The 144,179-nt window shown below is 32.8% G+C and overlaps 15 protein-coding genes, 1 long non-coding RNA gene and 1 other non-coding gene across 35 annotated transcripts; 11 read left to right on the plus strand and 6 right to left on the minus strand.

Annotated features, from left to right (window-relative positions):
- Nucleotides 1-840: 840 nt before the first annotated feature.
- Nucleotides 841-2,454, plus strand: LOC125423730 (F-box protein At2g26160-like). Its single transcript, XM_048478857.2, has one exon. The coding sequence runs from the start codon at nucleotides 1,116-1,118 to the stop codon at nucleotides 2,244-2,246; it is 1,131 nt and encodes a 376-aa protein (XP_048334814.2). The 5' UTR covers nucleotides 841-1,115; the 3' UTR covers nucleotides 2,247-2,454.
- Nucleotides 2,455-10,996: 8,542 nt separating this feature from the next.
- LOC107424485 (putative F-box protein At1g65770) lies at nucleotides 10,997-12,193 on the plus strand. Its single transcript, XM_016034303.4, has one exon. It carries the CDS (start codon nucleotides 10,997-10,999, stop codon nucleotides 12,191-12,193), a length of 1,197 nt encoding a protein of 398 aa, XP_015889789.4.
- A 1,773-nt stretch (nucleotides 12,194-13,966) lies between these two features.
- Nucleotides 13,967-16,638, plus strand: LOC107424525 (putative F-box protein At1g65770). 2 transcript variants are annotated; one of them, XM_060818824.1, is made up of 2 exons: nucleotides 13,967-15,535; nucleotides 16,212-16,638. In XM_060818824.1, the coding sequence occupies exon 1, from the start codon at nucleotides 14,190-14,192 to the stop codon at nucleotides 15,495-15,497; it is 1,308 nt and encodes a 435-aa protein (XP_060674807.1). In that variant the 5' UTR covers nucleotides 13,967-14,189; the 3' UTR covers nucleotides 15,498-15,535; nucleotides 16,212-16,638. The 2 variants fall into 2 exon arrangements, with proteins under 2 accessions (XP_060674807.1, XP_015889836.4); XM_016034350.4 differs by having other exon boundaries at nucleotides 13,981-15,477.
- A 426-nt stretch (nucleotides 16,639-17,064) lies between these two features.
- On the plus strand, nucleotides 17,065-19,599 carry LOC132804453 (F-box protein SKIP23-like). The gene is made up of 3 exons (XM_060818859.1): nucleotides 17,065-17,378; nucleotides 17,535-17,875; nucleotides 19,262-19,599. The coding sequence occupies exons 1-3, from the start codon at nucleotides 17,065-17,067 to the stop codon at nucleotides 19,597-19,599; spliced, it is 993 nt and encodes a 330-aa protein (XP_060674842.1).
- A 636-nt stretch (nucleotides 19,600-20,235) lies between these two features.
- Nucleotides 20,236-21,583, plus strand: LOC125423821 (F-box protein SKIP23-like). Its single transcript, XM_048479284.2, has one exon. The coding sequence runs from the start codon at nucleotides 20,410-20,412 to the stop codon at nucleotides 21,577-21,579; it is 1,170 nt and encodes a 389-aa protein (XP_048335241.2). The 5' UTR covers nucleotides 20,236-20,409; the 3' UTR covers nucleotides 21,580-21,583.
- Nucleotides 21,584-23,139: 1,556 nt separating this feature from the next.
- LOC107424481 (F-box protein SKIP23) lies at nucleotides 23,140-26,664 on the plus strand. Its single transcript, XM_060818828.1, is given in 2 exon segments — nucleotides 23,140-24,128; nucleotides 24,130-26,664. Coding segments are annotated over 2 exon segments (1,059 nt in total). The 5' UTR covers nucleotides 23,140-23,249; the 3' UTR covers nucleotides 24,310-26,664.
- Nucleotides 25,411-26,520, plus strand: LOC107431470 (F-box protein SKIP23). The gene has a single exon (XM_016042382.4). The coding sequence runs from the start codon at nucleotides 25,411-25,413 to the stop codon at nucleotides 26,518-26,520; it is 1,110 nt and encodes a 369-aa protein (XP_015897868.3).
- Nucleotides 26,665-26,790: 126 nt separating the features above from the next.
- LOC107431471 (UPF0548 protein At2g17695) lies at nucleotides 26,791-29,304 on the minus strand. 8 transcript variants are annotated; one of them, XM_016042384.4, is made up of 6 exons: nucleotides 29,068-29,304; nucleotides 28,655-28,718; nucleotides 28,227-28,287; nucleotides 27,925-28,101; nucleotides 27,647-27,842; nucleotides 26,791-27,189 (listed from the first exon to the last, which is right to left on the minus strand). In XM_016042384.4, exons 1-6 carry the CDS (start codon nucleotides 29,074-29,076, stop codon nucleotides 27,001-27,003), a joined length of 696 nt encoding a protein of 231 aa, XP_015897870.1. In that variant the 5' UTR covers nucleotides 29,077-29,304; the 3' UTR covers nucleotides 26,791-27,000. The 8 variants fall into 8 exon arrangements, with proteins under 8 accessions (XP_015897870.1, XP_048335245.1, XP_060674809.1 ...); XM_048479288.2 differs by having other exon boundaries at nucleotides 27,925-28,105; nucleotides 28,227-28,295; XM_060818826.1 differs by having other exon boundaries at nucleotides 27,925-28,105; nucleotides 28,655-28,825.
- Nucleotides 29,305-29,455: 151 nt separating this feature from the next.
- Nucleotides 29,456-30,659, minus strand: LOC107431472 (uncharacterized). Its single transcript, XM_016042386.4, has 3 exons — nucleotides 30,364-30,659; nucleotides 29,978-30,242; nucleotides 29,456-29,826 (listed from the first exon to the last, which is right to left on the minus strand). Exons 1-3 carry the CDS (start codon nucleotides 30,485-30,487, stop codon nucleotides 29,607-29,609), a joined length of 609 nt encoding a protein of 202 aa, XP_015897872.2. The 5' UTR covers nucleotides 30,488-30,659; the 3' UTR covers nucleotides 29,456-29,606.
- Nucleotides 30,660-31,507: 848 nt separating this feature from the next.
- Nucleotides 31,508-32,820, minus strand: LOC112493338 (uncharacterized). The gene is given in 2 exon segments (XM_060818860.1): nucleotides 31,508-32,110; nucleotides 32,763-32,820. Coding segments are annotated over 2 exon segments (156 nt in total). The 3' UTR covers nucleotides 31,508-32,012.
- Nucleotides 31,960-32,110, plus strand: LOC112492653 (U4 spliceosomal RNA). The gene has a single exon (XR_003057101.3). It is a non-coding gene; the product is annotated as a U4 spliceosomal RNA (small nuclear RNA).
- On the minus strand, nucleotides 32,644-35,347 carry LOC107431466 (thiol-disulfide oxidoreductase LTO1). Its single transcript, XM_016042379.4, has 6 exons — nucleotides 34,751-35,347; nucleotides 34,167-34,423; nucleotides 33,933-34,045; nucleotides 33,395-33,542; nucleotides 33,088-33,225; nucleotides 32,644-32,934 (listed from the first exon to the last, which is right to left on the minus strand). The coding sequence occupies exons 1-6, from the start codon at nucleotides 35,145-35,147 to the stop codon at nucleotides 32,872-32,874; spliced, it is 1,116 nt and encodes a 371-aa protein (XP_015897865.3). The 5' UTR covers nucleotides 35,148-35,347; the 3' UTR covers nucleotides 32,644-32,871.
- A 1,823-nt stretch (nucleotides 35,348-37,170) lies between these two features.
- On the plus strand, nucleotides 37,171-39,217 carry LOC107424510 (rhodanese-like domain-containing protein 15, chloroplastic). Its single transcript, XM_016034328.4, has 7 exons — nucleotides 37,171-37,462; nucleotides 37,545-37,616; nucleotides 37,753-37,863; nucleotides 37,980-38,053; nucleotides 38,285-38,355; nucleotides 38,523-38,576; nucleotides 38,810-39,217. The coding sequence occupies exons 1-7, from the start codon at nucleotides 37,377-37,379 to the stop codon at nucleotides 38,882-38,884; spliced, it is 543 nt and encodes a 180-aa protein (XP_015889814.2). The 5' UTR covers nucleotides 37,171-37,376; the 3' UTR covers nucleotides 38,885-39,217.
- Nucleotides 39,218-39,361: 144 nt separating this feature from the next.
- LOC107431476 (protein IQ-DOMAIN 20) lies at nucleotides 39,362-40,639 on the plus strand. Its single transcript, XM_016042394.4, has 2 exons — nucleotides 39,362-40,315; nucleotides 40,424-40,639. The coding sequence occupies exons 1-2, from the start codon at nucleotides 40,076-40,078 to the stop codon at nucleotides 40,637-40,639; spliced, it is 456 nt and encodes a 151-aa protein (XP_015897880.3). The 5' UTR covers nucleotides 39,362-40,075.
- On the minus strand, nucleotides 40,528-47,873 carry LOC107431473 (serine/threonine-protein kinase STY8). 10 transcript variants are annotated; one of them, XR_003057837.3, is made up of 18 exons: nucleotides 47,319-47,873; nucleotides 46,845-46,959; nucleotides 46,557-46,630; nucleotides 46,312-46,431; nucleotides 46,014-46,068; nucleotides 44,992-45,102; nucleotides 44,579-44,629; nucleotides 43,960-44,141; nucleotides 43,774-43,881; nucleotides 43,269-43,342; nucleotides 42,799-42,974; nucleotides 42,233-42,328; nucleotides 41,950-42,030; nucleotides 41,751-41,804; nucleotides 41,527-41,661; nucleotides 41,309-41,408; nucleotides 40,989-41,047; nucleotides 40,528-40,648 (listed from the first exon to the last, which is right to left on the minus strand). XR_003057837.3 is itself a non-coding variant. In XM_016042388.4 (17 exons), the coding sequence occupies exons 1-16, from the start codon at nucleotides 47,513-47,515 to the stop codon at nucleotides 41,331-41,333; spliced, it is 1,707 nt and encodes a 568-aa protein (XP_015897874.3). In that variant the 5' UTR covers nucleotides 47,516-47,873; the 3' UTR covers nucleotides 40,528-40,648; nucleotides 41,309-41,330. The 10 variants fall into 10 exon arrangements, 6 of the variants coding, with proteins under 6 accessions (XP_015897874.3, XP_024934865.3, XP_024934867.3 ...); XR_003057838.3 differs by having other exon boundaries at nucleotides 40,528-40,663; XR_009639565.1 differs by having other exon boundaries at nucleotides 40,989-41,063.
- A 3,637-nt stretch (nucleotides 47,874-51,510) lies between these two features.
- LOC107431469 (uncharacterized) lies at nucleotides 51,511-54,441 on the minus strand. The gene is made up of 2 exons (XR_001582631.4): nucleotides 52,871-54,441; nucleotides 51,511-52,708 (listed from the first exon to the last, which is right to left on the minus strand). It is a non-coding gene; the product is annotated as an uncharacterized LOC107431469 (long non-coding RNA).
- Nucleotides 54,442-56,050: 1,609 nt separating this feature from the next.
- Nucleotides 56,051-59,242, plus strand: LOC125423709 (uncharacterized). Of its 2 annotated transcripts, XM_060818781.1 has the most exons (3): nucleotides 56,051-56,335; nucleotides 56,601-58,838; nucleotides 58,954-59,242. In XM_060818781.1, exons 2-3 carry the CDS (start codon nucleotides 57,960-57,962, stop codon nucleotides 58,987-58,989), a joined length of 915 nt encoding a protein of 304 aa, XP_060674764.1. In that variant the 5' UTR covers nucleotides 56,051-56,335; nucleotides 56,601-57,959; the 3' UTR covers nucleotides 58,990-59,242. The 2 variants fall into 2 exon arrangements, with proteins under 2 accessions (XP_060674764.1, XP_060674763.1); XM_060818780.1 differs by having other exon boundaries at nucleotides 56,051-58,838.
- Nucleotides 59,243-144,179: the final 84,937 nt, after the last annotated feature.

The raw sequence follows: 144,179 nt of genomic DNA on the forward strand, positions 1-144,179 counted from the left end.
AATTAAAAAATATATTTGAATTTAAATTTATTAAATTATATAAATGTATTTGAATTTGAATTTAAATTCTATAGATGGAAAAAAAATTATTTTTAAATTTGAGTTCCATAATTAAATAATATTATATATAGATGTCAAACTGTTATAATATAGATTGAAAAAAATATATTCAAATATACTTATTAATAATAAAAATTTTAAATAAGTTTTTAAATATGAACGGATAGGTCTTTTTTATCAAGCAGATCAATACTAACAATACGTAATAAACGTTCAAAATTTGAGTGGTCTAGCTTTGATGATAAATAAAAAATTAATAGTATTGAAATAGTTTTAATGAAAGAACATGGATTATTTTATTTTTTAAAATTTTATTATATATTATTATTATTATTTATTTATTTAGGATTTAGGAATGCATAGCATGTGTGTATATATAATGTACATTAAATGATATATATTTGTTTAGCGTTTAAAAATGTCCAGCATGTGTATATAATATGCTATATATAATATATATATTTAAATTATCTATTACAGTTAGTATACCGGTTTAATACTAATATATATGACGAAATCTTTTTTTCAAGGTTAGATTATATTAATAAAAAAAATCACCAACATTTTTTTAATAATGTTATTATCTTTGAATTTATCGAAAAAAATGTTATTATCCTTCATTGGAGGTCTACATATAATTCATTTCAATTTAAAATACCATGATATCTTCAAGAAAAGTTAAAAATAATAAATTTTAAAGTAATAATAAAAAAACAAAATCCCAAATTATGGAAACATGTCCTTAATTTTTTTTATTCTAAAAAACAATTCTTTCTCCGTCCAAAAGAATAAAAATATGTAACAGCTCTTTATTCTATTCCTAAAATATTATTATTGTAAATTTTGAACCTCTCAATATTCCATAAAAGACATATACATATACAGTTACAAGTTTGGCTTCTTCGTACTCTGCAGGTCAAGCCGAACACGGCGTGCAAAACTATGGAGCGAAGGAGAGTGAACTGGTGCGAGCTTCCGCCGGAGCTATTCTCAATGATCAGCCACCGCCTGGACTCACCGGTTGACATTCTCCGATTCCGCAGTGTATGTAATACATGGCGTGCCTCATTCCCTCCATTTCAATATGGGACTCTTCCTCCTTTACCCCTCAAATTCCCCTGCCCATTTGCCACCGGAAAAGACGCTTTTCTCTCGGAAACCACCATCTATCGTCTGGAGCCTTCAATTCAAAGTCCTGTTTGGTCAAAATTGAAGACACCCTTTCTGGAAAATTTTTCTCCATTCGCCGTGTCCACGAACCCAGGTGTCCTTTTCCAAAGGATTTGAGTTTTTTGGACTTTCGGATGGTAAAATTAGGCAAATCTTATGGAATCGACTACCTGAGTTACATTTACCCCGTAAGTGGTGTTACTAAAGTAATTCGGTACCCTGATACATCGTCAGCATCGTCAGCATCAGCTAATTACGCTGAAGAAAATACTTCAATTTTCGTAATTTACGACGGAGGGAAACTGGGTTACGCTAAATCTGGGGATCGAGCACTGACCCGAGTCGATGTTCATGATCAGGTTACTGATTACCACGATATAATTGTTCATAAAAGAAAACCATATGTCGTAGACAAGTGGGGAACAATTTCACGCATTAACGACTCGTCGTTGGAGTTGACCCAAGTTTCACCGCCGCCATCCTCTTCGATTGGTTTGCAATTGGGTGGTCGAAAACATTTGGTAGAGTCTTGTGGAGAGCTTTACTTAGTTGATAGATACTTCGATCCTCATGACGAGACGAGGGCAAACCACCAAGGTCCTAATGTTCCTTATCGTGGTCGTATTATTCGTTATGGAATAGTTAATTCGGTAGTGGTCCGCAGAAATATAATTCGTGGGAAAACCATTGGTTTCAAAGTTTATAAGGTGGAAAATGATTGGGGCAATTGGGTGGAGGTGACAAACTTGGGTGATCGGGCATTTTTCTTGAATGATGATATTGCTTTCTCTGTTTCAGCTTCTGAATTTGATGGATGCAGAGGTAATTGCATCTATTTTAAGGATCGGAATGACAGTAAATTATTCTCACTTGGTCGGAAATTTTCTGTCTTTAATTTTGAGGATCGTAGCATTAGTGCAAATCGGTGGTCCAAACGTGTTCGATACTCTAATCTGCATCTCAATCGAAAGCTATGGGTATTGGACTGTTCAAATTCCTCTCAAGGTACTGCCTGAGTAAGTATGATGTTTTTCTAATCTTTTTAATTAGTTCCCTTATGACTAAATGTCATAAGTGTGATGAATATGTGAGTTGTATTAACTAATGGGTTTGTAAAACAATGTATTTTGGTGCAGTAGAATACCATATTGCAGATAAATATTTTCAGTTGAGTATGAAATTCTGTACCCTATATAAATGGTTAGAAGTGATATGGTAAGATTATGGAAGTGAGTTGAAAGATTAGAACTTTTTTTTCTTTTTTTTTTTTTTTTTTTGGAAATCTTCCAATAGCAGATTTAATAGTATTTTTTATTTTTTTTTCTCTTGATATTGAAATTGGGACTAAAATATTGAATTTATGGTTTATAGGTTGCCTTGTAAAAGATAAACACAAGTTTGAATTTGTGGCGATATACTATGAAAATAAAAGTAATGGCTCCGTTAATAGATATATTTGAAAGTTTCGGTTAATATTTTTCGATTCTGATATTTAATAAAAATATCTTTTTTAGGTAACGAATATATTTTATTTTTAAGCAACTTTGGTAAAGAATATTTGAAATATTTTTTTAAATAATACATATTCTGAGTTTATAAAATTTGTGTAATTGGCGGCATTAAGTCATTTGTGACGTGAAGAACTTCGGTCAATGTGAACTTACTATTATATAATATTCTATTCTCATACTTTTGGTCCACGGAACTCTATAGTTTGTGGGAAAACCATCCGCTTCAAAGTTTATGAATTGGAGGAAAAAATGGAACAATTTTATGGAGAGAACAAACTTGGGTGACCAGGCTTTTTTCTTAAGCGATAAATTTTCTTCTTTTTCAGTTTCTGTATTGACCATTGAGTTTGATGAATGCAAAAGGAATTGTATCTATTTCAACGATGCACTTGATAGTAGTCTATTCACATTTGGTCGGCATGGTTGTCAAATTTTTGACTTTAAGGGTTCCAGATCCTTGTCGTTTTTCTATTCGCATATGCTGTAGAGGTTGAATATTTAAACAAAATTTATTTTAAGATAAAATTTATTCAGCCTTCTAGCCGTTACTCGTGATCCATATGGTGCTCGTGAATCTCTTTCTTTCCAAGGAGATTCTTTCAAACTTCCAAGAAAAGCCATCTCTATATTAGACTTGCAAATCAATACTATACCATCCCTTTATATTTCCTCTATAGAACAGCTCAACGAGTATGCTCGCATTTAGCTTTTCCCCATTATACATAAGAATTGTAAGTACAGTATTTTTTTTTTTAAGTACAGTATTATTTATTTATTTATCTATTTATTTTCCAGTTGATCAGTTTGAAATTTTAGGATGCTGCAAGATTAAGGATCTGTCGTCAGTGAAGATGAGTCAGTTTTTTTTTTTTTTTTTTCTTTGGGGTCTTTTTTTCAATTGTATTTTTAAAATTTGTTTCTAATGGCTTTTATGTTGTTTTAACATAATGTATCAGACTTGTAACCAACTCCGCCGGGTTGATCATGCACAATAAAAAGCTAACATGAAAAAAATAATAATAAATAAATTCTATATCTAGTAATTACTCTAGCATGATGCTGTGTTTTGTGAATTGAAAAAAACAAAAAAAAAAAATGATTGAACAATTTGCTATATATGTCAATGAAAATTTGTGAGATATATAGTTAATAGGTCCGATCTCCATTATTAGCATTTCTTAATAATTTAAAATTCCAATATCAGTAAATTGCATATTTAAATTTAATTTTTTTAAAAAAATAACATATTAGGAGATTGAATAAAAAATAACACTTAGTCATTTTAAACTTACTGTTAAGTCTCCTTGTAGCAAATTATAAACAAATTTTAAACTAGGTTTTAAAAAGTTTAATGAGAAATGATATTATAATATAAAATGAATATTTTAAAAACTAGTAAATATTCAGAGATGTTTAAAAGTTTATAAACCTTTTTTTTTAAAATTTAAAAAAAAAATAAAAGAGAATAAGTTTAATTGTAAATTCATGTAAACATCATCTTTCGATAAAGCTCTAGCGCTGCCACCCGCTGTGTGGCGGTCCAACCCGCCACGGAGTATCCAACGTGGCCCAATTATAAGTGATTTTAAAACAGCCCATGTTGACCAGCCATAGGAGCTGTGCTTCGTGTGCCGTGTAGGTGTTGATAGTTCTATTAACAAAGTGAGCTGAAGGGAATATCAAAATGGAACACAATCATGGAATCGTTAAACATCTCGATAATGGCATCGATGTCGTTCGGTTTCGAAGTATCTATCAACCAAGTGTTCCTCTACTCCTCCAGTCCAGTCCAAAACACTGTTCCTCTTCCTCCGCCTCTCGAATTTCCTGGTCGCTCGCTTAAATTATATTGGAGGTCCATATATTGATTTCCATTTAAACTTACGATTTGTTCAAAAAATTAAAAGTAATAATAAAAACTCATATTCTAATTAAATAGAACATGAATCAAAGATTTTAAATTCATTTACTTACCGGTAAAAATATTTATTTATTTTTTCTCAGTAAAATATTGTTTTAAATTTTGGTAAAAATATAATATAACACGTATGCCGCCTCTACGGTGAAAATTAACGTAAATAACTTAGGACTATTTTATATTGCAGTGATTAATTTGACAATAAAAATACTTGCTTCGTTAATGTTTTTAACTACTGATCATTTTTAATATATTCGTTAATGTTTTTAACTACTGATCATTTTTAATATATCCTTTTTTACATAATTCTGATTTTATAAAATTTGATAAATTTTTATTATTCAAATAATTAATTATGTTGTCGGGCCTTGAAAAGTGTTTTTTTTTTCTTATTTATTGTTATTTTATTAATTAGACTTAGTGGTCGGTGCTTTTGAAGAAATTTGGTCAAAGTGGACTTATTATTATATAGTATAGTTTCCATACTTTATTTTTAGTCAAATATAGTTTGCATTTTTTGTATATATAGTTTTGATTTTGAGTTTTATGTGCTATTGAAGTAATTATTCGCAAAAAAACAAAATGAAAATAATCATTTATATTTTTTCTAAACTAAAATTATGAATTTAATTTCATATATATGTATATATATTTTTTCACATTTTTGCTATAATACACGGATATGTCCAAATTACGATTGATATGCTGGTCAATTATATTTATATATTTAATTGGGTATGTCCACATTAGGATACACATGAGAAGAACTATGAGCTCATTTATTGAATTAGACTAAATTGATTAGATTAAATTATTTCAAATATTATCTAATCAAATTAAATTGTACATAAAATATCTATTTAGATTGTCGTAGTGGATTGAACTGTGAATATTAAGAATATTGAATTGAATTATATTGGATAGGATAGTTTAGTATTATCACTTGTTTGGAACACTTAAAAAAATTGAACTGAATTATAAAATATAACTTTTTTTTTTAAATTTTGAATAATTTGTACTGTAAATTTTAAATAAAGGTAATTAAAAATTATTTTTGGACTTTGCCAAACTCCAATGCAATTTCCATGAATTTTTCAACCAGTAAACATTGGTCAATGCCAGTAAAGACTGGTTAATGTCAAACAATGATTTCTAATGGAATAGACCAATCCAAACCCATGATTTTTAACGGGATTAATTAATCCAATTGATTAAAAAGAACAGGACAAGGGATATTTATTGTCCAGTCCAAGGACAAAAAAGGTTCTCAAATTTGCAACAAGCGTTGGATTGAACTAAACTTGTAGTAGAATCCATGGCAACGAATCCAAAATAATCCTATTTAATTTCGCCTAGGCCGCGTTTATATAAATATATTTATGAGGATATGTTACTAGGTTTTGCGTACTCTGCAAGTCAACAGAAGATAGTTTGCAAAACAATGGAGAGCGGAACAAGGAATTGGAGTGAGATTCCGACGGAGCTGTTGAAAGAAAATTTTGGAGTTTGGAGGTAAAACTTAAAGATAGAGGATTTAGAGAAAGAGGCTATTTGTTTTACTTCTCACTTCTTGTTTTTTGGCACCATCCAAACTCAAAAACATTACTCCTATTTATACTAGTGGCACCTTCCAAACCATTAGCTAGGATTTTGTCAATTCTAATCTAATAGTTATAGATGACTCTCTAAAATTTTCTTCATAATTACAATTTTTTTTACACATTCTAAACAACTTTATGGATTACTTTATGTTGTGGAAATCAGAAAGAACAAGGAATATAAAAACAATAAAATGCAAACACGATTTAATGAGGTTCGGCCAAAGAATTGCCTACGTCCTCGTGCTCAGGTTCTGAGCTTCTGCTATTATTGATAAATGAGGAAAAACAAGAGCTTAACAGATTCTATAATGGAGAATCACTCAGAAAACACCCAACCCAATCCGTAAGCCCATATACACCCTCACTCAACTCAACTCTAAACAATTTCACAAAGAAATTGTTCCTACACCTATAGAACACTTTGACGAATTTGTACAAACAAGAAAGCCTTAACTTTCTCTCTCAATCCCTGAAAACCAACTCAACTTTTGCTCTGCAACTCTGCAAATTCAAGAAGTGAATGAGGAAGAAGACGATGACCGTTATATATATATACATCGTTGCTGTTGCTGGTGTGGCATTTTAAATGACGTGGACCAATGGCAATTAATCCTTCACATAACCACCCTAACCAACTCACATGGCTTGTACGTGATTCAGTTAAACCTGATAAACCCACCGTCATGCCAATACGACACCGTCCCACTCACTGAAGCAAATGTCGACGATACCGGCGAAAAATCGCCGATTCTGTCGGTTGTCGACCACCTCCGACACCGAAAGGGGGGGGGGGAAGTTTCTGTCATGGGTGTCGCCGGAATATCGCCGGATTCGATGGATTTCGCCTGGAAACGCAGGAGTCGGTTGGGATTTCGTTTTTTGGATGGATATGGTGGAAATTCCGGTGGAGAAGTCAGCAAAAAGTCGCCGGATTTCGGTGGATTTTTTGGGGAAATATCGGTGGCTGGCTGTGAACTGGCAGAGAAGAGAGGGAGGAAGAAGACGAAGGGAAGAGAGGAAGAAGAAGAAAGGATTTCTTTTCCACGTGGGGGGGGGAGGAAAGAGAGAAAAAAATAAATAAATAAAAAAATATGATAATATTTTATAATAAAATAATATAAAATAATAATATGATAATAGAAGAAGAAGAAAGGATTTCTTTTCCACGGGGGGAGGAAAGAGAAAGAAAAAAATAAATAAATAAATAAAATATGATAATATTTTATAATAAAATAATATAAAATAATAAAATAATAATATTATATTATATAAAGGATAATACATGATTTTTTTTATATGTAGTATTTTAATACGCATCTCTTTATTTTTATTTTTTTTTATCTTAGTGTTTAATTTAATTTAATTTATTTTTTTAATAAATTTGATTTTATCTATTTAAAAATAAATAAATAACATTGTTAGTTTTTTTGTTATATATTATATAAAATTTTAATATATATGCTTAATTGGATGAGTATTTTATTATTATTGTATTCTAATTATTGAATTTTTATATTATTTTATTATATTAATTATTTTATATTTCAAAATTTGTATTCTAAATTAAAAATTTATAGTTTCCGTAAATTTATCGATATTTCCATCGATATCGACATTTCCATCGATATTTCTGTAAATTTATACCTTCGATATTTTCATCGACATCGATATTTTTTTCACTGGTCCCACTTAAACCATTAAAACCAAGATAAAACGCTGTCGTTCTTCTCAGTGCTGTGTAAACATATTACATCAAAACGATGTCGTTTCTTACTTCCTTTATTCACAAGCCTGAGTATTCAATGCACATTAGGTTTTAACTCCTCAGCTCTTGAGGATTACTTCTTTATACTTTAGAATAAACTTTTAGATGAGACTTTTCACCGTCCCACTTAAACCATTAAAACCAAGTTAAAACGCTGTCGTTCTTCTCAATGCTGTGTAAACATATTACATCAAAACGGTGCCGTTTCTTACTTTCTTTATTCACAACCCTGAGTATTCGATGCACATTAGTTTTTAACTCCTCAGCTCTTGAGGATTACTTCTTTACACTTTAGAATAAACTTTTAGATGAGACTTTTCTATAACATACTTTTAAAAATTAGACTTTTATTTAGACAACATATTTCTAAAAGTCGGGTTTACTTAAACAATCAAAGCCCAAATTCTAATAACCCAAAAATCAAGTTTATATTTCAACAGGAGCTACTAGCAATGATCAGCAACAGCGTCGATTCTCCATTCGACATCCTACGATTACATAGCGTCTGTAAGTCATGGCATGCCGCTCTGCCTCCGCTTCTCAAATTTCCATGTCCGTTTGTCACCGGAAAAGACGTCTTTCTCTCAGAAACTACCATCTATCGTCTCAAGACTCTCCATGGGACTTATCCTCCAATTTCATATTTGGTCAGAGTCGATGAAACTTATTCCAGCAATTCCTCCCAAATCGCAAATACAACAAGTACCTCACAAAGTACAATAATTCCCCTTTTCCTTTTCGAATTGATCTGAGTTTGTTGGACATCGGGATGGTGAAGTTAGGCAAATCCTATGCGGACGACAGTTTCAGTGTCTCCTTGAGTGGGGTCAATAAAGTAATTCGATACCCTGGCAATGATTATTCAATTTTGGTAATTTTCGACGGAGGAAAACTGGGTTTCGCCAAGTATGGGGATCAACAACTAACCCTTATGGATGATCGAATTACAAATTACCAAGTTATAACACTTTATAAGGGGGAACCATATGTTGTGGACCAATGGGGTATAGTTTCAATGATAGAGTTAGACGACGACGACTAGTCGTTGAAGTTGACCAACCTAATTTCTTCTCCTCCATGTGGCGATATTCAATTGAATAAACTTCGGCAGAAACATTTTGTGGTGTCTTGCGGGAAGCTATACGTCGTTTGATAGATACTATTCTTGTCGTTTTTTAACTGATTTTGGTCCACGAAACTATATGATTTGTGGGAATACCATGGCTTTCAAAGTTTATAAATTGGAGGAAGAGCTTGAAAATTGGGTGGAGGTGACAAGCTTGGGTGATTAGGTTTGTTATATTAAGCGAAGATTTTTCTTTCCCAGCTTCATCTTTTGAGCTTAATGGATGCAAAGGGAATTGCATCTATTTCAACGATGCAATTGACAGTAGTCTGAGCCTATTCTTAAAAAAAAAACCAATAGCCCTATAATGGATTGAGTTAGATAGTGCCACCCAGGTTTTTTCCCACTTTTTAGAAGTTCATGTGCACGCATGCATGTGTTATCACCTCATTGGTCGGAGGTCCCTAGAATAAAAAAAAATGGGATTCTTTTTCTTTTTATATTTAGATTTAGAGTTTTTATCTTTGGATAGAAGGAATCAATCTTGGCTAAGCCTTAGGCTAGTGAGTCAAAAGAGGCAAAGTCAGAGCAAGGAAATGTTAATTGGCATACTTCAACCTTCAATCGGAATACGGATGAGATCAGAAAGGCCATCATTGGGGCAAACGATGCAATAGCTTCGGTTAGGGCAAAGCCCAAAATGGCATAACCAAATGATTGTTTAGTTGGGTGAATTGTGACCTCGTACGATCGTGTCGGGTGAGCAACAGCCGCTTCGTCACAATACTTACTTATGGGCTAACGGGTAACACTTTGGCCAAGTATCCTAATTTAATCGGGATAATTGTAAGATTTTCAACTTAAAGGATTCCACCTTTTCTAAATATTTCTGGTCCTTACCTCCTTGCTATTTTAATTCCCATCTTTACACCACGCTGTGGATATTGAATATTTAGACCCAAGTTAGCTTAAGATAATTTAATTTATTCAGACAAGTCCAGTAACAGTAATACTGTATTGTATTATTAATTGTTAGTAATTTTCTAATTTTCAGTTCATGAGTTTGAAATTTTTGCTATTAATTTGTGGTTTGGATTATGATGTTGCAAAATTTTGGATCTGTCATGTGGGAAGATGAAGATTTTTTTTTTTAATTAAATTTTTAGATTTTGTTTGTTGATGTCGTATTAAGATAATGTATTAGACTTGTTTATAAGTGCGCCCGGATTGATCATTTACATAAAAAAGATTCAAACAATAAATAAATAAATAAAAATCTATATCTTATAAATATTCCATCGTAATGCTTTGTTTTGTGATATATATATATATATATATATATATACAAAAACACAAACGTAAGTCTCAGGATTAATGGGAAAAGAGGATTGAACAATTTGCAATGCCAATCAGAATTTGTGAGATAGATCATGGGTCCATTCTAGCATTTGCTTAAAATTAAAAATTACAGTACCAGCAAAATTTAATATTAAATTTTAAAATATAGAAATTGAATGAAAAATACTATTTACTAATTTTAAAGATACTGTAAAATTTCCTTGTGGCAAATTATGAAACAGAATTTGAAACCTGGACTTAAAAATTGAATGATATTACAATATAAAATGAATATTTAAAAAAACTAGTAAATATATTGAGATATTTGGAAAAAAAAAAAAAAAGGTTTAAATGTTAATAATTTCTCAAAACAGCTCCAGCGCTGCCAGTGCCATTGCCACCTGGAGCGTGGCGGGCCAAGGACTGTTCTCCAACGTGGCCCAATTGCAGATGATTTTTAAACTGCCAACCACGACCAGCCACACAAGCCGTGCTGTGCAGGTGCAGTACGGTCCGTATATTTATCTACAACTCCGTTGACAGTGTGAGCTGAAGGAAAAAATGAAAATGAAACACGACCGAGGAATTGTAAACTGGGCTGAGCTTCCGAAGGAAATGTGCGCGTCGATCGGAAAACATCTCGATAATGGCATTGATGTCCTTCGGTTTCGCAGTGTGTGCAAGTCATGGCGTTCTTCTATTCCCCCGGTCCAAAACACTGTTCCGCTTCCTCTGCCTCTCGAATTTCCTGGTCCCAGAGCATTCACCACCGTGCGCCTCTCACAACCGAAGATCTATCATCTCCAACCTCCGCTTCAGGACTACCAAACCCCTACATCAAATCCTTCTCCTTCTCAGGGTTGGTTGGTGAAGCTTGAAGAATCCCTCTTTTCTGGCAAAATGCGTTCCTTAGATCCCATCTCCAACTGCCAAATCCACGATTTCCCACCAGCTTCTGCAAAAGCATTGAATTTATTGGATTTTCGGGTCGCTGAACTAATCAGATCTTACGCCCTTGAATTCTTCTTCCACGTGGGTTTCGATTTCGTTTTCGCAGTCAAAGTGGCAGTTCTATCCCACAACTCTTGGTCGACGAACAATTTTGCCCAGTGTGCAATTATGTACGTTGGTCTACTGGGTTTCTGGAAACTGGGAGAAACGAAATGGAGCTTCATTGATGGTGAAAAGTTTTTTTACCACGACGTTGTTTCTTATAATGGAAAATTCTACGCAATTGATAAATTGGGTTCAGCGTATTGGATAGATCCATCATTGAATGCTATTCAATTTTCACCTCCTTTACCTGATCTTGATGGGCTGAACAGAAAACAGAAGCATTTGATCGAGTCATGTGGTGATCTTTACTTAGTTGATCGGTTCCTTGATAAAGAGCGCCTTGCAAAAGATAGCGACCCTGACTTAGATGGTTATGTTGATGATGATCATTTTCTTGGTTACTTTGTCAATTATAATCTTGATGCAAGGGCTTTCAGTTTTAAAGTATATAAGCTGGAGATGGAACAAGATTGCCGCAGATGGGTCGAGGTGAAAAAGTTGGGTGATCGAGCATTTTTTCTGTGCAGTGATTGCTCTTTCTCCATTTCAGCGAAAGAATTTGGTGGTTTCAAAAGGAATTGTATTTATTTCTCAAACGCTTCAGTAATGAGGTCGGCTTCTTATAAATGTCAAGTGTTTGATTTAGATGATGGAACCATTAGCAGCCTCGACTATTCTGAGTTCTTCTGTCCACCCTCTTGCCTCTAAGCACTTCAGCATTCAGCTAGATGCTGAAAGCATGTAATGTTTCTACTCTTTATTATTATTATTATTATGTTGGAGAATAAAGTTCATGCTTTTGAAGGAAGTTACCAGTTGAAAATTGTAAGAACCAATTGCTAGGATGCTATGGACGTTGAATGTTCACAGATGACAATGTTTAGATACTTGTCACATCAGATATCTAAGTATTATATAAATGGTGGTGATGTTATTGATCTGCCAAAGGAACAAAATTATGGCATGGGCATTTGGCATCGGTCTTTTTCCAACTTTGCTCTCTGAAGTGTGACTTATTCGTAACCTCTAATCCCTTTTGCTAAATGAATTTATCAGTGTTGTTAGAGTTTTGGAATCTGTAAAATGTAGTTCTTGCACATAACTGCATAGAGAGCACTACTAAATCGTCCAATCTGCGTCGAGAGTGCAAATTATTTTGGGCATGTATATCTTTTTGTTCGATGTTATTATCTAGGTGTTTCTTGGAAGCAAGTGCTGCAAAGACCAATTTTCAAGCTTTTGCTACCTCCTGGCCAGTCGGCCCGGTCCTTTTACGGGTTGGAGTTTGATCACTGCCCAACCGGAAAACCCTTATCATGACAACCTTTGAAAAGCATCTTAGAATTATTCTTCTGCTGCCGCATCAAGTGTGAGAGGTCACGAGTTGTTGTGCTGAGCAGCACAACTCTGCCCCACCTGTTGTTGTATTAGTAAACAAATATAAATATATATAAAAGCAGGTGCAGTAGTATCTTAATACAATCGGGTCCGATGGTTAGTTTCGTCCATCGTATTGCTCAAATGTATCTAGCCAGATCGCCATCTACATTCACTACCCACAAGTCACAATCATTGTTTTTCTCAGTTTAATATCATTTTTTGTTCTATGAAAAAAAAAAAAAAAAAGAAAAGGGAACTTTTTTGTCGTTTTTCTGGTAGAGACAATCTCAGTGTCGGTAGTATAGCATTGCCACTTTGTATGGTTCGTTTTATCTAGTTTCAATACAGAGTTAAAATATTCAATATTCATATTCAGCCTTTTTTATTTTTTTTATAACAATGAATTTAATTAAAGTTGTCTTCTTGTTGTTTTTCATATTTTTCTAATTTTCTGGCCCCAGGAAAACCAATATACGTCATAGTTTTTTTTTTTTTTTTTTGACACTAAATTTGTTAAATTTATCTAACATACCGTGGAGGCAACAACTTATTTTACACTAAATTTGTTAAATTTATCTAACATACCGTGGAGGCAACAACTTAATAACAAAGGCAACGAGGTGTTGGTACTTCAATAGCATCATGAGTGTATGAAAAATACTCGAACCATCAAAAAAAAAAAAAAAAAAAAAAAAACAAGAAGTTCAAAAAAGAGAACCATCAAATACTAGAAGTTTACCAAAAAAAACCATCAAATTAAAGATGCAAAACAAGATGTTTCTTAATTTTGAACTTTTATATAATTTTGATAAAGAAAAATAACTTTTAATTACTGCGAAGTTTTTTCAAAAAACCGTATCAATTCCTTGGTCCGCATAGCATACTTTATATATATATATATATATATAAATTTTATAGTTTAAGGCTGCTTCTCAAATCCAGTTCAAAAACCGTGCAGTCCAAGCCCATGTATAATCAGAATCCAGCTCAAATCCAAGCACCACATTCTCTTCTGAGTTTAGCCCATAATTTATTTATTTATTATTTTTCTTATCTTAGGGTAAGAGAAGAATGTGTAGGATCCGACGGGACTGCAAAAAACGACAGCGTACTTGGGAAATAATATCTTCTTCTCCTCCTTCTTCTTCTTCTTCTTTGGTTTTTTTTTTTTTGAAAGAACGTGGCAAATAACAATATTATATATATATATATATATTTTTTTTTTTTAAATAGTGGTTGATGATCGCCACTTGCGATTGGTCGTTAACTTTCTTTTCTCTGCAAGTCAACCAGGAAGGAAAAAAAAAAAAAAAAAAAAGAAGCCATGGTTGGCAAAGTTGACTGGTCCGAAATCCCCGACGAAATCTGGACAGCCATCGGAAAACGCCTCGACAATCGTCTTGACGTTCTGAGATTTCGCAGCGTTTGTAAATCCTGGCGTTCTTTTATCCCTCCCTTCCACGATTCTTCTCCTCCTCTGCGTCTCAGATTCCCTCTGCCATTCTCATCCAAAGCCGACGCCTTTGTCTCCCAGAGTACCGTATATCGTATAGACCCACCTAACCATGATGGTCAAGGCTCATCATCCTCTTCGTTTCTCAAAGGCTGGTTAGTCAAAGTCGAAGAGTTCGAGCCCGGAAAAATGCTTCTTTTGGATCTGCTTTCCGGCCGCCGAATCAGGGACTCACCGAGTACGTTTCCAAAGGTGTTTAGCTTGTTGGAGTTTCGTATGGTTGAGTTAAGTAAAGCTTATGCTCTTAAATATATATGTGGGTTTTCCTCTATTGCTGGTATTAACAAAATTATTATATCCCCTGATTCTGGGTCTGGGTCTGGGTCTGGCTATGCTAGAAGCGCAGACGAATCTGCTATTTTTGTTATATATGATCAAGGGAAATTGGGTTTTGCTAAGAATGGAGCAGAGGGTTTTACCCTTATTGATAATCGAATTCTTGATTACAATGATATAATTGTGTATAAAGGACAACCTTATGTTGTCGATAGGTGGGGGACTGTTTCTTGGATTGATTCGTCTTTGAGGGTGATTCAATTCTCACCTCCATTGTTCGGTTTTGGAAGCCGGAAGCATTTGGTGGTTGCAAATAGCGAACTCTATGTGATTGATAGGTATTTGGATAGAGATGTGAATATGCAAGACTACGATGACAATAATAATAATAACAATAATGATGTTGTTAATTTCAATGCTTTTCTTCATCATCCTCTTCGACGTCGAAGATTCGATTATTGTCAGGCAAAGACGGTTGATTTCAAAGTTCATAAGCTGGATGAAGAGTGGGGGAGATGGGTTGAGGTGAAAAACTTGGATGATCAGGCATTTATTTTGGGTGCTGACTGCTCTTTCTCTATTTCAGCTAGAGAGTTTGCTGGATTCCAAAAGAACTGTATTTACTTCACAGAGCAATTAGACTTAGATTTTGCGCTTAGAGGATTAGGTAATCCTGATGGTGGTGTTTTTAACTTAGAGGACCGTACCATCGACAAGTTAGCATTTTGCCCAGGCTCTTTCCCCATGTTTTGTCCACTACAAGCAACCAACCCCTGCACTTTTAGCTCCAATCTTGGGCGGCATCCTGTACGTGTGGATCCATGTAAGTATGATATCATGTAGTTTTCAAACCAGTCCATTTTATGATGTGGCTCTGATGGGTATAGTCACTTTTATATGCTCTTCTTATGATCCTTTTTTTTTTTTTTTAATGGATTGGAATTAAAATTACATTGGTTGTGTGCATAATACCCCCTGATTATCATTAAATTGTCCATTTTTATTGGAACAGATTTATCTGCTTTATTGAGTGGAATTTGTCCTGTATCTACTTTTAGGTTTCAAACACACCCTTTTTAGTGTAAATCATATTACTTATTTTAAGATCCACCAAAACATTGAGAATCTATTGCCCTGTGGAAGAAAATTTAGGATGACACACTCACACTCAAGCCTCCACCATTTTATATGGCCAACGGTGAAAACTATCACCTTCTTCCTTATTTCTCGATTAAGACTCTGACTCGTTGTTTTTATGGTTGTATCTCGGATGAAACACATTCAGTGATGTTAATGGTTCTCAGGTTTTTGTACAAGCATTTAGCCCCTTGGTTGAGGCTTGAAGGAACAAGAATGCTTTATCATCTTTGAGAAGATAAAATATATGCATATGTTGGACTGAGTAACTAAATAAATAAGCTTTTTTGCTCTCTGCAATCTTTTAAAGACTTTTTAAGATTATTGTTTGCATCAGCCAGTTTGTAGTCTATGAATTTAGGATTTCACATTTCCTTGTGCTTTCTATTTACCATAACAATAAAAATTCTTTAAATGCAGGTCAACTGTAAAAAGAACTCCTTATTTTAGAGAATAAGGAGGTTCCCAGTTTATCACAATGGACTTTTCAAACATGCAGCTAATTGCAGGTTGTCTATATAGCATGTAGCTTTAGTTCATAAGAGTGCGTATCCAATAATGCAATATATATATATATATATACATATATACATATGCTTTTCTAGAAACCGATGTACTTTATTTTCAAGCACATAATTAATGCCAGTGTGGTTGATGTGTATATAGGCCTATGGGGCGGTGTTTTGCCCTTAATTTGAAAGTTGTTGTGGGTCTCCATCGTTGATTATGATTTTGTATGTTATGATCTGATGTTTGCTTGCTTGACTGTTAAAAGTGGAACTTGGAATACAAATTTTCAGTTGAGTGTAAGAGTTCGCTACCCTTTTCTGGTTGGAATAGGAGCATCTTTCTTGTTATTTAGCTTTTACGCATTTATATCTTTGGAGTTTGACTAGTCAGCTGGTAGATTTTAACACTTTGCCAAATACAAAAGGATGTTCATGCACAATCAGAAATTGTTAGTACTAATAGTACTCTTTTGCTAATATATCAGAAATCATTAATTAAAAACAATGTCCAACTTTCCAAGAGAGCAAGGCCTAGATGAGTCAAAAGTCTAGAAGATAGAAAAAGAGAAGATGAAAAATCACTCATATTATTGTAGGAAGCAAACATACGAAAATATGGACAACGAGTTCAAATTCTTTATTTGTTTGAAGTTCCCGTCATAGATGACATTGTTAGAATCTACAATCTTGTATGCAAATTCTAAATAAGACGAATATAGATATTCTCTAGAGTTGGTATAAATCAAACAGGAACATCAAAAACAATGAGGGAGGGTAAGGAGATGGGTGGTAGGATCACTAGGAGGCCATGGTCCGATCTTCCAAAGGAACTGTTGGAAATCATAGCAGACTTTCTCCTTAGCAAAGTCGGTGTTTCCCAATTCCGTGCAGTCAGCAAATCATGGCTATCCTCCATTCCTCTCTTACAAAATCTCTTCTCTTTCCGTATCTATATTCCCTACTTAATCCGTTACCATCATCACGCCATACTCACTGAAAGCAGCATCTACCTTATTGCACCTCCTTCGTCATCCAATTCACAAGTTTCCACTTCCATTCCGCTTCATGGGGCTGGCTAGTAAAGGTCAAAGAAGGAGAGACTGGCCAATTTCATGTCTCGAAGTCACTTTCCTGCCAACCAACTCACCTTTTTCCTACTTTACCAAAAGCAGTAAACCTATTAGATTTTTGAGTAGATGACAACTGGATCACAATAGACGACATGGTCTCTCAGTTGGATTATGAAGACGTCATTCTGTATGAGAAAAGAATTCTGTGCTGTGGACAAGGATGGAAGAGCAGTAATAGTGATTAATAATTCCTCTTTAGAGGTAATAGAGATTGCATCTCCATTGAAGGGTGAAAGAAACTGTCACAAAAAAATCTTAGTGGAATCAGCTGGGGATCTACTTCTGGTTGAAAGATTACGAATACAGCCATATTTTAAGGGTTTCAAGCTGAAAGTAAAAGACAAAGAATGGGTGGAGACAAAGAGCTTGGATGACAGGGTCATGTTTTTAGGTGGTGATTGTTGCTTCTGCGTTGCTGCTAAAGATTTCGGGAATGGATGCAATGGTAACTGTATTATTTTCACAGATCCATATGTTTCTATACTCAACTTGGGGGATGGTTATTTTTTGCCTTTACAAATACATTTGGCCTATAAAAACATCTTTTATCCACCATCACCGTGGTCTAATCAGGTCTCTCAACCTTTTGCTGAGCTACCAAGTCCTAAATTGGATTGTGATTTTGTTTTCAAGTGTCTATCCAAAAATACTAAACTAAAACTCTGATCATATATATATCTGGAGCTTCAACAATCCAATTTCAGGATGTTATTTGGGCATATATATAGTCTCTGAAAGCAAAGTGTAATGCCGATCGAAGTGATTGGATATGTTATGAAAGAAATGTTCATAATTTGAAACAATTCTAATATATGATGATATACAGTTATTTTGTAGGAAATGACCAAAGGAAGTAAACTAAATCAAAAAAAGAAAGGTTTCATTTTTTTATTTATTTACTTTTTTTTTCGTTTATCTTGTTCATCTAAAAAAAATATGTATCATAATATTTCATTTTTTTCTAAGATTTAAACGATCTTTGGGATTTTAATTAAGTACTCTTTTTATTTTCATTTATTTTCTTTTTTGGGTAAAGGTACGTTATACTACTTTTAAAAAGAAATTCAATTTAAACCATTATTTTATATTTGACCAAAATTTGGCAGTAAAAAACTCTCATGTTCACTTGGTGGGGAAAAGAAAAAAAGAAAAATTGCAGAGATCAAACATAAAGAAAAACAAGAAGGGAGAGAGAAAGAGGAGATGAATCATGGATGGTACGGTGGTTCCGTGGTTCGTTCTTCAAAGGAAATGTTGGAAATCACAGTAAACTTTCTCCTTACCAGAGTAGATGTTTGTGATTCCGTGCGGTATGCATGTCATGGTGATCCTCGATCCCTCCCTTCCTAAAGCCCGTATCTATACCTCCCAAAGTTCCTTGCTTATTCCCTTTAACTTCCCCGGAATACCAACCAACATACTTACGGAAACCACAGTTTACCATGTTAACTGCACCACTCACCACCTGACACTGGATATTCGCAACCTTCCTCTTTGACTTCGAATTCCAATTCATGGGGTTGGTTGGTAAAGGTTATAGAAAGAAAAGCAGGCCATTTCCATGTCTTAAACTCACTTTCTTGCTAACCAAGTAACCGTTTTCCTACATTCCCAAAAGTAATAAACTTACTAGATTTTCAAGTGTCAGAAATAGCCAAAGCTTATATCCTTCACTACGCCAACCAGGCCTACCCTAATTGGAAACCGGTTTTCTCTTCCACTCCGAATTATAGAACACCCTCATTCATGGGGCTTGTTGGTGGGGGTTTTATTTTACCTCAAAAAGGAGATGAAAAATGAACCAAAGTAATAGACAAATATGAAATGGTAGGTCGGTTTGATTATGAAGATGGTATCGTGTGTAAAAACAAATTTTCTGCTGTGGATAAAGATGGAAGAGCTGTAGTGATTGATTCTTCTTTGAATGTAACAGAGATTTCATCTCCATTGAAGTGTAGGGGGATCAATCACACAAAGATTTTAGTACAATCGCTTACGGACCTTATTTTTTTGATTGAAAGGTTACAGAAGAGGACCAATTTCAAGGTTTTTAAGCTCAAAGTGGAAGACAAAGAATGGATGGAGGTGAAAAGCTTGGATAACAGGATTATTTTTTTAGGTGATGACTGTAACTTCTGTGTTGCTGCCGAAGATTTTGGCGATGGATGAAAAGGTGACTGTATATTTTTCACCCGCAATTCTGAATTTACACATTCCTCCTCTTATACTGTATATAATTTGGAAGATAGCAGTATGTTACCACTAAAATTTCATCCATGCTATAACAATACTTTTTGTTTACCATTCAATTAATTAAAGGATCAAATCTTACCTTTACAATTTTTCTTTTCTTTTTTTCTATTCCGTTTTGATCACTTGAAATTCTATATGGTTGTTTTGGGTGGAGAAATTCAGAACAAAGTGATTCAATTGATATAATTAGATAGAAAGACTTAATGAGTTTCAAAAATTTGTTAATTTTCCAACTAAATACGCTATCATGGCATCGTTCTATAATATATATGACATCTAATTACATTATTATAATACAAAGAAGGACCATGAATCTCTAGTATAAGTATACTATCGTCTAATTTAAGGCATATAAACTAGGATTGCGAGGAACATCGATCACATGTGGGTTAGCCAATATTCAAGAACCGACATAATATTTGTTAGAAACCAAGCCCATGTAAACAGGATTAAGAGTTGAAAATTCTTTAAAAAATAACGTCCAATGCAATTCCGGCATGCTCTGTTTGAATTGTTGTAATTACAACTTTAAAAGAAGTCAACGTAATTAATAAAAAATTCCGTATTCTTTTCAGATTGAAATGCACTTTCAATTTATTTTCTTAGAAAATCAGAGTGTATTATACAAGTTTACTTAATGATGAAGTTATGTCATAAAACTGCACACGCGCTTCAATAAGAATCTAAATCCAAATTGGCTAAAACTTCCACCAAAAAAAAAAAAAAATGTTTTCATTTCCGGTGACTGAAAGTTGCAGAAATATTCAAGCTATGAGAAGTAGATTCGCATGGTCCGATCTTCCAAAGGAACTGTTGGAAATCATAGCAAACTCTCTCCTCACCAGAGAAGATGTTTGCCGATTCCGTGCAGTGTGCAAGTCATGGCGGTCCTCCATCCCTCCCTTCCAAAAACCCATCTCTTTGCCTCTGGAAGTTCCCTACCCAACCCCTTCTTATCACCGTCATCCCAACATAGCCATACTCACTGAAAGCACAATCTACCATGTTCAACCATTTCCCTCTCCCAATTCACAAGCTTCCACTTCAACTTCCACTTGGGCGAATTGGGCTTCGTGGGGCTGGTTGGTTAAGGTTGAAGAAATGGAAGCTCGTCTTTTCCGTGTCTTAGGCTCAATCTCCTGCCAACCGAGCTACCGTTTTCCCACTTTTCCAAAATCAATAAACTTGTTAGATTTTCAAGTGTCTGAATTGGCCAAAGCTTACAGCCTTCACTTCCCTAAAAATGGTGGAACTTGTAAGGTGGTTTTCTCCTCCAGGCCCGATGATTGTCCCTCACTGATGACGATCTGTGCAGGGCTTTTATTTCACCAGAAAATAGGAGATGACAAGTGGACCCTAATAGATGACATAGTCTCTCAGTTGTGTTATGAAGATGTTATTCTGTACAACAATAGATTTTGTGCTGTCGATGAGGATGGAAGAACTCTGGTGATTGATTCTACTTTGAAGGTAATAGAGATTGCATCTCCATTGAAGAATGAAAAGAATGGCCACGATAAGATTTTAGTAGAGTCAGTTGGGGAGCTGCTTTTGGTTGAAAGATTATGTAAAAAGCCCTATATCAAGGTATTTAAGCTGAAAGTGAAAGAGAAAGAATGGGTGGAGGTGAAAAGTTTGGATGACAGAATCATGTTTTTAGGCGGTGACTGCTCTTTCTGTGTTGCTGCTAAAGATTTTGGCAATGAATGTAAAGGTAACTGCATTTTTTTTACATATCCCCGTTTTACAGTATTCAACTTGGAAGACAGCAGTCTATTAAGCCTGCACAAGCATCCAGGGTACAACAACTTTTTTTACCCACCACCATCTGATCATAGGAAGAAATCTGTTGAGAAATCTAGTAAGAAACCTGGACCATGTGTATATTGTCCCTGAAATCTTTATGTAATGGAAATTCAGTTGTTGACTAGCAAACAATTTTATCAAATTTTCACTCTCTTAAATTAATCAAATCCAACAATTCAAGCAATAAAGAAAATGCATAGAATCTTCTCTGAAGACTTCTATTAAAAGTTCTCCAAAATTTGTTATTCAATAAAAAGGCCATCATTGCACCACTGCACTATAATATATGACATTTAATTGAGAGAATTATATTATAAGAAGATAAACACGGATCCTGTGAAAGTATAATATCACCAAACATATAAACTAGGAATAGGATTGCTAAGAAAGAATTCAGATGCTTTAGAAGTGCATTAGTAGATTGATGAGAAAAATACTTTTGCCTGAGAATTACATATGGGTACCCAATAAATGATAAAATTAACATGGGCAAATTTTGAGAAGGAAAGAATCCCATACCACAAAATCGTCAAGACTTCTATTTAGAGTTCCAAGACTTGACCGTCGACTAAATACACTATCATGGCATCCTTTGAGATAATTTTATATTGCTAGAAGATAAAGGAGGATCATGAAACTCTAGTAAAAAAAGGAATGTTATCATAACCATAGAAACTAGAATTGCAAAGAACTCAGATGCTTTAGAACTGTACTGGTAGATTGATGAGCAAAATAGTTTTGGCTGAGCATCAGTAACCAATAAATAACAAAACATGGGCAGGTATAGAGAAAGGAAAAGAATCTCATACCACACTTGATTGTTCTTGACAAGTTCTATGGGATTTTCATTCTATCTAAAAGGGAAATAATTTGACAAATCATCTTTGACAATCAATAAAACAATGTGAATTATAACATAATTTATATACCCTTGGATGATCCTATTAAATAACCAAGATGAACCCGCCGGCGGCAGATCTATTAGCTCACTGTATAGGCAACGACGAATCCACCCGTAAAACTTAAAAAAAAAAAAAAAAAAAAGGAAGATAAATTAATATATATTTATATATATAATTACGAATTCAAATCTCAATCAAAGCCAAAATTACCTTCGGGGATCAGGGTAGGAGCTAAGATCGGCAAGTCTATGGTCGTAGTGGTTCATTATGAGGGTTTGGTGGGGATCGATTAGGGTTTTGCAAATCAATAACGGTTGCAGAAGCTTAAAGAACGAAGACAATTTCTAAAAATTTTTCTGTTCTCATAGTAAACGAGATCCCTATAATTGTTGTAATAAATTGGTTTTCCATAAAGTCGTGTTTGGCCGGAGAACAACGAATCCGATTGGGGAGAGAGAGAGAAGGAATCCTCCTGCAGTTGCTCTGGCTTGTTCAACCCGAGCAAGAGAGAAAAATGGTTTTTTCGTAATTTTAAATGAAAAGGCAGTATAAATAGAGAGTAGAAGGTTACCCTCTTAATGAAAAATCCATTGCTCTTTTATTTTATTTTATTTCCCTCGAGAAAATACGGAGTAATTTAAGTCGTTTACATTTGTTTTTTTGGCTAAATTACACGTTTTGTTTTTGTTTTTGTTTTTGTGTGTTTCTATATTTTGCTAAAAGTACTCGGTTTTTTCTTACTTGTTGACGAAGTTTATAAATAGTCGGGTTGCCAACGCTAAACGCTCATCAAATAATCCCTCATACAGACTTTCCTAATTGTGCTTTTTGTGCTTTAAACCTGTTGTTCATTAAGCTATGAGAAATGCAGAGGAATTGAGTGGTAGGGAGAGTAGAGCCCCATGGTTGGATCTTCCAAAGGAGCTGTCAGAAATCATAGGAAAATGTCTCCTCACCAGAGCACAAGTTTGCCAATTCCGTTCAGTTTGCAATCCATGGAGATCCTCCATCCCTCCTTTCCAAAAACCCTTCTCTTTGCCCACTTCTGGTCATCCCAAATCACCCAAACTCACTGAATACACAATCTACCATATTCAGCCATCTTCCTCCAGCAATTCACAACAAGCCTCCACTCCCCCTTTGTGGGGTTGGCTGGTAAAGGTCAGAGAATGGAAAGCTGGCCATTTCCGTGTCTCCAACTCACTCTCATCCCAACCAAGCCACCCTTTAGCCAAAGCAATTAATTTGTTAGATTTTCGGGTATCTGAATTGGCCAAAGCTTATAGCCTTCACTTCCCCACTAATGGTAAGACTCACAAAGTGGTTTTCTCATCCAGTCCTAATTATTGCCCCTCATTCATGGGGATAGCTGCAGGGGTTCTATTTTACATGAAAATAGAAGATGCCAAGTGGACCATAATAGATGACATTGTCTCTCAGATGGATTATGAAGATGTTATTGTGTATAAGAATAGATTTCTTGCTGTGGACAACAACGGAAGAGCTGTGTTGATCGATTCTTCTTTGAAGGTAACAGAGATTGCATCTCCCTTGAGATTGGAGGGTGGAGATTATAAGGACAGTAAGATTTTAGTAGAGTCGGTTGGAGAGCTGCTTTTGGTTCATATTGTACAAATTGGTAAAAAGCCCCACCACTTCAAGGTTTTTAAGCTGAAAGTGAGAGAGAAACAATGGGTGGAGGTGAAAAGTTTGGATGACAGGATCATGTTTTTAGGCCGTGACTGCTCCTTCTGTGTTTCTGCTAAAGATTTTTGGCAATGGGTGTAAAGGTAACTGTATTTTTTTCACAGATACCTGTTTTACTGTGTTCAACTTGGAAGACAGCAGTCTGCTACCAGTACAACAACATCCAGTCTATAGCAGAATCTTTTACCCAAACACCGCCATCAAATTGTAGGATGAAATCTTAGAGCTCCACCACTCCAAATACTGGATCTAATTCGGCCGTGTGTATATATTATATCTAGCATCTTAATGCAATGGAAATTTATGCATTATTTTTCTCATGACTTGTCTATTCATGTTGTTTTGATTATTGTGTTTATCGATCACATATCCTATTCAGTCGTTTGGCTGGAAATAATGTGATTCACCCTCTAAAATTTATCAAATGCAACTATTGAAGCAATAAAGAAAACTGGCAGAATCTTCTTTGACATATGTTAAAATTAGATACAAGACTAATACAATAGTTCTCAAAATTTTGTTATTCAACAAAAACCACCATCATGGCATCATTTTACTATAATATATGAAATCTAATTGAGATAATTATATTAGAAGAAGATATCATAAACAAGCATTATGAATCCCTTTTGAAATTATAATACTATTATTGCCATATAAAGTAGGATTGCAAAGGAGTCAAATGCTTTAGAACAACATTGGTAGATTGTTGAGAAAGCATTGCACATGGGCAGCCAACAAATGACAAAACATGGACAGTTATGGAGAAGAAAGAATCCCATACCACAGTTGTTGTTCAAGTTCTATGGGATTCTTCTCACTCTTTGTAAAATGGGAAATATATGACAAATCATCCTTGTATAAATTTAAAAAAAAAAAATTTGTGAATTGTTATACCATATTTGTACGTTGGAGGTATCTGTTCAATAATCAGATAATAAGTTGTTACAAATAAAAAAATGATATTTAAAAAATAAAAAAATTTAAAAAAAAAAAAAAAAAAAAAAAAAAAAAACACCCAAATGCAATGCTACGCAGTTTGTGCAAATTTAAAACGATATGCACAATCTTCAGGAAGGGTCCAAACAGTCGATGCAATTAATAAAAATCCCAGATTTTTTAATTATTATTATTATTTTTTTTAAGGTTGAAATACACGTCTACTTGGTAATGAAGTTATCTAAGTTGAACACGCACTCGCCGACACCCAAGGTCAACTAAAGGACATATAACGGGTTTCCAGAAAAATAAAAAATAAAAACACTGCTGGAAATCATTTCCCACGGCTAAAAAGTTGCAGAAATATTAAGCTATGAAAAATCGAAAGGAGTTGGGTAGTGGAGAGAGTAGAGCAAGGGTTCCATGGTGCGATCTTCCAAAGGAACTGTTGGAAACCATAGCATACTCTCTCCTTACCAGAGTAGATGTTTGCCGAGTCCGTGCAGTGTGCAAGTCATGGCGATCCTCCATCCCTCCCTTCAGAAAACCCATCTCTCTGCCTCTCGAATTCGCAGTTCCTTACCCAAACCCTTCGCATCGCAGTCATCCCAACATGCTCTTACTCACTGAAAGCACGATCTATCTTCTCTCTCCCAATTCACAAGCTTCCACTTCCATTTCCACAAGGTCCAAGACTGCTTCGTGGGGCTGGTTAGTAAAGGTCCAAGAACAGGAAGCTTGCCGTTTCCGCGTCATAAACTCAATCTCCTGCCAACCCAGCCACCGTTTTCCCACTTTTCCCAAATCAATAAACTTGTTGGATTTGCGGGTGTCTGAATTGGCCAAAGCTTATAGCGTTCGCTTCCCCAATAATGGTTTTACTCAAAAAGTGGTTTTCTCCTCCTCCAGTCCTGATGATTGCCCTTGCCCCTCACTCATGAGGATCAACGCAGGGTTTTTATTTTACCTGAAAATAGTAGATGGCAGCGACTGGACCCTAATAGATGACACAGTCTCTCAGTTGGATTATGAAGATGTTACTCTGTATAAGAACAGATTTTGTGCTGTGGACAAGTACGGAAGAGTTGTGGTGATTGATTCTTCTTCTTTGAAGGTTACAGAGATTGCATCTCCTTTCAAGGGTGAAAATGATGGTAACTCTAAGATTTTATTAGTAGAGTCGTCTGGGGAGCTGCTTTTGGTTGAAAGATTACGTGAAAAGCCTCATTTCAAGGTTTTTAAGCTGAGTGCGAAAGAGAGAGAATGGGTGGAGGTGAAAAGTTTGGATGACAAGGTCATGTTTTTAGGTGGTGACTGCTCCTTCTGTGTCGCTGCTAAAGATTTTGGCAATGGATGTAAAGGAGACTGCATTCTTTTCACAGATTATTGTTCTACTTTTAGTGTATTCAACTTGGAAGATAGTAGTCTGAAACCAGTACAAAAACATCCAGGCTATAACAAAATCTTTTACCTACCACCATGAAAGTTGTAGGACAAAATCTAGTCTTTACAGGAAGGAATTCTAGGAGCTCCACCACACCAATTTTATGATCTTATTTGGCTATATGTAAATATTGTCTCTGAAATCTTTAATGTAACGGAAATCTATGCAGTATGTTTCCCATGACTTCTCTGTTTCACATTGTTTTGATCATTGTGTTTATCGATCTCATGAGTCCTATCCTATGCAATTTTCTGGCTAGAGAATACAAAACATGGTAATTCACTCTTTCAAATTTATCAAATGCAACTATTGACGCAATAAAGGAAATTGCCAGAATCTTCTTTTAACTATGTTAAAAATCAAATACAGAACTTCTATTATAGCTCTCCATGCTTTGTTACTCAACGAAAACCACCATCCTGGCATCATTTCACTATAGTATATGAAATGTAATCGAGATAATTATATTACAAGAAGGACTATGAAGCTTGCGAAATTATAATACAATTGGCGTATGAACTATGATTGCAAAGGATTCAGATGCTTTAGAACTGCATTGGTAGATTGATGAGAAAAATACTTTTGCCTGAGCATTACATATGGGTACCCAATAAATGACAGAACATGTGCAGGTTTTGAGAAGGAAAGAATCTCATACCACACTTGGTCGTTCTCATCAAGTTCAATTGAGAAACGTTCTTCCCCAGCCTGCTTCCCAAAAAAATTCCATGGCATTTTAGTATGAGTCAAAGGTTGTCAGTTTTAAGGTAGCTTTTGCATGCTAGAATATAATGGAAGTGATTAAAAAGATGAACAACGAAATGCACATATTGTCCAAACTTCAGAAAAGTATTATGTAAAGTTTAAAGAAACTTCCTTTCTATGTAATTATTTGACAAATCCGCAACCATCATGAAAATATTGAAGGGACAAAGGCTGAGATGGTACAGGCAAATGTTAAACATAAACCACTCAGCTAAGTTCTCCATCATATGTTTTTCAAGGAAACCAAATACATTATGGTTGAATTAAGTACCTACAAATAATACATGACTTCTTTGATTTTAGTAAGAATTGCAATAAATCTCTAGATTAAGAATAATGAAAATAGAAACATACAGGAAAGCCAGACAAATTGTGATTCAACAAGGGGAAAAGCACTAACCAGCAAGTGTCCTTGTAGGGTACCGCTTCCAAAGCAAAAAGAGGCCTTAGACTGTTTAGTGCTTTTTTCATCTACATACACAACCTTAAGTGGCATCATAACCCATGGCAAGAACTCCTTGACACAAACACAAAACTTCGCCCCATTTTGAACTGGAGTTTTGGGATCGACAAATGCCCAATTCAATCCAAAATGCCTGCAAATTCAGATTCAGTCATGGGATTAGGATGTTCTACAATGAATACTAATTTGCATTTAGAGAATCACAAAAAGGAAACCTCCAGGCTTGAAGAGCGTTCTTTCCCTTTTCATAAGCCTCAATACCAGAACCAACCAAAACTCGAGCATGGTTGAGTGCAAATCCTTCATGTGAGAGCTCCTTATCTTCTTTGAGGCAAGACAAGGGTTTAGCAGTAGCTCCTCTGTATTTAGCATCATAATTAAAGGCACCTGACCTGGTTATAAACGTTAAGCAAAAGCGAGCTCAGATAATATATTTCACCATTAAGACCAATTTTCCTACATAAAACAAATCTAGTTACAATTATACATAGAGTAATTCCTCAAGTCTCTGAAGTACCTGTCAATGCAAGACTTCTGTTCCTGAGGAGATGGCCGAGCCCAGCACAAGAAAACCATCTCTGTAACTCTTGCAACCACAGAAATAGCTCAAAAATGTAATATCAAGAGGAAAAAATTATATAAAAACTTGCAAATGAAGATTCAGCAAATTACCCAAAAAATGTAAACGATAGCTTAAAGTAGCAAAAGAAAGAGGATTTGAGCAAAACTTGATGATTAAAATGGCTGCATATTTAGCTAATAAATAGAGCCAGTGACTCTGATAGAAAAAACTTCAAGCAAAAACAGTAAAACACAGTCAAATTGCTCTGACTGACTTTTCGGCAGTGAAGGGAAAATTCAACTGTGAATAGATTGCTGTCTTCCGATAGCTATAAATAAATAGACAAATGTAAGCAACAAACGAATTTGAGAAATTTCGTTCACCTTTATTATGTTGCACGAAGAAGATGAAGTTGAGCTTTTTGGATTCGTAGCGATGAAGCTCAAGCTGTGTTTTGGGTTCGAAAGAGAAGAAGAAAACATGGAGATAGACGAATGTTACTTCTTTCATCCTTGAATCAGAAGGGCAAACCAAATTGAAGAATTTTGGGCCTACTGTAAAGCAGATTGTGATGGATGGATATTGAGTCATATTTTGAGCCCAGGCCTACTCAAATAGAAGAATTTGATGGCCCAAATTTTGAGAAATTCTTTTCGAAAAAATGAAAAAAAAGAAAACAGTGATACAATTATTGTTCACTATTAATTACTGTGAAAAATACCAACCCACAACATCAAGTCCCCAAGAAGCTAATTATCAAAAAAAAAAAAAAAAGAAAAGTCCTCAAGGGGCTCACCAGTTCCATTTGTCGTCTATAGAGTTATCCAATGCGATGGGACCCACTTATAATTGAGTGTTTTTTAATAAACTGACCTACACAGTACCCATTTTATTTTGCCTTTTACCACCTTTTCAGCCCATTGATTTTAGGTCATTTTCCGGGTGCGTCTCAGAGCCACCCTTCCTTCATCCAAGATTCTTCCACTCCATCCGATTCGGTTTCATCAAAAACTATTATTTTATTTTTGTTTTTTCTTTCCCTTTTTTATTTTTGGCTAGTACTCCAATTCCAAAAGGTTATCGTATGTGCTCAATTGACCAATTAGTCTCTATCAAGTGTATTTTCACCCTCTTTCTTATATGTGCTTTATTTGTTGGCAATTATATATGACTTGGACAGCAAGGGATTCAACTGATTTCATATGCACGCTTTGAAATTTCAATTTCAAGCTAATCCAATTGAAAATTCCACATTCACTCTTCTTTTTTTTTTCTTTTTTTCTTTTTTTTTTCTTTTTTTCTGTATACAATTTTTTTTTTTTTTTTTTAAGTTTCCTATGAGATACATCTCATGGAGTACATAGAAACAGGGGAATCTAGTGTAGGTGCATCATACACCCTAGGATGATCGCTCTCCAATCCATAATCCATCATCGGACGGTGCTCCAAATCCTCATCATGATCAAAAACGAACTCAGGTATCACAACCTCGTTCCTTCTCACGTGTTCCCACAGATAATCAACCCTGCTCACGTACCTTAGCTTACCATACAACCTGCCACACGCAACCAAATAAGTTCAGTTATTAATAAGTTACGCTATCATGTACCGGAAAACACCGTGCGGCTCACGTTAGTTTCATCAAAGTAAAAAGTACTAAAATGCACATAATATTTTATTTTATCTTTTATTGAATGATCATTTACCCTCCGCTGAAAAGTAGGCGGCCGAAGGTGGCAAGAAAGAGCCTGGCCTGCAGTCCCGGGTGAACAAAATAGACGGCCTCGAGATTCTCCTTAACGTTGATCGGAATAGTATCATAGATCGATCCGAGGGCTGAGATTCCCGGAAAATTCTCGCTCCGTTGAACTCCGGTATGAACGTATAACACCGAGAATGGCTTCTTTCCTAATTTTGGATATATTTTCTGCTCCAGATACTTCTTCAGAACGTCAACACTCACTATCCGAGCTGCGATTAACAATCACGATTCAAAAACACCAAATCCAAAAAGAAGGCAAAAAAATTACGGAAATAAAAAAAAATAGAAAAATAGAAAAATAAACACCATGTGAAATTTACGGGAAATTACCAGGTAAGAATTTTCCGATTATACGGAGGATCTTGCGGCCTTGTTTGTCTTTGCCTTTGATCTTGAAGACTTCGAGTTTCTCGAGGAGTTGCTGTTGCTCGGATTCGGATATTTGGGCATGCATCTTTTTTTTCGGTTTCGAAAATTTTCTTGGAAAAAAGCGAGGGAGAAAGCGGGTTTGGTTTGCGAATGTTAGAGAATGAGAAAAAGCACGGCCTAAAAACGAGATGAGAAAGGGAGGGAATTTATAAAGGGAAGACGAACTAATTTATTTGGTAATGGACAAAAGAAAAAGGGGAGGAAATTGGGGGGGAAGAGAATTATTACTGGTCAGTGTGAAAAAAGTATATTCGGAGCATCTTCCTTTATCTGGACTGGTGTGTGTGTCTGAGACGGATTACGTGACATACTGACGCGTGTGGGGACACCTTTGAAGTTACTTGAGAGTTTCGATCTTGTCCGTTGCTTTTTAGATATTGCCAAATAGGATTATCTTTTGATGATTTTGATGAGAGCTTGATTGTCGGTGATAATTACGGGAATTGCCACAGTCATAATCCTCTGCATTGTGTCAAATGTGGCGGAGCGTGGGAGAGGATTGGATTTTTGTGTGAGCCGAGGATAAGACCCCCCCCCCCCCCCCTGTTTTTTTTTTTTTTTTTTTTTCCAAAATAATAATAATAATAAAGATGTTTTAAATTGAGAAGTAATCTATTTGGATAGAATTTGTAATAATTTCTTCTCACACGTATTTAATTACTATTGAATAATACAGGCTGATCTTTTTAGCCAAAAAAAAAAAAAAATACAGGCTGATCTTCGCCTGGTATTGCATTAAAAAAAACCCATTAAAATATTATTTATCATTAATGTTATTTTGAGGTTTAGGTTCTTAATTGATTTTATTTTATTTTTTGGTATTAAATGTTGTTGAAAACTATAGCACTAATGAATATAAATTTTGAAAAAACAACTTATTTTAGATGAATTTTTGCGGGGTTTTACTTTTAAAGAGAAAAAGAATTGTTCTATATCACATATTTTTATGATCAATGAATTATGTGAAAGTAATATGCAATATAGAAACATGCCAAATTAAAAAGAAATATATTTATTTTTTTAAAAAGAAAGGATATGATAGCTCATTTCAAATTGCATTTCATTTGAACAATTATTTCCAAAACAGGGCCTCAATGAATAATGCATAAGTTGTCTACCTAAAAAAATTAATTTGATTTTTTTTTTTATTTTGGAAATTTGGAATCGTGAAGAAGTAAGTAAAAAAAATGCATTTAATTAAAAATCAAATTCAATTCGAAAAAGAAAATACTATTATTTATTTTGTAAGATAAATACTAGAGACAATTCAAATAATATGATGATGTAGTGAAGGAAGATAAGACGGGTGGATAATAGAACGTAATTATAATATAAAAGATAAAAATAGAACGCAATTATGTTTGATGGCGGATGCCCATGCCCATGAAAGAATAACGGTTCGGATAAGAGAAATATACAGAGTCCCACATCGAGAAAATAAGAGAAGCAGATGTAGATGAGACGTATTAAAAGCCGGCCGTGTAAACCGTATGAGGTATCTTTGCGCTTGGGGCAATGACGCAGCTAATGAGGTTCTAACCGAGGCGCGTCTATTGCTGGTTGAAAACTATTTCCAAACCCCCTCATAGGCCTGGGTTTGGCCCAGGCCTTTGAGAATTTCTGGAAGGGCTTCCTTCGGGGTAAAGCCCTACAAATTTAGTTCTTAAAATTCGGCTATTCTAACCATCTTCTGTAGGATTGAGGTATATATACGTGTATACATATATATTCTATTCCTTCCAATGAAAGAAAGCCCTTCCCTTCAATTCCAGTTTCTAAAATTTATTATTATTATTATGATTGTTAATTTTTTATATTTATCTAATAAGAAATTTTTTGTGTTTTTTATTCCTTTCAAAGAGTAAAGAAGATATAATTGGTTAAAGCCCTTCAATTTAGTTTTTAAAATTTATTATTATTATTATTATTGTTGTTAATTTTTTATATTTATCTAATATGTAAATTTTGTTAGTTTTATTTTTTATATTTATTTATGATTAAATTTTGTCAGTTTTAATTAAGGCTCCTTGTGATGCTGCTTCTCGGTAATACAGGGGTTTTTATAAATTTCTGAGGATCAACTAGACCACAAAAATAAAGCCCTAAGATTCTAGGAAAACTAGGAAAAATTTCTGAGGATAAACTACGTGCTGTGTCTGCCTCATCTTTTTACAGGTAAGAAACAAAAATAAAGATTGCATAAAAAACTCAGAAGATTAAAAGTATTGCAGTTCGAATCTGATTATTGTAAAGCTGCCTCATCTTTTTAGAGAGCAAAAAAACTCAGAAGATGTACAAACATTGCAGTTCGAATCTGATTACTATGTAAATCACAAGGACACTATTCAATCTATACATATGTGAAACAACACAATTTGAACAGAATCATCCTATATGGGCAGACTAGATTCATTTAACATCAAAACCGGATGCCTGTGCAAGCTCTGACAACTGTTGTTCACCACTCAAAACCTGCAAGAAACACCCATCTTTGATGAGAAGTGGATAAATTTCAAAGGGCGAGAAAATAAAATGATGGGAGGGGAGAAACTCCAATGGCAATTTCATCTTCTCCAAATTGATTAATAAGTAAAATCCAATGAATGAATTTTAACACTTTCTCACCTGCCCGTTTATCACCCATGTTGGGAAACCTTCAATTCCAGCATCTGCGCATGCCTTTAAAATTTTGTTTCCTTTCTTATATCCATCAGGGAAGCATTCAACATAATTCAACAGTTTTGCCGCCTCACTTCCAAACATCTGCATTCAGTGTTACCACGCAAATACCATAATGTAGCAAGTAATTCATTTTTTGAAAACAAAACGCACAAGAGATGATCAATGTGACTACAATTACGAACATTTCAATTGTATTAACCTCATGGTTCAAATCAGCTTCTAAAACAAAAGTTACAGAGTGCAGAGTTACCTGTTTTTGTTCTAGGCAGTGTGAACACCAGAAAGCCCCATACATTTTAGCACCAATTGACTGCAGATGCTTTGCAAGAGAAAGAGCAAAAGGACTTGATGGTGATGTTATCTCAGTTGTAAAATATGGCAGTTCAATTTCAGCCAGGCTGACCAAGAAATGAAACAAGGGAAATAAGTCACTGAAAATGTCTTATACATTATAACCATATTTAAAATTATAATTCTAAATATTAATGACAGCATAACAATCACCAATTTTCTCTAATCTGTCAGCATTCTTGTACAGTTTACATTTCTATTATCTATGCTGTTTTATTTCAGTTGAAATTTATAAAATTCTTTAAAATAAAAAATTGGATTTTTGACATCTTAGAATTAGGGAAAACAGGAAAAGCAATGTTATGAGCGGACAGAGTTGAATAGCATGCCATCATGCTAACTTCAAGTCACACCCTGATGAATAAAGTAACTAAACCCCTATATTGCAGATTCAAATAGAAAAAAAATCACTGAGTAGAGAGAGAGAGAGTAATCACCTTGAGGGCACAGGTTGTGAAGAGCTATATGATGAATTGAGGGCAAGAACCACCAAACCAGCTATAAACAGCTGTAAACCGACCACTTTCTGTATCTGTTGCAACCCAAAATCCTATAATACAAACATCAAAGGAGTACATAGTTATTTTTACTACGATATAAACGCTTTGTTCTGTAAGTTTTTGGTAAATACAAAGATAAGAAAACATGAATACACTGAACAAATAATTTACCTTTTGAGTGATGAAAAATAAGCTGAATGACAGCAGAGCAGATAATAGACAGTAAGAGCATGACGCTCCCGTAAATTTAGTGCTTAAAATGTATAGGAAATACGCACTTGAAGCAGCCATGGAGGTCGTAGTCCCAAGTAAGACTAAACGACCATTAGCTTCATCAATTCCAAAGGGCAAGTTCTTTCCAGTCAATTGTACACCAAGTGAAGCAACTAACCCATATGCAAACATTCCGATCAATGGAAGAGGAACACCTGGCAAAGGCAAAAGGACTATCATAGAAACCCTCTTTCAAACACATTACCTGCAAAGTGATTCATTTGCAATTTTCCAGTCAAACAGGCATTTCCTTGATGTTCGAAACTTCAAATAAATTTTCAGAAATTTTGGCTGCTAAGATAATTAGATTAACTCGCTGGTGGATTCGTATGTCATACCATATGTGAAAACAAACAAGAAACACTTACGCCACAACCCTTTTTTTTTTGCCTTACATAATTTTCACACCCACTGTTCTTCTCGGAAACCAAGCAATCAGTTTAACAGAAAAAAGAACAACAGGATGAAGACGAAGGGAATACCAAAGATGACGGCATAGTCACTGTTAAGTATGTCACCACAACTGCCACCTCCGATTGGGCAAAAGGCATCAGAATTCGTGAGCTTGAGGTACGTCAAGTATGCGGTTTCGACCAACCCAATTCCACCAAGCCCTGCGCACAACTTGTACGTGAAGTCACTCGAAGAGGAAGAAGATGATTCCGACAAGGAGGAGTTATGGCCTTCCGGTTCGGCGTCTTGACTCGGCCCCGAAGGTAAGCATTTGACCGGAAGCACCAGCCCTCTCCGATCCCAACCCAAACCCAAACTCTTCTTGAAGAAAGCTAATCTTCCTTGGCTTGCGCATGGAATAGAGTGAGTAAGAGACCTTCGACACGAAAATGGCGGAGGAGCTGATATGCTGGCGAAGGTGGCCATTTTCTCCGATTCGACCTCAAATCTAGCGAGCTTGTCTCTCGGAGTCTTCAACCCACGGCAAGCCGAACGTCCTGTTTGACATTTGGGCTCTGGGCTCCCGTTGACTAGTAACCTAAGCTTAGGCCCTTTAATGTGCCGGCCCAGATAAACAACTTGGCTAGACCTTAATCCAACTTTTTAGTTGGCTTTGTTTGTCTGACTATTGTTTATAATTATAGCCCAACCATTTTTCAATTTTCTTTTTCTTATTATTATTATTATTATTATTTTTTTCTGGAATTGTAATGTGAATGACCACCTTTTTTCATTATATATTAAATTTTTTTTTGGCTGAAAAAACTATATATTAAATAACCACCTTAAGATAATTGCTAATAAAATATGTACGAGTGATGCAAGTGAAACAGAATTTTCTCTTGAAAGTACAAGTGTCAGCTAGTCTTATGACCCCAAAAAAAAAAAGTGTCAGTTAGTCTAACTACCAAAAAGAGCCTCTGGACTGGATGTTAAAAAGGCCCCCAAAAAAAAAAAAAAGGGGCCTCTGGACTGGATGTATAATAAGTAATAAAAACAGTATTTTTATTTTCCTAATGATAAGAATATACAATGTTATTTAGATATTCTTAGAACCACAAACTTTTGTTTGGCTGATAAGTATTTAAACGTTGGAGGGGCCCTTAAAATATCCTTATAATTGGAGAATCAATTTTGGACACACTTCACCTTCGTTTAAATCCCCACAAACAAACTCGATAAGACCCATTGTTCAATGCCCATAAAAAAATACAGATTGGCCATCTCTCCCTCCTTCAGGAGTCAGGACCTAAACCAACCATGTGGGACTGTAAGTGGGGTCAATTGCCACGTGTACATACAGGCTGCCAGGTATCCAGAAGTGTATAATAGATCCATTGGCAGTTTGTTTTAAAACCAAAGGTTGAAACTTATCCATGCAGGGCCGGCCGAAGATTACATGGGGCCTGAAAGGAAGACAGGGCCTCATCCGAATTTACACAGACACAGACACACACACATACACATAGGAAGACAGGGCCTCATCGGAATTTACACACACACACACACACACACACACACACGAAATTTTGTTTTTATTATAATTGGATATTTTCATATATTTTTATACTCAATGTTGTTTTAGTGTTTAACACAAAAATACTTATAATAAAATTAATTATACACCAAATATATTATAAAAATATATCAAAATAAAATTATAATTTCATTTTGAAAGTTGAGAGAAGAAATAAAAAACACTATGGTACAATACATTAAAATTTTAATTTATTTTGAATATAATTTTAAAAAAAAATCTTTGAATATAATGAAAGTTTTTTTTTTTTAATTTGTAGAAGTATTTTTCATGTTACATCAAAAGAGAAAGAGATTCCAATTTGTTTTATTTTTTTTAATGAAAATATATATTCTTAATTATTAAAGAAAAAACTGAAAAATACATTAAAGTAATTAATAATTATTTGCCAACAAATTAGGTTGGTCAAACCATTAATACATTATTTGCCATTTTATTTTTTCAAAACTTGTTGAAATTAATCCATCAATTTATCATCTATAAAACTATTTCATCAACTCATATAAATATTAATCTTATTAAAAAATAATAAAAAATAAATTAATATTTAAAAACTTACATAAATATTATTACTTTCATTTTTTATTTTAAAATATTTTTAATAATAATTTGTAAACCTTTTAACACATGTATGTATTTATGTGTATATATATATATATATATATATTAAAAAATTAGGTGTATATAAATATTTATATATATTATAGAATTAGGCGACCAAGGCATCGCCTTACCCTTACCCGAAAGACGGGCCTGGATTGTAAGCCCGGCCAATTGCCACGTGTACAAAGAGACTGCCAGGCATCGAGAAGTGTGTAATAGATCCAATATTGGCAGTTTGTTTTGGTTTCAAAGGTTGGAACTTATCCATCAATCCATGCAATTGTGTGTCTAACTCAAATAACTTTTGGGTTTATCTTAAAACGTACTCCAGCCAAGCCAGCATGAGGTGGCATGGCGACCATGCCCTTTCTCTCTGTTGAGTCGCCCAATAAATAAATCCCACTCCTACAACCACAATCACCATTACAATCCCAACAAAGATTTTTACTTGCAAAATACAAAAACAGAGCTTTTCTTCAATCCAGAAGCAGAATACACCATTTTCTTATACAAAAATGGAAGCGACGTTGTTTTCGTCCTCCGCTTGCTTTGCTGGGTCTCTTCCACTCCCTCCACTCGGCCATCAAAATCTCAATCAGAGGTTACTTTATTTTCTTATTCCTTTTTTTCTTGCTCTGTTTTTATCTTCGTGTTTTTTGAGTAATTGAAATTCTTGTTTGCAGGTTTTTGTTTTCTACAACGCCCAATCAGCAGGTCTGTAGCACTGCAATCAAACATAAGGTTTCCAGCTTTTGGTAATGAATTATAAATGTTTTGTTTTTTTTCCCTATATAGATATATATATATATATATATATATAGATATGCATATATTTGCAAAGTTGAAGTTCTATTTCATTTACTTGGGGTGTTATTTGGGTACTTGGAAAAGTCCAAAGGCTGCTCTAAGAGGGAATTTAGAAGCGGTTGGAGTTCCGACTTCGGTGCCAGTTCGAGTTGCTATCGAGCTTTTACAAGCAGGGCACCGCTACTTAGACGTCAGGTGTGGTGTTTTTCTTAATTTTCTGGAAATGCTTTTATTTTGTCGAGAAGCAGAAGTCATTATATTTTCATCTCTATGAGGAAATCAAAGGGTGGTCTGGTCTTTTTTGGGTGTAGGACTCCTGAAGAATTCAGTGCAGGACATGCCCCTAGAGCTATTAACATCCCTTACATGTACAAAGTTGGATCAGGTATACATATTATTTACAGTATGTTTGATTGTATAAAATTCAATCCTCCACTCCGAAAAAAGTGTCTCAATAGTCATACTTTGACCCATTTCCAATAACTATGAGAAAATTCTTAATTAGCGTCCCTCATGATTTCTAGTCTTTTACAAGCTGGAAGTCTTGAATTTTAACTGTGGCAAAGCTATCTTTCTGAGTTTAATGGCTTCTTTTTTTGTGAATTATTACATCCAGGGATGACAAAGAACCCTCACTTTCTGGCTGAAGTATTATCGCATTTCAGAAAGGACGATGAAATTATTGTTGTAAGTAATGAGTTCCTGTAACTAATGTTTTTGATTAACTATTTTCTTCTAGTATTGGGTTATCTGAAATATCTCTCTGTTTATTACATTTATAACAATATACGCCTACATTTGTATGTATAACATATGGTAGCCCATCTTAATTGTTTGAATTCTTGTTTTTGTAGGGGTGTCTAAGTGGGAAAAGGTCCATGATGGCTGCAGCTGATCTATTAGCTGCTGTAAGTCCCTTAACCTTTAAACCTTTTTACTTTGTTGTGAAGCAATTACGTAAATGTGGTTGCTGGTGTTGAAAATTGATATTCATGGTCTGGTTGAATATCAACCTCGAATGGGTACTGTACCGAAATATTTTGTAAAAGCTTTCTGCAAAAGTTGTGTTTTGGTTAATTTAGTAGCTTTGGAGAAATGGCAAAACTGATCATAATAATTGCCTCATGTTTCATTGCTGCAGGGTTTCTCTGGTATTACTGACATAGCTGGTGGATATGCTGCTTGGACAGAGAGTGAACTCCCAATAGAGATGTGAATCTGCTTCTTTTCTATTCAGCCACAGCCTGAGAAATAGAGGCTGTGTAAACCCTGAAATCTCATTTGCAGATGCAATAAGATTAAAGAGGTAAGGTAACAGTATAATCCTGCTAGAAATTGTACTGAAGACAATACATGGGTAAACTTAAATAAAAAGCTCATGTATAATCTGTATTTAAAGGGGAAAAAAAAAAAAAAACAAAGAAAAAGAAAAAGAAAAAGAAAAGAACATTTCAAAATTGTATATTTTATGTACATATCTCAAATCGCAATCGCTGGCTTGTTTGACTTAATGGGAATTATAATGTCTACTTTATGCTTGAGATCCCAATTTGATACTCCATGACTTGTGGAATCAATTCAGAAGGCATGTCGTTGCATATTCCCTATTTTTATCCCTCGTAATTTAAGACTACTTGAAGATAAGTTTATATTTTAAAACTACTGATTCTACCATGAACATCTAAGGCGAAGCTTGATTAAAACTGAAAAAATAAATAAATAAATAATATGTTATTAAGCTATCATTTATCTAATGAACCATACATTTTCATGCGATCCTTTTTAATATTTTTGGCTTTCAATGGAAAACAAGAGGGAAAAAATATTTGTACTTTATAGTGTTTACGTTATGTAGAAGTAAAATTTATAGTTTATAGTGTTTACTACGCTATGTAATAGTGAAAAGCTAAAAGCGACTCGCCTGTCTTCGTCCCTTCAAGAAAAGGCTTTTACTAATAATAATAATAATAATGTTTTTTTTTTTTAATACTAAAAACTTTTAGTTAAAATCGTTTTTAGACCAATAAATAAAAAAATAAATAAGGTGACAGCAGAAGTTAAACTCATTTTAGATTCAAATATTACAACGACTAAAATTCACCTCTTGTACTGAGAGAGAAAAATAAAAAATGATTTTGCGAATGCTTCAAAGTTCAAACTCACATAGAGGCGGTGGTAGAGATATTCATCCCGCCACGTTCTCTCAGCTTCTGAGAAAAGTATTTAGACACTGAGTAAACCAAACATGTACATGGTGTCCACATCTCTTCCTCTGCCTTTACGCTACATATATCCTACTATGATCCGACCGTGTGGAAAAGGCATTAAAAATCTGAAACCATGCTCAAGTCCACAAACTACTACGAAAAACTTTCCAAGTATTCAAGATAGATTGTAGATTACAAGAATGGCAACTTCACGAAACTGGTTCAAGCTAATCCGAAGGAAGTTTGTCCGATCATCTGCCAGAGATATCATTGTTGTTCATACCGAAGACAGCAGTTCAAATCTCCATGAAGAAACAATCATTCTTGAACACCCCAATTCCCCACCTGCATCAACAGATTCAACAACACCCCAAAAGCAGGTTCTAACCAAACAAGACATTGCTGCTATCAAAATCCAAGCATTTTTCAGGGGACATCTTGTACTGAGTCCAACTCTTTACTTTATTATAGCTTAACAGGTTTCTTCAAATTGAAAACCTCTTATCTCATTCTACCTTGAGCTTATTAGAGTTTCTAAATTTAAACAGGCACGACGGGCATTTCGAGCGCTGAAGAGCCTGGTGAAGCTGCAAGCATTGGTTCGTGGGGCGTACGTTAGGAGACAGTCGCGCATCGCTCTGCATTGCATGCATTCACTCGTTCGACTGCAAGTCAATGTTCGTGCTCGGCAGCTGCTCAGCACATCCAGTAATGGCCGATCTACCAAGTCTTCAGATATATTTACCAGACGTCCACGCAAATAGCACTGCCATCTGGAGCAATGTTTTCTATTAAAAAAGATCGTACGCTACGTTATTACCATTAATCTAACAAATTCCCAACTATTTTATCAATGTTGCTACACTTCTATACAAATATTTCAGTGGCGTGTAGAGATCATACATTCACATATCTGTTCTTAGCCATCATATACATAGAAACTCTTAGGTCTTTGGTAACGCATCCATTTTTGTTTATAGTTTCTCAATATAATTTTTTTTTCTTTTTCTCTTTTTTTTTTTTAAATTTTATTCTATTTTATTTTATTTTATATTTTAATAAAAAAAACACACAGCTTATCGCAAGCAATCCCACCTAGTATATTAATTATACCTCCTCTTGGCTCGTGGTTGGTAAGATAGAGACCACTGGTCTGGTGCGTTGAGTTCAACCTAACCCATTACATATCTTGCAAATATTTCAAGGCAAATATAGCAAAAATGTTAAAGGTAATATAAAAGGGGAAGAAACCGTGGAACAATGACGCTGCCAAAAAGCACGCACAAAAGAAGGAAACAAAACTTATAGATTGGTTGATCATAAGTGAAAAATGCTGTATTGCCACTAGATTGGTTGATCATAAGTGAAAAATGCCGTACAATACAAAGGGTATGTACAACTAGAAAATAGACTAAGCAATTCAATTTCTCAACCTTCAAAAGAAATTTCACATCTTCAGTGATTGACCCATTTCAGTGCAGAAAAAATCCTGCCTGCAGATCTGTCCTTGTTCCGGTCTTGTTTATCATTCCCCTGTTTCAAAATCAAAATTATTCAGAATTGACAAATTGATCACATTCTTTCTCGTAGCTCTGTTTTGCAGAAACTTTAGAATGTAAAAGGGAGATCTTAGTCTTGGGCCATACAGTACCTCCTTCGCTATATGCTTTAGGATCTCTATAATTTCAGAGAAGTTAGGTCTCCGAGTTGGGTCTTGCTGCCAACATCTGTCAAGTAGTTCTGCAACCCTTGGATGAGTGTTCTTAGGTATTGTAGGTCGTAGACCCTGGCACCCATACAAATTTCAATGATCAATACTTATTAATAAGAATAGTACAGGAAGGCAATTAAGGTAAATTTGAAAGAAAAATATACCTTTTGTACCACACCAACTGCTGCTTGTACTGGAGTCAACAATGAATATGGAAGCTGGTCATAAAACGTAAGGTTTATCACTAGTGTTGTAATTTGTGCATCATCTACACAAATGCAATGGGTAAAGTAACAAAGTAATATACACATGTGCAGGCTTGCACAAGTGCATTTTTCTTTTGCAGAAAATGACAGCACTTACTTCTCCAGTTAGAAGCTCCCAAAGAACTATCCCGAAACTGAAAACATCTGCCTTGTGATCATATGGTTTATGTTCAATTACCTTCGTACAAAAAAACTCTCATAAAAAATGGTAGGAAATAGATAGTATTTGCTCAACCAAACCACTCAGTCCACTCTAAAAAACAGTCTTCTCATAATAACGTCCAAAATTATGGTAGTTATTGGTGAGACACTAAATTTGACAGTAACTTAATGAAGTTCTTTTGCCACCTACGCAAGTCATGGTCATGTAAAAGTCTTACCTCAGGTGCCATCCAGCGGTATGTTCCAGTTTCAGCTGTCATAACTCCGGACTGAGCTTGGACTCTGGCAACCCCAAAATCAGCAACCTTAACAACCTGATTAAGGAATATTGGATTTATGAGAAACAAAGCAACCTTTCTGATTCATCATTTAGTGAGGATTTTCAACAAGATGCATAAGTTTAACTGGTAACTCAGTTCAAAACATGGAGGAAAACACAACATAATTAAAAATAATAAAAGGAAGCTATAAATATCAAGACAAATATAAAGCTAGTAAATTTTTTTATATAAGATATTCATAAAAAGAAATTGACGCTATTGAATACGATAAGATGCATGCAAAATGTGCTAATGATTAAGATACATCCTGCACAAGTTCAGAAACAAAAACTATGAAAATTGGGGTAAACCAAATCTTGATATCTAGATAATTAAATGGGAGATAAGAAAGTATTATCCTCAGCAGTCTCACATTCATTATTCTTATTATTCCCCAAAGGAAACAATGCTATTTGACAGGAAGTGAACTGTTACTGATGATAAAAGTCATGTAACAGACTTACCTCATTTTCATCCATCAGAAGATTGGCAGTCTTGAGGTCCCTGTGGATTATGTTATTCTGATGCAAATAGTTCATCCCCTTAGAAATATCAATTGCTACTTTAAGTAGAGAAGCAAGATTAAATACGCCCTTTTGCTTATGCAAAAAGTCATATAGGCTTCCTCTGGACATAAACTCTGAGAAATCAAACAAAATCGAAACATCCATTTATTAATCAGATAAGACTTCCAAATCACCATACAAAATATAAATTTTATTAGAATAGATAATTATTTATAATATGAGCATTTTAGGTATTGCCAATCTCATTATAGTTATTCCAGAAGCGGTAGTATTTTCTTCTTTAACATAGCAAAAAATAAATAAATGACAAAATGCCTCCATTAATAGCAGAAATCCAAATTTCTCAAGATTATAAATAGGACCCTGAGAATATGGAGCACTAACATATAAGGTTCTCTAAGATTTACCAGTCACAATGCACAGATTTGGATGTTGAGTGCATGCACCAAGAAATTGCACAACATTCTTATGCCGAATTTTCCTGCCAAAATTTGTTAAAATCAATAAGGAAAGAGAAAGACATGAAACTTTCTGACAGGTATCAGACAAGCTCCATAGCAACAGTTAAATGCAGAATCAAGAGATATAATGGACTGTAACAGTTATAGATTTCCAAAATAGACTAAAAACATCTTAAAAGTTTTTTAAGGTCGACAGGGACAAATTAAATGGGACAGGGCCACAAATAAATTATAAATTAATGGGAGAACTTAATAATAGAGACTCAGGACCTCATAGTGTCATATGATCAAATGTTGTAAAGTTAAGAACCCGACTGCTTAACTGATTTTGCTGAAATAGAGCACCTGTGCTTTTTCATCACAAAACTTTTTGGGTGGTGAATGTCTATTCATAATTCTCATCAAAGAACAATTTGGAACAAAAGAAGCTAGAAGTAGACATGAAGACAACCTCATTATGTAAACTTCCTGTGAAAACTCTCCCAGCATCTCTGCAGTGACACGCTCAGGTTTGAGGACTTTGACAGCAACTTCCTGACTACAATATGATCCTTTATACCTGAAGCAGTTGAACATTAAATGACCAGCCCAAAAATTATACACAATGAGACAAATGACCTAGAGTAGTAGAACTTACAGATCACCATATGACCCAGATCCAAGTTTATTCTCAAATTTCAGCAGACTGGAATCTATTTCCCATACATCGATTCCATCAGTCGGTATTTCTAAAACATTACATAAGGGCTCCAATTTTGCTTGTTCATTTCCAATATCAATATCAACAGCACCTGGATTCTGTTTTGAAGAAGATTGCTCCTATTGAACATTAAAGTAATATGTTTAATGAACATAATATAGTTCATGACGATAAAAGAAAAATGCATAAAGTATTGTTGAAATTTTTTTCCCCTTCATTTTCTTTTTTCATTGGGGTTTTTAATAGGCAGAGTGAGAAGGGCCCCAAACTGGGCACGTATAGCACTTCCACTATTCAATGGGTTTTTATGAAAGCATCATGAATCAATCCAAAGGAATGGAGTAAAAAATAGATTTTCACAAAATGGTCTTTTCTAATGGATAATAAATTCTATTGAACAGGTGGAGAAAACCCCAACAAGGCCACCATATGAGAAGAGCCGTAAAAGGTGTGAGTTATAGGGCCAACAATTTTACAAATGTGCTGACAACACCATAACTAAAGTCATATGAATCCATGAGAGTAAGTAAGAGTAAGTAAGATGAAGTAAAATTACCTTATATTTTGATATTTCCCTTTCCAAAGCACCTCTAAGCTCCTCAGTTTCCTAAATTTCGACCATGCGCATATACAAAGCAATATTCGCCTTTTAAAGTTAAAAATGTTAAAAATAAATCTCATAACCAAGGCATTATTACTAGGGAAGCAAAGAAGAAAATAAGCATAATACACAGAGATAGAACAGGACATATAAATCACGAGTAAAGATATCTGACCAAACAACTAGAAAACATAATGCAGCCAGATTAAGTTCCATAAGTTATTAATTAAGATACTTGATTAACGGAAGTAATGCAACACAAAAAAAAATATATATATATATATATATATATATGAAAATTCAAAGTCAAAGTTCTGTAAGTTGTAAAGAACAAACAATCAAACAATTCATGCAGGACTAATTCATACCTCACAACGCCAACCATCAACAACGAAAACATCCAGAGAGAATCCATCGACAGTTGAAAAAGCATGAGCTTCTTGAATGTTTAATCCAATCTCAGAAAGTAATGAAGTTAACTGGCAAACCAATCACTTATACCTATTATTTACTGGATAGAATGAGATCGGAAAAAAAGCAAGAGTGACAGCAAGCATGAATGTGCCATACAACTGAATCTTAGACGGTGTAAGGAGTTCAAAACTTCCAGGGATGTGTAATTTATAGTCTAAACATTGCTTAACAATTATTTACAAGAAGGTGAAAATCACCATCACACCCATCATTTCTCACAATAAAAATATTAAACTAATAACAATAAAAGAAGAAAAGAGGAAGAAAAAGGAGGAGAGACGAGCAAGAAAAAGTTTGAACTACTAACTTAAGTTGTTGATAGGATTGGTACATCATTGACCATCCATTTAGAAAATATCATGATCTCAAACAGGATCAATTTTAACCTTTTAATCCCTGTTTTAAACAGACTTACTAGATTAAAATATTTCAAATATTGGACTACCTAAAAGAAATCTAGCAATTTTTTGATGAGTAATTAACCCTGTCAATTCAAAGCGTATTCATTGAAGAATAAAAAACCAGATAGAAATAAATTAGCATGTCTTGATATATGCCATTACTTAAATGGACAAAGGTTGGCAACTAGAAAAAATATACCCAAGATTCAACTTTGATAATAATAAAGTTCAAAAGATCATAAATTTAAAACAGCCACCTTACACGATAATGGTTTTTCGCATCTCAAACTCCCCCTAAACACATTTCTCAATGCATATCTGGTCCATCCAAAAGAAACCCAAATGTAATGCTTCCATTTGAAACAGTTAGGATTAAGAACAGGCATAAGAACAAACAATCTAGAACAAAATTTCATATAATTTCTTTATGAATTACAGGATGGAGTATGTTAGTAATAATCTCTAAAGACATAATGGCACAATCCATGCATGCAGTTTATGGGTAAGTGAGCTACCTGACTAAGGAGTTTAGGCTTGTCAGCTGTTGAAAAGGTAATCTCATGCATAGGCCTACACCGATGTCAATGATAGAATTAGCATCTTCTAAACATTGAGAGAAACTAACATCAAACTTTTACTGGCTAGTATTAAACCCTTATGAACCTACCTTCATAATATGATAATAATACATCATAGAGCCACAAATATATGTAGATTTTAGCGTTCCAAGTGCATGTTAGAAGTAAAAAAGATAAGTTGGAAAGGCAATACAAAACCTTTCTATAATACTTTGTCTTTACAGATTTTTATTACCTAGGAAAGTAAGGTGTCTCGCTCATAGCACTATCCCCATCTTCAACAAGATATCTGTTTGATTGAAGTGCAAGTGCTTCAAGATTAGGCGATGAACCAAAGGTAGGTGGTGGATGTATCCTGGAGACAGCATAGTTCATTCAGTAACACATACGAGATAGACTTAGAAAGAACAGAAAGTAGTTGATCTAATCAAATATAGAACATGAATGGATAACCCAATGGACAAATGCAATTAGCCATACCCCTGTCCGCCTGAATTATTAAAAGAACTCTGTGCATCTTCTTTCATTGAAGAATCAGAATCAACAGGATATACCTGCATCCAATAAAAAAATTTCAAACAGTATATATCATTATGAATCATATGTTCAGATTCTATCTGATTACATGCAAAACTCGCTGCTCAAAATGATGCATGCAAGATTATTGAAGTCAACCAACTGCTTTTCCCACTTTCATTCATCTAAATATGGTCGACAACTATGGCAAGCAAATAAATGAAGGAGGCTAATAAATGCAGGAGTATTTACCTGCACGATTCGAACTTCAATAGCAGGTCGATCGGCATGGTCTTTAGCTAATTGCAGCAATCTCTTATGTGTAAGCACATCTTCTGCCCTCTCCACGTTTACATCCAATGCGTATCTACATAGCAAGATTCACACACTATAATCTTCACTGTAAATGTATGCTTAACACAATAATAATTAAAAATATATGATTTTGGCTGGCACAAGTTTTCTTTCTCTTTCGCCGCTTGTTTACAGTGCTGAAAAAAGAAATTTCAAAAAAAAAAAATCAGAAGGCACAAAGAAACTGATACTAAGATTCTTTTAAAAAAAAAAAAAAGAGGCAGCGTTTGGCACCTGTTAAGAAATTTGGTCCACTTTTACAGAATGTTTCTCATAAAGAAAACAGGCAATGCCCGAGAAAAAAACGAGCGAAAAAGAAATAAGCAGAGATGCAAATTCAAGTATAGACAAGGGGTTAGGAAATATTGGTACCTGGCAGGAAGGCGATTGAAATGGAGCCAAAGCTGATCATCAAAACCAGGAAGACTAGCCTCTTCAAAATTCGATTCTTGGATTCGATGAAGAACCTCGTTATACACATCAAGTTTCTGTCTGTGATGCCGAGTCTGCCCCTGCGATGAACTCACGGCTCTGCTGCCACAGCTCTCCACTTCTTCTTCGATTGCCATCCAAAGGAATCGTAAAATTTTGAGAATGAATTCTAAGAAGGCTGAGCGATGATGCGGTGGATCTCACAACGGATTTTGGGTATAAACTGAAGGACCAAAAAAAAAAAAAAAAAGGCAGAGCAGAGAAGGAGGAAGAGAGATTCTCTTTCGGGCTGTGTTGTGTGGGCTGTGTTGTGTGTATTTGTATAAGGACTTAGAGAAGTAGCAGGCCATAAGTCGACGTTTAGTTCCTAAAACTTCTGTGCTGTGCTTAGCCCTGGAGCTTTCCACGCCAGCGATTTGGCTCCACTACTTGCAACTCATCAACCGCCACCCGAATCCAAACTCGGTAAGCGGTTTTTTCTTTTCTTTTCCATTTTTTTTTTTAAGAAAAAATTATTAAATACATAAATTTTAATCATTCGTCCAATAACTTGACAATAACGGAAAATTTTCATTCATTTCCCATTTCCCATATACGATCCAAGAATTTTGTCATTTTCTATCAAAATATCAAACATATATCAAACGTTCTGTTAGTATAAATCTCTGGAGTGTTACCTAACAATAAATTCAATGAAAAAAATCCAATATATATATATATATATATATGTCAAATTGAATTACATGTCTATTCATATTCATATTTAAACTTCTATGAAATATTTGTTGTATTTTGGACATAGTTTGAATGATTTGTAAATGAACTTTGGATCTTTATTTTTGTGTTTTTGTACGTTTGATGGAGCAAATATTATTTATTTTTAATAAATAAATTAAGTGTTTGTTTGACAGAATTTTTTTCACACTAAAAGCTATACTTGGAGGTTAAAATTTTTTTTGTTAAAAAAAAAAGTGTTTGGTAAAAATCAACAAGCACTTGATGATAAAAAAATAGTTTTTTTAAACTATTTTAGACTCTGTTTGACAAAATTTTTTTTGGGCTTAAAAGCTCTACTTAAATGTTAAAAGCTATTTTATAAAAAAATAAAGATATTTGGCAACAGTCAATAAGTATTTATTGACCAAACAATGAGCTTTTTTAAACTATTTTAGAGAAGCTCAGAGCTTCTCTAAATAAGCTCTTTTGTTTTACCTTATATGGAAGTTTAATAAGCATTTAACACATTTTTTTTATTTACAATTAAATACTTATTAATTTTTTAATAATGTTTTTTTCAAAATGATCTATTATATAAAGCTCTACAGACTAAAGTTCTAAAAAAATTATTTTCTTTTACCTTATATGGAAATTTAATTAGAATAGCTCAAATTTTGTATTTCTCTAAAAAAAACTTTTCTTTTTAATTTATATGAAAACAAAATAAACATTTAATGTAGTATTTTTAGTTTATATAGAAATTCATTGAGCATTTAATGCAGCTTTATTATTTACAATCAAACACTTATTAAATTTTTAATAAAATTTTTTTTTTTCAAAAAAATCTATTATACAAAGCTCTACATACTAACGATTTACTTTTATCAGTTATACCAAACGGACCCTAAATATATTTTGAAAGTGATGTGTTGAGAGTTTTAAGGAAATAAAACTTTGGGATGAGTGTTTGAAGAAGACATGATCTTTTCAAAAGTTCTTTTCAATTTTTGAGGTTTTACAGAGAAAAATAATTTTTGAAAAATATGTAAAAATTAAAGAGAAAAACAATGACTGTAGTAAAATAAAGGTACGCTGATAGTTCAAAGAGAAAAGTTTTTACAGTCGTTGTATCCTTGGAGAAGCTTACAAAACTCGTACAGCGGGTGACGAAAACATCTTAAAAATACTGTAGTATCATACAGACCTTAGTCAAACCTCTATAAAACAAATCAATACAAGAAAATACTGATTTTTAATTTATTTGATTATTTCATATAATTTAATTTTACTTTATTTTATTTTTCTACATGTATTTACATATATATATATATATATATATTCATATTCATATTTCCCAACAATATTCATATTTAAATCTCTATGAAATAAAAGTTTTTTTCAAAATATATTTATATATAATAATTATTTAATTAGAGTGTTTTAATTTTAAAAAATTAAGGTAAAAAAATCAGAATAAAGTAAAAATATACATAAAGATAATGAAATGATCTTATCGAGAGGCATTTTTATAGATAAGTTATTCAATCAATAAACATAGCCTAATTTTGGTTATATATGTCAACTAACTGTAATAAATAAAAGCATTTTTGATACTTACAATGAAGTGCCACCCTTTTTTTTTTTTTGGTTGGTCTGTTCTTTTAGAGCCCTTGCTATTGTGGAAAACCAAATTAATGAGAAGTTTGTTTACAATTAAAAAAAAAAAAAAAAAACCTTTTAGATACAAATTATTAAATGTTCATATATACAATGTTCTATTGGGTTTTAATCGCTGAGTCAATCTCAAAATATCATTTTGACTTTAGATGTTATCTAATAAATTTTATGATTTAAAAGTGTCAAAAAATGCAAGTTACAGAATTAATTATAGTTTATGAGATTTTTGTTTATGAACTTTTGACATACATGGAAAAGTTCAAATAGTTAAACAGGATCAAACGATTTTGCAGTGAATGGATTTTATATTATATTTACCCTTTTGGCCTAATCCGAAATGCTGAGGTGGAATCCACGTGGAGATAATGCATAACAGTTTGACGCGGTAAAACTAAAATTGATTTCGTTGGAATTAGATATTAATTAAAAAAAAAATTCAGTTCAGAAATCACATCGGAAACCGGGTACTGTAACCGCTAATGCCAATGCAGTAACAGTACAATGAAACCATCTAAGACAGTACGACAAGTCTAGTAGGATCCACGACTATATCCACAACAATATTATTGTGCTTCTATTTTCTCTCTTTTTTTCCTTTTTTCTTTTTGGCTGAATAGTATTGTTCTTATATTTCTTAGAAAAAATTAAAAAAAAAAAGAAAAAGAAAAATATTAACAATTTGGTACTAAAAGAAAAAGTCAAAACTCAGACGGGTCAGAAATTTTTTTTTTATCCAAAAAAAAGAAAAAAAAGAAAAAAGAAGAAAAAAGGTCATATTTCTCACGAAGTGACTACAGCTCATTCGAAGTGACTACACGAACGTCCTGGTCTAGTAACCATAAGAAGGGCCTAGCCCACTGGACACCAGGAATGTAATGCAATGAGGCCCGAGAGAATTACAAAATTAAATTTTAAATTGAGTGTTTCTTATTGTAAACAACTATTATTTTAATTTCCTAAATTACCCTATTGATATCTTTTATTATTATTATTATTATTATTATATTTTGAAAGTGGTTTTTGGCTTCTGGGTGTTTTCTGTCGGTGATGTGCACTGAGCTCCTCATCATGAAGCTAACATTCCAGAGGTTGGTTCGTGAAATTGCGCAGGACTTCAAGACTGATCTTCGATTCCAGAGCCACGCGGTGTTGGCTTTGAAGGAGGCAGCGGAGGCTTACCTTATGGGGTTGTTTGAAGATTCCAATCTCTGTGCTATCCATGCCAAGCTCGTTACCATCATGCCTAAGTATATCCAGCTTGCCAGGAGAATCCGAGGTGAGAGGGCTTAAAGGAAATATAGAAAAACGAGACGGCGGAGTTTGATTTTGTGGAAATGGGTCCTCTTATTTAAGTTGAAGAGAGGGCATTGTTGGCGAACGCACATGTGGAACGTCACTCAAACCTGATGGTTCAACGTTGCTTGCATTTCCGGCAGACTCACTCTAGAAAATAGAAAATTCTAATCTTATTTGAAAATAAAAAGGAAAAAGATAATGATAGTTTAATAAAATTAATTTCTATGAGACTTAATAAAGTTAATTTTGAATTGTATCTCCTTTAAATTTTTATTTCCTTTTGGACATAAAATGAATGTTTCCGTTTGTTTAACTGAAGTTGTAAAATTATATCCCAAAAAAAAAAAAAAAAAAAAAAAAAAAAACAACTGATGTTGTAAAAGAAAGGACGTTGTGAAGTCCAATAAAGACATATTAATTTATTGTTTATGGCAGACGAAGCTAAATGTTAATTTTTCGCATCTTTTATTTATTTTTGGGCCCCAAAAAACAGAAAAGACAAGAAACAAAGAGAAATTCCCATAGAGATGTGAAATATATATATATATATATATTCACGAATGATGGTCCAGGCTTCCGGCGAAAAAAGAATAATGGTCCAGGCTTTCTAGTTGGTTCAAAGTTTCAAACCTATCTAGCTACAAACTAACATAACGCATAACAATTTGATAGCTACATCCTATCATATATAGAAATAATTTTGCTGAAGTTGATGGAAGATTTGAACTCCCAAAATATCTGAAAATTTGCTTAGTTTAGAGAATAATGGCAGCAAGAGCAATATCTGCCACCAGCACTTTATATGGTGGACTGTTTAAACTTGGGGTCGATAGTCTCTTGATCTGATAAATCCATTACATTCCAGGAAAACCTAATTAGTTGACCATACTCTCACACCCTTTTCGAATTATTATACCCAAAAATTTCTTCCCATAAGCAGCATTCAATTACAATTTATATATATATTTAACATAGATTAACATAGGAAATTAAATGTAATACAATATAAAAATAATAATAATAGGAACTTATAATGGTCTGAGATATCGCAATCATAAAAAAAAAAAAAAAAAGAAGACAAATTTTCAAAAAATCAATCACTACAGCAAGGAAGGAATACATAAGAGTTGTTTCATTATAAAAGGAAAATTGGTTATGATTTAGCTTTAATTGGTGAAACCATTTATTAACAAAGAGTTAATATTCCAACAAAGTACATACAGAATTAGTAATGCTAATAATAATTTCTTGCTTTAGAGACCACCCCAAGATTTACAGTTTTTGTTGGAGAACAAATAAAAGTATATATATGCTTAAACTTATAATTTTTTTTTCTCTAATCAAGATAATCAATCGGCAGGCAATCATGCATGGGGCCTGAGAACGTGGCTTGCGTTTACTTTGGATATATTGCTGCCGGGAGGCAACTTTTACGTGTAAGGTACTTTTAACTTTGTTTTCAGTAGTCCTCATCTTTTGCCAACCCATTCGAAAAATTTCTAACTCAAACGCAAAAAATTAATTAATTAATAAATATAGTTCAGAAATAAACAAACAAACAAAAGATAATAATAAATGCTTCACGAACCCAACTTATAAGGATATATGTATATGGTTACTGTTTCATGTCCATAACCGCACTGTAAAATACAACAGCAAAAAGAAAAAAACGATTAAGCTTCACACAGGGGACAGAAATAAGATCTACTTAGAAATACTTAAAAAAAATAATAATAATGAAGAACAGGCAAAGGAAAATGACTGTTGAAAACTATTCATGCATGTTTGAAGATAAAACAAACCTTTGCAACACACCAATTCTCTTGCACAGACGGGGGTATATGAGAGTTTAGAGAGAAATGAAAGAGCACTGAGATATTGGCACGGCTCAATCAAATCAGAACCACATTCAAAATTTTGTCCCAAAAAAAAAAAAAAAAAAAAAACACATATATGTGTGTTCTGTCTGAGTGAACCAGGCCAATATCACAGTGACTATTTCATATATAAATACATGTGTATATTGAAATCAGGATGTGGAATAAACAAAGTGATACTTCGAACTCCTTAGCAGTCAGGTTGAACAGGGCCCCATAAAGATTTATGAAACACTATGATCATTTTCCAAATGAAAGGGAAGAAAAAGAAGAAATTGAATAAACATAAAAGAAAGACAGAGAAAAAGATTGAAGAACAAGACCAAAGAAAGAAAACTAGAGAGATAGGGAAAGAGAAATGAGTAAGTTAATAAAAAAGAAAACTTTGAAGAAAGTGTGAGAGAGGTGAGAATGTCTGGATCGGATTTAAGAGGGGAAAGAGGGTCTGCATGAGCATTTAAAACCGCGACTACCAAAGCAGAAAGATGGGCCAGAGCATTTAATCCCATTATTCTCCCTCCAATCTTTTTATTTTTTATTTTTTTTTATTTTAAATTTCCTTTTCTTTGATCTCTTCTCAACCATAATGACCTAATAAAAACCACCTACCCAGAAGTGCCCAAACCAAAAATACATCTAAAAAACCCAAAATAACCTTGCTTTATATATAGAAAAGATAAAGCTGAATCTGCACCATGATGATTGATATTTGGCAAGGACAAGTTAGTGATTTTAAGAGGTATAGGAAATGGTCTTTATGGTTGAAAATAATTAAGGGAAAGCCAAAAATTCAAAATCTGAGACCCAGCAAAGGGATCGTTCATGATCGTGATACTCACTGTCCTACCGAACCAGGAAGACCACCACATTAAATGAGGGAATCTCTCTCTGGGGATTGACAGGCGGCAACATTAATAAGGCAAGCTTCCCGTGAGAGACTAATTTAGAACTACTTTATCAAAATCTGTTTTGGTTTGTTGCCCAAAAAACGTTTTATGTTTTAGTTTTGACTCTCTATCTCTCACAAAAAGGTTATACATTTTACACTTCTTTTTCTTTTTTTTTTTTTTTTTTTTTTTTTTTTTTTTGTGGGGGGTGGGGTTGAGTTTCTCCACGAGACAAAATCAGTCTTTTTTCTTTTTTCTTTTCTTTCTTTCTTTTTTCTTTTTTTTTCCGACTCTGCAGTTTATCTAGCTGCAACGTTAAACAATTAATGTATTTAAGATGGGTTGAAAAAAGTTTTGTTTGTTATAAGACTAATCGATAAACCGAGTAATATCAAATGTAGTTGAAACTAAGCAACTTCCTTAGCATGTTTTGGATTTGAAAATCAGTTTTTTTTTTTCTTTTTTTTTTTGGGTAATAGGATTTGAAGATCATTGATAAGAAGGACTTTCTGATATTTTTCGACTCATAAAACGACAAAAAAATTAGAGGGATAAAAAAGAAGCAATTAATTCTAACCAAAAACAGGTATGGAGTACGTTACTGTAAAATTTTTCACCGCGCAAGGGAATAGGGGAATAAGTTGTTAGAAAATGCAAGTGATAAATACTTTTGTGAATATTCAGAGACCTAAAACATTTTTATAATACGGTCTTTTGGTCAGTTTCTTAACAGCAGTGCCTACATAGTAATGTTAAAGGTCAAAGTCACCGGTAGTACACACAGATCGTCTTAAATCAAGGACCCAAAAAAATGACCAAAAGTAAAAAAGTGGGATTTTTTTTAATTAAATTACTTGCATAAAATTTACTTTGCAACAACTAAACTCACAATCTAAAAATTGAAAACAAATTTTCAGGCTGTATGAGAAGTTGGGAATACTCTACTTTGAGTGATGCAGAAAATTGATTTTTTTTTTTTTTTAGTACGAAAAGAATACTGCCTATATATATATTCTCCATCTAGTAAGAAGTTTTGAATCTTGCTTAGAAGGCAACATAAAGCTTGTAATTTTTTTCGAAAGATAATATTTATACTTTAAAATCTTTAATTTGCTTCCAGAATTTCTCAGTTTTTCCATTTAATATAATATTATATACAGAATGAAGGAGTTTTTTTTTTTTTTTTTTGGGTTAAAATACAGAATGAAGGAGTTACGCGGCCAGTTTGGAGTAGATGACATGGTCAATATGTTTCTTTTTAGTTGTGGGATGAACATGGTCAATATGTTTGCATACACACGTAGAAACGTGTACACTGAAAAAATAGCTAGCATGCTTTTGGAGAACCTATATGGTGCAGGTAAGAGTAGATGGGTGGTAATTGCAATGAAAGTTTATAACCTAAAATAAAAAAAAAAAAAAAAACCAACTTACAAAAACCCTCAATGATGGATATTCTAAATATCAATATACTCCACTGATTATTGAACCACCAAATATGAACGGATACAACCTGTGATGCCCCATCATCAATGGTAGGACGACCCCACCATTGTCGTTCAATTTGATTCCCTTTTAAATTCCTCCACCATTTGTACTCTACCATTAACAAAGTTAATTAAACTTAAATATTGAGTTCCGGAATAATAAGCACCAAAAACCATCATATATTTGTGAGATATATATATATATATCATTAATTAACTCTTTTTCCGTATTGTATTAGTAATAATCTTATATATATCCAATATTAATTAAGGGTTGATTTTCTTAATGATTTGACTCATGAATCTATGAAAAATAAAACTTTGTTAAGGGGGAAGAAAGGAAATAAAGCATCACATAAAAAATTGTTACGGTTAAATTTACAACATTTTGTTGCACTAATAAGTTGTTGCGCCTACGTGATATACATGTAGTCACTTTCTATCTGGGATAAATTTGTTCAGATATTGTTCGATCCATTTCACACGCCATAATGAAAGTTTTAATGCCTTCCAACTAATTATAATCCAAATATTATATGTAAATATTCTCCTAAACCAATTATATTCGTCCAACACATAATATTATCTAATAGTTACGTATATTAATTCCAGCTATATCTCAGAATCCGTTTACAATTTATAAATTATAGGAGTATATTATACGATATATATATATATATATATATAAGGCTTTACCAACTCAAATTAAACAACATTTCCTTAATAAATTGGTTGAGTACGTATGAACAAATGGGAACCGAATGCGTGGACCAAAAAAATGCTTGAACGGTCACGATCTAATCATCAGAACGTGTAATGATGGACCAACCCTTTTCGTGAAGACGAAACTCGTTTTGCTTATAAGAAAAGGCCTAGCAAGACAAAACGAGAAGGAATCGTTTGAATAAAGCTCTGCTTTGTCAGCTATGGAAACCAGAAACCGAAGAGAGAACTAGTTGACATGAAGATCGGCAGGGAATATTTGGATGGTTGGGGTTTATTAGGTAGCTTTCAAGGTATAGATTAGAGGAGAGGAATAGGGTTTTGCTTTGGAACTGAAAGTGATAATGGAAACCATTTGATATATATAAGAATATATTCTGGGTTTGATGTAGTGTTTAATATTTCTATCGGGTTTTAACTTTTACTATAAGTTCTTTGCTATTACTAAATTGTAAATTTTATAGGGGTGTTTAGTTATTTTTAGGTACTCTTGGATCATATAACCCATTTGATTATAAATAGGGATATATGTAAATGGGTCAATGCTTTTCTCGGCAGGAAAAGCGCCGAGATGGTTGCAGAGGAGAAGAGAGGCATTATGGGTGTTTGGCAATGGTGAAAGAGCAAAGATGCAGGTTCTATATTGCTCGGAGATGTGTTGCAATGCTACTTTGTTGGCACAAATACGGCAAGTATAATTAATTTGTTGGTTCTTTTTTTTTTTCCCTCTTGTCTTTTCAGTTTTCACCGTCTATTGAATATTTCAATTACCATATGCCGTACCTCACTGGCTAGATGGTTGATTTAAATCGGCTACTGTATATGCTCTGCAGAGCTGTCAGCAAGGATATCAAATTTATTGCAAATGTTTCTTTGTCCCTTTTAATTCTTAAATATTTTCTGGTTCGAAAAAAAAATTTCTTAAATATTTTCCTTTCTTGTTTTTATTTATCGTAATATAAATTTAATTTCTCTTTCCTTTTTTCCTTTTTTTTTTTTTTTTTTTTTTTTTTTTTTTTTTTGGTTTTTTTCACCTTCTTTCTTAAATCTTTGGGGTTTTTAGAGTAGCTATATAGGAAGAATGGTACGTTTGAGAGCCTCAGAGAGACAAGCATGAGCCAAAAGATATAATTAATACAAATTGGTTATTGGTCCTTGGATGCTGTAATTAATTCTTCCCCAAAAAAAAAAAAAAAGAATGGTGTAATTAATTAATATTTTCACAAATATATAAAAGTTGTCGGGTAGTGTTTTGTCGAAGTTTTGATGCATGTTGCTTAAACATAAACAAAAAACTATGTATGCAATCAATTTATTTCAACTCGATATAAAATTTTTTTAGTGTGTACATGTGTGTAAGATATTTAAATATAATAACTTTTCAATTTACGAAATGTTACATCATAGGATTATATCTCGTTAAAATTAGATTTATATTTTATAGAATAACCATCCATGCGTACTCAAAATTTGGTGTTAAAAAATTTCTCATATATAATTTTATTTTAATTTTTTTAATATAATCTTTAAAATTAGATAAAAAGTAAAGGTTGTGCAACTTTATATATATATATATATATATATATATATGGTAGCTAGCTAGTGTATATATATTGGACTTTATGTGTACGCTCATTGGGAAATAAATACTGCTTATAACTCTTTTTTTTTTTTTTTTTTAAGAGAAAATAATACTGCTTATAAATAAACTACAATGGAAGTACGGCATATACATAAAAAAAACTAGATTAAAGCATAATTTGCATAGCAATGAAGGGATCATTTTATTTTTCTTTACAATAAAAGGAAGCAAATGTACATATGTAATCATCAGAATAACAACATTTGGTACTCTTAAAGACTTCATCTTGAATTGATCAACTCAAGATTTTTATTATTCTTTTCCCTCAAAAATAAATGATTGGCAATAAGAATAACAAGCTAGGGTGTGCCAAACCAATGAACCTTAATTACCAGGCCATGATAGCCATGCTAGATTTCAATTTGAAAAGGAAAAAAATAAAAATAAAAACTATAAAATTCGTGAAGTTCGTAAGCAGAGCATATGAAATCTATTTTGTAAGCATGTGCCTTCAAAAGGGCGGTCCACGATTGGCCATACATATACATATACATATATATATAGAGAGATTCTATGGTCAGGAGCGACCGGATGGAGTTTCATGCGGACCAGAAGCAAAGCCGATGCAAAATCAGCTGTTTTTAGAAGAACCGATTTTTTTTTTTTTTTTTGTGTGTAACGTCTGCTTTTCTCCTGAGAGAAAAATTAACGTTTTTTTCTTGTGTAGCGTCTGCTTTTTGCGGATCCGCATGCAACTCTATTCGGACGGTCTTGACTGTAGAAGAACTCTACATGTATATATATATATATATATATATATATATATAGAGTCCTTCTATGGTCAGGACCGATCGGACGAAAAAGGTGCGGTCCAAAAACGTGGGAAATTGCTCAGCCATTGGATTACAATGAGTCTCATGAATGGCTCAGATTACTTTTTGTCATACGTGAGAAATAATTGCTGGAAATTTTGCATTCATTTAACATTCCCGCTATTCATTTCTTGCCTCGCATGCACCACATTTTCACACATATCTGGCTGTTTAAAATTTCCCACTCATCATCATGAATTGTTCACCAAATGGTGTAGCCAGAAGGCCCGACTTGACCATTTCAAAAATCCATTGACCATTTCAAAAATCCCAAATCCTTCTGAATCGACCATCGTTTTGAACGCCGCACGGCCGCCGGCAGTACCATACTCGGGGTTAAAGGTTAGTATTTCGTTTCCTGTATCGTAATCATTAAGTATAATCTGTTAGATTTAAAGATAAAATTTTTAAATTCTGACAATGTGTACTAATGAATTTCTTTTTGTTTCTGATTTAGGGAAAAAAAAAAAAAAGGAGAAAGAAACATGGATAGAGGAGAAGAGGAAGCTCCAATTGTGGGAAGCCAAGGTTTCACCCGTTTTATACATGTTCATCTATTAATTTTGATTGCTTCCATCCTTTCCCTGTGAGCTTCATTTTTGTAAAATCTATGCTTCCATCCCTTCCCTGTGGCATTAATGATTAATAGCATGTTATATAAATTATAGTAGTCAATAAGTGTGATTTGGAAGTGGATTGAAATGTATTATATGGAAATTAATAATGATCATATGTTGATTTTATTATCTCAGATGCCAACATGAATGATTTACAGTATGAAGCAAATAATCATCATGCTGGAGATGTAGAAATATCCCTGCTGTCATACTCTAATGACGTTGATGATGTTTACTTTCCCTAAGTGTTGGAAAACTTAAAACCAATGGTTGGACAAGAGTTTATATCGATAGATGAGGCACTTGAGTTTCACATTAAGTATTCAAAAGAGGCGGGATTTAGTGTTCATAGAAATTCCAGTAAGAGACGTAAAGGTACCAATGAAGTTATAAGGAAATAATTCATTTGTTATAAAGAAGGAGAATCTTCTAAAAAGGGTGGTAAGAAAAAAAGGTGTCGAGGGATAACAAGAGATAATTGTAAGGCAAAATTAGCCATGGTTATGTCCAAAATGGGGAAGTATGTCATTAGTGTATTTGTTGAAGAGCACAGTCATCCATTATCAAGCCCTACAAAAGTACATCTATTGAGGTTACATCGTAATGTGTTTGAAGCCAAAAAATCACTAACACAGCAGTTTTCAATAGCAAACGTGCCAACTCACCAACAAATAAGTGTTTTTGAATTTGAAACTGAGGGTATAGAGAATATTAGGTGTACGAAGGAGGATATTTATAACTACGAAGCTAAGTTGCGTAATGAAATGCAGGGACAAGATGCAGAACTATTGAAGGAATATTTCCTAACAGAGCAAGAAAGGGATCCATCATTTATGTTTGAAATAGATGCAAATGATGAATGTAAATTGAAGCGTTGTTTTTGGTCTGATTTGGTTTGTAGAAGAGCTTATGGATGTTTTGGTGATGTAGTAGTATTTGATACAACTTACAACACTAATCAGTATGATAATGCAAATAGTGATATTTGCATGTGCATTCTTAAGCAATGAAAGAACTGAATCTTTTGTTTGGTTATTTGAGCTATTAAAGAAGAGCATGCCTACAAACACCCCAAAGATGATTATCACTGATCAAGATCCTGCAATGACAAAGGCTGTAGCTCAGAGCTTACCGAATACATTCCATAGGTATTGTAGTTGGCACATACTTGAGAAGTTTTCTATATTTTAAATGTAATAACTTACAGGGATTTTTACAAGGATTTTAAACACTGTATTTGGGAATCAGAACGTCCAGAAGAGTTTGAAAAAAAAGGGGCTTCTATCATCGAAAAAGCGAACCTACATGACAATGAATGGTTAAAGTCAATATTTGAACTACATTCAAGATGAGTGCCGGCATATGTTAATCATGTATTTTCAGCTGGAATGTCAAGTAGCCAACGTGCAGAAAGCTCTCTTGCATTTTTCAAGAGGTACTTTTCGAAGAAAAATTTATTGATGGATTTTATACTTGGATTTAATAGGGCACTTGCACATCAATGTCACAAAGACTTAAGTGCTGATCATGTTGATATTAATGAGAAGCCTGTTTTGAAACTACCATTAGAAATGGAGAAGCAAATGACTGAGATATACACACGCAATATTTTTTATAAGTTTTAAGATGAGTTGTGGCATAGCTTAGTAACAATGCCACAAATTGTTAGTGAAAATGATACACATAAAATCTATACGGTCCAGAGTTGTCCAAATGGAGGTGTTCCAAGGTTTCGGGAAATTGCTTATGATACAGTTTTGGACTATGCATCATGTAGCTATAAAAAGTTTGAGAGTGAAGGGATTCCATGTAGACAAATTTTGGCATTTTTGCGACTCTTTGGTGATATTCCTCTGCCGAATCAATATATAATGAAAAGGTGCACTAGAGCTGGAAAATCTCAAATAATATACGACAAGGAAGGTTTAGAGATAACTAAAAAAGGTGGTTCAATGTTAACGTGGTGAAGTAAATTGTTCAAACTTTTCTCAGAACTCGTTGATAACATCATGTCAAATAAAGAGGCAGCTGTAATTGTGAATGATGCTCTGTAAAGTTTGGTTGATCAGTTTAAATCCATAGGTGGTAGCACAAAGAGTGGAGGCATTTCTGAAAAAGGTAGTAATGTTAATGACACAACTCTGAAAGATCCATCTCAGATGAGGGCAAAGGGATGTGGAAGAAGATTAAAAAGGAGGAAAGAGAAGGCAACAAATGCTACTAAGTATAGAGGTCGACGTTGCAATGGATGTGGAAAAATTGACCAAAAACTGACCAGTTTTAATTCTACAGGTATAAAAATAGGTTATAACTGTTGTATGCCTGATAAATATCTTGTCCTTGATGCCTATTTGAAAGTAGTCCTTATAGTCTTCAACGTTTTGTTATGCAGGGCCACATTAGCAGCTTAAGGGATGACCCTTGCATGTGGACTACCTGGCCTGCAAATCTGATGCGGAAATAATTGTTTCCTTAGTTTGGTGCCGTTGTCTTAGCCTTCAAATACCAAATATTATAACAATTTTTTTGATATTTAAGAAGACTACGCCGACGCTATTGACTTGTAAACGCATCGGCTTTGTACCCCAAATATATTTTAGACAATATAATTACGTGCAAATATTTTTTATGTCTTCTTTCCACTCAACATTGTAATTTCGTTTGATGCTTGCAAGTTTTTGAGCTGATTTTGGACAAAATATTTATTAAGGAATTTAAACAAACTTTACAAAATCCTGTAAAAAATAAAGCAAGAACAAAAAGAAATATTATTTTTGTTAAGGGACCAACACCGACGATATGTTGATTATTCATCGTCGTCTTATCCATCAACACCAACGCTACTTTAAATACCACTCGCCGGCTTAGGGACACAAACTTAGTATAATTTTTTTACTGTCTTGCCTTTGTAATTTCATTTGATGCATTTAAATTTCACGATTGATTTTGGTCAAAATAAGTACACATAAATTTCATCAAACCTTTCAATCTCATTAGAAAAATGGGAAAATTATAAAATAATGTGGAACAACGCCGACGTGAACATAACAATATAACGTCGGTTTATACCCACGCCGATGCTACGTTGATGCTTCATCGTCGTCGTAGGTATAAACGCCAACACTATGTCAACGACCACTCATCGGCTTATGTCTAGAAACTTAGGATAATTTATTGAGTATATTGCCTTTGTAATTTCGTTTGATTCTTGCAAGTTTTTGCACCGATTTTGGTCAAAATAATTACTGAGGAATTCAAACAAACTTTGCAAAATCTGTAAAGAATCAAGCTAGAGTAGAAAGATATGTTATGTTTATTAGGGAACAAACGCCGACGCTACGTTGACACTTCATCATCGTCGTAGGTATAAACGCCGACACTATATCAATGATCACTCGTCGGCGTACGTCCATAAAATTAAGATAATTTATTGAGTGTATTGCCTTTGTAATTTCGTTTGATTCTTGCAAGTTTTTGCACCGATTTTGGTCAAAATAATTACTGAGGAATTCAAACAAACTTTGCAATATCATGTAAAGAATTAACTAGAACACAAAGATGATGTGTTACATTTACTAGGGGACCAACGCTGATGTTACGTTTTCGCTTCAGCGTCATCTTGCTCATAAACGCCGATGCTAGGTAAATGACCAAGCGTCGGCTTAATATAATATATTGACTTTATTGCCTTCGTAATTTCGTTTGATTCTTGTACATTTCGCATCGATTTTGATCAAAATAATTATTGAGGAATTCAAACAAACTTTGCAAAATTATGTAAAGAATCAAGCTAGAACAGAAAGATATGCTATGTTTATTAGGGAACAAACGTCGACGCTACGTTGACGCTTCATCGTCGTCGTAGGTAGAAACGCCGACGCTATATCAACGACCACTTGTCGGCTTACGTCCATAAAATTAGGATAATTTATTGACTCTATTTCCTTTGTAATTTCGTTTGATGGTCGTAAGGTTTTGCACAGATTATCAGTCAAAATAGTTACTGTATTGCATTTGTCAGTTCCAATGATCGTGTAAAATTTTTAAAATAGTTTAGAAAGCTTAATTACAAAGGATTTGACACCACATATCCACAATTTGTAACAAATTTAAAACCATATTTATTTATTTATTCAATGGTAATTAGAACATGCGCCAAAGGCGACGCGGTGGACATTTAATTGTGTTGAATTTGGTTATTTTTTCATTTTGGAAATGACACCGATTAGGTTATTAAGAAAGTTAAGAATCCTCCTCTCGAGGCATCGATTCTGAGAAGGACAAGCTTATCATGATTCTCGGAACAGCTTTAACCGAGGATTTCGAAAGGGTCGAAGTGATTCAGGTGGGTAGAGGCGAGGAGATGAAGCCAGAAATAGAAACAATGAAGGAATATTTGTCTGTTATAGAAAGAAAGGGATTTTTAGATTAATTTTAAAAAAAATAAAATAAAATACAATAAAGAAAGATTTGTAAGCTTAAACAAAAAATAAACTGTAATTGGAAAAAAATTATTTAAAGAAAAAAGAAAAAAAAAAGGTGACGGTAAAAAAAGTTATTGCAACGCCTGTTCCCTTAAAAACAAAAAACAGATGACAAAAAAATCAAAAATACAATTTATGATATTAGCAAGTTTAAAAAGAAAATAAGCTGTACTTGGATAAAAAATTATTTAAAGAAAAAATAAAATGGAACAAGTGACGCTAAAAAAAATTATTGCCTCGCCTATTCCCATAAAAAACAAAGAACAGGCGATGCTAAACGAAGTAATTGCGTCGCCAGTTCCTTTTGAACAAAAAAAAATGAAAATTCAATTTAAGAGGTTTGCAATTTTAAATAGAAAATAAATTGTACTTGGAAAAAACTTATTTAAAGAAAAAAGAAAAAAACAGGCGAGACTAAAAGAAGTTATTGTGTCGCCTATTCTATTGAAAACAAAGAACAGGTGACGCTAAACGAAGTACTTGCGTTGTCTGTTTCCTTTTTTTAAATACAAAAATACAATTTAATAGAGTTGCAAGTTTTAGAGGACGCTTAATATAAAATAGACGACCCTTTTTAAATAAAGAAATATGCAACTCATTTTCCAACGGCGTCGCATTTTTTTCTTTTTTTTTTTTTCCAATTTTTTTATTTACACGTGTGCAAACCCATTAAAAAAAAATAAAATCAGATAAGGCTATGCGAAGAATTGAACTTAGAACCTCTTACACTCTAAAGGAATCACCATACCACCAGACCAAATCAAATAAAGTTAGAGAGGGCCATGCTAAGAATTGAACCCAGAACCTCTTACACTCTCAAGGAATCACCACACCACTAGACCAAATGACTTGGATGTAGTAATACAATAAGAAATAGCTAATATAGTTCTAGGCGATGCATTTTTTTAAAAAAGAGTCACCAAATAGAGGAAAAGGTGATGCATTTTTCAACAAAAGTGTCGCCTTTTCTTTTTTTTTTTTTTAATTTTTTTATTAACACGTGTACAAACCCATAAAAAAATAAAATTAGATAGGGTCATGCCAAGAATTGAACCCAGAACCTCTTACACTCTCAAGGAATCACGACACCACTAGACCAAATGACTTGGGTGTAACAATACAACAAGAAATAGCTAATATAGTTTTAGAGATGCATTTTTTAAAAAAAGAGTCACCAAATAGAGGAAAAGGGGACGCATTTTTCAACAAATGCATCACTTTTTCTTTTTTCTTTTTCAATTTTTTTATTTACACATGTACAAATCCATTAAAAAATAAAAATCAGATAGGGCCATGCCAATAATTGAACCCAAAACCTCTTACGCTCTCAAGGAATCACCACACCACCAGACCAAATAACTTAGATGTAATAATATAACAAGAAATAGCTAATATAGTTTTAGGCGATGCATTGTTTTAAAAAGAGTCGCCAAGTAGAGGAAAAGGTGACGCATACCAAATGACTTAGATGTAGTAATACAACAAAAAATAGCTAATATAGTTTTAGGTGATGTATTGTTTTAAAAAAGAGTCACCAAATAGAGGAAAAGGGGACACATTTGTATCTTTTTTTTTTTTAATTTTTTTTATTGACACGTGTACAAACCCATTAAAAAAAAAAATCAAATATGGCCATGCTAAGAATTGAACCCAGAACCTCTTACATTCTCAAAAAAATACCACACCACGAGACCAAATGACTTAGATGTAATAATGCAACAAGAAATAGCTAATGTAGTTTTAGGCGACTTATTTTTTTAAAAAAGAGTTGCCAAATAGAGAAAAGGGCGATGCATTTTTCAACAAATGCATTGCCTTTTCTTTTTTCATTTTTTTTTCAATTTTTTTATTTACGCATGTACAAATCTATTAAAAAAATAAATTAGATAGGGTCATGCCAAGAATTGAACCCAAAACCTCTTACATTCTTAAGGAATCACCACACCACCAGACCAAATGACTTGGATGTAATAATGCAATAAGAAATAGCTAATATAGTTTTAGGTGATGCATTGTTTTAACAAAAAGTTGCCAAATAGAAGAAAAGGCGATGCATCATCCCCTTTTCTTTTTTTTTTTTAATTTTTTTATTTACTCGTCTACAAACCCATAAAACAAATAAAATCAGATAGGGCCATGCCAAGTATTGAACCCAGAACCTCTTACACTTTTAAGGAATTACCACACCACCAGACCAATGACTTAGATGTAATAATGCGACAAGAAATAACTAATATAGTTTTAGGCGATGCGTTTTTTTAAAATACAAAAATACAATTAACTTTAAAAGACTTGCAAATTTTGGTGGATGTTTAATATAAAATAGGTGACGCTTTTTTAGAAAATGGTTACCAAATATAGGAATAGGCGACCCCTTTTTTAACAAATACATCGCCTTTTCACTGAACCAATTTTTACCTTTTTTTTTAATTTGAAAGTTGTTTTTAGTAATATTTTTTTAATTTTGCAAATATGCTTTTTTTTTTAATTTGTAGATGAGTAATCAAAAAAACTAATTAAAGATAAAAAAAAATAAAACATGGAATAGGCGACGCTTTTGGATGGGATTGCATCGCTTGTTCCTTCAATTTTTTTATTTTTTAACTTTAAAAAAAAACAATTTAATAGACTTTCAATTTTTAAAAACAAGTAAGCTATCATTGAACACAAATACATGAAAGTAAAGCTCATTTAACATACTTATGTACATAAATTGGTCAATAAATGCTTGTTGAATTAGAATTCTATATTTGATACCTTATCGCAAATTAGGTCTTGAGATATTTTGTGTCTCGTCTATACACATATATGTGAATAATTGAGAAGAGCATTGACAAAACTGTTTTCTATTTTTAGATTAATGGAATTTCTGTTCATTGGATTGCTACATGAATATATTTGTAGATGAACAATTAAAAAACTTTTTAAAGATTATAAAGAAAGTAAAAAAAATGGAACAGGCAACGCTTTTCGACCATAATGCGTTGCTTGATCCCACAATTCAAGAATGGGTGACCCTTCTTAAAGAAAATGCATCGCTTGTTCTCTCAATTAAAAAAAACAAAAATTTTAGAAGACATGCAAATTTTTTAAAGAATAAAGGTGTACTTGAAAAACAGAAAAATAAATAGCAATCTTCGAAATTTTGCTTCACATTTTTAAGAAATATTTTCAGTGTTTATTTATAGATGAAAAATAAAAAAATTAATCAAAGAAAAAGAATGAAATTGAGAGAAAAAAAGATGCTTTTAATTGTAAATGTGTCACCTGTTCTCTTAATTTAAAAAAAAAAATATTTTAATACTTGCAACTTTTGAAAGTAAATAAATTATACTTCAAAAGCAAATTAATAACTATTAAAAAAGGAAAAATAAAAAGTATATGGTGACGCTTTTTGCTTTTTATGCGTCCCCTGTTCAATCAAATTAAGGAACTAAAAAAAAAAATTTAAAACAGGCGATGCTGTTTGTTCTGTTGGGGTGAGAAGGTTATGACCAAGAGCAAGCTAGCTTGAAGTGTTAGCAACAAGCAAGCTTTTGGTGATGCTCTTGGGAATGGTTGTGTGTGAGTTGTGTTTTTAGGTTTTGGTTATGGTGTTTTCTGGTTTTTAGGGTTCCTAAAGTGTTCTAAGGTGTTGAAGAAGAGATGAGAAGAAGGGGACCACGTTGGTTTTGAAAATGAGGCTTGGATGTATAGCCATTTCATTCATTTTACTATATAAGCTTGAAATTACAACTAGTTCACACATGCCAAGCATGTGAGCTTACAAAATGAGTAAAATATTTGAAATTTAAAAAGTAAAATGGTCAACACCTAACTTTTCATACACAAAAGAGTCAAAAACCAGCTGCAACATGTCTATTCCAAATATAGTAAAAAGTGGCACATGGTTTTGAACTAAGTTCCTATTGTTTAACTAGTTTGGGTAAACAACCAAACTAGCTTCACCTACTTAGTTCCCCTTTGTATCTGCTTATGAAACTTGGTTTGAAGCATCCTTGGTCATCAATAAATATTGTTCCAAGAGCTAGGAAAGTTCTGGAACCGGATCATGGGCCAAACAGCTCCAAAGCTGACCCATACTCTGCATACTGGGCCCATCAGATACAGCAATCTGTTTGGAATAGAAAATGGACTTTCCCATGTAATTTGGACCTGAAATTTGAACCATAGTCTTCTATATATGTCTGTAGACATCCCTCAAAATTTCATCCCAAAACTCCATTTTCAACCTGAGATATAAGATAAATAGTAGAACTATGTTGCTGGAAATTATGAATCCAGCACCATAGGCATTTCAAGCATAACATTCCTACTCTTTTGTGCATAATTTTGCCTATACTTTTGCATACATAACTTAGGCACAAAACATTATCAAAATATACCTTGCATAAATTAAAAACATACAAAAAATATAAACTCATAAAAGGAAAGGATTTGATACCAAGGTGTGCATGCTAGCCGGTGACATGCACTATCAAGTGGCAAAATTGCCACACTTCAACACTCCTCCTTGGCAATTTTGTATGAGACATTGAGAAGTCCTCTCAATATCTCAAATCTCTTCTTTCCCAATGGCTTGGTGAAGATATCCGCCAAGTTCTCCTCGGAAGTCACATACTCCAACTTCACTTCACCACTTACTTCAAATTCCCTTAAGGAATGATACTTGACCGGTATGTGCTTGGTCCTCCCATGTTGGACTGGATTTTGAGCAATTGCTATTGCTGAAGTATTGTCACACAATATTACCGTGGCTTCCTCTTGCTTTAAGCTCAAGTCCTCCAATAATTTCCTAAGCCAAACACCTTGATTAGCACAACTTGAGCAAGCAATATACTCGGCTTCCGCGGTGCTTTGTGCAACGGTTTGTTGCTTCTTGGAATTCCATGAGAAAGGACCATTTCCAAGAGTGTAAATGTAGCCCGATGTGCTCTTGCTATCATCCAAAGAACCAGCCCAATCACTATCACTATAACCAAGCAAAGCTTCATTCATGCCATCCTTGTACCATATACCAAAATCACTAGTACCTTTTAAATACCTTAGGATTCTTTTTGCACAACTAAGATGATTTTGTGATGGACTATGCATAAATCTTGACAAAACAGCCACACTAAACATGATATCTGGTCTAGTAGAGCATACATATAAAAGGCTACCAATTAAACTTCTATAGATGGAAGGATTTACCTTTGGAGAATCATCATCCTTCACCAACTTGGTGCCTTCATTCATAGGTGTGGCAACGCTATTACAATCCTCCATGTCAAACTTCTTGAGCAACTCCTTCACATAGCTTTCTTGAGATATGAAGATGCCCTTGGATGATTGGACAACTTCAATTCCAAGAAAGTATTTCATCTCTCCAAGGCTACACATCTCAAAGTTCAATTCTAGCTCACTTTGAAATTGCTCACTTCTTTCTCATTACCACCGGTCACTAGAAGGTCATCAACATAAAGAGACACCAACACCATGCAACCATGAGTCCTAATATACAATGTAGGCCCATTAGGACTCCTCCTAAATCCATGCTTTGTCAAAAAACCATCTATCTTGGCATACCATGCCCTAGGAGCTTGTTTAAGGCCATACAAGGCCTTGTGTAGCTTGTATACCTTCTCTTCACTTCCTTTCTTCACAAAACCTTCGGGTTGCATAACATAGACCTCTTCCTTCAATATTCCATTCAAGAAGGCTGACTTCACATCAAGGTGATATACTTTCCAAGACTTTTGTGCCGAAATTGCAAGGAGAAGTCTTATGGTTTCCATCCTTGCAACCGGTGCAAAAGTCTCTCCATAATCCACACCGACTTGTTGTGCATATCCTTTGACAACAAGCCTTGCCTTGTGCTTATTTATGGACCCATCCGGATTGTACTTGGTCCTAAAGATCCACTTCACCCCAATAGCATTCTTTCCCTTCGGTTTTGTTACCAAGCTCCAAGTGTCATTCTTGTTTATCACATCGATTTCATCTTGCATGGCTTGTCTCCACTCTTTTCTTGCCATAGCCTCATGGACATTGATTGGATCACTCAATGCCACATTACACCTTTCATAAATCTCATTAAGAGGTCTTGTGCCTCTCACACCATCACCAATCTCCAAATCAGCCCCTATGGAGATTTCTAGCTCATTCTCATTATATTCATCATCATGGGCAGCACCTTCATCATTTCCTTGTTCCTCAACGTTATCATGGGCTTCAAGGCGATTGTCTTCATCCATACTAGCCAACTCCTCCTTACTACAAACCCATTTAGCTTCCTCATCAACTTTCACATCTCTACTTATCACAAGTTTCTTGGTTTCCAAGTTATACACTCTATATCCCTTGGTCACATCACTATAGCCAACCAAGACACCAACTTGTGACCTTTCATCAAGCTTTCCTCTCTTCTCTTGTGGTACTAGGATGTAACAAATGCTTCCAAATACCCTTAGATGATCAAGAGAAGGCTTATATCCAAACCAAAGCTCAAATGGGGTTTTACTCCTCAAGGACTTGGAGTAAAGCCTATTTTGGATGTAGATGGATGTATTAACTCCTTCGGCCCAAAACTTCTTTGGCAAGCCACTTTCAAACAACAAACATCTAGCCATCTCCATGATGGTACGGTTCTTCCTTTCACATACACCATTTTGTTGTGGTGTGTATGGTGTAGTGAATTGATGAACTATACCATGATCCTTACAAAGTTGTTTGAAAGCCTCACTTGTGTATTCCCCACCATTGTCCGTCCTTGACACCTTTATAGTGCAACCAGATTGATTTTGCACTAACTTCATAAATTCTACAAACTTCTCCAAAGCTTGTGATTTTCTTTCAAGGAAATACACCCAACACATTCTTGAGTAATCATCAATGAAAGTTATGAAATAATTGCTGCCATTTAAGGATGGAACACTCATAGGACCACAAATATCCGAATGTATAAGTCCTAACTTCTCCTTTGATCTCCAAGAACAAGATTGAAATGCTAGCCTAGTATGCTTTCCTTTTTGACACACTTCACACACATGTTCTTGCTTCTCCACCAATGGCATGTCTCTAACAAGTTCATGTGTGCCTACCAATGACTTAAAGCTAGCATGGCCTAATCTTTTATGCCAAAGTTGAGAGATGTTCTCAACTTTGGTGTTTAATGCAACCGATGCACCATTTTCATCCATATTCAACCTAAAATTCTTGTTCTTCATTCCAACACACATTAATTCATTTCCATGTGGATCAACTATAGTGCATGTCATGTTTGAGAAGTGTAATGCATATTTGTTCTCAAGCATTTGACCTACACTAAGTAAGTTCTCACATAAAGAAGGTACATAGAGAACATCATGGATAGTTTTGATACCTTTGGTGGTGTGTATCACCACATCTCCTTTGCCTTTCACTTCCATCAAGGCTCCATTTCCAATTTTGACTTTGTTGTGGCTGCTCCTATCCAAGTTTGTGAACCACTCATGCTTGTGAGACATATGGTGTGTTGCTCCACTATCAATGATCCATCCTTCATCATTCTTGATGCTACTAAAACAAGTAGCAACAAACAACTCTTCGGATTCACTATCACTTGCATTATCTTTAGCAACATTTGCTTGTTGCTTATCTTTCTTGGTTGTCTTGCATACTCTCTCCACATGACCCTTTTGTTGGCATTTATGGCAAAATGCATCCGGACTCCACCAACACCTTCTTGGATGATGACCTTTCTTCTTGCAATGGTGACAAGGTTCATAAGACTTCCTCTCGGGTTTGCTAGTTTCACCTTTCTCCTTTATGACCTTAAGCTTGTTCTTCTTTTGATTTTGTGTCTTTTGATGTTGTTTAGACAAAAATGCAGCCTCCATTGATTCTTCATGTCTAATCCTCCTCCTTTGCTCTGTAGCTTGCAAGGCATTCACCAACTCGGTCAAGGAAATTTCATTTAGGTTCCTTGACTCCTCCAATGAAGATATCTTAGCTTCAAACCTCTCGGGCAAGGAGACCAACACCTTCTCCACAATCCTTTGGTCACTTAATCTTTCACCTAGCACCCTAATTTGATTCACCACATTAAGAAGCCTTGTGGTGAACTCCTTAACCGTTTCTTTGTCTTTCATCTTGATGGTCTCAAACTCCCTCCTTAGGTTAAGGATTTGCATTTGCCTTGTCCTTGCACTTCCTTGGAACTCATCTTGAAGTTTGTCCCAAGCTTCTTTGGCACTCTCACATGCCATTATCCTTGAGAAAATGGTATCACTAATACAAGAATGAATGGCGGTGAGAGCCTTGAAACCTTTAGCCAATTCCTCCTCATGGTGCTTGATTTGGTTGACCGTTGCCCCTTGTCTCAAAGGCTCAGGTTCTTGGGGATTTATGGTGACCTCCCAAAGACCATAAGCCTTCAAGTAGGCTTGCATCTTGATACTCCAAATGTTGTAGTTCTCCCCATTGAAGATAGGAGGAGAAGGAGTTGAAAAACTTGAGGAAGCCATGTGAATGTTGCTTTCTGGTATGAAGGAATATGAAAATATATTTGTGCTTTCAAGTATCTCTTCACTCTCAAGGAACGAACCAGCCTAAAAACCTCACAAATCTCATAAAAATGTGCCAATCTCTGATACCACTTTGTTGGGGTGAGAAGGTTATGACCAAGAGCAAGCTAGCTTGAAGTGTTAGCAACAAGCAAGCTTTTGGTGATGCTTTTGGGAATGGTTGTGTGTGAGTTGTGTTTTTAGGTTTTGGTTATGGTGTTTTCTGGTTTTTAGGGTTCCTAAAGTGTTCTAAGGTGTTGAAGAAGAGATGAGAAGAAGGGGACCACGTTGGTTTTGAAAATGAGGCTTGGATGTATAGCCATTTCATTCATTTTACTATATAAGCTTGAAATTACAACTAGTTCACACATGCCAAGCATGTGAGCTTACAAAATGAGTAAAATATTTGAAATTTAAAAAGTAAAATGGTCAACACCTAACTTTTCATACACAAAAGAGTCAAAAACCAGCTGCAACATGTCTATTCCAAATATAGTAAAAAGTGGCACATGGTTTTGAACTAAGTTCCTATTGTTTAACTAGTTTGGGTAAACAACCAAACTAGCTTCACCTACTTAGTTCCCCTTTGTATCTGCTTATGAAACTTGGTTTGAAGCATCCTTGGTCATCAATAAATATTGTTCCAAGAGCTAGGAAAGTTCTGGAACCGGATCATGGGCCAAACAGCTCCAAAGCTGACCCATACTCTGCATACTGGGCCCATCAGATACAGCAATCTGTTTGGAATAGAAAATGGACTTTCCCATGTCATTTGGACCTAAAATTTGAACCATAGTCTTCTATATATGTCTGTAGACATCCCTCAAAATTTCAGCCCAAAACTCCATTTGCAACCTGAGATATAAGATAAATAGTAGAACTATGTTGCTGGAAATTATGAATCCAGCACCATAGGCATTTCAAGCATAACATTCCTACTCTTTTGTGCATAATTTTGCCTATACTTTTGCATACATAACTTAGGCACAAAACATTATCAAAATATACCTTGCATAAATTAAAAACATACAAAAAATATAAACTCATAAAAGGAAAGGATTTGATACCAAGGTGTGCATGCTAGCCGGTGACATGCACTATCAAGTGGCAAAATTGCCACACTTCAATATGTTCTAAATGCATCGCTTATTCCCTTTTTTTTTAAAAAAAAAAAATGAAACTTACAAGATTTTATAGTAAACTGTATTTGGAAAACAAAATAACTAAACTCCCACTTTTGTAATTTTGTTTCACATATATAAGAAATATTTTCAGTATTTATTTTTAAATGCAAAGTAAAAAACTAATTAAAATGTGACAAAGCTGGGTTTCTCTGTGTTGCCTTCGTGGTTAGCTGGGTTTCTACTTTCTTCGTCTCCATCGTTTAGGTGAGTTTCTTTTTTCTTTATGGTTGGCGAAGAAACGTAGTGGGTTGGTTTTTTTTTTTTTTTTCATTTTAATCGCAGGTTAGGTTCGTTAGATTTTCTTAATCTTGCTTTTGTAGATATTTTGTTGGTGATATTGCTTGACATTGTTTTGCTAAGTTCAATAAGCATTTTATGTTGAAGATCAACTTGATTCGAGATGGTCTATTGTTTTAACTTCACCACAACATCGTACTTTTGTTGAAGAAGATGTTCTTGGAGATACTACGATGGCTCACAATCTATTTGTCATACAGTTGTCAAGTGTCGATGAATTTGATAATGAGGATGAATGTGAGAGCGGCTATGTTCGTAATAACTGTGAGGGGATATGGATAAAAAATATCTTCTAAATAAATTGGTACGTAGATTTATTACTTATGTTTTAAGTAATATTTATGACATATATTATTATTCGTTTAATTAATTTTCTAATCCGCTTCATTATGAGTTTTCGACTTTTAATTAGGAGAAATGTGTCTTGCCAAATCTTAAGAACAATGGTAATATTTTTTAAATTTTCATTTACTAAATTACATAATTTAATAATAATTAATATTTATTTACTTCCCATAAGTGTTAATCACTTTTTTAATTTTTCATATGCAGTATGAGGGTGTAATATCGTCAACAAGAGGATGTCAACTTCCATCTGAATGAGTATACATTCATTGAAGTTTAATTAATATTGAACTTGCTTTTGCACATACAATAGTTTACCAAATTATGTAAAAATATGTCAATGAGATAATATTTAACTTATTTGATAATTATTTTGTTATGGAAATATTTATTTTAAATTTTTTTATTCTAATTATTTTGGATGAAGCTAGTTTGAGTTTTTTTGTATTTTAATTATTTTAATATTTTTACTATTTTAATCAATTTTCAAAAAATTAAAAATAAGCAAATTAAAAAAATTAAAGGGGGAGGCATTAAAACAAACAATATTGCCTAACATATTGGGTGACATTGTTTTTCCACCTTTAGTGACGTTTTCCGAAGAGTCTCCTTTCATTGGCTTTTTTAGCGACACCTTAACCAAATATATTTAGTGACGCTTTAAAAAAGAGTCGCTAAAAGATTCTTTAGCGACTGTTTCGTACAACGTCGCTACATGTTCAAGATAAAGGGTGAGACTTTATAGAAATGCATCGCTAAAAGTGGACCATCAAATCTGATGCATTTTTTAAAATGCATCACTAAAAGGTGAATATAAAATCTAATGCATTTGTTACCTGTATCGTTAAAAGTCATCTACTAAATCTGACATTGTTTTAAATGCATCGCTAAAAACGCAAAAAATAGGCAACTCATTTCGGTAGCGTCGCATTTTCTTTGAACGTTTAGCAATGCATTGTTTTACATCGTCGGCATTTTTTTAAGCTAAGGCGATACTATTAATGCGTCGTGTGTTGTCTTATGGATTTAGCGACAGGACATTAGGCGACGCCATGTAATACGTCGGTCTTGATTTTGTGCAATGCATTAATTGTGTCATTTATCAATTCATTTCTAATAGTGTCAAGATGTTTTTGTGAGTTAATATTGGTAGATAAGTACGAAAAACATTGTTCATCAAAAACAACATGCCTGTTGATGTAGACCCGATCGGTTGTTGGAAGAAAACAGCAGAATCCTTTATGTTAGGAGTTGTATCCAATGAAGATGCAAGGAATAGTTTTCTTTGAAAATTTATTTACTGCATAATTCTAAAGATAAGGGTAGCACCTACAACCAAAGACTCTCAAACTTTGATAATCTTGATGCCTTTTAAGTAGAAGAAAATATAGGGTTTTAGTTTTTAAAACATATGAATGTAATCTGTTAATGAGAAAAGTTGTAGTTAAGAAAGCTTCCACCCATAATTTCATGGGTACATTGGCACGGAATATCATAGTTAAACCCATTTCCACCACATGCCTATGTTTCCTTTCAGTAACTCCATTTTGTTCTAAGGTTCCTGGACATGACATTTGATGAACAATTCCATGCTTATCTAAGTGTTCCTTGAAAGATGAAGATATGAACTTATCTCCTCTATCACTCTGAAGAATTTTAATTCATTTATCGAATTGGTGCTATTCTATTCTTTGAAATTTAAGGAAACATTCAAAACATTATAATTCTTTACGCAAAGGAAATAGCCAAGTGTACTTAGAATAATCATCAATGAAAGCAACATAGAAATGGTATTTTTATGTGGAAAATGTTGGGGCTCCCAAATATCACAATGGATCTTTTCTACAAGAAACAATGAAATTTTATTAGACAAATAAAAAGAAAGTTTGTAGCTCTTCCCTAATTAACAACTAGCACAAACACTAAACTTATTTATCCAGCTGAAAACAATAATAACGTTATTGCCAAAGATCTGTCCTAAGCGTTGGTGCCAAAGATCTCTCGAGGACTTTGTTGCACTTAAAGCATGATGCTTTCCTTCATTCAGAACGTACAGCTTTCCCTTCTTATACCCTATTACTATGATTATTTGATTGCAGTCCTTTATCATAAAACCATTGGATGAGAATTTAAAAATACAATCATTATCTGTTATTAGTTGACTAATTGATAAGAAGTTCTTTTTCAATTCTGGAACTACAAGAACGTTTTGAAGATCTAAACATCCATTTTCAGTTTTTAGTTTAGCATTACCAATGTGAGATATTGCAAGGCTATTCCCTTTGCCGAAATATATACTATCACTACCTTTATAAGGATAAGAATTACTTATTTTACCATTGTCATTTGTCATGTGTGCAGTGGCACCCAAATCTACATAGAAGTGGATTGGAGTTGCTACTGCTTTTGGGATGTTATCCTTGATATATGAATGATCAAACCTATACTAGCAATCTATGGTACTATGATTAAGTTTATCACATGCACTACAAAAAATTTGGGCAACAACTACACAACTAATTTGTCACGTAAGGGCCATTTTTGTCACCTTATCACATTTAGGTGGCAAAATTAGATCGTCTTGTGTTTGCTGTGATAGACCAGTCACAAAGCAGTTTAATGGTAAACTATGTAATTTGTCATCAAAAGAGCATGTAATTATGACAAAAAATATCTTTGTCATAGATTGGAGCTTTACCGTCGCATCGGTTTTTGTCATTTAACCCTCCTCTTTTTGTCATTGTATGTACACATTTTATTACCAATACAGTTGTAAGAATTGGTGAAACTTATCCATCAATAACAATATATATATAGTTAGATGACAAAATATTATTTATCACGTAAACCATTAGTGGCACATCTGATTTGTAACTTAAAACGTCAGTGACACATTTGATTTGTCATTGAGCCTTTCCAATGATAAGTAAACAACTTTTTGTTATCGACTTGTTATGATATGACATAAACCATGGTTAAGTTATTCAATTTGTCACCGAAACTACCTTTTTTATTTGGTGACAACAGTTTTGTAACTAAAAATAATATATCAATTACCAATTTTATTTTAAAAAACTGTTTTTTATTAGATCTTGCTAATTAATTATAATATCATTAATTATCATTTACATATATAAAATAACACTTCTAAAATGCAGTTAACATAAAAGAATAATACTTTATTAAATGTTTATCTTGTACTACAAAATTCATTAAACACCAATTAATACTAATATAATGTGTACCAAATACAATAAGATTACATTAAAAGGAAAATATGAACAAAAACAGTTCGTAATTCTAGGCAAAAAGAATACATATATATATACAAGATGGTTGCCTATACCCACTAAATCTTTGCAATCTCCATCTTCCAATGCAGTTCATCAATATATTCTCCAAGGATCCTATATTATTAAAAAAAAAAAAAGGATCATTTAATAGAAATCTAATTTAATTAGCAAGGAGAAAAGAACAAGCTTAAGACTTCTTAAGTTTATATATAAGTTGGCAATCCTTTACCTGCCAAGCATTCCCACCTCTTCTTCGATGTGGGTCAATCTGACCCTATTCCATTGGGTCCTTTACCTTTACCAAAGGAATAATCATATTTAGCTATGACAGACACAGTGTGAAAGTTACATCTCATATTACTATAGACGCGCTTGTATATATATATATATAAATATACTATGTAAGGTGTATCAAATACAATAAGCTTACACTAAAAGGGAAAAAATAACGAAAAACATTCTCTATTTCTAGGGGGGAAAAAAAACATGATTGTTGCCTATACCGCCTAACTAATGTCCATCTCCATCTTTCGAAGTAGCAATCATCTCCGAAGATCCTAAACGTGATGGCTACCGGTGACCGTAGACTTTGCTTTAAATTTGTTGTCAAAGTGGATTCCTTCATACTTTGCAAATAAGCTAATTTTGAGCCACTCGAAGCTTTGATTTGAGCTCAATAGTCCAATAATGGTGGAAAATGTAGGCCCTAAGATCTTAGAACCACTGATTTCTAGCGATCAAACTGAAATAGTGATTGCTTGTGTTTAGCTCTTCCCCAATGCATCGGGTAGTCATTTAGAGTATTCTCACTGTGGTTCGGTCACTGGTAGACTGGGCTTGGTGGCTGAGGTGGTGGTGTGGTGGATCGGCATCAAGATTGGAGCGATTTTCCAATGGAAGTCCGGCCTGCATGGCTTTTGTAAAGCATTGAGGCTGCTAGTTGGAGAAGAAGAAAGCTTCATCAAGGGAGGTATCCTTTATTTTATATTTATATTAAAATTAGTTACAAAAAATATTTGTCACCATTGTCATCAAATAAATTAAAAATTTTTTCCCACCAAAGAGCAAATAGTTACAAATATAGGTGACAAAGTAAGAATTTATTACTAATTAAATGACCCAATCATTAAATGTAATAACGAAAATTTTTCCCACTAATCACCTATATAAACTGACAAGTTTTCATTTGTCATAGTAGTATCTAAAGTTATTTGTGATATCCAATATCTTTGTCAGCGTTATCTATTTAGTAAAATTAGTTACAAATGTAAAATATTTGTCACCATTGACATCAAATAAATTCAAAAAAAATATTGCCTTCAAAGGGCAATTAGTTACAAATGTAGATGATAAAGCAAGAATTTATCACTAATTAAATGATCCAATCATTAAATGTGACAAAGAAAATTTTTGTCACTAATCGCCTATATAAACTGACTGGTTTTTATTTGTCACAGTAGTATCTAAAGTTATCTGTGACATCTAATATTTTAAATTAGTTACAAATATAAGTAGGTGATTATCACTAATTAAATGACCCAATCACTAAACATGACAGAGAAAATTTTTGTCACTAATTGCCTATATAAAGTGATAAATTTTCTTTTGTCAGTAGGATTTTTGTAGTCATTGCCTATATTTTTTGTAGTGATATTTGACAAATAATTTTACCTTCACTATTTTGTCCAGAATTGCCTTCAGCATTGGTTTTTATTTCTGGTTTCTTGGTTCCAGTGAAATTCCCTACTAGTGTAAAGCCTTTTCCTTTTGAATTGAAATAGCCACCACCACGAGCTCTATGACTTCTTCCATGGCCACGTAGTACAAAATAAGCTTGATTATTATCATGTTTTTCATCTTCAATTTCTAACATGTGGCTATGACTTTGTAATGCAAAAATGAACTAATTGAACAACATGCAAGGTGGTTATGCTAGCATGGCAACTCTAAAATCCTTATAATTATGACAAGCCCTCGAGCGAATGAAAACACCTTATCTACGTTTGAAACTGGAGCATTATCGGTAGCAAGGTTGTCATACACTTGTTTGAATTTTCTCAAGTATTCATCCATTGAGCGACCTCCTTTATTAAGTGAAGCAATTCTGTCCTTAAGAACATGTTCTTGTTCTTTTGTTGATGGCAACAACAATGCACTATCAATACCTACATTCAAACTTGGAATTTCATTGGACATAATACAAAGCAGCCAGGTTGTCAACAACCCATCATTATTAATCAATGCATTGTGGTTTGGATTTATAGTAAGGACTTCCTTTTCATCATGTAAAAATTCATATGGTGGTTCACCGTTACTGACATGATGATATATTCCAAGACTTCTCACTAATGGAATGATTTGTGAATGCCAAAAGAGAAAGTTTGAGGCATTCAATTTGACTAAAATCAAATTGGTACACTGGTGAAAGATTGAGCGGTTATGATGGGTTCTTGTGGAATGAAAGCTCTGGTGCCAGTATTTGGTTGTGAAGAAAATTCATTTTGAGATTTCATAATAGTGATATGTGCGGAATAATGCTCTAATACCATGAAGAAGGTTACCAACCGTGTGTATTATTTCTTGTATGTTAGCTTTATAGAATGAAGAGAATTTATAGAGGTGTGATTTTGAGCAAAGAAGGAAGCTATGATCAAGAAGGAAGCTAATTAACATCTTCCTATATTAAACGAAATTCAAAAACAATAAAAGAGGTCAACTTATGTCTTAAAGGCATTTTCTGTCAATGGAAATCTTGCAAGTCTTGCCATATGAGAAATCTCTTGACTTAGAAAGTTAAAGTTACTTCTTTGATGATTGAGCAATCGTAGCAGTGAATGATGTTGATGCAATGGATGTAGTGGATATGTACTTCTCTTCTTTTTTATTACAAATTTCAAGGAAATTGCCATAAGTAATAAATACATGGGCCAAGTATCTATCCTAGCTGTTAGAGTTTCAATTGAGAGGTAGATTTTGTTTTATCACATTCCATTCAACGCTAGCTGGTGCACGAACTTCAGTGTATACCTACATTTCAATATCATAAGTACGTATAAATACAATTATATATGCCTCACAATTATTTTTTTTTGGGTTAAAATGACTAATAAAGAATTTGATAAAACTAGTAGCATATATTCATATGATCATGTGTTAAAATCTAAATGCTAAATGTATGCACATATGATTATATATATAGAGACAGACAGAGAAGTAAACCAGTACAATATTAACTTGAATATAAAATATACTTGCTAACTAGCTCAATTGTATAGTTACTTGATTTTTTTGGACATCGGTTGTATTGTCCCATGCCAAAATCCATTAAATCGATCTTCCATTATCATTCACGCCATCATAGACAAAGCTCCTGATGAATGTGCAAGTGATTCATCAATGCTGAGATGAAGAAATGAATACTGCTCTCCAATGCTAACATTTGGTGGGTATGGATCATATCCAATGCCACCAAACCAATCATGGTGTTGGCCAGACATGAACAGATTGCGAGTGGCCATGCCTTGGATCTGCTAATTTAGTTCCTATATTTTTTAGTATGTACCAAAGAAAAAAAAAATTTTCAATTGTTCGTTGTTTGTCAAAACTACATATCTACATATATATAGATATATATAGAAAATTTGTGCTAGTGGTGCGTATTGAGCATGAGTTAGGCACGTCACATATAGCTATAAATAAGTGGAAGCACAAGTAATTGAGCATTATCTTATATATATATATATATATATATATATATATATACACTAATGTATATGCTTACAAATAGAAAACTCTGGATCCAGCCCAGTAGCCAGGTGGGGTAATTATTTCATTGCAGCAAAATTTCCACACCTACCATACATCATAGTTTAAATTTACAATAAAATTTTTTTCCATTATTTTAAATAGGTTATTATATTTATTACATGTATTTTTTAGATAGTTTTGTTAAATTTAAAATATATGGTTTTTATTTTTATTTTTCCTTACGATCAAATGTTGTATTCTACAATTTTTTGTTGTAAATTAAAAAAAAAAAAAATCTTGGCCTATAAGGCTTTGCACCTGGCTACATACATAGGAAGAATTGGTTCTATAAATATTTGCAGACCAAATGATAATACAATTTACTAATATTTCATTTGAAAGACTATAGCATATAATAAAAGTGTTGACATATCATAAACTGTAATAGTAACATACATACATATATATTAATTATTACTGCATTAGCTAGGCAGCCTCAGTATAAGATAAAGTTGACATAAAAGGCCATGATAATATGCATATCATACCATTTTATATTCTTTCTAAACAAAGATTACACATTCTATAAATAAATATATACCAAAATAATATTTTTTTTACTAAAATATCAATTATATACATACATACGTTGTTTCGGCAACTATAAATTATACATCTTTATTATTAAAAAAAATGATCTATACATCTTTCTTAATAAAGAACCAACTATAAAAAATGCACAGAAGATATATTTCATTTTCGATAGTTTTTTTTTTGTTTTTTTTTTTTTTTGTTTTCATATCTAAAATTAGATGCAATACTTTTTGAGATGACGGTTGCATGGTAAAACAATTTAATTACTTTGTATAAGTTTTTGAGATGGTTGCATCGACAAACTAGCTAATAAAATATGATACTAAAATTAATCAAATTGAAAAATTAATTTAAAATTATGTTAAAATTAGTGTCAGAGGAGCTGTGGCATGCATGCATGTAAGGTGTCGTGAGTAGCATCCAAGAAAATATGTTAAAATTATGGAGTGCCAGAGGAGCAGTGGAGTGCATACATATGAGGTGTGGTGAGTAGTGTCCAAGAAAATATGTTATAATTTTCTCCTATCTCACACTATGTTCCTTTTAACTATTTATAATATTTTCTCCTTCATTCTCATATTTCAAATTTATAATTTTTAAATTATAAATATAAATAATTTATCAAATCAATTTTGTTTAACATTTTATACTATTTTAAATATATATATATATAAATATTATGAATATAAATATATTAAAATAATATATATATATATATATATATATATTTTATTTAATGAAATATCAATTACATACATACATACATACTGCGGTTCAAGAACTAAAAATTATGCATCTCTATTATTCAACAAAAAGATAATAATAATGATCTATACATCTTTGTTAACAAAGAAAAAATGTACAAAAGATATATTTTATATTTTTAATTCTTTTTTTGTTTTCATATCTAAAATTAGATACATTACTTTTTCAATTGACGATTGCATGATTAAATAATTTAATTACTCTATATAAGTTTTTGAGATAGTTGCATCGACAAATTAGCTAATAAAATATTATACTAAGATTAATTAAATCGAAAAAATTTTGTTTGCTATAGAGGACTGCAAACTCTTTAGTACTTCTTTTATGTTTACCATGAACAACTTAGTTTCCAATTGGTATATGATGTCACGGTGCATGACATCAACAACATGGACAAAAAAATTAATACACATAGCATTAACTTATGGAGTGCCAGAGGAGCAGTGGAGTGCATGCATGTGAGGTGTCCAAGAAATTATGTTGAAATTTTCTTTGGTCTTACACTGGGTTTCTTTCAACTATTTAAAATAATATTTCTTCTTAGTTCACTATTTTAAATTTAGAACTTCTAAATTATAGATGTAAGTACTTTATTAATTGATTCAATCTCATATAATATTTTATATTATTTTGAAACAAAAAAATACATATTGTGAATAAAAATATACTAAAATAATATATCTCTTACTAAAATATCAATTATGTACATACGTACAGTGGTTCAGCAACTATGAATTATGCATCTTTGGTATTCAACAAAAAAAAAAAATAAAAATAATCTATAAAACCAATCACTTAGGTAAGCTTTCTAAACCCGAGAGTGAGAAGCAAAAGGAAGAGAAGAAAAAGATAAACTTTTATCTTAGTCAAGGTGAGGTTAAAAAGGAATTTTTAAATAAGAAACCTATGCTGGTCATGATATATAAAGATGCATTTGTAAATCATCTAGCTAACCCTAAAGAGCCTGCATTGCCGAGCTCTATTTCTTCTCTTTTACAGAAGTTTGATGACATTTTTCTGGAGGAGATTCCTAGTGGTTTACTACCTATTCAAGGAATTGAACACCAAATAGATTTCATCCCCGAAGCCACAATTCCTAATAGGCCTGCATTGACGATATGCTTGATGAATTATATGGTGCATGCATGTTTTCAAAGATTGACCTTAGGAATGGGTATCATCAAATAAGTATGAACGAGGGAGATGAATGGAAGGTTGCATTTAAGATAAAACATGGTTTGTATGAGTGGTTAGTTATGCCTTTTGGATTAACTAATGTATATAGTACTTTCATGAGATTAATGAACCATGTTATGCGCCAATTCATTGGAAAATTTATGGTTGTTTATTTTTGATGATATTCTTGTATATAGTAGGAATTTAGATAACATGTAAAATCCCTTAGATTAGTTTTAGAAGTACTTAGGAAAGAAGGATTGTTTGCTAATCTCAAAAAATGTGATTTTTGTCAAGATGAGCTTGTGTTTCTAAGATTTGTTGTGAGTGCTGCAGGAATCAAGGTTGACCAATCCAAGATTGGCCGAAACCTGTTACTATTACCCAGTAAGAAGTTTTCATGGTTTGGCTAGTTTTTACAAGAGATTTTTCAAGGACTTTAGTACTATTACAGCACCATTGACTGAAATAATCAAGAAGAGTGTGGGATTCCAATGGGGAGAGGCACAAGAAAAGTCTTTTAACTTGTTGAAAGAAAAATTAACTAATGCTCCTCTATTGGTTTTACCTAATTTTTCTAAGACTTTTGAGATTGAATGTATGCTTCAGGTGTAGGTATTGGAGTGGTGTTGATGTGGGAAGGAAGACCTATAACATACTTTAGTGAGAAGATGAATGGGGCAACATTGAATTATCCAACCTAGGACAAAGAGATGTATGCTTTAGTTTGAGGTTTGGAGACATGGCAACATTACTTGATGGGAAAGAAATTTGGGATTAACACAGATCATGAAACTTTGAAGCATATTAAAGGCCAAAAGAAGCTTAACCAATGGCATGGAAGGTGGATTAAATTCATTGAGACTTTTCCTTATATCATACGCTACAAGAAAGTTAAAGAAATTGTGGTAGTCGATGCTTTATCCTGAAGGTATGTTTTATTTTCAACCTTAGATGCTAAATTATTTGGTTTTGAACAAGTAAGGAAATTTATGAGCATGATATTGACTGTGGTTAAATATATAGTGATACGAACCTAGGACGACCTGCTCCTAAACCCGTATTATATTAGCCCGGATCTTAATTAAGTTCAATTTCTAATGGAATTGACCTCAACCCCTAACCAACATGTGGTTAGAAACCTTGGTATAATGTAGACGCCACAATAGGGGATGGAAAACCTATTGATAAGTCAAGCTAAAACAACCAATTCTCTAATGGTGTTTTAGGTGTTCTCAAAGAACAAAGAGATAATTAATCTCACAAGTATTTTCTCAATCAAATCAAAGTTGTATTCTTATTGAAAAATAAGCCGTTAAATAGGCTTTGAAAGAAACAAAATAAACCCTAAAAACCCTAGATAAAACCGGTCACACACATAAAGTAACCTAGTTGGCCGCAACTATACTTCCTTTCCTAATCTAAGTTTGATTAATTAATTCCTTTATATTAAATTAGGAATTAATTAATTTACAATAAAATAAAAACCTTCCTAAAGTTATTTGTCCATAAAATAAATAAATAAAAACCCAAAAAGAAAGAAAGTCAATCGCAAATTAGGTAACGAGTTGACTTTGACATTTAGGCAGAATTATGTCTTCAACCGAGCTAACTTATGTCTGCCTGATGTCCGAGCTAACTTATGGCCTATCCGAGCTAACTGATGTCTGTCCGAGCTAACTTTGTATATTGCTCGGTCCTCCTCTCAATATTTGCTCGTGTCTTCTCATGAATCTGCTTTACAAATTCAGCTTTTTGTTTTCCATCTAGATTAGCACGCTCACTTAAAGGTAAAAGTGTTAAATCTAATGGAGTCAAAGGATTAAAACCATAAACAATTTCAAATGGAGTAAATTTAGTTGTTGAATGGAAAGACCTATTATATGCAAATTCAACATGTGGCAAACATTCTTCCCAAGTTCTTAAATTTCTACTAATTAATGCTCTCAATAATGCAGACAAGGTTCTATTTACTACTTCAGTTTGTCCATCAGTTTGTGGATGACAAGTAGTTGAAAATAATAACTTAGTACCTAATTTAGCCCACAAAGTTTTTCAAAAATAGCTTAAGAACTTAGCATCCCTATCCAAAACAATAGTTCTTGGCATTCCATACAATCTCACAATTTCCTTGAAAAACAAATTAGCAATATTGGATGCATCATCAGTTTTGTTGCATGCAATAAAATGTGCCATCTTAGAAAACCTATCTACTACAACAAAAATTGAATCCTTACCTGTCCTTGACCTAGGCAACCCAAGAATAAAATCCATAGACAAATCTACCCAAGGATAGGTAGGAATCGGCAAAGGCTTATACAATCCATGCGGCTTCAATTTTGATTTTGTTTTTTGGCACTTTAAACATCTTTCACAAATTCTCTCAACATCTCTCCTCATGTTAGGCCAATAAAAATGTTCTTGCAGCAAGAATAAAGTTTTCAAAATACCAAAATGACCCATCAAACCACCCCCATGTCCTTCCCGAACCAATAAGTCCCTAATAGTACAATTAGGCACACAAAGTTTGTTCTCCTTAAACAAATACCCCTCAAATATGTAAAATTTATTAAATCCATGTTTCAAACAGGTTCTAAAAATTTCTCCAAAGTCATTATCATGCTCATAAAGTTCTTTCAATTGTTCAAATCCAAGCAATCTAGCATCTAATGTAGAAAAGAGTACATACCTTCGGGATAATGCATTGGCAACCACATTTTCTTTACCTTTTTTGTAGCGGATCACAATGGGAAAGGTTTCAATAAATTCAATCCACTTGGCATGCCTTCGGTTGAGCTTTCCTTGACCCTTGATATGCTTCAAAGACTCATGATCCGTATGAATCACAAATTCCTTTGGCATGAGATAATGTTGCCACGTCTCCAAAGCCTTCACCAAAGCATACATCTCCTTGTCATAAGTCGGGTAGTTTAGGGCAGCTCCATTTAATTTTTCACTAAAGTAGGCTATGGGTCTTCCTTCTTGCATTAAGACAGCTCCAATACCTACACCCGAAGCATCACACTCAATTTCAAAAGTCTTAGAAAAATTTGGTAAAACTAATAAAGGGGCATTACACAATTTTTCTTTCAACAAATTAAAAGATTTTTCTTGTACTTCCCCCCATTTGAAGCCAATATTCTTCTTGACAACTTCAACTTCATTCAATGGTGCTGCTATAGTACTAAAATCCTTGAAAAATCTTCTATAAAAGCTTGCCAAGCCATGAAAGCTCCTCACTTGGGTGATAGAAGTAGGAATCGGCCACTCTTGAATTGCTTTCACCTTAGCTTGGTCAACTTTGATTCCTGCAGCACTTACTACAAACCCTAGAAACACAAGCTCATCTTTGTAAAATTCACATTTTTTAATGTTAGCAAACAATCTTTCTTTTCTAAGAACTTGCAAAACTTGCCTAAGTTGATCCACATGGTCATCCAAATTTCGGCTATATATTAGAATGTCATCAAAATAAACAACCACAAATTTACCAATAAATGGACGCATTACATGATTCATAAGCCTCATGAAAGTACTAGGTGCATTGGATAATCCAAAAGGCATAACTAACCATTCATATAACCCATATTTAGTTTTGAATGCGGTTTTCCATTCATCACCTTCTTTCATCCTAATTTGATGATAACCACTCCTAAGATCAATTTTTGTAAATATGCAAGCACCATGCAACTCATCAAGCATATCATCTAATCTAGGAATGGGATGCCTATATTTGATGGTAATGTTATTTATAGCCCTACAATCAACACACATTCTCCAAGAACCATCCTTTTTAGGTACCAACAAAACAGGAACAGCACATGGACTTAAACTCTCACGAATGTATCCTTTATCAAGCAAATCACTTACCTGTTTTTGCAGCTCCTTTGTTTCCTCGGGATTGCTCCTATAAGCTGGTCTATTTTGTATGGCAGCCCCTGGAACGAAGTCAATTTGATGTTCTATCCCTCGAATAGGTGGTAGTCCACTTGGAATTTAATTTGGGAAGACATCTCCAAATTCCTTCAAAAGAGAAATCATTAAACTTGGCAATTCAAGTTCTTTAAAGTTAGTTTGATCATTAAAATAATTTTCCTTATAAATCATGACCAGCAAAGGTTTCTTACACTCAATAACCTTATTAATATCCCTTAAACGCAAATAAAAGTTACTACTTAACCTTTCTTTTCTTTCTTTTTCTTTTTTTCCCTCGGATTGGCGCACACCTTCGGATTTTTCTTCCTTCTCCATGCTCTCGGGTTTTCCACTTCCTTTTTCCCCTCTTTCGGTTTTCCCTTGATCTTTCCACTCAATATGAACCTTAGAAACCTTACCTTGGTCAGTAACCTCAATCTTACCTTCTTGAAAGGATGGTGAAGCCGTTGGTGCCATACTTGCTTTTTCCTTGAGCTTTTCGGCTTCTCTCCTTTGTTGCATTTGTAATTGGTCATTGTAAACCTCTTTAGGCGATAATGGTTCCAGCTTGACCTTCTTCCCTTTAAACCTGAAAACAATACTATTTTCTCGACCAAAATGAGTAGCATCTTTATCAAATTGCCATGGTCTACCTAATAGTATATGTCCAGCAATCATGGGAACAATATCACACAAGACTACATCCTCATATCTACCTATACTAAATTTTACTTTGGCTTGTTTATTTACCCTCATCTCACCACTATCATTTAACCATTGTAACCTATAGGGCTCTGGATGTTTAATTGTTTTCAAGCCTAATTTATCAACTACAAGGTTACTTATCACATTGGTACAACTCCCACCATCTATAATCAAGCTACAAATTTTACCTTGTATTTCGTAGCGAGTGTGGAAGATGTTTTCTCTTTGTATCTGCTCTTCACCTTTGTAAATAGCAAGTACTCTCCTTGAAACCAAGCTCAACTGGGCATTAGATGTATCTACAGGTTTGGCTTCATCTTCATTGCAATCCTCCTCTTGCTCGGTTTCAGCCCCACTAGCCTCACTTTCGGATTCCACTTCTCCATTACCCTTAATTACCATTGTTCTTCTATTCGGGCATTGGCTGGCTATATGTCGTCTTCCTTGGCACTTGAAACAAATAATTTCTCTTGACTTTTGAGGTTTAAGTTCAGATTTTACCTCACCTTTAATGGCTTGGACAGATTCGACTTTAAGTTCCCTTCTTGGCCGGTTAGTAGTTTCTTCACCAAGCTTCGGCTTCAGCTTGCTTTCATAAGTAGAATTGTATTTCCAGCCACTTGAACTTGTCCTTCCACTGCTAGAAACTCCTCCAAACCGTGTGCTAACACTCCTCCTCTTGAATTGGTTCTCAAGCTTAATTGGTACATGCAACATCTCCTCCAATTCCAAGTATTGTTGTAATTCAAGTTGGTTGGCAATGTCACAGTTCAAACCACCAAGAAATCTCGCCATTGTTGCCTCCCTATCCTCATTCATATTCAGCCTCATCATTAACATCTCCATCTCTTTGTAATAATCCTCCACGGACCTGCTTCCTTGAGACAAAGATTGAAGCCTTTGATGCAGCAATCTATGGTAATGAGATGGCACAAACCGCTTTCTCATGGCTCCTTTCATTTGTCGCCATGTTGTAATCAAGTCATCACCAACTCTCCTTCGGGTGCTTTGCTCATTGGTCCACCATTGGAGTGCATAGTTTCCAAACTCCATTGCTGCCAACTTCACCTTCTTACCTTCCGAATAGTTGTGGCAGTAAAAAATCATCTCCATTTTTTCTTCCCACTCTAAATAAGCTTCGGGATCACTTTTACCCATAAAAGGTGGAATGTTAACCTTGATATTTCCCAAATCATCATCTGTATCTTCCCTCCTATATCTTCCACGGCCAGCTCTATCTTGGACAGCAAAAGTTTCCTCCATACCTTCCTCAAAGTCTCCACCGAATGGCTCCTCATCAAATTCCTCTCTTGGTCTTTCGCGACCTCCTCGTCCTCGGCCTCGCCCTCCATTGAATTCTTGCCTATTTCTTGTATTCGGCATTCCTTATGAGGCTTCTAGCCTTCCCATTCTTTGATTCATATGCTCAACTTGAGCACTAACCCGCTGTATTGACTCCAAAACAGCTCTCATGTCCACTTGATCTCCACTCCTGATAGCTCGGGCATCGCCATGGAATGCTACGGACTCCTCCTCATTGATCCTCAAGGGTGGCTCTCCTCTCCTCAATCTTGATTCTGTCATGTTAGTATAATACTGCAATAGAAATAAAATAGGACCTTACAATTTCACTCCCTTACGTGTTTCACTCAAATGAGGACTCGACACTCGTGTTTACACACTTGTTTCGGCTTTTTTCCCTCTTTTAAGCTTAACACTCTTGCCTTTTTCCACTCAATGAATTATCTCAAAGTTCTAATTAAAACACCCACAAAATAGCAATTAGATCACTAGTATGTTTTAATTAAACTTATCAACAAATAGCAAGCAAAAGGTAGGCAATACCGAAAGAATCCAACAAATCCTAATTTTTCGGCTTTCTAGACAAGAAAACACATAAAATAATGGGAAAACATTGGAATTTTTTAAAAATGCACCAGGTGGTAGTAGATTATGAGTTCAAGAATAAAATTCCAGAAAAAGAAATTCAAATACGAACAAGAATCAAATTGAACAAAAATATAGAATAGTTGTTGGTTGTTGTTCTTTGTAATTCAAGTTTTGTATCAATTCCTTTATCTAATTTTAATCCAAATAATTTAAGCACCCAAAATCCAAATATCCAGCAGCAAAAATAATTCTCCAGCAACTTGAATATTGAATAAATAATCAAAAAAACAGCAGCTCTAACAAATTTCCAGCAAACAAATCAAACTCCAACAAACCGAAATATTTTTTTTTTTTTTTTATATTCAGCTTTACCTCTTCGTTCTTTTTTTTTTTTTCACTCACAGAACATAAACAACTGCAGTAGCAAGAATAATTACCAAAATTGCAAATCCAACTCCAAAACAAACACCAAACCCGTGACCTGCAAATAAACATAAATGTGCAGTTTTTTTTTTTTTTTAAATGTTGCCCAAACTCTTTTTTTTTCTTTTTTTTTTAAATATATGAATGCAAATATTTAAGACCAAAATAGCAAAGAAAAATCAACAAAAACCAAATTAAAAGAACAATGATGAAAGACAACCAACAACCTAAGAAATAAAAAGTACGGTAAAACTAGGAAATTTCAGAATAACATAAAAACAAATAAAGCAAATAAAGATAGATCAAACCTGAACAAAATTTAGCTCTGATACCAAATGATACGAACCTAGGACGACCTGCTCCTAAACCCATATTATATTAGCTCGGATCTCAATTAAGTTCAAGTTCTAATGGAATTGACCTCAACCCTTAACCAACATGTGGTTAGAAACCTTGGTATAATGTAGACGTCACAATAGGGGATGGAAAACCTATTGATAAGTCAAGCTAAAACAACCAATTCTCTAATGGTGTTTTAGGTGTTCTCAAAGAACAAAGAGATAATTAATCTCACAAGTATTTTCTCAATCAAATCAAAGTTGTATTCTTATTGAAAAATAAGCCGTTAAATAGGCTTTGAAAGAAACAAATTAAACCCTAAAAAACCCAAGATAAAACCGGCCACACACATAAAGTAACCTAGTTGGCCGCAACTATACTTCCTTTCCTAATCTAAGTTTGATTAATTAATTCCTTTATATTAAATTAGGAATTAATTAATTTACAATAAAATAAAAACCTTCCTAAAGTTATTTGTCCATAAAATAAATAAATAAAAACCCAAAAAGAAAGAAAGTCAATCGCAAATTAGGTAACGAGTTGACTTTGACATTTAGGCGGAATTATGTCTTTAACCGAGCTAACTTATGTCTGCCTGATGTCCGAGCTAACTTATGGCCTATCCGAGCTAACTGATGTCTGTCCGAGCTAACTTGTGTTTGGCCGAGCTAACTGATGTCTGTCCGAACTAAGTTGTGTCTGGCCGAGCTAACTGATGTCTGTCCGAGCTAAGTTGTGTCTGGCCGAGCTAATTGATGTCTGTCCTAGCTAAGTTGTGTCTGGCCGAGCTATGTTACATCCGATGTCCGAGGCAAGACTCATCCGAGATCAGATGTTCGAGGCAAGGTTCCGATATCTGAAGTCCGAGATTAGATGTCCGAGACATGGGTGTCCGATATAAAATATCCGATTTATGGGTGTTTGATGTATCAGCCTCCACCACTTGAATACTTAAAACAGGTCTTTTATCTTCAGGTATGGACACGCCCTTTTGAGAATGAATTACTTTCTGGATAAAGGCAGCAATGTTGTCCTTAAACCTCTTAGCTTGAGCCCTAGTGATCGGTCCAGTCTTCATCTGTATCGGATCAATACCCTAGCGAGTTGTCGATGGTGCGAGCTCGGGCGGGTTTGCATCATATAGAAATTGTGCTAAACATGGTTATAGTAAATTCTATATATTTGACAAGTACTTGTTTCAGGAAAGTCAACTTTGTGTGTCTTGTTGTAGCATTATGGAATTACTTGTTAAAGAAGGTCATGGTAGGGGTTTAAGAGAATACTTTGGTGTAGTAAAAACTTTGGTCATATTACAATAATATTTTTATTGGCCGAACATGAGGAGAGATGTAAAGAGGATTTGTGAGAGGTATATCACATGTAGAAAGTCAAAATCTAGGCTAAAACCACATGGTTTGTTTATGCTATTACCTATTCCTTCTTATCCTTGGGTAGATTTATCTATGGATTTTGTATTGGGGTTACCTAGGTTAAGGATGGGTAAGGACTCTGTTTTTGTGGTTGTTGATGATTTTCTAAGATGGAACATTTCAAAGCATGTAATAGGATTGATGATGCATCTCACGTAGTTAATTTGCTTTTTAAGGAAGTAGTGAGACCTCATGGCATGCCTAGGATTATTGTTTCAGATAAGGATGCTAAGTTCTTAAGTTATTTTTGGAAAATATTATGGGCTAAGTTAGGTACTAAAATTTTTATTTTTCACTACTTTTCATCCACAGACTGATGGATAAAATGAAGTAGTGAATAGAACTTTGTCTGCATTGTTGAGAGCATTAATTAGTAGAAATTTGAGCACTTGGGAAGAATGTTTGCCGCATGTTGAGTTTGCTTAAAATAGAACCATCCTTTCTACTACTAAATATTCACCATTCAAAATTTTTTATGGCTTTAATCTTTTAATTCCATTAGATTTAACACCTTTGCCTTTACATGAACATGCTAATCTAGATGGTAAATAGAAAATTGAGTTTGTTAAGCAAATTCATGAAAAGACTAGAGTAAACATTGACAGGAGGACTAAACGGTATGCTAAAGCTGCTAATCAAGGTCGGATTAAGGTAGTGTTCAAAGTAGGAGATTGGGTTTGTTTGTAATTGAGAAACAAGAGGTTTCTTGAACAACACAAGTCAAAGCTTATGCCTCAAGGAGATGGACCTTTTCAAGTTTTGGGGAGGGTCAATGAAAACGCCTACAAGCATAATTTGCCAGGTGAGTATAACGTGAGTGCAACTTTTAATGTTTCTAATTTATCTTCTTTTTCTACAGGTGATGATTTTGATTTGAAGGCAAATCATTCTCAAGAAGGGGGGAATGATGAGAATCTGCCCGTACCCTACAATTAACTACTTGCTGGGGTGCTGATCCTGTACAACTGAAGACTAGGCCAATTACTAAGGCTCAAGCTAAGAGGTTTAAGGAAAATCTTGTTAGCTTCATACAAAATGTAATAAAATCACAAGAGGGCATATGAGTATCAGAAGATTCTAAGCTCGTGCTAAGCATCCAACTTGTGAAGGTAGAAATGGACCCGGGAAGCTGTTTTGGTGCATTTGAGGACTCTCAGAAGTAAAAGGCGAGTTTGTTAGCCTATGAATGTGCTTGAATTCACTAAGAGGCCATGAAATCATATCAGGGCAGAGCAAGGGTGCCCAAGTATGTCATTAGCGTCCAAGCTTCCACATTGGCTGGATTTAGCTAGTTTGGGGTTGGGAAGGAGCTCACTTGCATTCCAAGCAAGCTTTAATAATTTCAATCAATGACAACATGTGGGACCAGTTCTAATTGTACTAGGCATCCTACATGGCATGTTGAATTAGATTTGAAGCCTAAATTAGTTGGAGATTTGACAACTACAGCTTATTTGGAAAACTAATCAAATCAGATTTGGAGCCTAAATTAGCAGGAGATTGGACAAGTACAGCTTATTAGGAAAATTAATAAACTATTTTCCAAATATGAAATTTGACTTTTGTTTTAGGAAATAGTCTTTTATTTGCTGGACAAATTAATTTAGGAAGACTGAATTTTAATATTTGTGATTGTAAATTAATTAATTCCTCTTTAAAAGTTAAGAAATTAATTAATACAAATTAGATTAGAAAAGACATGAAAAATTCAACCACACCTTTTGTTAAGTATTATTGGCCGGTTTTTACCTATTGCTTTAGCTTTTTGATTTTGTCACTTTAGCTTTTTGATTTTGTCACTTTAGCTTATGTAATGGCTTATTTCTCAATAAATGATACTACATTATTCATTCATAAAAATTACTGTGAAAAAGATTTCTCTTTGCTCTCTTTAGAACACCTAGAACACGGAATAGAGAGTGAGTGTTTTAGTTTGACTTATCAAGAGGACAATCCAGAACCTATTGTAGCATCTTCGACATATACCAAGATTTTTAATCACAGATTGATTAGGGGTCAAGGTGGCCATTAGAATCTGAACTTAATTTTAATCCGGGCTAATATAATATGGGTTTAAGAGCAAGTCGGCCTAAGTTCATATCAATTGGTGAGTTATATTTTTCAGCCATTTTTTGTCTTTTTGTTTTTGTTTTCTTTTTTTTTGTTTGGTTACTATCACTGCTGGGTTTCTTGGTGTGTTTGTTTGTGGTTTGTGTGGTTGCTGTTTTGCTGGATTGCTAGGTTACTGCTTGCTGTATTGATGTGTTGCACGGGTTGTAGGTGGAAAAAACTTAGGTAGTGGTTTTTTTTTTCAAATTTATCTGGAGGTTTTTCTAAATATTTTTATGGTTGATATTTTGTTTGTGATTTTGCTTGGGATTGGGGCTTTTGTTGCAATTTTGCTTAGAATTAGAGTTTTGTTCTTGATTTTGCATTGGGCTTGGGTTTTCATTTTGATTTTGGTCACCCTTTGTGCATTGGTTTGGGTGGCACAACGACCAAAGTTTGCTCCATTGGGTGATCAAATTGGCCTCAAGTTGTGTTTGGGTTTGGTTATTGGGATTGTGTCGAATTTGGCATCACTAAAAAATGTACCCTTAATTTTATTTTATTGGTTGATAATATGAAATTGAATTATTATATGAGTCTGAATTGGATAAAAATATTCATTTTGTATATTTTTATTATATGTTTATAATTTTAAATTAAAGCTATAGTTGTTATAATATGCACGGGAAATTTGAGTTGTAATGGTTTCCATGGAGGAGTTAAAATTGATAGGATTGAAATCTCATGATTGTCATACATTGATGCAACAACTCTTGCCTCTTGCAATTTGCTCAATCCTTCCTAAAAATGTGAGACATACAATTGCAAGACTTTGTTTTTGCTTTATTGCCATCTGTAAGAAGTCCATCATTCTTGCTGAATTGAACATAATCCAAAATGATATTGGTACAACTTTGTACCAGCTAGAGAAATTCTTCCCACCATCATTTTTCGATGTAATGGTTCATCTAACTTGCATTTAGTACGAGAGATTAGATTGTGTGGACCAATACATTTCAAGCGAATATACACATTTGAGAAGTATCTTGCCCGAGAGATTTGAAGCTAAGATATCTTCATTGGAGGAGTCAAGGAACCTAAATGAAATTTCCTTGACCGAGTTGATGAATGCCTTGCAAGCTACGGAGCAAAGGAGGAGGATTAGACATGAAGAATCAATGGAGGCTGCATTTGTGTCTAAACAACATCAAAAGACACAAAATCAAAAGAAGAACAAGCTTAAGGTCATAAAGGAGAAAGGTGAAACTAGCAAACCTGAGAGGAAGTCCTATGAACCTTGTCACCATTGCAAGAAGAAAGGTCATCATCCAAGAAGGTGTTGGTGGAGGCCGGATGCATTTTGCCATAAATGCCAACAAAAGGGTCATGTGGAGAGAGTATGCAAGGCTAACAAGAAAGATAAACAACAAGCAAATGTTGCTAAAGATAATGCAAGTGATAGTGAATCCGAAGAGTTGTTTGTTGCTACTTGTTTTAGTAGCATCAAGAATGATGAAGGATGGATCATTGATAGTGGAGCAACACACCATATGTCTCACAAGCATGAGTGGTTCACAAACTTGGATAGGAGCAGCCACAACAAAGTTAAAATTGGAAATGGAGCCTTGATGGAAGTGAAAGGCAAAGGAGATGTGGTGATACACACCACCAAAGGTATCAAAACTATCCATGTTGTTCTCTATGTACCTTCTTTATGTGAGAACTTACTTAGTGTAGGTCAAATGCTTGAGAACAAATATGCATTACACTTCTCAAACATGACATGCACTATAGTTGATCCACATGGAAATGAATTAATGTGTGTTGGAATGAAGAACAAGAATTTTAGGTTGAATATGGATGAAAATGGTGCATCGGTTGCATTGAACACCAAAGTTGAGAACACCTCTCAACTTTGGCATAAAAGACTAGGCCATGCTAGTTGTAAGTCATTGGTAGGAACACAGGAACTTGTTAGAGACATGCCATTGGTGGAGAAGCAAGAACATGTGTGTGAAGTGTGTCAAAAAGGAAAGCATACTAGGCTAGCATTTCAATCTTGTTCTTGGAGATCAAAGGAGAAGCTAGGACTTATACATTCGAATATTTGTGGTCCTATGAGTGTTCCATCCTTAAATGGCAGCAAGTATTTCATAACTTTCATTGATGATTACTCAAGAATGTGTTGGGTGTATTTCCTTGAAAGAAAATCACAAGCTTTGGAGAAGTTTGTAGAATTTATGAAGTTAGTGCAAAATCAATCCGGTTGCACTATAAAGGTGTTAATGACGGACAATGGTGGGGAATACACAAGTGAGGCTTTCAAACAACTTTGTAAGGATCATGGTATAGTTCATCAATTCACTACACCATACACACCATAACAAAATGGTGTATGTGAAAGGAAAAATCGTACCATCATGGAGATGGCTAGATGTTTGTTGTTTGAAAGTGGCTTGCCAAAGAAGTTTTGGGCCGAACAAGTTAATACATCCATCTACATCCAAAATAGGCTTTACTCCAAGTCTTTGAGGAGTAAAACCCCATTTGAGCTTTGGTTTGGATATAAGCCTTCTCTTGATCATCTAAGGGTATTTGGAAGCATTTGTTACATCCTAGTACCACAAGAGAAGAGATGGCTAGTATGGATGAAGACAATCGGCTTGAAGCTCATGATAACGATGAAGAACAAGGAAATGATGAAGGTGCTGCCTATGATGATGAATATGATGAGAATGAGCTAGAAATCTCCATAGGGGCTGATTTGGAGATTGGTGATGGTGTGAGAGGCACAAGACCTCTTGATGAGATTCATGAAAGGTGTAATGTGGCATTGAGTGCTCCAATCAATGTCCATGAGGCTATGGCAAGAAAAGAGTGGAGACAAGCCATGCAAGATGAAATCGATGTGATAAACAAGAATGACACTTGGAGCTTGATAGCAAAACCGAAGGGAAATAATGCTATTGGGGTGAAGTGGATCTTTAGGACCAAGTACAATCCGGATGGGTCCATAAATAAGCACAAGCAAGGCTTGTTGTCAAAGGATATGCACAACAAGCCGGTGTGGATTATGGAGAGACTTTTGCACCGGTTGCAAGGATGGAAACCAAAAGACTTCTCCTTGCAATTTCGGCACAAAAGTCTTGGAAAATATATCACCTTGATGTGAAGTCAGCCTTCTTGAATGGAATATTGAAGGAGGAGGTCTATGTTATGCAACCCAAAGGTTTTGTGAAGAAAGGAAGTGAAGAGAAGGTATACAAGCTACACAAGGCCTTGTATGGCCTTAAACAAGCTCCTAGGGCATGGTATGCCAAGATAGATGGTTTTTTGACAAAGCATGGATTTAGGAGGAGTCCTAATGAGCCTACATTGTATATTAGGACTCATGGTTGCATGGTGTTGGTGTCTCTTTATGTTGATGACCTCCTAGTGACCGGTGGTAATGAGAAAGAAGTGAGCAATTTCAAAAGTGAGTTAGAATTGAACTTTGAGATGTCTAGCCTTGGAGAGATGAAATACTTTCTTGGAATTGAAGTTGTTCAATCATCCAAGGGCATCTTCATATCTCAAGAAATTTATGTGAAGGAGTTGCTCAAGAAGTTTGACATGGAGGATTGTAATAGCGTTGCCACACCTATGAATGAAGGCACCAAGTTGGTGAAGGATGATAGTTCTCCAAAGGTAAATCCTTCCATCTATAGAAGTTTAATTGGTAGCCTTTTATATGTATGCTCTACTAGACCGGATATCATGTTTAGTGTGGCTGTTTTGTCAAGATTTATGCATAGTCCACCACAAAATCATCTTAGTTGTGCAAAAAGAATCCTAAGGTATTTGTAAGGTACTAGTGATTTTGGTATATGGTACAAGGATGGCATGAATGAAGCTTTACTTGGTTATAGTGATAGTGATTGGGCTGGTTCTTTGGATGATAGCAAGAGCACATCGGGCTACATTTACACTCTTGGAAATGGTCCTTTCTCATGGAATTCCAAGAAGCAACAAACCGTTGCACAAAGTACCGCGGAAGCCGAGTATATTGCTTGCTCAAGTTGTGCTAATCAAGGTGTTTGGCTTAGGAAATTATTGGAGGACTTGAGCTTGAAGCAAAAGGAAGCCACAATAATATTGTGTGACAATACTTCAGCAATATCAATTGCACAAAATCCAGTCCAACATGGGAGGACCAAGCATATACCGGTCAAATATCATTCCTTAAGGGAATTTGAAGCAAGTGGTGAAGTGAAGTTGGAGTATGTGACTTTCGAGGAGAACTTGGCAGATATCTTCACCAAGCCATTGGGAAAGAAGAGATTTGAGATATTGAGAGGACTTCTCAATGTCTCATACAAAATTGCCAAGGAGGAGTGTTGAAGTGTGGTAATTTTGCCACTTGATGGTGCATGTCATCGGCTAGCATGCACACCTTGGTATCAAATCCTTTCCTTTTATGAGTTTATATTTTTTGTATGTTTTTAATTGAGCAAGGTATATTTTGATAATGTTTTGTGCCTAAGTTATGTATGCAAAATTATAGGCAAAATTATGCACAAAAGAGTAGGAATGTTATGCTTGAAATGCCTATGGTGCTGAATTCATAATTTCTAGCAACATAGTTCCACTATTTATCTTATATCTCAGGTTACAAATGGATTTTTAGGCTGAAATTTTGAGGGATGTCTACAGAAATATATATAAGACTATGGTTCAAATTTCAGATCAAAATGACATGGGAAAGTCCATTTTCTATTCCAAACAGATTGCTGTATCTGATGGGCCCAGTATGCAGAGTATGGGTCAGTTTTGGAGCTGTTTGGCCCATGATCCGGTTCCAGAACTTTCCTAGCTCTTGGAACAATATTTATTGATGACCAAGGATGCTTCAAACCAAGTTTCATAAGCAGATATAAAGGGGAACTAAGTAGGTGAAGCTAGTTTGGTTGTTTACCCAAACTAGTTAAACAATAGGAACTTAGTTCAAACCATGTGCCACTTTTTACTATATTTGGAATAGACATGTTGCAGCTGGTTTTTACCTCTTTTGTGTATGAAAACTTAGGTGTTGACCATTTTACTTTTTAAATTTCAAATACTTTACTCATTTTATAAGCTCACATGCTTGGCATGTGTGAACAAGTTGTAATTTCAAGCTTATATTGTAAAATGAATGAAATGGCTACACATCTAAGCCTTATTTTCAAAAGCCAACGTGTTCCCCTTCTTCTTATCTCTTCTTCAATACCTTAGAACACTTTAGCAACCCTAAAAACCAGAAAACACCATAACCAAAACCTAAAAACACAACTCACACACAACCATTCCCAAGAGCATCACCAAAAGCTTGCTTGTTGCTAACACTTCAAGCTAGCTTGCTCTTGGTCATAACCTTCTCACCCCAACATGAATATCAAAGATGATTAGATGTAATTGGAAACATCATTGGTAGATATCAAAAACTAAATGATGAGTATGATGTCGGTGCCCCTGTTAAGGGTGGAAAGACCCAATCAATTAATCAACAACTTTAGGAGCAAGTCCATATATGTGTACTATCGAATGTTCAGGAGGTGGAACCGTACATGAGATACATATATCCATGTTAAAGTATAAATTAGTAATTATTTTGAATATATTTATTAAATAAGAAAGCTTTTCTTTGTTTTAGAATTCATTTGGAAGCCTTGATGTTAAGAAAAAAAATCAAGGAAAAAAAGCAAAATGGTTTCAAGATGAACACAAACATACATTTATGTATTGGTTACATGATAAGGTAAGTTCAAAATAAACTATTAATACCAAGGTTTTAACTTTAGGTTTAGTGAGTAAATAATGTATAATTGTATTTCCATTTACTAGATTGAACAAATGCAAAGTCAACCAAATCATATAGTTTCCGAAACATTAAGATAGAATGTACATGGTTCGCAATGGTTGGTAACGAAACATGAAGGATATGAGATTAAAAGAGTTCGATTCAACACTTTGGATAGGGATAATAAGCGGGTCACCTAGAATTGTGGGGTAAAGGTAGTTGCTAAAAGTGAGCATTTTGCTAGTGCTAAGAACAATAACCTTATTTTAGCTGAGATGACATACTATGGGGAAATAATAGAATTCTGGGATGTCAATTACATTGTGTTTCGAATTCTTGTATTCGAGTGTGATTTGGTTGAGAGTAGTGGTGTGAAAGTTGATGAGATGAGCTTTTTATGTATTAACTTAAAGAAAATTGGATTTAAATCTGACCTATTCATTATGGCTTCACAAGTTCAACAAGTAGTTTATGTTGAGAGTCAACTTGATTCTAGAATCACTACAACATGGTACTTTTGTTGACGATGAATTGGTTGCAGAAGATGGTCTTAGAGATTCTACGATGGTTGACAACCATTTGTCTTTCAGTTGACAAGTGTGATTGAAAGTGATAATGAGGAAGAATGTGATAATGGTTATGTTCGTAATGATTGCGAGGGGATATGGATAAAAAACATACCATCTACTAAACAAATTCGTAATTAGATTCATTAACTTATGTTTAAATAATTATATTTGTTATTATTTTTTTATTTTATTTTTTGTTCCATTGTCATTATATGTTTTCCATTGTTATTATATTTTTTTTTGTTAATTATGTGTACATTCACAAATGCTTAATTTGCTTAATTAAATTTTTTGTTATTGTTGTCAATTAATTTGTGCAAAATTTAGTTGTGCTTATTTAATTTATGAATTTATTTTTTTAATTTATTTTTTGTTCTTATTCTTTTGATGTAGATTTATGGACCCGTTTGATCAACACGCCCTCCCATATAATGATGATGATAGATCATCATCAAGTAATGAGGTCGACCATATTTTGAGACACCCGAAGTATTTAAGCGTCCATCCGAAATGTAAATTCATAGTCCCAAAAATGTTGAATGAATTTTTAAAATAGAGATTGACAGAAGAGTTAAATATATATTTATAAGTATTTATCAAATGCACAAAAGTTAAGTACTTATATAATTATTTTGTCATTAATTACTCAAAAATATACTTAATTATTTAATTTTCTAATATGTATATGTGTTTATAATTTTGCAGAAACTAAGTGAGCAAAAATCTGAAAGAAGAAAGTCGAATAAGCATGCCCATAGAATGGGTGTGTTGGGATATGCAAGATTGGAAAAAACTATGGTATGTTTTCTATTTTTACTTCCATTTAGCTATATATGAATTTTTTATTTTAATCACATGGTATTATTAATATTTACATGTAACTTTTGCAACAAATTGAAAGAGACACCTAAGAATACATAGAACGTGAGGATCAATGGACATGGACACGAATGGGGAAATATGGAAAATATGAAAATGAAGAAACAGAAATTTTAGTGGGAAAAAAATTGTGAGTATTTTTATTTACATAAAAATGTATAATTGTAATGTTTAACTATTACCTTAAATTAAATATGATTAATTTTATAGTTTATATATTTTTATGATTGAAATATGGATATTTTTGTTTAGTTTTTTAACTTGATATTTTTATTTATTTACATAATTTTGATTAATTTTATTATTATTGTTGCCATGCAAAATGTATTAATTTTTAGTTCAATATTGTAATTAAATATTCATGTAATCATTTAACATATAATGTAAGCATAATTAATTATTTTTTACCATTATATATTGTTATGACTAAAATATAGATATTTTTGTTTAGTTTTCAATTTTATATTTTTATTCGTTCACTTAATTATGCTTAAATTTATTATTATTGTTGTCATGCATAATATATTAATATTTAGTTAAATATTGTAATTTTCTAATTATTTAATCATTTAATATACATTGTAGAATGTCCTAAGGAAGAAAGCAAAGGAAGGAGAAATTGAGTCTTCACCTCACATGATATACTTACACAAGCTTTGGGGACCGATGAGTATGAAGATTAGCTTAGGGGTAGAGGCAAAAGTTATACAATGACTAATTTTTTTCACACACCTAAGTAAAGTTCACAAAAAAAGGATAAGTTCGAGAAGAGTGAGAGAATTACCAAGCTAAAACTCGTTGTTAGTGGTCTTTTGGAGATCATTCAAAAGAAATGCAACATTCAAAAGATTAGTGAGTTAGTATCTGTATGTGGTATTAACCTACAGTCTCAGCCTCATACACCTAGACAACAATGTACGCATGGAAAGGCATTGCACTCTTGTACTCATACTTGGTCACCACATGGAGACTATGCAGTACATGACAACGATGTTGCCGATCTAAGGCCCTCATCTACTGCTAAGCTTGATGCTTCTCCTATTTATCCATCACATTTGACATCTTCAAAGGTATTATAAAAAAAAAAATTGAAATTTATATTTAGCGTTAATATATATGTCTAGATGCTAATATTTTTATTCATTTTTTTTTTTTATGTTTATGTTTGATTTTGTTATCATTATTGCTACCAGAAGTATATAAATATATATATATATTTCTATATTAATTAGTTATTCTAACTTTGTTTCTAATGTAGGATGTTAAATGCAATATTACACAAGGTAGTGTTGAAAATATAGTAGTATGTGGTACTTTGGCTCCTTATATCCCATCGGATATGTGCCATGATGTTATGCTAGGTGATCGAAATTTGAAAGTCACTGTTGATGAGGTGATTGATGAATTTTCCCCTTTACATATATCATCATATGATATTGGATGTGTCAGCGACGTAGAAGAGGCATTTATTGCATGGTCTAGACATCTTGTTGTATCGTTTGATGCAACTATATATGATAATTTATATGCATGTGTGAATAATAATTTTTTTTTCTTGTTATACTAGCATTTTATTGGTTGATATTTGCAGGCAAGTTTGAAGAAAAAAACATGTTGAGGATGATCAGTGTGGTGATGGCGATGCCTTATCAATAGTTACCCCACCAATCTGCGAGTTGTTACATCAAATCGAGGATGTCGAGAACGATCATTTATGGACATTTCATATGATTGAAGGAACCGTGGGATATAAACAAGATTTATGCATATCAAAGAATGATATAACTGAGTTTTATTACATGCATGAATTATTTTTTGAGTGCATATGATATAACTGAGTTTTATTACATGCATGAATTATTTTTTGAGTGCATTTTGTTTTTCAAAAGGTAACTTAAATTTAAATGTGTTTATTTCTAATTATTCAATTTAATTAATTATAATTATCATTATAAAAAAAAATTACTTCTAATTTGATTATGCAGGTACTTATATAATGGACTGATGGATACACAAGCTGAAGAGAATTATTATTTTATTTATCCCGCTATCATTGCAACAATTGGTCATGCAAATCCTTATAAAAGAATGATTAATATATTTAGTTGATGACAACATGAAAGACAATGTCATCTATGGTTCTTATCATACTATGCAAGGTATGTTGTGTTAAGTTATAATATATTATGTTACATAATTAATTTAATCAAATGACATATTAACTAATAATTTATGGGTATTTTTAGTGATCATTAGATGTTAGGTGTTGTTGATCTTTACTGAGCAGTAGTATGGTTTTATGCTTCATTAAAAAATCGTATTAATAAAGATTTTAGATCTTGCTCGATGAGTAAGTTAATTACCAAATGTGGTTATTATATCATGATGATAATTATTTACTTTGTATATATTTTAATAAGTTTTAGACATAATTTTTTCATATGCAGTATGAGGGTATAACTTGGTCACAAGATGACGTCCACCAATTTCGAGCTGAATGGGCATCGATTATGATTCAAACCTTTCATCTCAATGAGTATAATAATTTAATTGCTTTTATTTGAACATAACTATGTAAAATAGTTGATCAAATAACAAAATTATTTTATGAATTAATATTTAATTTATTTAAAATAAGTGTTTATTATGGAAATATTTATTTGAATTTTGTTGTCTATTAATTATTTAATATAAAGCTAGCTATTAAACAATTCTAATTGGGCAAAATTAAAAACAAAATTCAAATTAAAAAAAAAAGATGATACTTTTAAAAAAAAGTCACTCTATAATAGAAGGAAAAGCGTCGCTAAATACACGCCAAAAGCTTTGCTAGATATGAGAACATGCGACACTCTAGATAAGGAAATACACGACACTTTTTTTGGCAAATGTGTTGGCTAGATGTTGAAATAGGAGACGTTTTTTCAAAAGTGTTGCTAGATGTGGGAACAGATGACACTTTTTTCAAAGAAGTGTCACTAGATGTGGGAGAATAGGCTACACTTTTTTAAAAAAGCATCGCCATTTATAACAACAGACGATGCTTTTTTAAAAAGCAGCGTTATATATAATATTAGGCGATGCTTTTTTAAAAAAGCATTGCTAGATATTAAATAAGGCAATGCTTTTCTTAAGAAAAAGAGTCATTAAATACCAAAATATGGCGATGCTTTTCTAAAGAAAAAGCATTGTTAGATACTAAATTAGACGAAGCTTTTTTAAGAAAAACCATTGCTAGATACCAAACCAAGCGAAAGCATCGCTAGATACATAATCAGGCAATGCTTTTCTTAAAAAAGGCATCGCTAGATAAATAATCAAATGACGCTTTTTTAATTAAAAAGAGTCATTAGATTCATAATCAGGAGATTCTTTGTAAAGTGTCAGCTTTGTTTTAATAATTTTAACGACACCATATTAGGCGACGCTTTGTTAAGCATCGGCTTTTATTTTACATGATGAATTAATTGCTTCACCTGTTATTGTTTTTTTTTATAGCGATATCAATTATATACATACGTATCTCAGTTTAGCAACTATAAATTATACATCTTTATTATTCAATAAAAAAAATGATCAATACCTCTTTGATAATAAAGAACCAATTATAAGAAATTGTACAGAAGATATATTTCATCTTTTGATATATTTTTTTTGTTTTCATCTTTAAAATTAGATACAGTATTTTTCGAAGTGATTGTTGCATGGTTAAATAATTTAATTACTTTGCATAGGTTATCGAGATAGTTGCATCGACAAATTAGCTAATAAAATATTATACTAAGATTAATTAAAATGAAACAAAAAAAATTTACTCTAGAGCACTGCGTACTCTTTGGTACTTCTCTTATGTTTATTATGAGCAACTTAATTTCCAATTTGTATTTGACGTCATGGTGCATGACATCAGCAACATGGAAAAAAAATTAATACACATGCCATTAAATTATTGAGTGTTAGAGGAGCAATGGAGTGCATTCATGTGAGGTGCCGTGAGGTGCCATGATTGGTATCCAAGAAAGTATGTTAGAATTTTCTTCCGTCTCTTACTGTGTTTCTTTTAATTGTTTAGAGTAATTTCTCTCTTTGTTTTAGTGTTTCAATATATAAGTTTTGAGTATAATTATAAATGGTTAATTGAATCAATCTAATTTGATATTTCACATTGTTTTAAAACAAAAAAAATATATGTACTATGAATAAGAATGTACAACATCTTTCTTATTAAAATATCAATTCTCATCTAAATAGAAAAAACTGACTAGGAAATAAATAAAGTTTACATGAAGGTCTTGAACAATTAAACCAATTTATTAAAAATATGGTCTATTAAAAAGTGTGAATGGGCAAACAAAATATTATAATTCTTGGGATTCTTCACTAGAAGCATCTACTTATTAGACCATTACATGGTCATCGTGGTACGATATGGTTAATAAGTTAACGTCATATTGATTTGCATCATTCTATGTGAATTTTGAATATATGCATAATGTATGCATTCCCATTATGATTATGATCGTGTTGATTCTAGCAGTTTGTATCGTGATTTATCCAATTTTTTTAATTTTGACCAAGTTTAATACGGGTTGACCGCGTGAGGGGTTTGGATTGACTTTTTATTTAATATGAGTTTGGGCTTTGACTTTTATACTACTGCGAAAAGCTCTTCAATACAAGTACATTGTAACAGCCCATACCAAATTTATGTAGAAAGTTTTGATTTTTGATTAAATTTGACCATCTGATCGATATAGATACCAGAGTTGACTTTTTATTCTTAGAAGTTATAGCTTTAACTTGTGTACCAATATAGAACGCTAGCTGGTGCACGAACTTCAGTTTATACCTACATTTCAATATCATAAGTACGTATAAATACAATTATATATGTCTCACAAATTTTTTTTTTTTTTGGGTTAAAATGACTAATAATGAATTTGATAAAACTAGTAGCATATATTCATACAATCATGTGTTAAAATCTAAATGCTAAATGCATGCACATATGATTATATATATATAGAGACAGATAGAGAAGTAAACTAGTACAATATTAACTTCAATATAAAATATACTCACTAGCTAGCTCAATTATATAGTTGCTTGATTTTTTGGGACATTGGTTGTATTGTCCTATGCCACAATCCATTGAATTGGTCTTCCATTATCATTCATGCCATCATAGACAAAACTCCTGATGAATGTGCAAGTGATTCATCAATGCTGAGATGAAGAAACGAATGCCGCTCTCCAATGCTAACATTTGGTGGGCATGGAACATTTCCAATGCCACTAAACCAATCATGGTGCTGCCTATTATACTTTATAAGCTGTTTAATGTCATTGAAAATTTGGCCAGACATGAACAGACTGCGAGTGGCCATGCCATGGATTTGCTAACTTAGTTACTATATTTTTTAGTATGTACCAAAAAAAAAAAAAAATCTCAATTGTTCGTTGTTTGTCAAAATTACATATCTACATATATATAGAAAATTTGTGCTAGCATCGCGTATTGACCATGAGTTAGGCATGTGACTTATAGCTATAAATAAGTGGAAGCACGAGCATTAATTACCATATCAATATCTTATATATATATATATATATATACTAATGTATATGCTTACAAATAGAAAACTCTGGATCCAGCCTAGTAGCCAGGTGAGGTAATTATTTCATTGCAGCAAAATTTCCACACCTACCATACATCATACATCATAGTTTAAATTTACAATAAAAATTTTTCCTTTATTTTAAATAGGTTATTATATTTATTTCATGTATTTTTTATATAGTTTTGTTAAAATTAAAATATATGGTTTTTATTTTTATTTTTCCTTACGATCAAATGTTTTATTCTATAATTTTTTGTTGTAAATTAAAAAAAAAAATAAATCTTAGCCTATAAGGCTCTGCACCTGGCAACATACATAGGAAGAATTGGTTCTCTAAATATTTGCAGACCAAATGATAATACAATTTACTAATATTTCATTTGAAAGACTATAACATATAATAAAAGAGTTGACATATCATAAACTATAATAGTAACATACATACATATATATTAATTATTACTGCATTAGCTAGGCAGCCTCAGTATAAGATAAAGTTTACATAAAGGGCTATGATAATATGCATATCATGGCATTTTATATTCTTTCTAAACAAAGATTACACATTCTATAAATAAAGATATACTAAAATAATATTTTTCTTACTAAAATATCAATTATATACATACATACGTTGTTTCGGAAACTATAAATTATACATCTATATTATTAAAAAAAAATAATCTATATATCTTTTTTAATAAAGAACCAACTATAAAAAATGCACAGAAGATATATTTCATTTTCGATAGTTTTTTTTTTTTGTTTTCATATCTAAAATTAGATGCAATACTTTTTAAGGTGACGGTTGCATGGTAAAACAATTTAATTACTTTGTATAAGTTTTCGAGATGGTTGCATCGACAAACTAGCTAATAAAATATGATACTAAAATTAATTAAATTGAAAAATTAATTTAAAATTATGTTAAAATATGTCGTGAGTAGCATCGAAGAAAATATGTTAAAATTATGGAGTCCCAGAGGAGCAGTGGAGTGCATACATATGAGGTGTGGTGAGTAGTGTCCAAGAAAATATGTTATAATTTTCTCCTATCTCACACTGTGTTCCTTTTAACTATTTATAATATTTTCTCCTTCATTCTCATATTTTAAATTTATAATTTTTAAGTTATAAATATAAATGATTTATCGAATCAGTTTTGTTTAACTTTTTATACCATTTTAAAAATATATATATATATATATATATTATGAATAAAAATATATTAAAATAATATATATATTTTTTATTTAATGAAATATCAATTACAAACATACATACCGTGGTTGAAGAACTAAAAATTATGCATCTCTATTATTCAACAAAAAAATAATAATAATGATCTATACACCTTTGTTAACAAAGAAAAAAATGTACAAAAGATATATATATATATATATATATATATATATTATTTATTTATTTATTTATTTTCATATCTAAAATTAGATACATTACTTTTTCAATTGACGATTGCATGATTAAATAATTTAATTACTCTATATAAGTTTTTGAGATAGTTGCATCAAAAAATTAGCTAATAAAATATTATACTAAGATTAATTAAATCGAAAATTTTTTGTTTGCTATAGAGAATTGCAAACTCTTTAGTACTTCTTTTATGTTTACCATGAGCAACTTAGTTTCCAATTGGTATATGACGTCACAGTGCATGACATCAACAACATGGACAAAAAAATTAATACACATAGCATTAAATTATGGAGTGCCAGAGGAGCAGTGGAGTGCATGCGTGTGAGGTGTCCAAGAAATTATGTTGAAATTTTCTTCGGTCTTACACTCTGTTTCTTTTAACTATTTAAAATAATATTTCTTCTTAGTTCACTATTTTAAATTTAGAACTTCTATGTTATAGATGTAAGTACTTTATTAACTGATTCAATCTCATATAATATTTTATATTATTTTGAAACAAAAAAATACATATTGTGAATAAAAATATACTAAAATAATATATTTCTTACTAAAATATCAATTATGTACATACGGTTCAGTAACTATGAATTATGCATCTTTGTTATTCAACAAAAAAATAAAATAAAAATAATCTATAAAAAAATAAAATGATAAGTTATTTATAAAATTGAAAAGAAAAATTGGAAAATTATTTTAAATAATTTGTTATATTTATTACATATATTTTTTATATGGTTTTGTTAAATTTAAAATATATGGTTTTTATTTTTATTTTTCATTATGATCAAATGTTGTATATGACAATTTTTTATTGTAAATTTTTTTTTTCAAAAAAAACTCTTTGCCCGCAAGGTTTTGCCCCTGGTAACATACGTAAGAAAAATTGGTTCTCTAAATATTCGCAAACCAAAGGATAGCATGATTTAATAATATTTCATTTGAAAGACCATAAAACTAATAGCATATATTCATATCATCATGTGACCATAAATCTAAATGCTAATTGCATGCATGCATGATTATATATATATATATATATATAGACAAACAGAGTAGTAAACCAATACAATATTAACTTAAATATAATATATACTAGCTAGCTAGCTTAATTATATTGTTATTTGATTTTTTGGGACATTGACTGTATTGTCGCATGCCACAATCCATTGAATCGGTCTTCTATTATCATTCACGCCATCATGGACGAAGCTTCCTGATGAATGAGCAAATGATTAATCAACACTGAGAACGCCGCTTTCCAATGCTAACATCTGGTGGGTATGGAACATCTTCAGTGCCATCGGAGCAATCATGGTGCTGCCCATTATACATTATAGGTTGTCTAGTGCCATTGAAAATTTGGCCAGATGTGAATAGACCGCAAGTGGCCATGCCTTGGATGTGCTAACTTAGTTACTATATTTTTAAGCACATATCAAGAAAATAGCTTAATGTATATGCTCACAAATAAAAAACTTTGGATTCGGCCTCAATAGCTAGGTTGGGTAATTAATTCATTTCAGCAAAATTTCCACACCTACCATACATCATAGTTTAAAATATTGAAAATTTTCTTAAAATTTCTGCGAAATTTCTATTTTTTAAGAACATTGAAAGAAAATTTAGCTTCCAAGTAGAAACAGATATAATTTCCATAGAAATTTTGAAAATATCTATGATTTTTCATTAATTTGTTTTTTCAAAATTTTTTATAAATATTATTGATAGTTAGTAAAACTTTTTTCAACATTAATATTATTGATAGTTCTTTTTTAGCTTTTAATTGTCTTCTAATAATCAGGCAAATAAAAATAAAAAAGTTCACATTTAACAAACGATATTTAAAAATTACATTAAACAATTCTACCTATCATATTCTTAATGAAAATTTGTATTACAAGTTACAAATTTTCCTATTTATTATTATTATTTTTTTACACTAATAAATTTAATATTTGTATAAATATTACATAGTAGATAAATATTACAAAGTAGATAAAAATTATAACATAGACATAAATTGAAAGATATACAAGAAATATGTTTTTTGTTAATCAAGGTTCAAAATTTTGGTATTGATGGTATTTGATACATGCAAACTTAACTCTCAAATATTCATACTGATGGTGTATTAGTAACTACATGCAAAATTATCAAGAAACTACATCTTTTAATTATTACTTCATACATTTTACATTTTAAAATGAGAATAAAGAAGATAGAAACAATTCTCAACCACTCAGGAGTTATTTATAGTATCGAAATGACATTTATAAAATATAATATAATTTTAATAATTGTTTTTTATATCTGAATTAATAAATAATTTTATTAAATATGCACTTTTGCAATTTTTTTTATTAATGATAGTATATTTTTAACTATTAACGCTTATTATTAATTAATTGATTAAAAGTAATATAATATCCATCAATATTCTTACAATTTTAATAGTCAATTTGATAATTAATTAATTAATTAAATAAGCAATTACAATTTAATAGTCAATTTTACTGGGAAGACCGTGGCAATTTGACAAGAATACCATACACTATAATCGGGAAAATTCCATTGTGTTCCTATTTAAAAGTAAGAAATTCAAGTTTAAGCCATTGACACCAAGCGAGGTGTCTAGAAATCAAGTGCAAATGCAAAAAAGAAAGGAGGCCGAATAGCAAAGGGAGAAGACCATCATGCCACCCACAACTTCAATAAGCAAATAAGAGGGCAAGGCCGAGCTGCATCACTTAGGTAAGGTTTCTAAACCCGAGAGTGAGAAGCAAAAGGAAGAGACGAAAAAGATAAACTTTTATCTTAGTCAAGGTGAGGTTAAAAAGGAATTTTTAAATAAGAAACCTATGCTGGTCATGATATATAAAGATGCATTTTTAAATCATCTAGCTAACCCTGAAGAGCCTGCATTGCCAAGCTCTATTTCTTATCTTTTGCAGGAGTTTGATGATATTTTTTTGGAGGAGATTCCTAGTGGTTTACTACCTATTCAAGGAATTGAACACCAAATAGATTTCATCCCCGAAGCCACAATTCCTAATAGGCCTGCATACAAAAGTAATCCCTAGGAGACAAAGGAGCTTCAATGCCAGGTAAGTGAATTGCTAAAAAAAGGTTATATTAGAGAAAACATGAGTCAATGTGCTATACCTTGATTGTTAATGCCTAAGAAAGATTGATCTTGAAGAATGTGTGTAGATTGTAGGGCCATTAACAACATAACTGTCAAGTATAGGCATCCTATTCCTAGAGTAGATGATATGCTTGATGAATTATATGGTGCATGCATGTTTTTGAAGATTGACCTTAGGAATGGGTATCATCAAATAAAAATGAACGAGGGAGGTGAATGGAAGATTGCATTTAAGATAAAACATGGTTTGTATGAGTGGTTAGTAATGCCTTTTGGATTAACTAATGCACCTCGTACTTTCATGAGATTAATGAACCATGTTATGCGTCAATTCATTGAAAAATTTATGGTTGTTTATTTTCGATGATATTCTTGTATATAGTAGCAATTTAGATAACATGTAGAACACCTTAGATTAGTTTTAGAAGTACTTAGGAAAGAAGGATTGTTTGCTAATCTCAAAAAGTGTGATTTTTGTCAAGATGAGCTTGTGTTTCTAAGATTTGTTATGAGTGCTGTAGGAATTAAGGTTGACCAATCCAAGGTCAAAGTAATCCAAGATTGGCTGAAACCTGTTACTATTACCCAATAACAAGTTTTCATAGTTTGGCTAGTTTTTACAAGAGATTTTTCAAGGACTTTAGTACTATTGTAGTACCATTGATCGAAATAATCAAGAATAGTGTGGGATTCCAATGAGGAGAGGCATAAGAAAAGTCTTTTAACTTGTTAAAAGAAAAATTAACTAATGCTCCTCTATTGGTTTTACCTAATATTTCTAAGACTTTTGAGATTGAATGTATGCTTCAGGTGTAGATATTGGAGTGATGTTGATGAAGGAAGGAAAACCTATAACGTACATTAGTGAGAAGATTAATGGGGCAGCATATAATTATCCAACCTAGGATAAAGAGATGTATGCTTTAGTTTGAGCTTTGGAGACATGGCAACATTACTTGATGGGAAAGAAATTTTGGATTAACACAGATCATGAATCTTTGAAGTATATTAAAGGCCAAAAGAAGCTTAACCGATGGCATGGAAGGTGGATTAAATTCATTGAGACTTTTCCTTATGTCATACGCTACAAGAAAGTTAAAGAAAAAGTGGTAGTCAATGCTTTATCTCGAAGATATGTTTTATTTTCAACCTTAGATGCTAAATTGTTTGGTTTTGAGCAAGTAAGGAAATTTATGAGCATGACATTGACTTTGATTAAATATATAGAAATTGTGCTAAACATGGTTATAGTAAATTCTATATATTTGATGGGTACTTGTTTTAGGAAAGTCAACTTTGTGAGCCTTATTGTAGTATTAGGGAATTACTTGTTAAGGAAGGTTACGGTGGGGGTTTAAGGGAACACTTTGGTGTAGCAAAAACTTTGTCCATATTACAACAATACTTTTATTGGCCGAACATGAGGAGAGTTGTAGAGAGGATTTATGAGAGGTATATCAGTGTAGAAAGTCAAAATCTAAGCTAAAACCACATGGTTTGTATATGCCATTACCTATTCCTTCTTATCCTTGGGTAGATTTATCTATGGGTTTTGTATTGGGGTTACCTAGGTTAAGGATGGGTAAGGACTCTATTTTTGTGGTTGTTGATGAGTTTCTAAGATGGCACATTTCATAGCATGTAATAGGATTGATGATGCATCTTATGTAGCTAATTTGCTCTTTAAGAAAGTAGTGAGACTTCATGGCATGCCTAGGACTATTGTTTTAGATAAGGATGCTAAATTCTTAACTTATTTTTGGAAAACATTATGGGCTAAGTTAGGTACTAAAATTTTTATTTTTCACTACTTGTCATCCACAAACTGATGGATAAAAGGAAGTAGTGAATAGAACTTTGTCTGGATTGTTGAGAGTATTAATTAGTAGCTGGGAAGAATGTTTGTCGCATGTTGAGTTTGCTTATAACAGAACCATATGTTCTGCTACTAAATATTCACCATTCAAAATTTTTTATGGTTTTAATCCTTTAACTCCATTATATTTAACACCTTTGCCTTTACGTGAACATGCTAATCTAGATGGCAAATAGAAAACTGAGTTTGTTAAGCAAATTCATGAAAAGACTAGAGTAAACATTGATAGGAGGAGTAAACAGTATGCTAAAGTTGCTAATCAAGATTGGATTAAGGTAGTGTTCGAACCAGGAGATTGGGTTTGGTTGTACTTGAGAAATGAGAGGTTTCCTGAACAACGCAAGTCAAAGCTTATGCCTTAAGGAGATAGACCTTTTCAAGTTTTGGAGAGGGTCAATGAAAATGCTTACAAGCATGATTTGCCAGGTGAGTATAACGTGAGTGCTACTTTTAATGTTTCTAATTTTTCTTCTTTTTCAACAGGTGATGATTTTGATTTGAAGGCAAATCATTCTCAAGAGGAATGATGAGAACCGGCCCGTACCCTACAATCAACTACTTGCTGGGGTGCTGATCCTGTGCAACTGAAGACCAGGCCAATTACTAAGGCTCAAGCTAAAAGGTTTAAGGACAATCTTGTTAGCTTCATACAAAATGTAATTAAATCTCAAGAGGGCATATTAGTATCAAAAGATTCTAAGCCCGTGCTGAGCATCCAACTTGTGAAGGCAGAAATGGACCCGGGAAGCTGTTTTGGTGCATTTGAGGACTCTGAGCAGTAAAAGGCGAGTTTGTTAGCCTATGAATGTGTTTGAGCTCACTAAGAGGCCATGAAATCATATCAAGGCAGAGCAAGGGCGCCCAAGTATGTCAGTAGCGTCTAAGCTTCCAGATTGACTGGATTTAGCTAGTTTGGCGTTAGGAAGGAGCTCACTTGCATTCTAAGCAAGCTTTGATAATTTCAATCAATGGCAATGTGTGGGGACCAATTCTAATCGTACTAGGCATCCTACATGGCATGTTGAATCAGATTTGGAGCCTAAATTAGTTGGAGATTTGACAAGTACATCTTATTTGGAAAACTAGTCAAATCAGATTCGGAGCCTAAATTAGCAGGAGATTGGACAAGTACAGCTTATTTGGAAAATTAATAAACTATTTTCCAAATATGAAATTTGACTTTTGTTTTAGGAAATAGTCTTTAATTTGCTGGACAAATTAATTTAGGAAGGTTGAATTTTAATATTTGTGATTGTAAATTAATTAATTCCTCTTTAAAAGTTAAGAAATTAATTAATACAAATTAGACTAGAAAAGACATGTACAATTCAGCCACACCTTTTGTTAAGTTTTATTGGCTAGTTTTTACCTATTGTTTTAGGGTTTTGATATTTTCACTTTAGCTTATTTAAAGGCTTATTTCTCAACAAATGATACTACATTATTCATTCAGAAAAATTATTGTGAAAAAGATTTCTCTTTGCTCTCTTTAGAACACCTAGAGCACGGAATAGAGAGAGTGTTTTGGTTTGACTTATCAAGAGAACAATCCAGAACCTATTATGGCATCTTCGACATATACCAAGATTTTTAATCACAAATTGATTGGGGTCAAGGTGGCCATTAGAATATGAACTTAATTTTGATCCGGACTAATATAATATGGGTTTAAGAGCAAGTCGACTTAGGTTCATATCAACTGGTGAGTTGTATTTTTCAGTCATTTTTTTTTTTTATTTTTGTTGGGTTAGTGTCACTGCTAAGTTTCTTGGTGTGTTTGTTGTTGGTTTGCTGGGTTGCTGTTTTGCTGGATTGCTAGGTTACTGCTTGCTGTATTGCTGTGTTGCACGGGTTGTAGGTGGAAAAAACCTAGGTCGTGGGTTTTTTTTTTTCAAATTTAACAGGAGCTTTTTCTAAATATTTTTGGGGTTGATATTTTGTTTGTGATTTTGCTTGGGAGTGGGGTTTTTCTCGCAATTTTGCTTAGAAGTAGAGTTTTGTTCTTGATTTTGAATTGGGCTTGTGTTTTCATTTTGATTTTGGCCACTCTTTGTGCAGTGGTTTGGGTTAGCACAACAACCAAAGTTTGCTCCATTGGGTGATCAACTTGGCCTTAAGTTGTGTTTGGGTTTGGTTACTGGATTGCGCGGATTTGGCGTCATTGAAAAATGTACCATTAATTTTATTTTATTGGTTGATAAAATGAAATTGAATAATTATATGAGTGTAAATTGGATAAAAATATTCATTTTGTACATTTTTATTATATGTTTATAATTTTAAATTAAAGCTATAGTTGTTATAATATGCGCGGGAAATTTGAGTTGTAATGGTTTCCATGGAGGAGTTAAAATTGGTAGGATTGAAATCTAATGATTGTCATACACTGATACAACAACTCTTGCCTCTTGAAATTTGCTCAATCCTTCCTAAAAATGTGAGACATACAATTGCAAGACTTTGTTTTTACTTTAATGCCATTTGCAATAAGTCCATCATTCTTGTTGAATTGGACATAATGCGAAATGATGTTGGTACAACTTTGTGCCGGCTAGAGAAATTCTTTCCACCATCATTTTTGGATGTAATGGTTCATCTAACTTGCATTTCGTACGAGAGATTAGATTGTGTGGACCAATACATTTCAAGCGAATATACCCATTTGAGAAGTATAGTAAAGTATTGAAAGGTTATGTTCAGAACAAAAATCGCCCAGAAAGTTATATTGCTGAGAGCTATATTTGTGAGGAAGTGATTAAGTTTTGTTGTGAATATCAAAGATGATTAGATGTAATTGGAAACATCATTGGTAGGTATCAAAAACTAAATGATGAGGATGATGTCGGTGCCCCTGTTAAGGGTGGAAAGACCTAATCAATTAATTAACAACTTTAGGAGCAAGTCCATATATGTGTACTATCGAATGTCCAGGAGGTGGAACCGTACATGAGATACATATATCCATGTTAAAGTATAAATTAGTAATTATTTTGAATATATTTATTAAATAAGAAAACTTTTCTTTGTTTTAGAATTCATTTGGAAGCCTTGATGTGAAGAAAAAAATATCGAGGAAAAAAAGCAAAATGGTTTCAAGATGAACACAAACGTACATTTATGTATTGGTTACATGATAAGGTAATTTCAAAATAAATTGTTAATATCAAGGTTTTAACTTTAGGTTTAGTGAGTACTAGATTGAACAAATCCAAAGTCAACCAAATCATATAGTTTCCAAAACATTAAGATAGAATGTACATGGTTCGCAATGGTTGGTAATGAAACATGAAGGATATGAGATTAAAGGAGTTCGATTCAACACTTTGGATAAAGATAATAAGCGGGTCACCTAGAATTTTGGGGAAAAGGTAGTTGCTAAAAGTGAGCATTTTGCTAGTGCTAAGAACAATAACCTTATTTTAATTGAGATGACATACTATGGGGCAATAATAGAATTTTGGGATGTCAATTACATTGTGTTTCGAATTCTCATATTCAAGTGTGATTTGGTTGACAGTAGTGGTGTGAAAGTTGATGAGATGGGATTTATATGTATTAACTTAAATAAAATTGGATATAAATCTGACTTATTCATTATGGCTTCATAAGTTCAACAAGTAGTTTATGTTGAGAATCAACTTGATTCTAGATCCACTACAACATGGTACTTTTGTTGACGATGAATTGGTTGCAGAAGATGGTCTTAGAGATACTATGATGGTTCACAACCATTTATCTTTCAGTTGACAAGTGTGGTTGAAAGTGATAATGAGGAAGAATGTGATAATGGTTATGTTCGTAATGATTGCAAGAGGATATGGATAGAAAACATACCATCTACTAAATAAATTCGTAATTAGATTCATTAAATTATGTTTAAATAATTATATTTGTTATTATTGTTTTATTTGATTTTTTGTTCCATTGTCATTATATGTTTTCCATTGTTATTATATTTTTTTGTTAATTATGTGTACATTCACAAATGCTTAATTTGCTTAATTAAATTTTTTGTTATTGTTGTCAATTAATTTGTGCAAAATTTAGTTGTGCTTATTTAATTTATGAATTTGGTTTTTATTATTGTTTTAATTTATTTTTTGTTCTTATTCTTTTGATGTAAATTTATAGACCTGTTTGATCAACACGCGCCCCCATATAATGATGACGATAGATCATCATCAAGTAATGAGGTCGACCATATTTTGAGACACCCGAAGTATTTAAGCATCCACTCGAAATGTATCAATTCATAGTCCCAGAGATGTTGAATGAATTTTTAAAACAGAGATTCATAATCAGGAGATGCTTTGTAAAGTGTTAGCTTTGTTTTAATAATTTTAACGACACCATATTAGGCGACGCTTTGTTAAGCATCGGCTTTTATTTTACACGGCGAATTCATTGCTTCACCTATTATTGTTGTTCTTGTAGTGATATCAATTATATAAATATGTATCTCGGTTTAGCAACTATAAATTATACATCTTTATTATTCAACCAAAAAAAAAAATTATCTATACCTCTTTGTTAATAAAGAACCAATTATAAAAAACTGTACAGAAGATGTATTTCATCTTTTGATATATTTTTTTGTTTTCATATCTAAAATTAGATACAGTACTTTTCGAAGTGATTGTTGCATGGTTAAATAATTTAAGTACCTTGCATAGGTTATCAAGATAGTTGCATCGACAAATTAGCTAATAAAATATTATACTAAGATTGACTAAAATGGAAAACAAAAAAAATTTACTCTAGAGCACTGCGTACTCTTTGGTACTTCTATTATGTTTATTATGAGCAACTTAATTTCCAATTTGTATTTGATGTCATGGTGCATGACATTAGCAACATGGAAAAAAACAATTAATTCACATGCCATTAAATTATTGAGTGTTAGAGGAGCAATGGAGTGCATTCATGTGAGGTGCCATGATTGGTATCCAAGAAAGCATGTTAGAATTTTCTTCCATTTCTTATTGTGTTTCTTTTAATTATTTAGAGTAATTTCTTTCTTTGTTTTAGTGTTTTAAATATATAACTTTTGAGTATAATTATAAATGGTTAATTGAATCAATCTAATTTGATATTTCACATTGTTTTAAAAAAAAAATCAATCTAATTTGATATTTCACATTGTTTTAAAAAAAAATATATATGTACTATGAATAAAAATGTATTAGAATAACATCTTTCTTATTAAAATATCAATTCTCATCTAAATAGAAAAAACTGACTGGGAAATAAATAGAGTTTACATGAAGGTAATAATATATATTTTAAATTCATCTCGAACAATTAAACCAATTTATTAAAAATATGGTCTATGAAAAAGTGTGAATGGGCAAACAAAATATTATAATTCTTGGGATTCTTCACTAGAAGCTTCTACTTATAAAACCGTTACATGGTCATCGTGGTACGATATGGTTAATAAGTTAACGTCACATTGATTTGCATCATTCTATGTGAATTTTGAATATATGCATAATGTATGCATTCCCATTATGATTATGATCATGTTGATTCTAACAGTTTGTATCGTGAGTTATCCAATTTTTTTTAAATTTTGACCAAGTTTAATACGGGTTGACCGGGTGAGGGGTTTGGAATTGACTTTTTATTGATATGAGTTTGGGCTTTGACTTTTATACTACTGCGAAAAGCTCTTCAATACAAGTACATTGTAACGCCCCATACCAAATTTATGTAGAAAGTTTTGATTTTTGATTAAATTTGACCATTTAATTGATATAGATACCAGAGTTCACTTTTTATTCTTAGAAGTTATAGCTTTAACTTGTGTACCAATATACAATACACGAGGTTAGTTCAAATTTGCGATCCTCATGCCTTAAGCTTCATTTTGGTATAGAAGCTGTAATTTCATACTAAGGTTTGTGTATTTCTTCTTGGTGAGCTATATGTTTATTACTCGATAAAAAAAAAATAGTATTTTAAATATACTTATATTCTTGATATTACTTTAGACACTCAAGGAAATTGTAGGTCGGATCCTTTAGAAGATCTAGAGTGATTCACAAATTATTGGTATGTGATATATTTTCAATATTTTTGTGTTATATATATTAATCTATATAAATTCTTGGTTTGATAGTTATATATATATATATACACATATATTTGTTCATGTTTATTTGTAAATTTTTATCAAACAGTTTAATATGTTTAAAAATAATTAATTTAAGTTATTGAAATTTCGATTTGAGATTTGGAAATCTATAAATTTTATTTAAAGATTTTGTTAATTTATTTATTAGTCTTATTTGACAAATCTTACTGTTGATGAGAAACATGTTAGTATTTATTTTCGGACACAGTTTATAAAATGGATTTGCTATAAGGTTAGTATGTTTGTATTGCTTCTCACATGCATTATATAGTACTAGTGTTCCTTATTCTTGTTATCATTAATTAGGGTGCATGTATATTTAGCAATCCTATGAGAGCTAAGATGGAAAAATAGTAGGTAAGTACTTTATGATGTGAGCATTAGCCTCTCTCCACTTAGTTGTAGGATAAGAGGTTATTAATATCGATGCCTTTGGAATGTCAAAGGGTCGATTGCATATGTCTCTTCTCCCTTCTTTTTATCAGTTGGTGTTTAGGACGCCAAACATCCACCTGACAACATTTAGAGTATAATATGGTGCATCAGGTGTACATATGGTATTTTATGTATTTTAAATGTTTCAACATGGATTTAAATCGTTTATTGGTTTATTTATTTAATTTAATTTAAGCATTTTTAATTATGTTATTATTTCATTTTAATTATTTGTGAATATGATTATTTTTAGGATATTTATTTAAATGTTATTTTATCTTATTTTATTTTCTATAAAAATATTTTACAAATGCGGATATAGAAATTATCCATTTTTATGAAAATATTTTTTAAATAGCAGAACTTTTCAAAACGGGTGGACTAGCAGGGTTTTTGAGAGAAAAATTGTTTTTTGAATATTTATTTTATTTTCTTATCTTATTATTATTATAATGGCTTTTATTTCTTTTTATTAATATTCCTATTATTATTATTATTATTATTATTTATACTATTAATATTAGAATGATACCATTTACTTAGATAATTAGCATCTCATTTGTTTTCTTTATTTTAGAAACATGTTCTCCTAAGTCCAGGTAGATAGCAGATTGACCGTACGAGCTGCGCCATTCGACTGCGATGCTCTTTTAGTTGTATCATGCAGTCTTTCCTATCTCTCATACTATTATTATTTTATTACTATTGTTTTCCTTTTATTTGTCATATTTATATTTCAAATATTCTTAGAATACTCTGATGGCAATTATAGACCTAGGGTACTGTATTTATTTATTTATTTATTTATTTTGTTGGTTACCATTTATTGGAGTACTAAAATTTATGGAAAATTGTAGTAAATGGAAGGAATAAAGTGAATCTATATTTAGAAGTGTGTTTTTTGTGTAGAGAAAATTTTAGGAAAATCCATATCTCAGGGAAGATTCTGCTGAACTTTCTGTAGAATTTTTTATGGTGTTTTCCCAAGTCAAGACCATCCTAGGGTTCTAGTAAGGAATTATGGAAGGGGTTTTAGCATTCATAGACATGCAACACGCTTTATTTGGAGTTATGGATAATAAGTTATGTGTCTGTAAAGTTTCATGATTTATTTTAGCCGTATTGGTCCCACGAGTAGCGTTTTCTTCAAAAAAGACAACAAGATAAATTAAAAATGTCTTCTAACCATGCCATGTGTCAAAATTTCAGTGATTGACCAGCCAGGTTATCCAAACTATACCCTGACAGGTGTTAAATTTGGGTTTGCTATAACTAGTGTTGTTCAAATAACACCCCCCATGTTGTTTAAACAACTCCCTACTGATCGAGTTAAATCCCAGTTTGACTTGAGAAAAGAAATGGAGAAAGAATGGTGTCAAATAAGACCCCTTTTTTTCACCAAGGAAATAACCCTCCATCAGCCACATTTACCACCTCATTGCTTGCACCACCTTGTTGCCTTCATGAAACCTAACCTCTCCACCAAATCTCACGTTGGGAGGCTCATCGATGCACCGAAATTAGCATCCAACTTCAACAGCCATGTCTTGATCCAATTGCTGGATTCAGATCACTTCCAGGTTGAGCAGATACTCTCTTCCACAATTTTCAAACTTCTTGAACATGATTCTAACCTTCTTTTAGCTCAAATCAAGCGTGTATGACTGGTAGAGTGAAACCCACTTTGGCAATGACTTTTAAGTGAGGAAATCCATTCACCACCAACCATCTATGGGCTAGGTAAATTCACAAATGAAATACCCATTCCTTTAGCTTCAATTTGGTGTTAAAGTTTTAAATTTTGGTTGAGTGTTGAGTATAAACCAAAATGGGGAGACTTTAGGATAAATATTTACGTAGGTTATGGTTAGTCATGATGTTATCAGAGTTAGCGTAATACCTTAATTGTTCAATCTAAAGTATTGTTTCCATATTTGCATCTTAAATGTAATTTAGTTTATTACAAGTTGTCCCATAATTTATCAGTTACTAATTATACAATTTATATGTATATATTTTGGTAGACCATACGTTTTAGGATCTGGGATCCAAGTTATCTTTATCTCTTATTATTATTACTATTATTATTATATTTCTATTTACATATTTGTGATTGGTATATTAATGAAATGCTGTAAAAAAATGTGATATTGTTGTAAGTGAAAACTTGGGAAAAGATGAGGCCATCTTGGAGTTTAGGTAGTAAGTTCTAGAAGGGATCTTGACACATGTAAAGGTATTTTTGGTTTATTATTTATTATTTATATTTGTGTTCCTATGCTATTGTTATTGAAGTCCTGCAAATTTGTGAAAATTTGTAGTAAGGTAGGGAGGAAACATTTGGGAGAGTCTACTTTACAAGGGAGATGCTACTGGATTTTCTGTAAAATTTTTGGTGGGGTTTCTTTTAGTCAATGCCATCCTAGAGTTCCGATAGATAACCTTGTGAGGGTCTTGGTAGTTTGGTTGGAAGTAATGTTTTATGATTATTATTAGATTTATGTGATTTTAACCATCCTACTGGAGCTAAGGTGAGAGATAGTAGATAGGTATTTTATGAGGTAAGCATGAGGTGAGCATTAGTCACCCTTTCCTTAGTCGTAGTTTTTCTCACCATTAATCCAGTCTTTCATAATAGAACAAAACACATCCAGCTAGACTATCATTTTATTCGGGAGAAAGTTGCATCTGGAGATACAAACACACAATACTTACCATCTACTCACCAAGTTGCAGATCTGTTCACAAAACCCCTTAGTTGTTTTCAGTTTGTTCACTTTCAAAGCAAATTGGGAGTTCACAACCTTCCACTTGCCAGTTTGAGGGGGATGATAAGCTAGATGTGCATGTCCTAAAGCCATGTCAACGTATATCCATGTCATCATATAACAAAGACTAGCAAGAGTTTGTTTTAGATAGTGTGATTCATCAAAACATTTTTATCATAATATTTTTCAAAAGGAAAAAATAGATAAATAAATTGTTATTAATTATTATTATTTTTCTAAGGAGAAAAATATATAAACATATCATCAATTAATTGAGATTTAGATAAAAACAATTGAAGAATAATTTTTAGGTTGAATGACTACTAAGTAAATATTTATGCCGCATAGAATAGAAGCTTTTCCAACCTTTATATCACATATAGATAAAAATTCACATACCTATTGGAGATGGCCACCTAGATGATGCAGTCATAATTGACATGTATGTATGTATGGTGTGGAATAATGCCATTACAGGTTATTATATTGCAACTTTATCTTAATTTTCTCATAAATATGCTATTTTTTACAAACAAAAAATTTATCAAATTATATTATCCTTTTATCTTCAAATATTTTCGGAACTAATTTTTTTTTTTTTTTTTTTTTTTTTTGCAAGAACTAATTCTTGTTATGTATGTCACGTATGCATGCAATATAGCCCATGCTTGTCAAATTAATTCATCATAAATTTAGGATTTATTTCATTTGGATCTTTGAAGTTTGTAATCATTACAATTTAAAACGTGTATCAAACATACTGTAGAAATGAAAAAAAGAAACCATGAATTTTTAAAAAATTAAATATCTTCAATTATTTTTTTTTCTCTTTTACGACAACATAAGACAACATAAAAAAATGTGTATAAAAGAGATTTTTATTTTAGTCTTTTATTCCTTTTCGTATTTGCTATTTTTTTATTTTTTAATATATTAACTATTTTTTATTTTTTAATATATTAACTATTATTATCTAATGGTTATTTTTTTTATCATTTTATATTAAAAATAAAGAATTTTAATGTATATTTAGTACCTGTATTTTTTAATTTATAATAATATTATACGTATATATAAATTTTATAAACTCCCCACTTACATATTCTTTTGCTAAATTTTTCTCCATATTTTTAAATAAATTAAACGATTTATACACCTACGTACTATTTACGTTTTTTTGCCATTCTGTATTTTTCCAACTATGAAAGAAAGTTGAAGAAGCGTTTAGAAAAGGTAAACAAAATATAAGAGAATAAGAAATGAAAATATTTTCACTGTTACTTAAACAGTCCTTGATCAATGCTCATACAAACACCAACGGGCTCTATTTGTCGAGCTTACAAAAGATAAAATATAGTAGTAGGACTAATTAATATAGAATATGCAAAAGGAATGTCAAAATTCTCTCTCCCATGAGTAGGAATTGATAGCTTGATTCTCACATGCACATAACCACAGAAGTTATCACTTGATTTCTTGCCTCAATATGACCAATATATAGATGTATATTGGACATGGATAGATTGCATTTTCGTATTCTAAAGTTTAAGAGTGGTGTAATTTCAACTTTTAACTTTTGATTTGGGTAGTTTAATCTTTGAATTTTCAAAACCATTACAAATTGATTCACTTTATAATGGTGGTGTAAAAATTAATGGTGATGATATTAGTTTGACATCATGCTATGTCATAACTATTTTTCAGAAATAAAAAATAAATTAAAATTTTCAAAAAATTACATTTATTATTTTTCCATTTATATTTGTGGTTTTTTATTTGAAAAATTGTGTCCTTAAATAAATTAAAATACCCATAATCATAATTAAATATTTTTGATCCTAAAATTAGACCAAGATAAAAATAAAAATTAAATTAAATTTTTGGTCTAATAAAAAATAATTTTACTAGAGCAAAAATTAAAAATATTTTTTATGCCCAAACAAAAAAAAAAAAAGAAAAAAGAAATTAGACCAGCATAAGAAAAAAAATTAGACCAAAATTTTCAAAATAAAAATATTTTTTCAAAAAAAAAAAATTAGACTAAAAAAAATAAAGTTTTCTCATTTTTCCTCTTTTCCATCTTCTTATTCTAGAATTCTTTATGATACCCTTAAATAAACATTAAAAAAGAAAAAAAAAAGACAAGAATATGAAAAAAAAACCAAAATTTAAAAAATAAAAATAATTTTTTTTAAAAAAGTTTTTTTTTTTTCAAATTAGACCCAAAAAATAATGTTTTTTTTTCATTTTTCTTTCTTTCATCTTCTTAGTCTAAAATTCTTAATAGTATCAACGTGCAATTTACCTTTAAACAAATATGAAATTTAAGAGAGGGATGAAAATTCTAGATAAATACAATTTTATTAATATTTAGGGAATTTTTATCAAGATGGAATTTATCTATCAAGCCTATTAGTTATCTAGAAGCTTATGTTGGTGCCTATAAAAAAAGGGTCCAAGCTTCATTTTTGACACACCTAAAAATTTCCATAAATATCATCGCTTATTTCTCTCAATTTTAGTTCTTCAAGTGCATAGTTTTAGTTTATTTATTTTTTCATTTGATCCATTTATTTCATAGTCAAGTTTCTTTTTAGTGTTTCTATTTTGTCAATAAGATTTTATTTTTATTAAAGTCATTTTATTCTTTTGAAGCGTTATAACCCATTTTAGAATTCTGTTTCGTTGTTTGCTTCTGATATAATTGTAACACCTTGTCTCCATAGGCGGATCTGTCACTTTCTACTGATACTGTTACCAATTAACCATCGCACTAGGCGTAAGGTTTTTTATTCAGAGTTCCAAGGAGGTCACCATCTTTGGATTATTCTCGCGTAATCAACCTTAACTTCGGAGCTCTTTCGAACCTTGAAGCCAATAATTTTGAACAGTCAGTGTTTTGAGAGTGACTATTATTATATTTGAACCATCCTATGTTCCACGCTAGATAGCCTACCAATGCCCCGCACTCGCCCATACTGATCATCACAATCCACCTCCCTTAGGGCCTAATGTCCTCATTGGTACACTTCCAATTTGGGTACAAGTTTTGATACCATTCATACTCGTTGGTACACTGATTTGGGTACAGGCTTTGATACCATTTGTAGCACCTCGCCTTCACTGACGGACCTATCACTCTCTGCCAATATTGTTGGAAATTTAGCCATCGCATTTGGTATGAAATTTTTTGTTAAGAGCTTCCCAAGAGGTTACCCATCTTTGAACTACTCTCGCCTGAGCATGCTTAACTTCAGAGTTTTTTTGAATCTTGAAACCAACTGCTTTGAAAAGCTCTCAGCATTATGATAGTTATCATACTTACATTTGAACCATCCCCTGTTCCACACCTAGGTGATGTGGGATTAGATACCAGGTAGCCTACCAATGCCCCATACCGAATCACATTGGTTGTCACACAATTGCCTGATTATTTTATTATTCATTTTATTTTCCTTCAGTTTAGTATTTAATTTGAAGGTGGCATGCCCTGTACATCATAGAGATTGCTTAAGATTATCAATGTCAAGACTCAACCAAGAAACCTTTTAGAGCTCCCAAGTGGCCATATCTAGGGAAAGTTCTACTAGAGATTCAATAGAACATGCTGGCAGAATCCGCGCTACAATACAAACATTCCCAAAAATACAACCTTGCTATTTAAAAAACACTTCAATATAAATATGCCAACTCCACAACTTCCACAAATACAATTCCACAATTTGGTTTTTATGAAGAATTTTTATAAAATTAATTTTATCCCTTGACACATCGATTTCATATGGAAAATCATATTTCAGGTTTTGTGAAGACAGTTTTATAATGGGGAATTCAAATCAAGCATTTGTGTGAGTTTTTCCATGAAAAATAATTTTAAGGTTGAATTTTAATTTATTATATATATATATATGGATTATTATTATTATTATTATTATTAATTGGGATGTCTCCTTCACATATCTTTACAAGTAATCTTTTTCTATTATTATTAATTTACCACTCACTAAGATGTTTATCATCTCACATTTTTCTTGTTTCATGTTTCAAAACCTGTCCTCCTAGGTTTTGGTTGATAGCTGGTTGTTTCTTATCCCTTCCATAATGCGTTTTGCGTTCCTGTGCCTTGCAAAGTATTCTACCCCTTTTTGTCTTCTTTTTTTTTTTTTTTCCCAATTCTATTCTTTAATATTTCTATTTGGATTAATCTAATTTTTCACTTTTTACAAATGTTCAGATGATAGTATGGACTCAGGATGTGTGTGTGATGTGATATCTAAAGTGTTGCAAATTGTTAATTGCATTTATGGAAGTTGTGGAGTTGATATATTTATATTGAAGTGTGTTTTAAATAGAAAGGTTGTATTTTTTGGAATGTCCATGTCGTAGCGGGGATTTTGCCAGCATGTGCCATTGAATCTCTAATAGAACATTGCCTAGATATGGCCACTTGGGAGTCCTAAAAGGTTTTTTGGTTGGGTCTTGATATTGGTAATATTAAGCAATCTCTGTGATGTACAGGGCATGCCACCTTCAAATTAAATACTAAACTAAAGGAAAATAAAATGAATAATAAAATAATCAGGCAATTGTGTGACGACCAATGTGATCGGGTATGGGGCATTGGTAGGCTACCTGATATCTAATCTCACATCACCTAGGTATGGAATAGGGGATGGTTCGAATGTAAGTATGATTACTATCACAACGTTGAGACCTTTTCAAAGCAGTTGGCTTCAAGATTCAAAAGAACTCTGAAGTTAAGCATGCTCAAGCGAGAGTAGTTCAAGGATAGGTGACCTCTTGGGAAGCTCTGAATAAAAAATTTCATACCAAATGCGATGGCTAAATTGCCAACAATATTGGCAAAGAGTGACAGGTCTGTCAGTGAAGACGAGGTGCTACAAATGGTATCAAAGCCTGTACTCAAATCGAATGTTTAACATGAGTACGAATGGTATCAAAACTTGTACCCAAATCGGAAGTGTACCAATGAGGACATTGGGTCCTAAGGAAGGTGGATTGTGATGATTAGTGTGGGCGGGTGCTGGGCATTGGTAAGCTATCTGGTGTGGAATAGAGGATGATTCAAATATAATAATAGTCACTCTCAAAACATAAACATCAACTTTTCAAAGTTGTTAGCTTCAGGAATCGAAAGAGCTCCGAAGTTAAGCTTGCTTATGCGAGAGTAATCCAAGGATGATGACCTCTTGGAAACTTTGAACAAAAAACCTTATGCCTAGTGCGGTGGCTAATTGGGAACAGTATCAGTAGAGAGTGACAGATTCGCCTATGGAGGCAAGGTGTTACAATTATATCAGAAGCAAACAACAAAAGAGAATTCTAAAATGGGTTATAATGCTTCAAAAGAATAAAATGACTTTAATAAGAATAAAATCTTAATGACAAAATAGAAACACTAAAAAGAAACTTGTCTATGAAATAAATGGATCAAATGAAAAAATAAATAAAATAAAACTATGAACTTGAAGAACTAAAATTGAGGGAAAGAAGCGATGATATTTGCGGAAATTTTTAGGTGTGTCAAAAATAAAGCTTGGACCCCTTTTGTATAGGCACCAACATAAGCTTCTAGATAACTAATAGGATTGATAGATAAATTCCATCTTGATAAAATTCCCTAAATATTAATAAAATTGTATTTATCTAGAATTTTCATCTCTCTTTTAAATTTCATATTTATTTAAAGGTAAATTGCACTTTGATACTATAAATAATTTTAGAATAAGAAGTTGAAAGAGAGGAAATGAAAAAAACATTATTCTTTTGTCTAATTTCGAAAAAAAAAAACTTTTTTTTAAAAAAATATTTGTATTTTTTAAAATTTGGTCTTCTTTTTTTTTCATATTCTGTTTTTTTTTTAATGTTTATTTAAGGGTACCATAAAGAATTTTAGAATAAAAAGATGGAAAAGAGGAAAATGAGAAAACTTTATTTTTTTAGTCTAATTTAAAAAAAAATAATTATTTTTAATTTTTAAAATTTGGTCTTTTTTTCGTTTTTCATATACTGGTTTATTTTTATTTTTATTTAAGGGTACCATAAAGAATTTTAGAATAAGAAGATGGAAAAGAGGAAAATGAGAAAACTTTATTTTTTTAGTCTAATATTTAAAAGAATTTATTATTTTTATTTTTAAAAATTTGTTCTGATTTTCTTTTCTTGCTCTGGTCTAATTTTCTTTTTCTTTTTGTTTTTTGTTTAGGCATAAAAAATGTTTTTAATTTTTGCTCGGGTAAAATTTTTGTTATTAGACCAAAAATTTTAATTTTAATTTTGCTCTAATTTTGGGTTTAAAAATATTTAATTATGATTGTTGGTATTTTCATTTAATTAAGGACACAAATTTTCAAATAAAAAACCAAAAATATAAATGGAAAAATAACTAATGTATTTTTCTAATGGTTTTAAAAATTAAGAGTTTAAATTACTTAAATCAAAAGTTTAGAGTTAAAATTACACCACTCTTAAACTTTAGAATATCGAAATGCATTTTACCCATATCCAATATACATCTATATATTGGTCATACTGAGATAAGAAATCAAACGATAACTTCTGTGGTTATGTGCAAGTGAGAATCAAGCGATCAATCTCTGCTCATGGGAGAGAGAATTTTGACATTCCTTTTGCATATTCTACATTAATTATTCCTATTACTATATTTTATCTTTTGTAAGCTTTACAAATAGAACCCGTTGGTGTTTGTATGAGCATTGATCAAAGACTTTAAGTAACAATGAAAATATTTCCATTCCTTATTCTCTTATATTTTGTTTACCTTTCTAAAAGCTTCTTCAACTTTATCTCATGGTTGGAAAAATACGGAATGGCAAAAAAAACATAAATAGTACGTACATGTATAAATCATTTAATTTATTAAAAAATATGGAGAACAATTTAGTAGAAAAATATGTGAGTAGGGAGTTTATAAAATTGATATATATGTATAATATTTATTATAAATTAAAAAATACAGATACTAAATATACATTAAAATTATTTATTTTTAATATAAAATGATAAAAATGTAACCATTAGATAATAATAGTTAATATATTAAAAAAATAAAAATAGAAAATACTAAAAAGAATAAAAGACTAAAATAAAAAATCTCTTTATACACATTTTTTTTAATGCTGTCGTAAAAGAGAAAATAAATAATTGAAGATATTTAGTTTTTCAATAATTCATGTTTTTTTTTTCATTTCCGCAATATGTTTAATACACGTTTTAATTTTTTTCTTAAAAGAATTTTTTATTTTTTATTTTTTATTTTATTTTATTTTTTTACATTTGAAAGTGATACAAAAAATGGAATTTTTTTTTAAATGCTTATTATTTGCAAATTTACTGACTAGGCTCTTTCTTAAACTTTTCTTCTAAGAAAAAATAAATCTACTATCTCCTAAGGTTTGACACTTAAATATAATTTAATCCTTTTAATTTTAGAAATATCATTAGCCTTCTGTCAAGTTTTGAAAAACTTTATCTTTTTCCCCTTTTAATGTGATTCATATCCTTGATTTGGATTAGTATTACCCGCATCTTTTACAAAAACACAATTGTAATTTTAAAAATCTAATAACTTAGATTGTAATGATTAGAAACTCCAAAGATCCAAATGAAATAAATCCTAAATTTGTGATGAATTTCACAATCATTGGCTATATTGCATGCAAACGTGACATACATAACAAGAATTTGTTCTCGCAAAAAAAAAAAAAAAAGAATTAGTTTTGGAAATATTTGAAGATAAAAGGATAATATAATTTGATAAATATTTTATTTGTAAAAGCATAGCATATATATGAGAAAATTAACATGCAGTTGCAATATAATAACCTGTAATGACATTATTCCATACCATACATACATACATGTTAGTTATGACTGCATCAGCTAGATAGCCATCTCCATAGGTATGTGAATTATTATCTATATGTGATACAAAGGTTGAAAAATCTTCTAATCTATGTGGCATAAATATTTAATTAATAGTCATTCAACCTAAAAATTATTCTTCAATTGTTTTTATGTAAATCTCAATTAATTGACGATACGTTTATATATTTTTTTCTTTAGAAAAATAATAATAATTAATAACAACTTATTTATCTATTTTTTCCTTTTGAAAAATATTTGAATAAAAAATATTTTTTGATGAATCATACTATCTAATAAACTATCTACAACAGATAATGTCTTTGATAATGTCCATTTCTTTTTGCCACATCAGCTTGATAGAATCCTTAAACAAAATTATTGGAGAGTTTTTTTTTTTTTTAAATCTCTGTCAATATTTTTAATATGGCAATACAAATATAGCAATTCATAAATTTATTAGACCCAATTTATCTTGCAGATATATACAATCATAAATAATATAATAAAATTAAAGATTGATTTTGTATCTCCAATTTTAATCAAGTGAAATCGAACCCTCATTACTGATGAAAACAAATGAAATAATCTTTATACTATATTGATAAAAATTTTATTTTCAACTTGTTACAAAGGTTACTCTCATAGCATTATTTATATGTTGAAGTGTGGCAATTTTGCCACTTGATGGTGCATGTCACCGGCTAGCATGCACACCTTGGTATCAAATCCTTTCCTTTTATGAGTTTATATTTTTTTGTATGTTTTTAATTGATGCAAGATATATTTTTATAATGTTTTGTGCCTAAGTTATGTATGCAAAAGTATAGGCAAAATTATGCACAAAAGAGTAGGAATGTTATGCTTGAAATGCCTATGGTGCTGGATTCATAATTTCCAGCAACATAGTTCCACTATTTATCTTATATCTCAGGTTGCAAATGTAGTTTTGGGCTAAAATTTTGAGGGATGTCTACAGACATATATAGAAGACTATGTTTCAAATGTCAGGTCAAAATGACATGGGAAAGTCCATTTTCTATTCCAAACAGATTGCTGTATTTGATGGGCCCAGTATGTAGAGTATGGGTCAGTTTTGGAGTTGTTTGGCCCATGATCCGGTTCCAGAACCTTTCTAGCTCTTGGAACAATATTTATTGATGACCAAGGATGCTTCAAACCAAGTTTCATAAGCAGATACAAAGGGGAACTAAGTAGGTGAAGCTAGTTTGGTTGTTTACCCAAATTAGTTAAACAATAGGAACTTAGTTCAAACCATGTGCCACTTTTTACTATATTTGGAATAGACATGTTGTAGCTGGTTTTTACCTCTTTTGTGTATGAAAATTTAGGTGTTGACCATTTTACTTTTTAAATTTCAAATACTTTACTCATTTTGTAAGCTCACATGCTTGGCATGTGTGAACTAGTTGTAATTTCAAGCTTATATTGTAAAATGAATGAAATGGCTACACATCTAAGCCTCATTTTCAAAAACCAACCTGGTCCTCTTCTTCTCATCTCTTCTTCAACATCTTAGAACACTCTAGGAACCCTAAAAAACCAGAAAACACCATAACCAAAACCTAAAAACACAACTCACACACAACCATTCCCAAGAGCATCACCAAAAGCTTGCTTGTTGCTAACACTTCAAGCTAGCTTGCTCTTGATCATAACCTTCTCACCTCAACATTATACAACATTGTAGGGCATTATAGATACAAGAAGATACAAAAGCTAGCTTGCTCACCAAAAGCTAGCTTGCTCTCAAAGCTTTATCAGCTGATAATGTTTATCCCTCACCGTTTTTAATAACTTGAAGATACCTTTTATCACTTGGAGTTGTCTTATCTAAAACAAACTCTTGATAGTATTTCTTATATGATGACATGGATATACATTGATATGGCTTTAAGACATGCACATCTAGCTTATCATCTTCCTTAAACTGGCAAATGGAAGCTTGTGAACTCCCAGTTTGCCTTGAAAATGAACAAATTGAAAACGATTAAGGGGTTTTGTGAACAGATGTGCAACTTGGTGAGTAGATGGTAATTACCATGTGTTTGTATCTCCAGATGAAACTTTTTCCAGAATAAAATGATAGTCTAGCTGGATGTGTTTGGTTCTAGTATGAAAGACCAGATTAATGGTAAGATAAAGAGCATTAATGTTGTCACAGTACAATTTGATCGGTTTGGCATAAGAGATTCCTATCTCTTGTAGCAAGTATGATATCCACACAAGTTTAGCTGCAACTGAAGCCATTGCTCTATATTTCGCTTCCTTACTTGAATGGGCAACAATAGATCACTTTTTTTTATGACCAATAGATTATGTTTGCACCAAAATAAATGCAAAATCAAATGGTACTTCTTCGTGTTAAAGGGCATCCAACCCATTCAGCATCAGAGCATCCTTGAAGTGAATTTGAGCTTTGCTTTAAGAAACATAAACCATAATCCATTGTGCCACAAACATACCTTAGTATACATTTAATTTCTTGAAGATGCTACTATGTGGGATTTTGAAAATGCTGACAGACTTGATTCATAGCATATTGAATGTCTAGCCTTGTGAACGTGAGATATTGAAGTGCTCCCACTAGGCTTCTATATTCTATAGCATTAGCAAGAAAATGATCATTGCTACAGACAGCTTGTTTAACAGGGATTGGTGTTGCCCTATGTGCAGCTCCTAACAAGTTTGCTCTTTTTAAGAAGTCATGAGCATACTTTGTCTGAAATAAGAATAGTCCACAATGAAAGGGCCGAACCTCAATACCTAAAAAATGATGGAGACAACCGAAATCCTTTAGAGCAAAATCCTTGTTTATCCAGTTGACTAAAGTAACTATTAGAGAAGCATTAGAACTTGTCAAAAGTACATCTTCTACATATATGAGGAGAAGAGTGATGTCAATATTATTCTTGAAAATAAACAAAGATGAATAAACTCTACTGCACTTGAAACCCAAAATGATTAGATTTTGAGATAAATGATCAAATCAAGCTCTAGGAGCTTGTTTTAGACCATAAAGAGATTTCTTTAGAAGTCACACATAATCTAGGTGTTTGTTATCAATGAAATTGGGAGGTTGCTCCATGAAAACTTTTTCTTTAAAATGTCCACTTAAGAAAGCATTTTTGACATCAAGCAGCTTAACTATCCAACCAGATGGAATGACAATGGATGTAATTAACCGAATGGAGCTTGGTTTTACTACTGGGCTGAAAGTCTCATCATAGTCCAGTCCTTCAATCTCTGTATAACCTTTGGCTACCAAGCATGCTTTATAACGATCAAAAGAGACATCTTCTTTGTATTTCACACAGTACACCCACTTAGAACCTACCACATTAATATTTACTGGTTATGGTACTAACACCCAAGTGCAATTATGGTGGAATGTTAATAATTCTTCGAGCATGGCATTCTTCCATTCAACTATTTGTGCTATTTTTAAAGATTTTGGGATTGTAACAATATTTGTTTCAGTGAGAAGAGCAGTGTTTATATGATTGTGCAGATGAAGCTCAGTTATACGATGTGGGTTTTGTTTGAGCTGATGCCTTGTAAGCATTAGATAGTGAGGTTGTTTGGATGGTTGAGAAAAAGGAGATGGTAACGGTGGGAAATCTAATTTTACAAATAACTGAGATGATATGTCTTGAGTGGTATTGGAAGGAATTGTTATGGCTGTAGAAGACTGTGGTTATGTAGTGTGTGGCTATAGAGAGGATTCTATTGTGGAAGTAGAAGCTTGCGTTTGTGATGTTTCACGAGGAGATAGGATCATATTTGATATGGAAGAAGAAGTTTGTACCTAATGCGAAACCCATTATGATTGAGTGGTTGCGTTAGAGAAGGAATCCTCTCATGAAGCTTAGGGTGGTAACACAGATGTTGTCTCTTCATAATAGTTGGTAGGTGATGAGTTTTTAGACAATTCTTTTTCTTGAGTATCGGATGAGCTGTTTATTTTGGGTGTGTTATACCATTCATCAGCATTAAAAAAGTGGTAAGCTGTAGAGGTTCCTGTGAAATAGAAGAAGAACTAGTTTTGAAAGGAAATAAAGTTTCATTAAATACAATATGCCTTGAAACAAATACACGGTTTGTCATTGGATCCAAGCATCTATAACCCTTTGTGAAATGGACTATATCCAATGAAATTACATGGATAAGTTTTCTTCATAAACTTATTGTTTCCTGGTTTCTAAGATATGGATAACATCTGCAACCTAAAACTTTGAGACCCATATAATGTGGTATTGTTCCATATAATTTTTTATATAGGATGTCCATTTTTAAATATGAAGAGGGTAGTCTATTTATTAAATATATAATAGTTAAAAAAACATCCACCCAATACTTTTGTGGTATCTCTGCATGAAACATCATAGTTAAACTTGTTTCAGCAAAATGACGATGCTTTCTTTCAGCAACGCCATTCTGTTGTGGTGTTCTTGGACAAGAAATTTGATGAAGAATACCATAATGTTCTAAATGAGACATACACATCTTTGATTGGAATTAACCACCACCATCACTTTGAAAAGTTTAAATTTTTTTGTCAAACTGATTTACAATCATTTTATGAAATTTTAGGAAGAAATCTAATTTCGTTTTCAAAGGATATAGCCAAGTGAATCTACTGTAATCATCAATGAAAATAACATAATATTGAAAACCTCGATTAGATAAGATGGGAGCAGGTCCCCAAAGATTCCAATGTATCTTATTTAATGGAGCAGAAGAAAAATTATTGGAATCACCAAAAGGAAGTTTACATTGCTTACTTAATCGACAACTTTCATGCATAGAAGAATTTTTTATCCAACTTGAAACATAAATGTTTTCATTTTTATCTAAAATCTGTAAAAAACGAAAGTTTGGATGACCCAATCTTTGATGCTATATTTTAGATAAAATACCCCCATCCTTTGTTGCTACCAATGCCTAATTGTAGCCATCATCATCATCCAGAGCATATAGTCCACCTTGTTAATGCCCTTTGGCTATTACTTGGTTGTTAAGATCCTTAATCAAAAAACAAGAAGAGGTGAACTCCACACTACAGGCATTATCATCAGTCAATTTAATAACTGAAAGAAGATTCTTTGTCAATCTTGGAAATACCAAAAAAAAATTTAAATAGATGTTTTTTTTGGTCCAATTTTAAGTAGTAATTCCAGTATGGGAAATTGGCAAAGCTTTTCCATTACCCACATATATAACATTTGTTCCCTTAGAGTATCCCGAAGGGATTCTTTAAAAATAAAGAGCATCTTTTGTATAATAAAGAACATCTTTATGTTTAAAAAGTTACGCTTTAAAATCTCCTCCAACAACACTCTTTATGTCATATTCTTTATTTTTATTTTTTCAATGAACATTTATTATTATGTTTTTTTCCCTCATTTTTTTGGTTTTTTGTCAGAATTCTCTTTTAATTATCTTGTTGTTTCCCTCCATTTTTCTTCATAGGTCCAACCAAATCATTAAATATATTAACATAGTAGTCTTGAAATTTGGTAATCATTAAATAATGAAAAGTGTTTTTGGTTCCCCAAATTTGGAGAGCCAAACACACTCTGTATTTTAAAAAATTAAAATAAAGAGTGAGTTGGAGGCTGCTTTTACATATTGGCTCTTCAAAATAAAGATATAAAAAGTCCTTTGGGGATGCTCGAATGCTCTTATATGGTTTAGAGTTTGATAAGGTACCTGTATCATTAATCATGTGGGATGTGGCTCCAAAATCTGCAAAGAATGTGGGTTCTTCTTGAATTTTATAGGTAGCATTAGCTTAATTGATTCCATTGGCTTCATTTATTGGGTCATATCTATTCCAATAGTTAGGAGCAGGATGATAAGGTCTGACACATATTTGACATAGGGTCATATCTGTTCAAATCCTTTTTTTCTTCTAAAAAATTTCTTAGGACTTGTTCATGACTTTTTAAAGAGAGAACAAACTCTGTAAGCATTGGATATGGAGGTTTTGATAGCATAGAAAACCTGAAATCTTGATATTTATGTCCTAATCTTCTAGATAGATGAAAGCATTTATCCAAGTCATTTACAAGCTTTGCAAGTGCAGAGAGATTATCACAAATAGAATTGAAGGTTTTGAGATACTCATCTAAGGTTGCCGATCCTTTCTTCAATCCCATGAGATGATCAGTTAGATAAATTCCTTCTCCTTCGTAGCTAGCAACATATGCTCTTCAGTGGCGTGCCAAAGACTGAAAGCTGCATGCAGGCCAAAATTGAAGTTCAGTATGTCAGCTGTCATTGTTCCAAGCAACCATGTTGTAAAAAGACCATCATTACTAATCCACAATTGATAATTTGGATTATGAACTCTGCTGCTTGCAATGCTTCCGCTAGTTTCTATTTGAAGTTCTTCTAATGGATGTTCATCATCAGTTATATGATGTACAATTCATAAACTTTGAATTAAGGGAGGCATCTATGATCTCCACATAAAATAATTCAAGGAATCCAGTTTTCTAGATATTAAACTGGAACATCGGTTAAAGGATTGGCAGTCAGTCTTGGTTCAACTTTTGAAGCTACATTCAAGTTTAGCTTTGAAGTCTTTCTAAGCTCTGATACCATGATGAAAACAAATGAAATAAGCTTTATCATATTGATAAAGACTGTATTTTTAGCTTGTTACAAAGGTGACTCTCATAGCATTATTTATACAGCATTGTAGGGCATTATAGATACATGTTAGTTACAAGAAGATACAAAAAGCATTACTTATGACTGATGACTAGAACAACTTTCTCAAAGCTTTATCACTTCATAATGTTTATGCCTCTCCATTTTTAATAACTTGAAGATACCTTTTATCTTATCTAAAACAAACTCTTGCTGTTCTTGGTTATATGATGACATGGCTAAATGGTAAGACATGCACATCTAGCTTATCGATTACTTCCCATGAATAATAGCCAGGGATGACAGAATTTCAACCATTAAATTAACATAAAAAGGTTACCATATATATGTATATCATGGCATTTTTCCACACCATAGGTGCATGCATGCATGCATATTAATAATATATATATATATATATACATGAGTAGTGGCAGGTGGCAACCAGCTAGTTGTTGGTATTTGCTTGCGTGAGTACTGCCTGAATTACACCATAGTTGCTAGTGCTTTTATCACTATTTGGAGGATTCTTCATGTCATTTTGTATACTGCTCAAATTGACGTGGTTTTTTTTATTTTATTTTTGGCAAGAAATAAAGCAGTGTATACCTGCATATCAATATCACACAAATATACAAAATGAAACATTTGCATTCCGATGGCCTACATCTTACCTCTGCTAAATAAATAATTGTGGACTTAGCATAATCACTCATTTACAGAGCCTATTTATGCCATTGATGGGACCGACTTATTTTATTATTTGTAGTAGGGTCCTTGGTCACACACTCTCTATAAGACTTCAGTTGGCCCATTGGACTGGAGGACCAACTTTCTTTATAAGCCCATTGACTTACCCATATTTTTCCTATTATTATATTAATAAATTATTATTATTTTGTGTGTGTTAAAATTAATGGGTAAGTCTGACTTGCAGAGACTATAGAAAGTCTAGGACAGGCAAACAGATATATGCCATACGGTATTTTTTTAGATAAAGGTTTTCAGAGATCTGAGAGTGGTTTGAGTGTAGTGTGTCCATAGGCACTATTTTACATTGATTTCTATTTTGCAGGATTAAAGATTTAATTTATCAATGGCTGCGTTTGGAGGTTAGTAATTTATGCTTTAATGGAATTTATTATGTATATTTAGATCCATGAAATCTAACAATCTCGCTTTCTACATTTTTCTATCTCCACTTTCTCACTCCATAATTAATTTAATTATATATATAATATGATATTAGGGGTATTTTTGTTTAAATGGCTTGGTTCAACTTGTCCATTCAAGTATTGATACCAAAATCTTACCAAACAAAAGAATATATTTCATCCTCTATATCATTCTATCCTCAGTTCCATTGCATTCCATTCCACTTCCTTGTCTATTTTATTCTCCCATACATTCTTACAACCAAACACCACCTAAATTCTTAAGCATCAAGAAAATTTGCACATGCAGTTTTTTCATTGTCTATCAAACTATGTACAATATACAGATTGAGAAAATTTGTGCTAGCTAGCTAGTGCAAGGTATATAGTTATAGGTTCTACCAGGAAGCACTAGTAGTTGGGCATTCATTATTATATATTATCTTAGGTATGTATTAATGTAAGGTACATATCTTTATAGTCCTCCCTATTTTACTATTTTTTCAATATTATATTTTTGTTATAAAAATATATATATATATATATATGGCCCCTCATGTCATGTACCGCTTTCGTTTCAATATAACTCCATTTTTTTTTAATTTCTTAATGTTAGAATTTTGACTTATTTACCCTATATTTAATGAAATGTTTTTACTCATTCTTAAAGATAAAAAAAAAAATCCAAATTAATTAATAAAAAATAATGCAATTAAACTGTAGTAACCCAGTCCACCCGCGTTTGAATTGATACATTTCGGGTGGATGCTTAAATACGTCAGGTGTCTCAAAATATGGACGACCTCATTGCTTGATGATGGTCTATCATCATCATTATATGGGAGGGTGTGTTGATCAAACTGGTCCATAAATCTACATCAAAAGAATAAGAACAAAAAATAAATTAAAACAATAATAAAAAAAACAAATTCATAAATTAAATAAGCACAACTAAATTTTGCACAAATTAATTGACAACAATAAAAAAAAAATTAATTAAGCAAATTAAGCATTTGTGAATGTAAGTTAATGAATCTAATTACGAATTTGTTTAGCAGATAGTATGTTTTTTTATCCATACCCCTCGCAATCATTACGAACATAGTCATTATCACATTCTTCCTCATTATCACTTTCAACCACACTTGTCAACCGAAAGACAAATGGTTGTGAACCATCGTAGAATCTCTAAGAACATCTTTTGCAACTAATTTATCGTCAACAAAAGTACCATGTTGTAGTGGAGTTAAAACTACAAACCATCAAGAATCAAGTTGATTCTCAACATAAACTACTTGTTGAACTTGTGAAGTCATAATGTAAAACCCATCTCATCAACATTCACACCACTAGTGTCAACCAAATCACACTTAAATACGAGAATTCGAAACACAATGTAATTGACATCCCAGATTTCTCTTATTGTCCCATAGTATGTCATATCAGCTAAAATAAGGTTATTGTCCTTAACACAAGCAAAATGCTCACTTTTAGCAACTACATTTACCCCCCAATTCTAGGTGAGCGGCTTATTATTTCTATCCAAAGTGTTGAATCGAACTCCTTTAATGTCATATCCTTCATGTTTCGTTACCAACCATTGTAAACAATGTACATTCTACCTTAATGTTTCGGAAACTCTATATGATTTGGTTGACTTTGCATTTGTTCAATCTAGTAAATGGAAATACAATTATACATTATTTACTCCTAAACCTAAAGTTAAAACCTTGATATTAACAGTTTATTTTGAACATACCTTATCATGTAACCAATACATAAATGTACATTTGTGTTCATCTTGAAACCATTTTGCTTTTTTTCCTCGATCTTTTTTTCTTAACATCAAGACTTCCAAATGAATTCTGAAACAAAGAAAAGTTTTCTTATTCAATAAATATATTCAAAATAATTACTAATTTATACTTTAACATGGATATATGTATCTCATGTACGGTTCCACCTCCTGTACATTCGATAGTACACATATATGGACTTACTCCTAAAGTTATTGATCAATTGATTGGGTCTTTCCACCCTTAACAGGGGCACCAACATCATCCTCATCATTTAGTTTTTGGTACCTACCAATGAGGTTTCCAATTACATTTAACCATCTTTGATATTCACTACAAAACTCAATCACTTCTTCACAAATATAACTCTCTACATTATAACTTTCTGGGCCATTTTTGTTCTGAACATAACCTTTTAATACTTTCATATACCTTTCAAATGGGTACATTCACCTGAAATGTATTGGTCCACACAATCTAATCTCTCGTACTAAATGAAAGTTAGATGAACTATTATATCAAAAAATGATGGTGGGAAGAATTTCTCTAGCCGGCACAAAGCTATACCAATATCATTTTGGATTGTGTCAAATTCAGCAAGAATGGTGGACTTCTTACAAATGGCATTAAAGCAAAAACAAATTCTTGCAATTGTATGTCTCACATTTTTAGGAAGGATTGAGCAAATTGCAAGAGGCAAGAGTTGCTGCATCAATGTATGACAATCATAAGATTTCAATCCTATCAATTTTAACTCCTCCATGGAAACCATTACAACTCAAATTTCCCACGCATATTATAACAACTATAGCTTTAATTTAAAATTATAAACATATAATAAAAATATACAAAATGAATATTTTTATCTAATTCAGACTCATATACTAATTCAATTTCATATTATTAACCAATAAAATAAAATTAAGGATACATTTTTCAACAACGCCAAATTCGACACAATCCTAGTAACCAAACCCAAACACAACTTGAGGCCAAGTCAATCACCCAATGGAGTAAACTTCAGTCACTGTGCTAACCCAAACCACTGCACAAAGAGTGACCAAAATCAAAACGAAAACCCAACCCCATTGCAAAATCAAGAACAAAACTCTAATTCTAAGCAAAATCGCGACAAAAAACCTAATCCTAAGCAAAATCATAAACAAAATATCAACCCAAACAAGATTGAGAAAAATCTCCGGTTAAATTTGGAAAAAAACCCATGACCTAAGTTTTTTCCACCTTCAACCTGTGCAAGACAGCAATACAGCAAGCAGTAACCTTGCAATTAAGCAAAAATAGCAACCCAGCAAACCAACAACAAACACACCAACAAACCCAACAGTGACAGTAACCCACCAACCGAGTAACCCAACAACAAACCCAGCAGTGATAGTTCACCAGTTGATATGAATCTAGGTCACTTGCTTTTAAACCCATATTATATTAGCCCGGATCAAAATTAAGTTCAGATTCTAATGGCCACCTTGACCCCTAATCAATCTGTGATTAAGAACCTTAATATATGTCGAAGATGCCACAATAGGTTCTGAATTGTCCTCATGATAAGTCAAACTAAAACACTCACTCTCTATTCCATGTTTTAAGTGTTCTAAAGAGAGCAAAGAGAAATCTTTTTCACAATAATATTTCTGAATGAATAATATAGTGTCATTTATTGAGAAATAAGCCTTTAAATAGGCTAAAGTGACAAAATCAAAACCCTAAAATAATAGGTAAAAACCATCCAATAAAACTAAACAAAAGGTGTGGCTGAATTTCATATGTCTTTTGTAATCTAATTTGTATTAATTAATTTCTTAACTTTTAGAGAGGAATTAATTAATTTACAATCACAAATATTAAAATTCAGCCCTCCTAAATTAATTTGTCTAGCAAATAATTAAATAAAAAAAATAACTATTTTCTAAAACAAAAATCAAATTTCATATTTGGAAAATAGTTGATTAATTTTCCAAATAAGCTACATTGTCCAATCTCCTGCTAATTTAGGCTCCAAATCTGATTTGACTAGTTTTCCAAATAAGTTGTACTTGTCCAATCTCCGACTAATTTAGGCTCCAAATATGATTCAACATGCCATGTAGGATGCCAAATACGATTAGAACTGATCCCCACATGTTTCCATTTATTGAAATTATCAAAGCTTGCTTGGAATGCAAGTGAGCTCCTTCCCAAAGCCAAACTAGTCCAGCCAATGTGGAAACTTGGATGCTAATGACATACTTGGGCACCCTTGCTATGCCCTGATATGATTTCATGGGCTCTTAGTGAGCTCAAACACATTCATTAGCTAACAAACTCGCCCCTTACTACTCAGAGTCCTCAAATGCACCAAAACAGCTTCCCGAGCCCATTTCTGCCTTCACAACTTGGATGCTCAACACGGGCTTAGAATCTTTTGGTACTAATATGCCCTGTTGAGATTTAATTACATTTTGTATGAAGCTAAAAAAATTGTCCTTAAACCTCTTAGCTTGAGTCCTAGTAATTGACCTGGTCTTCAGTTGCATAAGATCAGCACCCCAGCAAGTAGTTGATTGTACGGGTATGAGCAGGTTCTCATCATTTCCCTCCTCTTGAGAATGAAATAATCACCTATAGAAAAAGAAGATAAATTAGAAACATTAAAAGTAGCACTCACATTATACTCACCTAGAAAATCATGCTTGTAGGCGCTTTCATTGATCCTCCCCAAAACTTGAAAATGTCCATCTACTTGAGGCAAAAGCTTTTACTTGCGTTGTTCAAGAAACCTCTCGTTTCTCAAGTACAACCAAACCCAATCTCCTGGTTCGAACACTACCTTAATCCGACCTTGACTAGCAGCTTTAGCATACTGTTTAGTCCTCTTGTCAATGTTTTCTCTAGTATTTTCATGAATTTTCTTAACAAACTCAGCTTTCTATTTACCATCTAAATTAGCATGTTCACTTAAAGGTAAAGGTGTTAAATTTAATGGAGTTAAAGGATTAAAACCATAAAAAATTTTGAATGGTGAATATTTAGTAGCAGAATTTATGGTTCTATTATAAGCAAACTTAACATGCGGCAAACATTCTTCTTAAGTTCTCAAACTTCTACTAATTAATGCTCTCAACAATGCAGACAAAGTTCTATTCACTACTTCATTTTATCCATCAGTCTGTGGATGACAAGTAGTGAAAAATAAAAATTTTAGTACCTAACTTAGCCTCCAATATTTTTCAAAAATAACTTAGGAACTTAGCATCCCTATCTGAAACAATAGTCCTAGGCATGCCATGAAATCTCACCACTTCCTTAAAGAATAAATTAGCTACATGAGATGCATCATCAATCCTATTACATGCTATGAAATATGCCATCTTAGAAAATCATCAACAATCACAAAAATAGAGTCCTTACCCATCCTTAACCTAGGTAACCCCAATACAAAATCCATAGATAAATCTACCCAAGGATAAGAAGGAATAGGTAATGGCATATACAAACCATGTGGTTTTAGCTTAGATTTTGACCTTCTACACGTGATATACCTCTCACAAATCCTCTTTACATCTCTCCTCATGTTTGCCCAATAAAAGTATTATTGTAATATGGACAAAGTTTTTGCTACATCAAAGTGTCCTCTTAAACCCCCACTGTGACCTTCCTTAACAAGTAATTCCCCGATACTACAACA

Source organism: Ziziphus jujuba, chromosome 7 (genome assembly GCF_031755915.1).
Source record: "Ziziphus jujuba cultivar Dongzao chromosome 7, ASM3175591v1".
Taxonomy (NCBI): domain Eukaryota; kingdom Viridiplantae; phylum Streptophyta; class Magnoliopsida; order Rosales; family Rhamnaceae; genus Ziziphus; species Ziziphus jujuba.

Bases quoted from the DNA above. Each gene is read 5' to 3' on its own strand.
- LOC107431471 (XM_048479285.2), bottom strand. From the start codon at position 28,862: ATGACTCAATATCCATCCATCACAATCTGCTTTACAGTAGGCCCAAAA. The intron at 28,106-28,226 runs GTACTTCAGAGA...TAACGTTTATAA, and splicing joins CAGAAGTCTTGCATTGACAG to CCAGGTCAGGTGCCTTTAAT. The intron at 27,190-27,646 runs GTTAGTGCTTTT...TTTGGGAAGCAG, and splicing joins CCCTACAAGGACACTTGCTG to GCTGGGGAAGAACGTTTCTC.
- LOC107424525 (XM_060818824.1), top strand. From the start codon at position 14,190: ATGGTTGGCAAAGTTGACTGGTCCGAAATCCCCGACGAAATCTGGACA.
- LOC125423730 (XM_048478857.2), top strand. From the start codon at position 1,116: ATGGCGTGCCTCATTCCCTCCATTTCAATATGGGACTCTTCCTCCTTT.
- LOC125423709 (XM_060818780.1), top strand. From the start codon at position 57,960: ATGATTGGCAATAAGAATAACAAGCTAGGGTGTGCCAAACCAATGAAC. The intron at 58,839-58,953 runs GTTAGTATTTCG...TTTCTGATTTAG, and splicing joins TACCATACTCGGGGTTAAAG to GGAAAAAAAAAAAAAAGGAG.
- LOC107431470 (XM_016042382.4), top strand. From the start codon at position 25,411: ATGAAAAATCGAAAGGAGTTGGGTAGTGGAGAGAGTAGAGCAAGGGTT.
- LOC107431473 (XM_016042388.4), bottom strand. From the start codon at position 47,515: ATGGCAATCGAAGAAGAAGTGGAGAGCTGTGGCAGCAGAGCCGTGAGT. The intron at 44,630-44,991 runs GTATGAATTAGT...GTCGAAATTTAG, and splicing joins TTGATGGTTGGCGTTGTGAG to GAAACTGAGGAGCTTAGAGG. The intron at 43,343-43,773 runs GTTGTCTTCATG...AAATTTTGGCAG, and splicing joins CAGGAAGTTTACATAATGAG to GAAAATTCGGCATAAGAATG.
- LOC107431466 (XM_016042379.4), bottom strand. From the start codon at position 35,147: ATGGCCACCTTCGCCAGCATATCAGCTCCTCCGCCATTTTCGTGTCGA. The intron at 34,046-34,166 runs GTAAATTATTTG...TTTGTATTATAG, and splicing joins TATTTTTCATCACTCAAAAG to GATTTTGGGTTGCAACAGAT. The intron at 33,226-33,394 runs GTAACTCTGCAC...CACTGAATGCAG, and splicing joins ACTGCCTAGAACAAAAACAG to ATGTTTGGAAGTGAGGCGGC.
- LOC107431472 (XM_016042386.4), bottom strand. From the start codon at position 30,487: ATGCATGCCCAAATATCCGAATCCGAGCAACAGCAACTCCTCGAGAAA. The intron at 30,243-30,363 runs GTAATTTCCCGT...TGTTAATCGCAG, and splicing joins AATCGGAAAATTCTTACCTG to CTCGGATAGTGAGTGTTGAC. The intron at 29,827-29,977 runs GTAAATGATCAT...TGCGTGTGGCAG, and splicing joins CGCCTACTTTTCAGCGGAGG to GTTGTATGGTAAGCTAAGGT.
- LOC107431476 (XM_016042394.4), top strand. From the start codon at position 40,076: ATGGCAACTTCACGAAACTGGTTCAAGCTAATCCGAAGGAAGTTTGTC. The intron at 40,316-40,423 runs GTACTGAGTCCA...AAATTTAAACAG, and splicing joins CATTTTTCAGGGGACATCTT to GCACGACGGGCATTTCGAGC.
- LOC107424485 (XM_016034303.4), top strand. From the start codon at position 10,997: ATGAAACACGACCGAGGAATTGTAAACTGGGCTGAGCTTCCGAAGGAA.
- LOC107424510 (XM_016034328.4), top strand. From the start codon at position 37,377: ATGGAAGCGACGTTGTTTTCGTCCTCCGCTTGCTTTGCTGGGTCTCTT. The intron at 37,864-37,979 runs GTGTGGTGTTTT...TTTTGGGTGTAG, and splicing joins CACCGCTACTTAGACGTCAG to GACTCCTGAAGAATTCAGTG. The intron at 38,356-38,522 runs GTAAGTAATGAG...TTGTTTTTGTAG, and splicing joins AGGACGATGAAATTATTGTT to GGGTGTCTAAGTGGGAAAAG.
- LOC125423821 (XM_048479284.2), top strand. From the start codon at position 20,410: ATGTTTTCATTTCCGGTGACTGAAAGTTGCAGAAATATTCAAGCTATG.
- LOC132804453 (XM_060818859.1), top strand. From the start codon at position 17,065: ATGAGGGAGGGTAAGGAGATGGGTGGTAGGATCACTAGGAGGCCATGG. The intron at 17,379-17,534 runs GTAAAGGTCAAA...ATGGTCTCTCAG, and splicing joins CCGCTTCATGGGGCTGGCTA to TTGGATTATGAAGACGTCAT. The intron at 17,876-19,261 runs GTAACTGTATTA...ATGAAATGGTAG, and splicing joins TTTCGGGAATGGATGCAATG to GTCGGTTTGATTATGAAGAT.